Here is a 114,441-nt window from a genome sequence, read left to right as displayed (position 1 = left end):
ACGAGGGCCCGGTCAACTTCTGCGGCCTGTTGGTGCAAACGGCTGGACGCAGGGAGGCTGCAAGCCTGCTCGGGTGCTGGGCTGTCACGGCCACGGGAAATGGGGATTTGTGTTGGCCTTGCCTCATCTGTGTGACTTAAGAGGTCTGTGTGGCTGATCTGTGAAAAGTGTGGTGATAGCGAGGAATGATTTGGAAATACAGTGGCATACATTTGGCTTTAGCTGATAAAAATATTAAGCAGGTCAATATGTTCTGGTTTTAAGTCTGCAAGTAGCCACTGTGCCTTATTTACTGAATCCTTTGGAACTAAAAAGACTTTATCAGATACACCAATACTTCGTTGTTTGGGGGGGTTTTGCTGTTTTTCTGCATTTTTAAAAGCAGGAGCACATTGGCACTTGGTGTAGGCCTTTTGTGCTGAAGCTAACTAGTAGCATTACATTAACATGCTACTTTTGCCTCACTGTTTTGGCATCACAGTAAGTTTTACTGACTAGTTATAGGTTGTGAAATAAGTAACTCACATTTCTCACATTAATAGCTAAATTTTTAGATAAATACCAAGAGCACAGATGCTACCAAAGACAGGCCTCTGCTTTGTTTATAACAGCATGCTAACTAAAATGTTTGTTTCCTACTGACCTTACTGTGTGAGAAAATAGCTAATTACTGACCTTGTTAGTGTGTGAGAAAATAGTTAATCACTGAGTTGGTGTTACAGATAGCGATAATAAGGAGACAGACAGAAGTAGCTAATCACCAAGGACAGGAAAACAAGAAGTAGTTAATCACTTCAAGGTTCTTTTATGCATCAAGGATGTATTCCTGTATCAATTAGGACAGAGCTGTGGCTACTTCAAGGAACATCCTTATCATCTTCTAGACCTTGGTAAACTTTTACTGTGCTGAGATGACTCAATACCTTAAAAGGATAAGGTGAGGAAGGGTTTCCTTACCCAAATGATCGCTGAGACGCTCACGCTTGCAGAGATTTTTTTGCCGATGCAGCAAATACACATGTGCAAAAAGGCTATTTGGTCATCCTAATGAATATGTTAAGCCTAGATGGAGTTATGTATTAGGAAAGCAGAATTATTAGAATCTTTTGTGTATAAATAATGGGTGAATATTCCCAGTAAGGTGTGCTAGATTTGTGGGTTTTCCCCCTAGCACCCGACGTCGAATAAAGCAATATCTCCTCTCTAAACTACTTCTGGTTTTGAGAGCCTTTTTTTCGGGTAACAGAGAGAAGCCATGAAGCTGTGAAAACAGTGAAGATTTTTTTTCCATTTTCTGCTTTGTTCACTGCAGTTTGTGTATCTGCCTTGCAGGAGCATTAGCAACCATCACTGCTGACAGGAACAGGAAAGAGGAGGAAAGAGCAAATTTGCAGTGTGTAACTACTAACTAGGCTTCCTCTGGGTAATGGGAAACTCCTACCAGTTCTTCCAACATAGGGACTGTAGTACTGGACTTCTGTATTAAGTATCCATCCAGAGATAGGCAGCCCTTTCCTTATGAATTACAGTTCAGTTTGTCACAACTATCCTTTTAAACTAACTAAAAAATCCCCAATTTTTGCTTAGGTAAATTCTTGTTTCATGGAAGTAATAACTCAGTTTCTCAAACTCAATATGTCAAAGTCCTACCACTGCTATGCCAGATCAGGCTGTGCTTACCAGGCCAGAAAGAAAATACCACAGCCTGTACCTTCTGTTTCCAAAATGGGCAAACAGGTTTCCACGTGCTTAGATCTGACCCACTTAAAAAGCTTCATCCCTTAAAAATAACCTGTGGAAGAAAGTTCTGGTAAGAAAACAATATTGTACAAGAGTGGTAATACAGAAAGATGTGTTAAAATCGAACTGGGGAAAAAAAGTGGCTTGTGTTAAACTAATTGCATCCCAAAACCAAACTGTGACTACCTTCATAACTTCCCAAAACTACACAACTGATGCTTCAAGTAGTGCATGTAGCTGCTGAGGAACTCCAGTGACCAATGGAACTGATGTTACGATTTGGTACATAAAATTGTAGATAATGTGAATGGGGCAATGCATTGCAAGTAACTGGGTATCTCCATACCTACCTTATGCCACCTCAGTGTACCCATTAAATTTTGTAATGACATCGAAAGGCCTGCCAACAGATTAACTTTTTTACTTGGATCTCTTAAATCTTCCTAATGTCAAATCATAGATCTTTGTTAGGTGAGGCAGCACAAGAGAAGGAAGAGGCGAGCTGATGCCACTTCTGATACAACTGCTCTAACAATAGTGTTTCATGTAGTAACAACAATGACCAAAAAGACAGAAGTGGCCTCTCAGTCCAGATCCTGCTACGGGAAGAGGAAACACGCACACACAATGCGTGTGGCCTAAAGGCCTTAAAACACACTGCTTTTCAGTACATACAATCATATGTATTAAACTAATATCTCATGTAACATTATGTAAAAACAGTTTTAAAGTAATCATCTGAGCTATTGTACCTTAACAATATTTAATATGTTTGCTCTCGATAGTATTTTGGTGCTATGCTATTAGCTTTATGTAGAAAAGCATTAATATTTCAGTGTTAGTGTAGAAACAAGAAAAAAAGTTCTCTCTCAGAGGTAAAGGACCAAGATAATGAAACATTATACAACTTACAATCATATCAAATCCTACTTGTTATTACAACAAAGCATACCTTTTATTACACACAACATAATAAATAGTGAAAGGACAGGGAGCACAAATTCAATAGGAAACAAGGACTTACCCATCAGTAAGTTTTACTGACTAGTTATAGGTTGTGAAATAAGTAACTCACATTTCTCACATTAACAGCTAAATTTTGAGTTAAATATCAAGAGCACAGGCCTTGCTACCAAAGACAGGCCTCTGCTTTGTTTATAACAGTATGCTAACTAAAATGTTTGTTTCCTACTGACCTTACTGTGTGAGAAAATAGCTAATTACTGACCTCCTTAGTGTGTGAGAAAATAGTTGGTCACTGAGTTGATGTTACAATAGTGATAATGAGGAGACAGCCAGAAGTAGCTAATCACCAAGAATAGGATGACAAGTAGTAATTAATCACTTCAAGGTTCTTTTATGCATCAAGTATGTATTCCTATATCAAATGCTATATTTCTCAAACTGAAACAGAACACAAATGCATGATAAACAAAGAGGAAACAAGGTACTTTGTCTCTCTGAAGCATGCAGTATTTCTACTGATATTCCAAAGTTCAAACCAGAAAACTTTGAGACAGTGATGGCCTTTAGGTAGATAATAGCAAATACTTAACCACACTGCGAGTAACTTTAATGTATGTTGTAATATGCATTTACAGAATAACAGCAATAGTCATAGTATCTTTTATCTAAGTGTTTTTTACTATATTTCCCAAGTTTTGCTTTATATCAAATCAATATATCAAGACAACATTGCTTATATTAGTGGCTCACTTGAGGCCAGATACTGACTGTTCCGGAGGGATGGAAACAGAATGAGGTAAGCATGCCCAAAACAAAGATAAATTCCAGTCTCTTCCACTGAAGATGATCGAAGAACAGTAGTTACCATAAGCAGGTCCATCTTCGGTGATGTAGCTCTTTACTGCTCAGCTTAAAACTTTAAGTAGTCAATAGAGTTCAGTAGAATTACATTCCTGGGAAATGTACGTGATGGCTAGATCCGCCAAGTGACACAGTGTCACCCTCTCTGCCTGTTCGGGTGCCCTGCTCCAGAATGGGACCTTGCACCCTGCTCAACGTGGGTTGAGGATGTTTCTACTCCAGCCAGGGCAGATTTAGGCACTAGAGAATGAGTTTTGTGCCTGGGGATGAGAGAGTGGCTATAGGAAAGGTCAAGGGCAAGATGCGCCTTGCTAGTGATTAAATGCTTAGCTGTAAAGGTCGGAGGAACATCAGCCTCCACTGTCTTCTGTAATTAGGCAACTTTGCCCTTAAAAAAAAAAAAAAAGGCAGCAAGGGGTCTGTTGGTAAGGATGTGATATTCCATATCTGTACCTGCTTGGGAAGCTTGTCTAGGGCAGCCATTCTGTGCATGTGAAGAATCCACTTGCAGAGAGAACCTGGATGGAGGAGCATCTTTGTCAGGCAGCCCTCATCATGGCTGAAATAGATGAGTAGTCTGGTGTCAGAAAGGTTAGGTATCTGTGCCTCAGCACTGTAAATGTGAGATTCAGGCTCTGCGTGCAAATATGTGATCATATCAAATCCATCACTGTTACTTATCCAGTGTAAAAATCCAAGCAGAACGTTTGGTTTCATGTCAGCTGTAAAATTCAGGCTTTCTTTGTCCATCTCTTGTTTGTGTGAGTATGTAACTTGACAATCACACACTGTTTGCACATAGTGAAAAGCTGCAAATGAAGAGGTTACAGGTTGCTTTAATCTGCCATGCAAGATTAATGAGTTTAACCAGACACTTAATCAGTTTGGGGTTTGAAATCTATATTAGAGAAATTTTGTTTTGATTGATAATTCAGAGCATCAGAAAACTAAGAACTTTTTGTAAAGGCTTACATTCATTTTAGAAAGCAGAATTATGCAAAGACAAGATATAATCAGTGCTATTTTTGGCTGTCATTGTGGAATCTCTATGAGAAGTTATACTTTTTTTTGTCGCTTTTGAAACTTCATGAAAACAAAGCCAGATTCCACAAAACACAAATCTCTAATCTTACTGATGAAATATTTCTTAATTCCTCATATTTGTCCCTCTCCAAAGATACTATGACCTTCAAAATGCCCATTAAAGCTGCAAGCACAGTGTCTCTACAGTCAATAATGACACCCTTTTGTCTGCTACCTTTCATATATAGCATAAATTCAGGAGGCTTTGATTCAAGCTTGTAGAATGTTTAAAAAAAAAAAGTTTCAAAAATTTCAGAAAAGCTTTCTGGATACAGTCCTTTCTTGAGGAAATCTAGTGTGGATGCTGTGACTGATACCAAAAGTCTCTACAAAGGCCTGCACAAGATTTGGTGGTTTTTTGTTGATGTGTTGTGGTAGTGTGGTGGTGTCAATGTGTTTCTCCAGAACAGAGCAGAACAGAACAGAACAAAGTAGCTTTCCAATTCCTTCTTTTCACTGGAAATACATATAGTTTTGTCTTTCTACAAAATAAAGCAACTATTCAGAGGCAAGCACAGCTGATCTAAGTAAACATTTCTTATACAGTATTTTATTACTGTATCGTATTTATGGAAATATCTTCAGAAATTTCGGTTTTGTTTTCAGTTATGGCTAGCTGTTCTTTACAATTTAAGAACTGTGCAGAAATAATGATAAGATATTCTCTTTGCTGAGTTAGAATTTCCTGTGCTTCAATTTGAAGCGTGTCAGAGCCTAAGAGATCTGACTTGACTGCCAGGATTTTGTAAAGCTGTTTGTGAGCAGATAATCACCCTAACTTAGTTGCTGTCATTATTTCCATTGATGCAAAACTTTTGTGATGTGTTGAACAAGGATGAAGCTAGAAAGGGCACAGTCTAATGAAATTAGTTTTATTCTGTAGCAAGCATGCCCTGCGTAAGTGGGTCTATGTGAAAGCTAGGGGAGATGCATTCATTACGTTCAGGGCTTGGAGTAACGTGTAGAGGATGTGCCGTATTTTGTTTTATGATGTGTGCCTAGACCTACCTGCACTTCGACAGGGAGGGAGGAGATGGTTGTTTTGCTGCCAGCGATGTCCCTAATCTTGCCATTTGAAGCACAGCAGGGAGTCTGATCGAGTTTCAAGGTTCTGTACTAAGGAGAAGATTAATTTCAAAGCAAGGTGGGATGTGAACTGAAGTTATGTAACAAAGCGTTAGTTTCCCATGAATGATCAGGATGAAAACATAGCCTCATCACAGAAATAATGACTGCAGTTGTCGTTCTTTGGGCGATTGTGTCTGAAGGGCTGAGATTTTTACAGCATGTGTTTGAGGTTACTGTGGCTGATAAGAGGGGGCAGGGTGAGACACTGGCACAGGTTGCCCAGAGAGGTGGTGGAGGCCCCATCCCTGGAGACATTCAACGCCAGGCTTGATGAGGCTCTGAGCAATCTGGTCTAGTTAAAGATGTCCCTGCTTACTGCAGGGGGGTTGGACTAGATGACCTTTAAAGGTCCCTTCCAACCCAACACATTCTATGATTCTAGGTTTTGTCTGCAGAGTTGCCTGTCCCCTGTGAAGGAACTCTGTTGAGTCCCCAGGAGTGTTTGCACTGCTGGTTGTATTCATAAACCTCAGAGACAGTAAGTCAAAGGACTTGCAGTTCGCTCCAGGCCTTGCTGGCTGTGGCCAACATGGCTCCACAGGTGTGGCTGCACATACAAGTCTCATGTCACGGAGGCTTAGTGACGGCTGGGGAGCTCCAGTCACTGGTTTTGCTGGGCAGAGCAGCCCTTCAAGTTAAGCTTTGAAACCCGCACGACTCACTGTAGTGCTGCACTTGTCAGCTGTTGGAAGTGTTACTGCAGTAACGAACACCTCCACAGTCTTAAGCAGAAAGGAGCAATTTGGACACTTTGTGGGAATACCAGGCTAGTTTCTGCAAGTGTGCTGGACACCTAAAGCGGAGTCACCCTTGGAGCTCCCAGTCCAGTGGGCTCCGTCTTTCGTTAAAGTCACTTGTCAGTGGATGTGAATTATATTAAAAGACCCATGGTGACACAGTTACATGATGACATCAGATTATAAACTCTTACTAAATAGTCTACCCAGACATGCATACTGCAAAGGAATATGGAACGTTAGTGGTTCAGTTTAAGTGCTAGGCTGCATTGGATATCTTGTGCTGGGAGTATGCTATAGACCACCCAACCAGGATGAGGACACAGATGAAGTATTCTGTAAGCAGCTGGCTGAAGTCTCACAATCGCCAGCCCTTGTTCTGGTTGGGGACTTCAACCTGCCGGATATCTGCTGGGAATACAACACAGCAGAGAGCAGGCAGGCTAGGAGGTTCCTTGAATGCGTGGCAGATAACTTCCTGACACAACTGGTAGGTGAGCCTAGCAGGGGAACTGCCTTGCTAGACCTACTGTTCACAAATGGTGAAGGATTAATGGGAGATGTGGTGGTCAAAGGTCGTCTTGGGTTTAGTGATCATAAAATGGTCAAGTTTTCAATTCGTAGTAATGTAAGGAGCGGGGTTAGCAAAACCTCCACCTTGGACTTCCGGAGGGTGGACTTTGGCCTGTTCAGAACACTGGTTGAGAGAGTCCCTTGGGAGACAGTCCTGAAGGGCAAAGGGGTCCGGGAAGGCTGGATGCTGGATGCTCTTCAAGAAGGAAATCTTAAAGTCCCAGGAGCAGGCTGTCCCCAAGTGTCGCAAGTCTAAAGGGCGGGGAAAACGGCCAGTCCGGATGAATAAGGAACTTCTGATGGGACTTAGGAATAAAAGGAGGGTTTACCACCTTTGGAAGACGGGACAGGCAACTCAGGAGGAGTACGGAGATCTCATTAGGTTATACAGAGAGAAGATTAGGAAGGCAAAAGCCCAGCTGGAGCTCAACTTAGCCACTAAGGACAACACAAAAAGTTTTTATAAATACATCAACAAAAAGAGAGTCAGGGAGAACCTCCATCCCTTACTGGACGCGGGGGGAATGTTGCAACCAAGGACGAGAAAAAGGCTGAGATACTTAATGCCTACTTTGCCTCTGTCTTCAATAGTCAGACCAGCTATCCCCAGCCTCCTGAGCTGGAAGATAAGGATGGAGAGCAGAACAACCCACCCATAATCCAGGAGGAAGTAGTCAATGATCTTGCTTCTGCACCTAGACACACATAAGTCTATGGGACCGGATGGGATTCACCCAAAAGTACTCAGGGAGCTGGCGGGAGAGCTCACCAAGCCCCTCTCCATCATTTAGCAACAATCTTGGTCAACAGGGGAGGTACCAGATGACTGGAGGGTGGCCAATGTGACGCCCATCTACAAGAAGGGTCGGAAGGAGGATCTGGGGAACTACAGGCCTGTCAGCCTGACCTCAATACCAGGAAAGATCATGGAGAGGATCATCTTGAGTGAGCTCTCACAGCAAGTGCAGGGCAGCCAAGGGATCAGGGCCAGCCAGCATGGCTTTAGGAAAGGGAGGTCCTGCTTAACCAACCTGATCTCTTTCTATGACCACGTGACCCGCCTTCTGGATGCGGGGAAGGCTGCGGACGTTGTCTATCTGGACTTTGGTAAGGCCTTTGACACTGTCCCCCACAGCATTCTCCTGGAGAAGCTGGCGAATCATGGCATAGACAAGTGTACTCTTCGCTGGGTTAAAAACTGGCTGGATGGCCGTGCCCAGAGAGTTGTGATTAATGGGGGGAAATCCTCTTGGCGGCCGGTCATGAGTGGTGTCCCTCAGGGCTCAGTTTTGGGGCCAGTTTTGTTTAATATCTTTATCAACGATCTGGATGGGGGGATTGAGTGCACCCTCAGTAAGTTTGCAGATGACACCAAGCTAGGTGGGAGTGTTGATCTGCTTGAGGGTAGGAAGGCTCTATAGAGGGACCTGGACAGGCTGGATCGATGGGCCAAGGCCAACTGTATGAGGTTTAATAAGGCCAAGTGCCGGGTCCTGCATTTCGGTCACAACAACCCCAAGCAACGCTACAGGCTTGGGGAAGAGTGGCTGGAAAGCTGCCCAGCAGAAAAGGTGGACGGCAGCTTAACATGAGCCAGCAGTGTGCCCTGGTGGCCAAGAAGGCCAACAGCATTCTGGCTTGTATCAGGAATAGCGTGGCCAGCAGGAGCAGGGAAGTGATCGTGCCTCTGTACTGGGCACTGGTGAGGCCTCACCTCAAGTGCTGTGTTCAGTTCTGGGCCCCTCTGTACAAGAGGGACATTGAAGTGCTGGAGCGTGTCCAGAGGAGAGCTACCAGGCTGGTGAGGGGTCTGGAGACCACGTCATGTGAGGAGAGGCTGAGGGAGCTGGGAATGTTTAGCTTGGAGAAGAGGAGGCTGAGGGGAGACCTCATTGCCCTCTACAACTACCTGAAAGGAGGGTGTAGAGAGGTGGGTGTTGGCCTCTTCTCCCAGGTGAATAATGACAGGACCAGAGGAAATGGTCTGAAGCTGCGGCAGGGGAGGTTTAGATTAGATATTAGGAAGAATTACTTTACTGAAAGAGTGGTCAGGCACTGGAACAGCCTGCCCAGGGAGGTGGTTGAGTCACCATCCCTAGAGGTGTTTAAGAAACGTCTAGATTTGGCACTTCAGAGCATGCTGTAGTGGCAGAGATTGTAGGTTTTGGGGTTTTCTTTGTTTGTTTGGGGTTGGTTTTTTTTTTGTGTGTGTGTGTGTATGGTTGGACTTGATGATCTCAAAGGTCCTTTCCAACCATGAAGATTCTATGGTTCTATATTGGCTTACTGTTTACATAGAAATCACTTGGTCTAAGTAGCTCAAGTTGCTGAAACCTTGGGCTGCCAGCTGTGAAATCTCACCTAGATAAACTAAACTTGTTTTGAACTTCTCAGTCACATAGAAGGCAGCCCTGACATGGGAACACACTGGGAGATACAGAAGCTCTGAGCTCTGCCGCAGGTGGAGGATGCAGCTTGGCAAGATAAGAACAGTTAATGGCCCTGCTGGAGACGGAGCAGGAATCTGCTGGGGAATAAGTCGACCCCAGACCACAAATTGCCACTGGACCAGGTGGCGCATGTGGAGGCATGAGGGGACGCATGGGTTGGTAAGGGTGCGACCGCCCAGGCGTTCCGGGGTTCTGGGTGCCGCTCTGGAGGGCCAGCCCTCGCTGCTGTGTCACTCCAATCAATTAATTATTTCTTTTCCCTTTGGATTATTGCCCGAGCCCCTGCTGCGGCAAGCCGAGGGCGAGCAGAGTCCTTGAGCCGGCACAGACAGAGATCGCGGGGCCCGTGGTCGCGCCGGCCGGGCGCAGCCGTGCGACCCCGGCCCCGTCGCCACCAGCGGCTCCTGAATAATACACAGTCATGAATAATTAATCAGGCCGGACGCCCTGAACCGCGCACCGCATTGGTCGGTGGGCCATTATTGCCTACGTTGGCGCCGCGCTCTAATTGGCAGTCGCGGCACGTCAGGGGCGGAGCGGGGCGGGCCTAGATCCGGGATTGGTTGCTCGCGCCTTGCTTTTATTTAGTATTGGCCGCGCCTGTTGGCGTTGGGCGGGGTTCCGGCAATGGTGTGTCGGTCGGTGCCGGTAGTGCCGGGCCGGGGCCGGTGCGGCGGCAGTACCTCTGTCGCTACCCCGGTCTGTGCGCCCACTGTCCCGGGGCCTGGGAGGGGAGTACGGCGGGGGCAATGAGCAGCCCCGTGGCTGCCGTCATGCAGGAGAACTTCGGCTGCGCCGTGGCCAACCGCTTTTACCAGCTCTTGGACGACGAGTCGGACCCCTTCGACATCCTGCGGGAGGCCGAGCGCCGCCAGCAGCAGCGCAAGAAGCGCGACGAGGTGCCGACGGCCGACCGGAGAGCCGGTGCCGGCGGCAGGGCGGGCGGCAGCGTGAAGGAGTCCCAGAAGGAGCGCAAGCAGCCCGGCAGTCAGCCGGCGCCCGGCGGGCCGCCGCAGCCCGGTACGCCGGCGGCTTCGCCTCAGCGTGCGGAGGGGCGGGGCCGGCGGCCGGTGCTGCCGAGGAGTGCGGGGTCCCGGCGGGTGGTAACGGCGCGGGCAGCCCGGGCCCGGCCGCTGACTCCGCGCTGCCTCTTGACAGCCGTGTTGTGGCGGGCGGCCGGTTGCGGGGAGCAGGGTGGGAGCCGGGCTGAGGAGCCCCGGCTGGTTGCGTTTTGCGAATCCACACCTGGAAGCCCCCTCGGCGACAGAAGTGACGAGTGTTTTGCCACGTACTGCGGGTGGCCGTGCGCGGGCCCCAGGCGGGCTTGTGGGACTCTGCTGGCCTTGGGGAGGCTTCCGAAGGGAAGCGGGGCTGAGGGCGTGCGAGTGAGAACTTCGGGAATAGTCCCAGGAGACGGCTGGAGAGCATGGACTCTTATGCTGCAGCATCTGTAGCTTTCGTACTGGTTCAGCATCCCTGTTGATGCATTCCATTGCTCATCAGACTGGCTATTTTCCTTCTGTGTGTGATGCTTCCAGGCTCACTTTCTTGTACGTGTGAGCTTTCTGGCACTTCAGCTTCTTCAGAGTTATGTGTCTGGGAATCTGTGCTTAGGTTGCCGTAAGCTTCCATCGATGCCCACCCCTTTGAATAAAAACTCATTCCTGTGTGAACTCTTTAGCACGGTGTTCAGGAATGGTCAGGGTTTTTTGGCAGCTGCTGCGTTTTGATGCTAAGTGTTGCCTGGGGCAATAGGGAGCCAGTCTGCTTTTATTAGAATGTCCGGCACAGTCCTTTTTGCAGCTGAAGGCTTTGCTCGGCTATAGCTCCTTGCATTTGGAGGCATTTTTGTGAGTGTGATTGTTACTACTTACCTGGTAATGAGCTTCAGGTTGCTGGATTCAGCACCTAAAGTATCTGAGAGCTGGCTGATGGTTTCCAAATATTGAGAATTTCTGCACAGAAGACTCTGGTTTTACCCTCTTAAGTTGTTGTAAATTCTCATTCTCCTGCAGCAGGCAATGAAGTTTAACACATTAACTATTCTTAAGATATTAATTTCTTCCCGTAGTAAAAGCTCCTGTTAAATTCACGGTAACTGAACTGTGTGTTTTAATGCCTTAGAAAAAGGTGTGGCCTTTGAGTCGGGGTTATCGCACCATCACGTTGTTGGTAGTCCTGCCAGTTCTATTGCTTAGACTCACAGCCTTACACTGCTCCCACGGTGATTGTTTGGCCTTAGTGGACCAGAGAATCTTTCAGTGCAACAATCTTTCAAATATGCACTAGTTAATGAGCGTCTTTGTAGAGGATGATCTTAACAAGTTGTCACTGTCCCTTTGGACAGTTGTATGAAGCTCGTCTTTTGCGATGCCTCTGTGATTGTTATGTGACTTTGTCAGAGATCTCTGCCTGCGTGACCAATACTTACACTAGTAGGAGGCTTATTTTATTTAAGGGAATCTTCGCTGTGGTTGTCAACAGAAGGTGAAGGAGCCTGATCGGTGAACAGCAGAGCATCAAGTTCTGATGGAAAAGTTCTTGGACAAGAACTGGTGGTTATCAGGAGCATGGAAGTATGTGAAGAGCACCCTTTACCTCCTCCTACTTGTCTGTAGGTGTCTTAAGCATACAGGTTCTGAGTGTAATTCTGTGGTAATGCACAGTGACCCCATGGAGTGTGTTTGACTATTTTCTGCTACCTTGATATTAAGAAACGCAGTTTCTCATACACAGACATCAGGCATGTGCACCTTAATTTCCTGCAAATTTAAGTTGGAGAAAAGACTGCTGGCTTATAGTAGCCTTTGTGAAAGTGAATTAACATCTCTCTTAAGAAGACTTACTTGCTCTGAAAAATGCTGTGCTTTCTTCTTTAAAGAAAGTGGCTGTCCTGGGTTTTGTGTGCGCTGTATGTTTATGTCTCAGCCTTCTTGTGAAGGAAGGGCTGTAAATGCATGGTGCTTAGGATGCTAAGCCAGGCCAGAGAGTTGAGTCGTGGTCCTGTCTGCATGCTCCTCCTTTGGTTGTGCTGTCTTAGCAAGCCTGCTCTGAAGGACAGAGATTGCCCTCTGATTTAGGGCAAGTACAATGATGGTGTAGACAGCAAACATAAAGCAAGTGCCAGGCTGAGGGAAAAATCTAGGCATTTTTGTAAGAGTGGGGGCAGCTTCTTGTTTGGGCCAGACAAAGTTGATCTGTTATACAGGATTCAACTGGAAAACTTCTGAATGCAGTGAACAATTCAGGGGGCTATCAGCTTCATGGTTGAGAACACCTAACCACTTGGGAAGGACCTTGTACCAGCTCAGTTTCGTGTAAAGCTTCTAATGATGGGCGCATTGCTAGAAGAGTGTACTTTCGTTTGGGGAAGTAAAACTGATTAAAATTACTAATTTGTGAAACTAATGACTAAACTTTTAATTGAAAAAAAAGAAACAACTAACCCATAACTCCAAAACAAACTTAAAGATTTTGTTTCCAGTCTTTCATAGTGATTTTTTTTTTGTGTCAGATTTTAGGCATAACTGCTTCTAATTTTCACTTCAGTGATTAGGAATTAAACACCATAAAGAAGCATCTAGACCCATCTGAACAGCTGAATCAGATTCTGGTATTATGGTTGAAACAACAAAATTCAATCTGTGTTATACTAGTGTTTGTAGAATCATCCCAGAACAGCCCAAGTTGGAAGGGACCTCAAAGGATTGTCCGGTCCAGCCTTTCCTTTGGAAGGCACCCTAGAAGAGATCATCTAGCACCCCGTCCAATCACATCTTGAAAACCTCCAGTGACGGGCCCTCAGCCACATCCCAGGGCAGGTTGTTCCAGCGAACGATTGTTACCAATTTCTTTCTCATACTGAGATGAAACCTCTCCTCATGTAACCTGTTGCTGCTTGTCTTCGTGTGGCTTCTTGTGAAGAGAGAGCCTCCATCCTCTTCGTAGCTGCACCCCAAGTGCTGGAATACTGTGATGTGGCCCCCACCAAGCCTTCTCTTCTCCAGGGAGAAGAGACCTGGCTTCTTCAGTCTTTCCTCATAGGGTGGGCTCCCCAGGCCTGTGATCATCTTCATGGCCCTCCTTTAGACCATCTCCACACTGTTTTATCTAATTACTAGGGTGTTCTGCTTGTTTGGGTTACGAAAAGTCTTGTTAAAAGTTTCACGATTTTTGTTTTATTGTTGTATTATCTCTTGAGCATATTAAATATAAAGAAAATAGTCTTTACCTTTAGAAAGATGTGAAGCAAGCCTTGTCTTCGACCTTGCAGTATGTAAAAAGTTTTACAGTAGTCTGAGAGACTTCTTTCAGTGTTATGTTTTCATTTTCAGATTGGAAAGTTTACTCACAAAGTTCTGTAATTCAACATTTTTTAATTTAGTTCTTCACTGCATTTCCAGGGGAGTTTTTACTTAATTTCTGGAGATGTTTTAAATTTGGAACAAACCTGCTAAAAGGAATTTGCCAGATAATCCAGTACTTCTACCTTTAGGACCCAAACTATTTATTATGAATTGACACAGCTGTAAGGACACTTGTTTTTAATCTTTCTTTAAGGAGAAAATGGACTCCTATTTCATAGCCTACAGAAACCTACACTATTGGCCTTAATAATGTATTTCTTCTCTATGTTGGTTTATGACTTTTTTTTTTTTTTTTTAGCCTATCTGCTGAGGATTTGGGTAAAGGCTGTTTGCAGGTATTGCAGCTCTTATAATTGCACCACTTAATGTTAACTCAGTTCATTCTTAGCACAGTGGCCAAATGGCATTTGCCAGCTCTTTGTTCAAAAGGCCCAGTTGCAGAGCTTGCATTCTTTACCGGTGCAGGCAAATTAAATTTGTTGATCATGCAGTAGTAAGCTCTGTTCTCTTGAAATCTCTAAACCTTTGTTGCTAATACCTCCAAAAGGTTTTCTTCTTTCACGTACATTTGATGACTCATGTAACATTTAGATGTAGTTCCTGAATACTACATGTTTGAGTTTTTAGCTAAAATTTTAAGTTAATATGGCACAGAATATCTCTGGGAAATTTTATTTTATACTGACTGCAGTCTTCTTATTTTTAAATAACTTGTTCCGTTATCATTCTTCCAGCTCCATAGTCGTAAGGATTGTCCAGAGGAAAGCTGCAATAGGCAATTCTGTAATTGAGTACTGGCACACATGAAAACAGAATACCATGGAACAGAGTCTAACTCCATGCAACTGTCTTTGGTGTGTTGTGTGCAATAACTGAAGCCTTTTTTTTGTATCTTGGGATAATGTGGTATTATTCTGCAAATGGTGTAATTAGCTGTGCTTTAGTTCATAAAATTAATTGCTTAAAGTCTGGAATTAAAATCACATGGACACATACATGGAGAGGGGAGGAAGTAAGGTTGTGCAGGCTTGAGTGAATTTATAACGCACTATGATGCAGCGTTGTCAGCTGGATTCTTGGTCAGAATACAAGGTTTTGATGCTTTTTGCAGCAGTGACCTCCCTCAGCCTGTGAATTGCATGCAAGCAGCCACCCTTGCCTGCCGTGCTCCTTGCATAAGGGAATGGAGGAAATTGAGGAAGATTTCTGCTCTATCTTGTAATCACTGATAGCAGTCGCAAGGGGGGCTCCTTGTGGTGTTTGTCTAAAGTCAAGGTTTGCTAAACAAAAAACCTATTTTCCCTTAAAACTAAAAACTAAAAAAAAGTTGAGAGCACGCTGTCTCAATGGGGGCTGGTGAAGAGCCCACAAAACCGAAAAAAACTCTCTCTTTGTCAGCAAAAGTCCCGCTTGTTTGAGGACAAATTATATGGATGTAAAAACTTGGCAAGAGGGAGACAACAACACTGCAAAGGCAGCTAGATTTTGCTGCGTTGTTTTAAATCCGTCTGTTAATACATAGGGATCCAGTATCTGGGAAAGCAGGCAATGCAGCACTTAAAAATACGATTTTTCTGCTTTCCCAGTTGTGAATTCTGTGGTGTGTGCTTATTAAAAACACTTTTCTAGATAGTATTGCTGTCTAAATTCTGCAGCATAAACAAAACTAATACTGTCAGTAAAGTATTATTGTGGGAAAAGCGAAAACTACTTAAGTATACGTTAGCTCTGTGTGAGTTAGAGTTTTAACAACAGCTTGTAAAACTGGACTTTTTTCTTTAGTCACGTCTAGGTCTAGTACCTGGTATTTTTAGTATTTACAGGTGTCTTTCTAGTAATAGCTCAGCTGCTGCTTCTGGAAAGAAAAGAAAAAAAGCTGGATCTGTTCAAACAGTTTAAGCATCAGATTGCTTTTCTGATTCTTCAGATCAGAAAGTAAAGTGACAGGCAACACAGCCAACAGACGGGGCTGCTGCAGTAACCTCCTGGGGAAGTGGTGGTGAGGTGGAGAATGGTGGGCAATGTCTTCAGCTGAATACAGATTACAGGTGTCAGACACAGGAGAACCACCTTAAAGACAGGCTAAATTTGGCGATCTTCAGTTTGTAAGACATCAAGTAGGTCATCCACAAAATCCCAGCACATTTTTTGTAGTTTGGAAGAAGACCTGCGTACCAGTCGACATATGCAAACAAGGAGACAAAATTGGGGTGTACTCAAAGAGGTAGTTAATGAGCATTCAAAGCATAGCCCAGTTCTTCTTGAGTGAGAGCTATTATGGCAGCACTGTGCCAGATTGATCACATTTTCTTTGTCTGGGTTGGGTTTTTTCCCACAAAGGGTAGGTGACCCTTCAGCTCCTGAAATAAAAATGAGTCTGCATTTGGATAGACATATGGCAGAGGGTTAAAACTGGATAACTTATGTTATCACTGATTGCAAGCTCCAGTTCAGTTTGCTCTTATACTCAGAGCTGAAAGTTGTGCTGGTGTTTGAACTGATTCACAAGCAATCACAAGCTTCGGCCTTGAGGGTGACTGCTTATTAGAGAGGTGTAGCTGCTGCATAGTGTTTTAATTCTCTGCTGCATGTCTGTCAAACCAGTTAAAAATGTTTTTATACAGGCAATAAGAGCCACAAATAATCTTTCTAGTATTTAAAATCCATCTTCAGTAATTATAGGCACCTGTTAGAATCAGAGTGAAATAGCCTTGCAGTGAAATCAGAGTAGGGCTGACTGCTTTGTCTACCACGCTCAACGCTGGTAACATCTAATACCCTGGCATATCTGTCAAGAAGACATGTTTTGAAGTACTTTTAAGTGGTACTGGGTAGCAGAACCAGAGTACATCTTTTTAAAATGACACTTGCATCTTCATTTTTTTTTCCACATTGCCTTACTAGTTCTAAGGAGCCCTTTGAATCTGAAAGTGAAACTGAAGTTAATACAAAGTAAGTAAGGAAGGTGGTTTCTGACTGCTGCATTCTTGCCAGGTTATTCTGTTTAGTATAACTGATGTTTCTGATAGCTAGTGAGAGGTTCAAAAATAAATAAAAATGCACTCTTGTATTGCAGTTGTGCATTCAGATCCAAATAAAATAAGTAAAAATGAGTTCAGAAGTAAGTAGTCACTTTTTCCATAGCGGGATTCCAATTTGGAATTAGCACTTGCATAGTTGGTTGTGTAGTTGAGATGTGCATAGAGCAGACATGTTTCTGACCAGCATGTACAATTCTGTATTCTTTTAAATTTAATTTTTATTAAAGCATCCTGGTTTGAAAAGCTCACTCGGTAGCTGATTTCAAAACTTGTCCTTTATCCAGAGATTAAGTAGTAATTTTTGGGATGGAAATATGCTTACTGTTCTAGGGATCAAGCAACTCAAAATTTTGAGAAGAGAAAATTATTGGAATATATTATGTCGAGTGGTTCGTAGTTTAAAGAAAACCAAAGCCAGGTTTGGTTCTGCAGCACAAATAAAACTGTCTTCTGTGTACAGAATACGACTGTCCTTACTGCATACAAAAAGCTTTATTTACCACTCTTCTACCTTATTCACTGAGTGGATGGTTCTTTGAAGTTTTATTTTTTAAGACAACGTTACAGACTTTGTTTGCTGCCTAAGCTTTGATCAGAGATCTTATATGGGCATTTCTATGGAGCTGCAGATTAATTTGTTTTGTAATATTGTGACACAGAATAGTCTTTTTTTCTCTTTCTGCGCTAGCAACAGAGGCACAGCAGACAGGACTGTCACTTGTCCAGTGTGAGTAACCTGAGTTCAGTAACTTGCGCAGCATTGCAGAGGGGCTTCTTGCAGAAAGAATATCTCGATTTCTTGGTCTGAGAGCAGTGTTTCTGTAGTTTCTTGCTTGATTGACTTAAACCAACATTTTTTCAGCCAATAATGTAAGTATAGGAGCCTAGCAGATAAAAGGTTTCTTGCTTCTGGAAAACTTTGGCCTAAATAGAGCACAGAATTTGGGAAAATGGGGAAGGAAACACATAATGAACTTTAATCTTATGCTAGATGTATATGAGTTGAGTGGATAACCTCAATGTTTTATAATACACAATTTCTCTCCATTCAGCCTTCCCAGCCTGCTTCTCTTTAACCCTGACAATGGCTGAACAAAACCCCCAAAAGCTTAAATATGTCTTTTCTTGGAATTCTAGAATCAATTAGTGGTGTTGGAGACTTTGTGCTTGCTGCTTGGGTTTCTGCTACTTAAACTCAGTGACTTTTAGTGTTGGTGAATGGTCCTCTCTTCCCCAGAACAGTAGCAGAAGGAGGTGACCCTCTTCTGGTTGTTGGATACCATAGCTGTGAGCTTAAAGTAGAGGTGCAGGCTCAGACTTCTAATTCTAGCTCATGTGGCAGGAGGTGTGTTGTCTCATGATCAATGACCAACACCTACATGTAACTGTGCTCCTCTTTCCCTCACCGTCATTGCTTCTGCAGCCGTCTTGCAATTCACGTCTTCCATTGAAGCTTCTCTGCCTTGTCCTGTAGTACACTAGCAAGATCTTCAAGAGGACATGAGAAAAACAGATTTTGTTCTCCATTTCTTTTGTTTAATGTGAGCAAAATGAGATTTTTCTTTAGCCTGTCTTTTCTGGAATTGTCTGAGCCATGTCAACACCCGTAGGATTTTTGCCAGAGGCAAGTTCATCAATACAGAAGGAAAAGTAAGTAGGTGTCTTTAAAACAGACAGTGTCTGGCAACATTAACTGTAAATGCTTTTAATATTTTGGCGGATTTGGGATTGGAGAGGGTAAAGCAGAAGATTGTAAGGGGTAATCAACTCCTTTCAGTCGGTTTGGTAACTGCAATTATTAAACTGCTAGTAATCTGTGTCTGTGTAGGCTGGAAGCGAGGCCCTAAGTGCGGTGAACAGCAAGGATTCAATAACAGAGGAGTGGAGGTGAAACAAGACAAAACCGAACGGAGACCATCTTTCAGACAATACCATTCCTATGAAAGGCAAGTGGAATTCAAAGTGGAAAGGTATGTGTCATACTGGGAGAAGTAAGGGTCTGCACAGGGGTGGGAAGGGAAGACTGAACTTTTTTAAAAAGAGATCTAGTAGTCAGATGTGACTTGGAGGCACGTTTGCATTATTAATGTGTAGATTTGTTGCAAGATGACTTAGTTCGTGCCCATCAGAGCCGTAATTTCAGCTTCCTCATAGATCAGTTTAGAGCAGTTTTGTTAAATGTTAGAAATATAAGGCAAAACTGAAAAGCATAAAGGTCTGAAAATGTAACCCCTAGTCTGCAACATAAATGTTAATTTCTGAGCTTGCATATCAAGCTTTGCAAAACATGTGGTACAGGTTCCATGTTGAATTAATTTTGTAGTTCAAACTGAAAATAAACCTTTGTCATACTATTTACTGCTTGGACAGTGAATGCATATCAATTTTGCTTTCTATATAAGTACTAGAAAATTCCATCTAAACCTTTAACACTTGAGCGCGTGGCTGTTTTTACTTTACATAGCAATAGTTGTTATTTAACAAGTTCCCTGAAATTGTTAGCAGTTGCATATAAAACTGGGTTTAGACAGTGGAGGTATTGCTTGATAAATATCTGTAATAATTCCCTCTGAGTTAAGTTTTTGTCCATTTTAATGACAAAACTAATACAACTGCACTGTGTGCTGTGTAAAGATGCACTCTAAAAATTGTACAGTAGCTTTTATACTGATGTCTCTCACAGCTGCACAAATACAACCATATGAATTTTTAACTTGCTAACTGTTCTGTAGGAACACAAATCTGACTAGAATTCTTCTTTTTAGATCAATTGAAAGATTAGACCATGAAAGGTCAGTAAGAGGTCGTGGCGGAGGAAGAGGTGGAATACGAGGTAGAGGAAGAGGTGGTGGAATAAATAGAAGTTTTGCTGGCTTTGACCAAAGAGGAAAACGAGAATTCGAAAGACAAAGTGGGAGTGATAAAATGTAAGTGTTCTGTGTGCTGCTTCTTATGCAGTGTACAAGTAAGCAGTAGTCAGCACTCCAGTAGTGTTTCTTAAGTATTCTCTTCCCTTCTTCTATATCCAAGTTGCCTGGCAAAAAGTCAATACTGGTTTTAGTTTGAGGTCCTAATGAAAAAAAGCTCTTAAACTCACATAACGCTGTTTCTGTCTCTAGAGGGGTGAAAGCAGATGACAAAAAGCGTGGAGGTGGAGCTCACAACTGGGGAACAATTAAAGATGATACAAGGTACAACGTATATACTTGCACCCACCACAGATCTTCATTTTTCCATGGCCCATCTTAGGTCATAATTTTCTGTTCATCAGTTTCATGTCCATTTGGAGCTTTATGAACCTTGCTTTCTATTAATTGTTGTGATGAACATAGCTTTACGGTTTTCTGAACTTGCTTCCTTCATGTTGGTGAGATTAAATTGTAGCAAAGGTCTGGTGTTGTTTCTTCAGTTAGGACTGCCAAAATCTTTTGACTGGGGCCAAATTATCTCTTAACTGAAATAAATTACGGCTTTTTTCAGTAGTCAAGTGAGTGAGACTCTGGTATGTAATGGCATTGCTATAAGAGGCTGATTGAAAGATTGAAACTCTGTTAGTTAACTTAAAGTCCAGTCTCTTTTTCTCACGTTGAAGTATAATTTCTAAAATTCCAAAGCTGTAATACAATTCACTGTGGCTCCTAAGGTAATACTTAGCTGACTGTACTACTGAAATGTGTTTTGAAGTGCACAGGAGGATCAGTAACAGAATGTGGCTTATTAATGGTCAGTTAGATTAATAAAAAAATAGGAATTTTGAATTCAATTCTTTCTCTTACTAGTTTCTGTTCAGATTTGCAAAAAGCTCGCTGGAAGTGCTGGCTTTTGTCCCTTCTTTGCACCTAGCGATTTGCTACTCTTTCCAGTAGCTTTTGTTCTCGTATGCATCTAGAACCCTTTAATTGAAGGCTGATAAAGGACGGAGAAAAGGCAGTGCTTTGAACTTGCAGCAGAGATCTTTGGCCACATACACACTTGCTCACAAAGTCTCTTCTATAATATTTCATACTAAAAGTAAAAGATTGATTAGGGACTCTGGTTCTTCAAAACAAAGGATCAGCTAGGTTCATATAGTTCTGAGCTGATAGCACGAACCTATCTGACCAAAAGCACAAAACTAACTTTTGTAGAATGTTTGAGAATGTTGTGTGAACTTCATAAGGTACAAGACGTTTAAGATCCCTTATACTTATTCCCCGTCATTAATTTTAAGTTCAGTAGCATCAGAACTTATGATATAAACAGGAAAAATCCATGTTTTGGTGTGATGTGGTGTTTGTGGTAGAAGTGAAATTAAATTGGAATTTTCTGAACAATTCTAAAAGTATCTCTGTGCCTGAATTGTGCTCAAGGCATCGAAGCTAGAAGGTGTTAATTTTAAATGTGTGTGCCTACCGGTAGCATGAAAGTAAGTATGCTACAGCTCTCATTTGACAGTGAACTAACGTCTGTGTTACAGAAAGTATGAACTTGGAGTATGAATTTTACCATTTTAATAGTGGGAAAGAAACAAAAAGGCAAGTCCAAGCATCAGTGATATACTCTAATCAGGTACTGGTATTTGTATACCAGTATCTTGGTATGCTTTGTGCATGCTTTTCACTTTTTTGATTAAAAGTAGAAGGAAGTTGTATTTTCCCAATACTTCTCATTTTGTTAGTCGCTCAACTAGTCACTTAGTAAACCTACTTTCTGCTTGTGATCCTAGAGTCTTTCTCCTCTATTTTTTCCCTTCCCAAGGAATTCTGGAAAAAAGTGAGGTATTGATCTGTGAGGTTTTTTTCCAGTGTGACCCATGAAGACTTTGTTTTTTTGTTTATTGTTTTAGTGGGCTGGAACTGACTGCTGCTATGGAAAAGACTGCAGAAACAGCTGAGCAGCCAAGGGCATCCGATGGAGAGCCTCTGAACAAGTACAGTCAGACTAAAATATTTTCTTTCTAAATGCAAAGAAAACAATTGACTGTTACTGATATACTTGTACTGGGAGGCACACTTGAAATGTCAACTGTGAAGTTTTGCTGGTGCACGTATCTAGAAATAGAAAAACTTTGTCTATATTTGTAAGTCAAGAAAATGCAGCCCTAATTCTGACTAAAGCTTGGTTTATACAGCTGTAGATTGCATTCAATTGCCCAGCGATGCTTATGTTCCTAAGATTTGGTCATAATTTAAGGGGCAGCTATGTATTGTCTGTTACCTTTTCAACTTGGCTAATTCATAAAAAATACCCTACATTGTGACGTTCTCTATGACAAAAAGGTATTCAAGGTGCCTATGCAATTGTATAAACACACTTAAAATACACTAAGATAAAATTCTCTAAGTCAGTATTCATCAATCACTAATACCATACATTTGTCATCTGTTCATGAAAAGCCTCTGTAGAACTCGGAAAACCTTGCTGGAAATGGTCTTGCAGTGAGCCTTAGAAGTAGGGAAATTGAGAGAGAAATCTGCATCTCGTCTTCTGGCTTTTGTTCTTGTCAGTGTCCAGTGAAAATTTACTTCACAGCAAATAAACAGTAGTGTAAGAAAAAGTAACTGGACAATCTTGTCCAAGTAAGAGACTTTAAAGAATAATCAAATAGCAGGTGGTGAATATCTCCTAATGAGTGAAGGTGGGTCAGTGCAATATGTCAGCCTTCTCTTCTGCTGTGAAGAGAAATTAGCTTACTATGAAGCCTTTTTTACCTAATGATGCAGCTACAGGTATTAGTTGCCTTGGTTCACTTCTTAATTATAAAGCTGACTAGACTCCAAAGCCTGTTTTATGTGCTCACCTTGTATAACCCTATAAGAAGTTGAATTGATATAGCTTTGATTCTTTTAATTTTAAACTAGCTTTTAAGATGTAGCTAGAGGTGTGTATACATGGGGAAGTCTGTCTGTGAAGTTGAATGACTACGATTTCCAGAAAACTGTAGACTAACTTACTTAAATCAGATGGGTAGTGTAGACAAACAGTTAAAAAAGCACTGTTATTAGCTAAACATGAGAACAGTTATTCAGCTTTTTTTTTGGTCAAGTACTAGTACCCTTACTTGTTTCAGACTTGTATTTGTTTCTGCTCCAGTTCAAGCTCTTGGTACGTGTGTCCTGACGTCGGTTCCTTGTAAAGCGTAAGGCATGATAAGTATATGTAGTAGCAAAAGCATCTGACCGAATCTGCCAGTTGTCTTTAATTCTTTTCCCTTTCTCAGAGATCACTAGGTATTCAGTCAGAGTGTAAGCCTTTCTGGAGATTTTACTCCTCTTCATGTTGTTTTTTTTTTTTTTTTTTTTTTTAAAAGCTTCATTTAGGAATAGTCCATTGAAATCTGTAAGATTCAAAATGCAAGTAACCTACAAGTACAAAATTCTGCATCATTTACTCTTTTCAGTGTGGTAAATATTGTCCTGAGGACTCACAAATCTATATATAAAATATGAATTACATGTACCTCATTGCATTTACTTTTGGAGGTAGTGTCAGCTTGGTGACTCTCTGTATTTTAAAATAGAGGAGGACGCATTGTACAGATAGTGCCTAGGTAATGAGGGATGGTTGTATGGCAATCTTACCAAGGTAGAATTATTTTTGTTGTTCCTTTAATATTTGGAAGCTGGTGGGGTATAGTTTTCAGGCTTCAGAATGTATTTTAACATCTTGTGTGCTTAGGTTGCCTCTGCTCTCCAGAATTACTGTCTCTGGCAGGTAACATACACCAGCAAAAGATCCTAGGGACGCTACCTTCCACTTCCGCTACAGCCTCAGTATTGAGAGTGTAGGGGTTTGTGTTCACTCTAAGCTACTGCTAGGATTGTTTTCATTTTGACTCTTAAATGCAGCAACTCCAAGGAATCCATTTCTTTTCTACTACTTAATTGCAGTTGTGTGCTTGTATTAAGGAAGACATGGAAAACTTGGGTTTGTTTCTTCTCTCATTCTCTTTCCTGTTTTAACTGTTTCCATTTACAAGAAAAAAAAAAGGTATTGCAGTAAATTGGGAAAAATCTGTCTGCATGGAGATATTGTATAGCTTCCTGTTGTGGTACTAGCTAATATTTCAATGCAACTCTGGAAAGACTCCTATGGGCTTCTGTAACTTATGGGGTCTTACTTTCTGGACTGTGTCCACATTGCTGTTCTTGAGCTTCCATTTGCAAAGTATTGCAGAACAAGAGTTTCTTTGATACTTTTTATAATATACTTTTTATATAATAAATCAAGTTATTTCTTTCCGTATCTTCAAGTTTCCTTGAGTGTATCAACAACATCTATTTCTGTTTATAGCATCCCAAACTGCATGCTAATAGTTGTGGAGGTTTTGCTGCAAGTAATAAGTACAAAATATATAAATAGTAGAGCAGTATAAGCTTTCCTCATAGCTGCTCTCTGGTGAACTTACCTTCACAGCCTGAAAAACGTAACACACTTTGTTGACTGGTAATTCAGATGAATAGATTTTTCTTCAACACATAGTCTAATCAATTCCTGTAAAATGTATTTGCAGAGTTAGTATTTATTCTGTGGGAGTTTCTTCCATTTCTTCACACAGGACTTTCTTCCTTTTTGATGGAGCTATGTATTCTTCTGGTCATTTAATAGGAAGCCTTCAAAATTGGTCTTCAAGTTTGCTGGGCTATTTACCTTTCTTGCTTATTTTTCTTGGTTTGGTTTGTTTTTTTAACAGTGACATAAAGCTATCCACAGACCAGGCCAGATCTTCATAAGTATTTGGTTCAGTGGTTTGCTTCTATAGTTAACTTCTACAGTTGTTGCTTGCTCTTACCTTGTTTAACTTTGAACTTTGCTATAACTGGTGCTAATACTCTTTAAATGGTGTTTAATAGGAAGGGTTCGTGTCATTGATTTCTTGATAAAAGCTTAATTAAAATTTGCTTTGTGCAGCTGAATAATACAAAAACTCATCTGAAAAAGACCCGTGCCATTGTTTTTAATAATATGAAAATAATCTTCCAAACAACAGAGCTGAATGCCGTTCATTTCCGTTCACATTTCTTCTGCATACATAATGTGTTCACGTTGAGCAGTTCCTGCAAGAAAGGTATGCATAGTAAAAAAGGTGTAACTAGAGAGTTATGGTCATCCATTGAGAACACTGAAGCAGGAGAAACTGTTACTGAAGGCTCCCATTTGATGTTTTTGTATGGACTTGCATTATGAATTCAGTTTGTTTGTGTCCAGAGGCTGTGCTTAGGTGTCTGGCAATGGTTTTTGTAGGCATGATTATTGGTGTGCCAAGGAGCTTATTAAATTGATTAATGAAAATGTGCACCAAGCAGTTACTAAAAATGCATAAGGTTAGAAGGTAGAAAGCAATGTGCGGAGTGCACTTGCATGCAGGCTTGGTGCCTAGAATAAGTTCCTACAATCGAGTCTTTGTCCAAAATGTGATATGCAGGTTCTTGTTGCTGTGCTTCGCTAATGGGAGGCGTTTCCCCTTGGGAGTCTTGGCATCCTAAAACAAGTTTGTACCGCTAATAACCTAGCAGTTGAAACCATCCTTTGGAGTAAAAATCAAATCGTACTTGAGTTGAAAAAACAAACGCTTGCAGTGTAAATGCACCAGTATTTCCTTTAGAACAGGCAAGTTGGTTGTTCTTGGCTGATAGATGTGTTCTTTTCAAAGCAAAACCTGTGATTGCTTTTTTTGAGAGGTCAAGTTGCTGTGTAGTGAAACGTCCTCATGTTGTCTTACAGTCACAGAAATTTAGATCTGAAAGGGGTATTGCTGGCCCAAGGCATGACCAACCATACCTGTGCTGCTTCTCATACTTGTCTGGTTGATGTGGAAAAGCAATGGAAGATCGGCAAGGAGGATTGTAAATACGCTCAAGTGAATCACACCTGGGATGCTGGGAAACACCTATGTCACAGTAATTGTTGTTCAGTCTTGGGTGCTTGCAGGTAAAACATTTGCACTTAGGTAACGTAAGTCTGTGATGGACTCAGGCACACCTTATCTAGCCGCTTGAGAATCCTGCACTGTTGTTGAAGAAGAACAAAGCACAGCGGGAAGACTATGCCTGCTTGAACCCTTGAAATAGCAGTGAGAGCTGGGAGTCTGTGCGTGCTCTTGCTAACAAGGCCTCTCTTGCTAGCAAGGCTTCTCTCTCACTCCACGGTGCCCGCGTCCTCTGCTTGCCTGCCTCTGCCCAAGTGCTGCTTTGGAGATTCCCCGATCTGTGACGTATCAAGATTAAATTTGTTCTTTGCCTTTCATCCGTGGTTTTGTGGTTGTTTCTGCAGCCCGACTGCATCAGCTCACACAGTTGATTTTGATGTCCTCTACTGATAGAGATTTCAGTGTCGTTTGATGGTCTCTCCAATACTTTGAAAACAGAAACTATTGTGTTTGGGGTTTTTTTTCTTGCCTTCCTTGCCTCCCGAATGTCTTGCCTTAACATCATGGTTATGCAAAATTTTCTTTCTTTTTTAGTGTTTTTTTCCTCCTCAGCATCTCTTTAAAGGCTTCCCATGTAGATCACATGTTTTAGACCTCATATCTGTCTTGCAGTTCAATTCTGGAGTTTCTAACTGTTCCCACATAGAAGACATTATTCAGCTGACACCTTGTTTCACCCTACCAGCAGTGACATCTCTTCCAAATAAAACTGTATATGTGTCTCCTTATAATAGTACGCTGTTGCAGAAGGGACAAATGCTGTTGATTTACAGTTCAGCTTGACCGGGTTACCTGCAACACCCTTCCATGGTTTGGGGGGTTGAGGTCCCTTCTTCAGAGCTTCTGCCTTGGTAGTGGTTCTTTCTGTGTTTGGGCGGCTGATACTTTTGGCTGAGAGTACATATTCCCACTTGTGCTTGGGACTTCTTTTGTTTGGTTGTTTTCAAATCACTTAGTCTCTTTAGCATTTCGTATCACTTCAGTATTACTGAACACTTGTCCTGTTGCCCTTTTGTTTTGCAAGCTTTGTGCCATAGGAAATGCAGTAAATGTACCATGTACTACAGTGTGTATGACTGCACAGAACTGGCCTTAAAGTTCCACTCAAATGCTTCCTTTTCTTTTGCAATTTGAAAGATGGATAGCTACTTTGCAAGAGCTTGTTGCAACCAGTTCTGTATCTTTCTACAGCTTTCACCAAGGACTGAAACAGTGTCTCCCTAAGGTGGTGAAAACTTACTGGGAGAGGAGGACAAAAGGCTTCCTGAAGTTCAGATAGGCAATTTTCTGATTCTGTCCTGAGCTTGTGGCTTAAGAAGAAATTTAAACCAATTTAATAGAGCTCCTTTTTATTAGTTTACTTTCTTTCTTCCTCTGGGTGCTTGCAACTAGTCTTGTTTTTCCAAAACCTGTTTCCAAAACTGAAGCTTCAGATAACTGATCAAAAATTATCTGGCTTCTTACTCTTCAGGACAACAAATGGAAATGTTTGGGGTACAATTGGTTCTTAATGCTCTTACCCATGGAACACTATCTGTTGGTGTTTTTCCAGAAGTAGCTGTATCTTTCACAAGTATCGTTTTTATTTAACTCAGTAAACCAGTTAATTTTTTTCTTAATAATCCTTCTAATCTAGTTTTGGATGTTCTTAATCAGTATGGAACTACAAACTGCTTACCAGTCTTTTAACCTTTAACTTCTGTTTGATATAGCTGGAATTTTCAAAACAACAGGGCATGAAGACGTGCCAGAGGGTAGGCGTAAAGTACAGGACTTGCATATTTTTTATTTACTTTTTCTGCAAAGTCCATTTAAAACCGTGTTCATCCTAGAACCAGAATTAAGGCTGCCTCACTGCTCAGTTCTGCTTCTATCTGTCATATGCTGGGTGCTTCAGGAAAACGTTCTATGTTTTTGACTGTCAAGAAATAGAATGGTTCTCCGCAAGATCAAGTAGGAAGAGGGAGCAGGCCTGTTCCTATACAGGCCAGTTGTAAAAGTCCAGGGCACTCCCAGCAAATGTGTGTGTTCTGATGGGCTGTCTATACAGCTTCAAAACCAAAACGTACAGTTCACTGACTGTCATTTGACTCTGCATCTTTCTGTTATAAAATAAATTTCCAGATTGCATCTAATTGTACGTTTACATTGGAAAAATCATCAGCATTTGGGACAAGACTACTTGGAACTGTGATTGAGTGAGGAAAAACAAATCCATAGTTCTCCCACCGGAAGGGATCTAATGAAAGGGTTTTCTGGAAAAATCAGTGTTAGGGAAATACTTAACCCACTTTGACTGCTATTGCAATGTGTAACAGTTTTGCATGGAGAAAGTTCTCAAGTTTCTGGGAGTAATCAGTGAAGGTTTTGCTGTAGTTCATGGTATTTGACTTGTTTCTTCAGCAAACACTTATGGTGATGAAGTGAGTTATGCTCCCTGCACCCGATGCTGCGTAGTAGGGAACAGCTTTCTGCAAATATCATTAAAAGGTACACCTGTAGCATACTGTAATAGCTGCTGGTCCTGGGCAAGTCAGTCTTGGTCAGCATCAGGAAAGTGAGAGAAGTGTAGTCAAGCAGTGATGAATGGCGAAGAATCTTTAGTTTTGTCTTATATATCTTGTCTTATGAATACAAACATAAAGCCTTGGGTTCTGTCTTTACTGTTCAAAAATATGCAAGGCAGACTCTGACATATTTCATATGTTTTCCTTGCACATATCATCATTATTGCACTTTGTGACAAACTAAAACTGGACCAGAATTAATCTAGTTTTGCCAGGTGATAAATACTCTCTCCTTGTGTGCTACTATGTCTGACAAAAAAAATCAAAGAAGCATCTTGTGGAATTAACAAAGGAAATGTTAATAATTGCCTAGATCCCATGGTGGGATCATTGTGTCTTTTTCATGGCTGAAGGCTGCACTGAAACATGAATCCATCTCATTGTCATCCTGCAGTACAAGTCAATACAACTATGAAATGGGGGTGTTTTAAAACTGCTTGGTATACTCTTTTTACTATGGCTATATTTGCTAGGAGAAGCTTCGATATTAAACGTAGGGTTGAGTATATGCCTGATCAAAAGACAGACTGGTTTTGTCTAGAATCTGAAATGCTTGAGTTTAAACTGAGACTGGATAAATACCAGAACTTACTACAGAAGGCTGGAGACAGCATTTGTTCATATTCCAACAGGCCATAAGTATATTTTCTAACTTGCATTAATGTAAAACTCGCACATCAAGTTACTGTGGTAAGAAAGAGAAATTGAGGATAGTAATTTGGTGAGAAACATTCTAAATGTTCAGTATTCTTACTTTAGAGATTAGTGTTCTTGTTCACCCTGGCATGTTGCAAGCTAATGGTTTTTACTTTACAACTGTAAACTTTTAGATCTGCTGAAGGAGAGCCTATGGTAGTAGTTCAAGAAATGACGTTAGATGAGTGGAAAAATCTTCAGCAACAGAATCGACCAAAGCCTGAATTCAACATCCGGAAGCCAGAATCCACTGTTCCTTCCAAAGCAGTGGTGATTCACAAGTCAAAATATAGCAATGATGTAAGCATTGCCTCAGGAATTCTGTAAACTCTGCTTTATGCCCAGGATTAGGAAACTGTCTCTCTTCTTTTTCTACTAGTTTTAGTACAATCTGAACAGGCTAGAAATCAGTATCTAAGCTTTGTTACTGTAATCACATATGTGCCCCAAAACTTTAAACTTACCGTCTGTTCGTTTTGATCGTCACCCCTATTTTGTGTGCAAATATGTAATACATCAAGTTGTTTTACCTTATGGCTCAGTCTTAGCAATATAAAACCTGTGTCCTTGCTGCTGCCACCTATGTAGATCTATGGTAATGCAGCTAGAGACACTCAGTTCATTGAATACTTCTTATCCTAACTTTGAATCCTGCTTAGCTTACTTGCCAGTATATACTTGCATGTATATATTAAACTCGGGTTTTAGCATCTGCTAGTCTGGATGCTAAGTGTCCTTTTTCTCATCTGTACCGGATCCCAGCTTTCACTGTGCACTTGGAATATATAATGTTTTTTTCCCAATTTTATTGTCCTGCTTCTTAGAAGTAACTCTGGAGAGCTTGTTTTAGAGTAATGTGCTTTTTCTTCCCCCTTTTCTCTAACTTTTATTCCACCATATTACTGGGGCTGACATTTCAGGGAGAGCTTCTAGTTTATTGATATGACTGGGGAGACAGGGGAGGCTTCTTTCACAGATTCTTGCCTGCTTAAATTTCAGATTCTGGGGGTTGCAGAAGTATATGCATATACTTGTATTATAGCATGATGGAATTTTGATCACTGAGGTCTGTGTGCACATAGGAATACACATACTATCCTTAATTATAATATTAACATCAAAACTTCCAACTTTTTAAGCCTTAATCACTTTAGGTCATTGAGCCCTTTCAGGGACAGACACTAGTACCGAAGTGGCGTTTTTAGCATGGCTTTTGGTGGTCACAGTTGCCATTATCCTCTCTTCCTTCTCTGAGGGAGATGGTGGTAGGGTGGGGAGAATATGTTCCACAGGCTTTCAAGAGAGCATGCCAAGTGTGTCAACAGCGCATGCAAGTTTCTGTTCTTTCGCCCATAAAGTTTCGTGGCTGACAGTATCAAGGGACTTTGTCAAAACGAACATAGAATAGGAGGTACTGGAACTGTATAACATGGACAAATCAAATTTCTGTATTAGACACTGGATAAAATAAGTGATTCATCACTGTATGGGGTGAGTTTACATATATGTTATCATTGCTACAGTGCACATTAAAATTATGGTGGGAAATAGTCTTACATCCACGAGCTACTAGGAATACAGAGTTAAAACAGCCATAATGTCATAGCTGCAGGCAAGTAGACTGATTGATGCATTAGTAGCCAAATACTATGCTTTACTATAGCCTTTTAACCATTACTTGAATATAATTGAGTAGTAGGAGTAAGTAGCTTAAGCCTGATTCTCTAGTCCCTTAGAAAACCTCATGGATGCTATTTCCAAAAAATCTGCTCAGTGTTACGGATCTGATACAGAAGATTTTTGTTGTTAGGATTCTCTGAGTCAACAAAGAACTATCCCAGCCATCTGAGAAACTACAATTGCCTTGCCTCTGTTAAAACCCTGTGCGAGTTGAGGCCTGTCTTCTATTCTGAATTTCATCTTGATTTATCTGGTTCTTAGTCTGTAATATAAAAGCGTGTCAGGGAAGGGAAAATGTGGTGCATGGGAGCTATAGGCTTTAACCAGATCTTACTTTTAGTTGCAAAAAGAAGAATTTGAAGATGATTCTCATGTCTTTCGAAGACTGGTGAATGACATAACATCTCAGCTGAATATTAATTTCGGGAATCTTCCTCGCCCTGGTGGTGGATCAAGAGGAGCACGAGGTGGTCGTGGTCGTGGCAAACAAGTTGAGGAAACAGGATCTCAACCAGAAGTAGTGGTAATGGTCTTTATGGTTTTTGTTGTTATTTGCTTGGAGATTTTTTTTGGTTATTCGTGTGTTTGTGTTTCCTGCTTCCTTTTGTGTGGAATTACTGGTATCAGTAGTGACAGACTTTGTTTCTTACTCCTGCCTCATAGTATGCTGGCCTGGTTATTTTGAGTTCCTGACCCATGTCGTGTTCCTCAAAATTAAATACCAGTTCAGGCTCACAACTCTTAACACATAAATTTCAAAAGGTCTGATTACTACTTGCTGTAATGGTAACTAGAGGAAAGGATGCAATGAAGATTTGTTTCTACGGTGAGGTTTGATATAAATTGGGAAGTAAGTAAAATGCCTAAAGGCTTGTGTCCCTTACCAAAAAAAAAAAAAAAAAATCAGTATAGTACAGTAATAGTACTTTGACCACTGAGAGTGAGATCAGCAAATCCGGGATCCTACAGATGAAGACAGAATTGTACAGCGTACTACAGAATGATACAAGTGTTCAGTATAACCATTTAAAAAAAAACTTCCTCTGACTTTTTTTCTTTAAAAAAAACCCAAAACATTTGCACACTGAAAAATGACATCTTTATTTTTCATACTGATTGAAGGTATCAGTTTGCTTCTGTCTAGTATGAGTAAAATGCTTTAAGGTGGGGAACTTACTGAAATGATGTAATGCATTTGTTTCATCTGAATGAAGAAGGCTCTGTATAATAACAGAACATAGAGTTTAAAACTACAGTCCGGTACGTGCAGTAGCCTTAGAATGTAAAAAGATAATAATACTGCTTCTAAAATCAGACAGTATTTTGGGTGAGATTGCTTTACTTCTCTTTTTTTTTTTTTTTTTTTTTTTTTTCACTTTAGTGCTTCAGAACTTGAGATCTTCTGGTCCTCCCCAGGCAGTACATCAGCATTATAAATACGTTCACTGAATAAATACTGGAGAAAGTCTAGTAGTTATAACTTCTGAATTAATGCTTAGTATTTCTGTGATAGTGACGGATACAAATCATTTAGCTTTAATAGAAGAATGAACACTTTTCAGGGTAAAATGCATATACATAGCTGTTAGATGCTTTTGAAATACGTTCAGTTTTATAAAGCTTCCTTTCTGATTTTATAGGTGCAGCTTGTTGCTCCAAATCCTGATGATCCTGAGCATTTCCCAGCTTTAGCTTGAGGAACCGTCATGAATGGTGTTACCTCAAAGTAGCTTTGGTGGAGCTGTGAAGCACTCAGTTTTATGCTGTGTGTGGATAAAGAAAGTCTGTTTCTACTGGAAAAGCTGTTTGGGTGTTTGGTGTGGAATGTTAGCAGCCCTCTGCTGCTAGAGGTTGGGTCTTGGGAATACTGGTGGACTGGGATCCTGTCACAGATTCCAGCGTCTGCCTCCATTTATGAAAAGTTTGTGAAGGCTTACAGTACTTTACTACAAGGCTTCAGATGAAGTTCAAGAGTACACTGTTTAAAAATGTATATGTAAAGATTATATCAAGATCTCCATGACACGATGGTGAAATGTAAACTGTACAACATGGTCTGCAGTTGGGACTCTATTTCACTGTATATTTGAAAACTGCTTTCCCTGTTTCTGTGAGTGAAGTGTATATTTTGCACAGTTGCAGTTCTTTAGAATTTCACAAATAAAGCAAAGTTCTCAGTGATTTGGGTGTGAGGTATTATTGTCACAAGCAAGAGTAGCAGATTGAAGCTTTTGCTATTTGGAAGTAGTCTGGGGAAAAAAACCAAACCACAAACCCAAATTCAAACACAAACAGTAGACATTACTCACCCAAAACAGTGAGCATCTCTCTAAACAGAAGTGATCTTTAAAGTTAAGGCAGCATGGATGCTTATAATTGATAGCTAACCATAAGTCTTGCTTCAGTAACAAGATAAAATCAGCATCTACTCTGAAGATGTTGAAGGTGAAGTAAAGTAAGAATTTTGAGTTAAAAGGCAGAACTCAACTGTTAAGGAAGCTTTTAATTTTAGCAGGAGCAGCTACAAACTAAAACGTTACATGCCTTACCAAGAAGTTTGTGTAACACTGGGGATGTGGTGGGATGTCCTTTCCTTGCAGCTTTAACATACTTCTCACTCGAGCCAGATACCCTTACTTGTTCCCTAGCAAACAGGACACTCAGCGCCATTCCCGGGGATCTGAGAGAAACAAGGAAGTGATGAGGGAAAGAAATGAGTGGACAACCACACCAGGCTTTTTGGAAGTAGCTGTCAGCCTCAAAGGAGTCTTCAAATGCCTGCTCAACTGGAACTCATTCTTTCAATTTACTGGGAAAGCAGATTAATATAAACCTTTTTTCCTTTTCTCTGCCTCACTTTGTTTTGTATCACTTCTAAGCAGTCCCCTTTGAGAGCAAATAGTAGATGAGACTTGAAGGAAGAAAGATGGTTTCCTACAGACTAAGCTCTAAGAGTATTCAGAAACTTAACATAACTCTTCTCTCAGTGGTCAGGCGTTATGCAAGTAGGATGTAATCATCCTAGGAAGACTACTGACCATTTTCTATATGCCCCAAACAGATGGTCTGCAAAGTAGTGCTGCCCCAAGGACTTTTCATATATTGTTAAATTACTTACAGGACAATTTGCTTTAATGTGAGTTTTGGGATTCCACAAGGAGCTCGTTTTAGTGGCATAGAGATACTCTGACAACCTGTAGTAGAAAGAATGTGCAAAAGCCAATGAAGTGCTGGTGCTAGAGGAACCCATGCTGCTGCTTTTTGAGTAATTGGCCTGCATGAAATCGCGTAAATGATGAAATCGTGTAAATGATGAAATCACGTAAAAATAACCTTGCAGGAGCAAGCTACTACTTGAAGTCACTGCTGCTACTTTTGTAATAAGTGTTTGGGTGTTTCTGCCAAAAATGGCAATTTCAAGATTGTGGAACAGAAGTGATTTTGTCTATGGAGGTCTTGGAATTTTTCTGCTTGTTCTTCCCTTCCTGTTCACCTTATCCCATTGGACAGGGAAGAATGTGTCTGAAATTTTATTTATGTTTTTGCTTGCAGGGGTGAGTATATGTGTAGGTGTGGGGAGCTGCTTTGCAAGGCTCACCTCTATTTTCTGTCATGTTTTGAAGATGTAGTCTCTTTTTTTTTTTTTTTTTACTTAACAACTCATTTTGCTGAGGAAAGCAGTGAGATACTTAAAAGGCTGACTTCCTTTTTCTACTGAAAATTTGAAACCTTGTTATGCCAGTGGGGTGAATCTGGTGTAGCGCAGTTGGTTCAGTTCTGACTGTTCTCTGTGAAGGCTGAAGGATTGTTTTGTTTTTCAGTCTGGTTCCTGCTGCTGCAGAGTTACTGTTTACTCCTCTAACTTTGATCTGTTTTTCAAAACAGAATGACGAATAGGTTCTTTGGGACTTGTCAAAGGGGACTTGACTTGGGGCTTGTTTTAAGGGACTTGTCAAAGTGTATCTGTATAATCAGCATTTGGTCAGCAGATTGTTTAAAAACTCCTGGTTTAAAAAACCCAAGTGGCCTGGTTTGAAGACTGTTTAATGAAACAAACCCAAACGCCTTCCAAACAAAAAAACCCAACCAAACAAACAAAAACTACAACCTACCCAACCCAAAACTTGGCGAGAATGAGTTTTAGTATAGTTACTGCTCATTAAATCAAAGTGTCTTGGAGCAGTTAGGTGTGACAATTTCCAGTTTTTCAGACTTGAATATGGCTTAGGAGTTTCTCTAGTTGATAGTATCTAATTATAGAGAAGAAATTACTAATTGTAAGTGGTGACAATGATCAGGTTCCTTTGCCTAGCTGTGAAAAGAGACATGAATCTAAGCCATCTGTCATATTTAAGGGACCAAAATGAATGTATCTCTTAAGCACATGTCTGCTGCTAACAGTCATTCCTGGTTTAGCTTTACTCCTTCATGTAAACCAAATGGTACCAGGTGTAAATATATACACAAACAGTATTGAAACATGGCACACATCTTAGGAAGAGATTAATTAAATTCTGTTGCAGATCTTAATGCTACTACAAGGTACTCTGCTCTTAGGATTACTGTAGTGAGTGGCCTAGGAAAAACTACTGCATTTCAGCTTTGAGTTTTAGATTTAGTAAATCACAGTAAGTTTGCAAAGAAAGGAATTCGCTTCTCTCCACAGCTGTCACTTGTATATGATAGTGTTGATACTGTCTGGTCCACTTGAATCAAATTTTTGTCATAATGTGATATAGGAATGAAGAGTGTATTACTATGAAAGTGACTTCAAAGGAAAGAGGAGAGGAATGTCTGTGCTTAAAATAAGAATACTAAAGAATAACTAAAAAGACCCAGAAGTAAAAAAGTCCTAGTAAAAAACCTTCAGTTGATAAATACACTTTTTGATATGAACACAGGACTAGCAGCACGTGCAGCCTTTGGGCCCAAACCCAAAATCACAGAATGGTTTGGGTTGGAAGGGACCTTTAAAGGTCGTCTAGTCTAACCCCCCTGCAATGGACAGGGACATCTTCAACTAGACCAGGTTGCTCAGAGCCCCATCCAACCTGACCTTGAATGTCTCCAGGGATGGGTCATCTACCACCTCTCTGGGCAACCTGTGCCAGTGTCTCACCACCCTCATTGTAAAAAACTTCTTCCTTATAACTAGTCTAAATCTATTCTCTTTTAGTTACCATTACCCCTTTTCGTTTAAAACCGTTACCTATTGCAACAGGCCCTGCTAAACAGTCTATTCCCATCTTTCTTGTAAACCCCTTTTAAGTACTGAGAGGCCGCAAGGTCTCCCTGGAGCCTTCTTTAGGCTCAACAACCACGACTCTCTCAACCTGTCCTTATAGAAGAGGTTGTCCATTCCTCTGATTGTTTTTGTGGCCTTCCTCTGGACCAATTCCTCATCCACCAAACAATCCACGCATCAAATACGTGTCTCCCTAAATTAGAGAGAAGGCCTCTGCCAAAGGCCTTGCAGAAATCCAGACAGATGACATCCTTAGCTCTTCCCTCATCTGCTGGTGTAGTCACTCTATCACAGAAGGGCACTAGGTTGGTCAGGCAGGACCTGCCCTTGGTGAAGCCACGCCGGCTGTCTCGAGTCACCTCCCTGTCCTCCATGTGCCTTAGGGTAGCTTCTAGGAGGATCTGTTCCATGATGTTCGTAGGCACAGAGGTGAGACTGACAGGGCGGTAGTTCCCAGCATCCTCCTTTCTACTCCGTTGAAAAATGGGTGCTATGTTTCCCTTTTTCCAGTCACTGTGGACTTCACCTGACTGATATTTGATATTTTCAAATATCACATAGAGTGTCTTGGCAACTACATCAGCCAATTCCCTCAGGACTCTGCGATGCATCTCATCAGGTCCCATAGACTCCTGTATGTTCAGATTCCTCAGGTGATCACGAACTCGATCTTTTCTTCCAGTGGGAGAGGCTTTGCTCACCCAGTCACTGCGTTGAGGTCCATCCGCTCAAGGGATGTGGGGAGAGAGGTTGCCAGTGAAGACTGAGCCAAAACAGTTGCTGGGTACCTCAGCCTTCTCCTTATCTGTTGTTACCAGTTTGCAAGTCTTGCTCATTGGGGGGTACGCTTTCTTTGACCGTCCTTTTCTGGCTGACATACCTGTAGAAGCCCTTCTTATTATTCTTTGTGTCAGTTCCCAAGTTCAGTTGCAGCTGTGTGTTGGCCTTCCTGACCCCATCCCTACAAACTGGGCAGCATCCCCATACTCTTCTCAGGATACCTGTCCCTACTTCCACTACCTGTGCATCTCCAATAGATCTCAACTAAGCCATGCCAGTCTCTTGCCTTCCTTTCCTGATTTCTTACACCTGGGGATCGGGAGCTCTTGCACTGTGTGGAAAGCCTCCTTAAAGATCTGCCAGCCCTGTTCTGCTCCCTTGTCCCTGAGGGCAGTTTCCCAGGGGTCCTATTGACTAACTCCTTGAAGAGCAGAAATTTTGCTTTCCTAAAATTCAGGGTTCTGGAAAAAAAAACAAAACAAAACTGTAGCCTTGATAAACGTCTGTCATTAAGACTATTCTTATATAATGTTCAAGCCATTTTTTGTCCCTTCAGAGTTGTCACAGGCACACATGCATACACACACACATACCCACGTAAAAATATATGTATACACACACATATATATATGCAGTGTTGAAAGTAATGTAGCACTGACTCATTGTCACTGGATCAACAATTGAATGTGAAACGTGGTTACCTTTGCAGAAAAAGTGTGTTTCGGTCACTGAGTAACAGGCATGGAATTAGCACTTTAACATGTGCTGGGCAAGTACTGAACAGTTTGTGCTCGGATGGGGAAAACTTTCAGTCTTTGGAAGAATTAACAACTGTTACACTTTGGCGCTATTACTTAGAATTTAATGTGAAACACATTAAATCTTCAGCTAGGTTTTGTTTGTGTGCAAACAAATGCCTTTTTGAAGATGTGATGAAACAAAAGTTGCAGATGGTAGCGGCATCTTCAGAGCAGCTTTAGATACTGTGTCACACGTAATGGCAGCGTTATGGTTGGGACAGACCAGCACTTCATTAATTCAATCCCGCTTTTGCTCTCCCAGTTTGGGCAGCCAGTGCGAATATCCATATTGTGCGTTCTGTTGTCTCTGCAGTGTTTTACAGCTAGTTAACAGCACTCAATAAGCTGCTGTCTGCCTTCAGCAATGGCAGTTCCTCTGTTTAGGTTTGTACGGTAGTTAATGTTTGAATGAAAGATACTGAGCTTTGCATAATATCATTCAATTCGCAGGATAGCTTTGCCAAAAGGTAAAAACCAGCAGCAACAAGATACAGATTTATTCTCTTCTGTTAAGAGAAAAGTAAGTTGACATACTGTAATCCAAGAATCCTGTGCTCGTTAGTGGTTTGGTTATATTTCTGTTACTTGTGGATTTAATGCTGTTCTCAGTGATCTTCCTGGCTTGAGCAAAGGCTCTGAACCTTGGAAGCTATTGTGGCAAAAGTAAAACTTAGTGACCTTTTCAATGAAGCTTCTGCAGAAATGAAAGAAGACTATAGGCTGGAAAAGGTCTGGTCAGTGGAAGGAGGGGAAGGAACCCTTCAAATAAGGGGGAAGAAAACCCAACAAACCAACATTAAATAATAGTTCACTTAAAAACAAAGATGATGATGGTATGGAAGAGATGGTCAAAATGCACCAAGAAGCAGGAGAGCAGGACAAATGCCACCCGTTGCGAGTACTGAGTAGAGATTCAGTCCTAGAAGCATGACATTTTGCAAAGAACATTTTTGATTATAAATATTTGAGTTGATCAGTATTTTTTGCTGTTGTGCTTAGATTTATTTTTTCAAAGACTAAACCATACCACCATCAACTGCTATGCAAAAAGATGCGTTCCTGAAAATTTAGATCTTACTTTTGAGAAACCTTCACTTTCACGGTAAGTGTCAAAGTGTACAGTATTTAATATGATGCCCATATCCAAAAATAAGTACTGTATGATCATAAGAGGAAGGAAACAAATTAACTAGAACCCCATCTCTTTTTTTTTACTGGGTAATGGTATCCCAATCCCAACAATTCAAATACAATTACTATTCTTTTCCAAAGCGAGTCCCCTGAGATATATGGCCAGAAGTTCTGTATTTTTGGAATTAGAAAAGTATATGTTTTCAGGATTTGTGCTTTAATTAAAGGTTTTCAGGCATCTGAAATTCTTGCATTATTTTTCAGAGCACATATGAGTCAGTGTGGTACAGATATGATAGTTTTGTGCTGAATTTTTTTAGATAGCTGGAAATAAAAGTGAGAAAACAAATCTGATTATTATTTTTAATTTTACACAATTCATGTTTACAATTGTCACTATTGAATATTTTGTATAAAATCAAATACAATATGCAGTATTTTCAAATGAGACACAAATGCATATTGAACTACTTAGTATTACAAGATAATATGAAGCTTTATCTTAAAAATACCTTCAGCAAAATAAACTCCCGTTCTGTCAATCCAAGTTAAAAAAATATGATTAGAAATATACAATTTAAAAATAATCAGGATGAACAGTACTGATTAGTCAAGAAATTTTAGAACTTGATAGCCTGTACATGAGTTTATGCAAGACAAACAGTCTGCAAACCATTAATATAAAAACTGCAGTGCAACAAACCGGTGAACATCACATTTTTCATTTTTTTCAATTTTAATGCATGAGTTTCTACAAATCTTTTTGTTTGTTTTAAATGAATCAGCAGCACTTCCTCTATTGTCACACTGGGGCAAAAAGACAAGGTCTGGGTTAACATCTGAGTTACTGATGCTGTAATAGAAACTAGCAATTTGACCCAAGATATTACAGCTTTTGAGTATGCTGCAGACTTTTGATCAAGGGAGAATCCATCTGTCATGTATTTGAAAGAGGGGAAAGAATTTCTAAGGAAAAACTCCTAATTGATGGCAGCAGAAATAACTTCGCTCAGCTGCTCTGTGGTACAACGGTGATGCAGCTGCCGCCACACATTCCATTTTGGCACGTAATACTTCACAATTCAAAAAAGATTGAGAAACCAAGGCCTCCCTCACCCACGCCCACTCTTGATTCTTGTACTTAAGACAGCTTTGGTATGGCATAATAAAAATGCTAGACAAAGTACTAAAAATTCAGAAGAACAAACTAAGCAATACAATTAGATGGGACATAATGAGGTAATGAGTTAATTTTCCATATAAGGCTGTTTGGAGAGTTCAAATGTAAAATCCATTTGACATTTATGTGTTTCTCACTAAGATACTGGGTAGTGGAAGGGGTATCCTGAAACACACTCACACCAAACATGCAGTTTTGGTTTAGCTAGAGTTGCTATTGTGTGTGTTTGTGCACTTGTTTTATGCAAATTTACTTCTGATGAACATGAAAGTGCTAAGGCAAATTCCAATTTGGAATTTGGAAGGGGTGTGAAATGGGACTGATTATTTTTAGGTTAAAAATGAAGATGCTAAAAGAAGCAGCTCAGCTGAGAGAAGGGCAATGCCAAACACAAGAAATATTACTAAATCGTTCTTGTTTTGACTCTTACCCTCTCATCTTGATATCCATCATCGAATTTAAAGTTAACCACGCCTCTGTAGTTAATCAAGCTTTATGTACTGGCTCTATAGTTAAGGATGATTGTAGATAGTTGCTAAGTAGTTGCTAAGGAGTGGATCAAAGGGAATTGTTTGAAGGAACATCTGTAGCCTATTTATTTGGTTTTCCTGGGACACTAAGACCTTAAATGAACATCTAATCAAGATGTTTCTACAAACAATTCTACAAAAAACTGCCAACTTGGCAGTGAAAACCCAAGTCCAGGTGTCCTTAACTGTCTTCGTTATAATACTATAACACACCCCCACAGGTCAAGATGACCCTTGCCCAGGTGAAGACCCTTCCTCCACACAGGTGCAGTGATTGAAGAGAATGACTCAGCAGTATGATAATTATATGTAAATTACTAACCAGTCACTGTAACTGGGAGTGTACTAGCTTGTAACTTTTGTACGTAAATATAAAGAGGAAACCAGCATGAAGTGTGCTTGATTTGTGGAAAACCACTGAGCACCCAAGTCTGAATAAAAAAAAACAGTATCTCCCCTGTGTGCGAGAATTGGTTCATTGCGCACCAGGCAACACATCCGCTTTTTGGACAACTACCTCACTAGTTTCATCCCTTCTGCCTTCCAAGATAAGAATTTTCTTCAAAAATAAACACAGATTCATAGTTGCACAATATACCTACTATTGTCGTTACCTGTACTTCAGCTTTTGGGCAAGTGGCTAACTTAAAAAAAAAAAAAAAGCCAGGAAATTTTAATCACTGCATCAGGGTGAATTCTGTCCCTCTCTCTTAGATGCTTTTCACCTAGAAGAAAATGGTGGTGAGGATGAAGAGGAAAATAAAAAGTATTCGGGGTCTGAACCTTTATTTTGCACCATACAAGCCTCTTCTATTTTCTTTGTATTCATATTTGCGAATTTTGACTATCCAAACTCATGGATGAGCTATGCTAAGGCACATGGAAGACAGGGAGGTGATTCAAGACAGCCAGCATGGCTTCACCAGGAGCAAGTCCTGTCTGACCAACCTGGTGGCTTTCTACAATGGAGTGACTGCAGGAGTGGACAAGGGGAGAGCAACAGATATCATCTACCTGGACTTCTGCAAGGCCTTTGACATGGTCCCCCACAACATCCTTCTCTCTAAGTTGGAGAGATACGGATTTGATGGGTGGACTGTTCAGTGGATAAGGAACTGGCTGGATAGTCACATCCAGAGGGTAGTGGTCAATGGCTCGATGTCCACATGGAGAGGGGTGACAAGTGGTGTCCCTCAGGGATCCGTACTGGGACGGGTGCTGTTCAATATCTTCATCAATGATTTAGACACTGGGATCATGTCCACCCTCAGCAAGTTTGCTGATGACACCAAGCTGAGTGGTGCAGTCAACATGCCAGAGGGACGGGATGTCATCCAGAGGGACCCGGATGAGCTACTGAGGTGGGCTCAAGCAAATCTTATGAAATTCAACAAGGCCAAGTGCAAGGTCCTACACTTGGGTCGGGACAATCCTCATTATCAGTACAGGCTGGGGGATGACATGATAGAGAGGAGCCCTGCAGAAAAGGACCTGGGGCTATTGGTTGGACATGAGCCAACAATGTGTGCTTGCAGACCAGAAGGCCAATTGCATCCTGGGCTGCATCAAAAGAACCGTGGCCAGCAGATCCAAAGAGGTGATTCTACCCCTCTACTCTGAGTGAGGCCCCACCTGGAGTACTGTGTCCAGCTCTGGAGTCCTCAGCACAAGAAGGACAGGGACCTGATGGAGCGGGTCCAGAGGAGGGCCACAAAGATGCTATGAGGACAGGCTGAGACTGCTGGGGCTGTTCAGCCTGGAGAAGAGAAGGCACCAGGGAGACCTTAGAGTGGCCTTCCAGTACCTGAAGGGGGCCTACAGGAAAGCTGAGGAGGGGCTGTTTGCAAGGGCACGCAGCAATAGGACAAGGGGCAATGGTTTTAAACTAGAGCAGGGCAGGTTTAGATCAGACACTAGGAAGAAGTTCTTTAAAATGAGCGTGGTGAGACACTGGAACAGGTTGCCCACAGAGGTGGTGGAGGCCCCATCCCTGAAGACATTCAAAGCCAGGCTTGATGAGGCTCTGAGCAACCTGATCTAGTTAAAGATGTCCCTGCTTACTGCAGGGGGGTTGGACTAGGTGACCTTAAAAGGTCCCTTCCAACCCAACACATTCTATGATTTTATGATGCTACCTGTAAGCTTACTTACACTTCACGTCCTGCTTCCCCTCCAACTCATGATGCTCTTGCCACAAAATGTTTTCAAGCCAACGTGTGGTTATCCATATTGGCATTCAAAAATCATCAGCCTAACAGAAAGCTTAATTTAATTTAAAAGGACACAGACTGAAACAAGTCACTGAACCTGCCTGTTTACATTCATAAAAAGAAAATTCTCCCCCCTTGCAGAGGTAATCTGTATCTTTAAAAACTTCAGTTCTTCTATTGCTACTATTTCAGATCTCTCCATTTCTTCAGCTTTCTAGTGTAAGAGTCACTATATCAACAGATAACTGTATTGTATTTAAGGCTATGTGGTAACAGTCCTCATCTGAGGGATATGCAGCTATAAACTTCAGTTGTCAGACAAGGGTACATCACTGCAAAGCCAGCTCTGAGATTTCATAATGTGAAGAGGGGTAAGGCAAAATGCTGCCAGTGTTTGAAGACAGTCTTGTAGTGGATGAAAATTTCAGTCTCATACAGATTCCTCTAAAAATTACACTGCCTTTTAACAGAGGTAAGCTGTTAATTAGATGTTAAAAACTGTAACTGCCCCTGAGTTCCACTACCAATCTCAGTGTACAGCAAGCTTATTTTCCCTTTTTTGTGTGCTGCACTCATTAAGTGTCTCAAAGCTAAAAACCAGTGACACCCACATGTTAAGTGTACTGATAAAACCTGGGTAAAATTCTTGCATTTTAGACATGGTAATTCAAAGTTTCACCTAAAAGACTTGAAGATAAGAGAAGAAACAGTAATGATATTTCAATATGACAGCACTGCTTTAAATGGTAAGCTGGTTTTCCTCCCCTTTAAAATCATACCAGGTTTAAAGCAACTACAACTAGTTAAAAGAGCCATTGGTTGTGAACAACTAAAAATCTGTTACTATTAAAAACTATAAGTTAATTACTTATAGTTATTTTTTTCAAAATAAACAATCCACGCAACCGTTGAAAATAAAGCACTCTTTGGTGGACAATATTTACTTTGTGTACTCAATACTGTAGCTTCATAAAAAACTTCATAAAAAATAAGAAAGAACAGCCAATTAACACAGGAGAGTACCAATACTATAGGAAAAAAGCTTTTGTCGTTGATTTTCAGTCTCAAGCGGGGACTTGAGCCCAGTCTGAGTGGACAAGACAGATTTATATACTTAAAAGCTCCCACCATCTTTTCATTTCTGGCGGTCAGCAGCTAAGTGATTGCCATCACAATTTATACACATGCATCATACGTACTAGCAAGCCCTCTTTATAATAGAGAGCTTAAGTATTTACACCTGAGTCTAAACACACACAGATTTGTTTGAGGAAGTGTTAGCACATTAGGGAAGTGTCTACCAAGCACGCTGACAGTTCATTTTATTCTACATGTATGGAAGAGGTTCTTCTGTTTCACTTTTTCTGAAAAATGAAGCCACAGTAATCTTCCTTGAAATGCATCAAGTCCCCTCTAGAGGTCACATCCCCTTCATTCCTGAATATCATCTTCAACACTAGTTGCTTATTTGAAATTTAACGAAGTACTGTTCTAGTCCTTGAGACAGACTGGCTGCTGAAATAAAACATATTCGAGGAAAAAAGTTAAATATGTACTCAGTATGTACTTGAAGCAAACATTTCTGGCAAGGTAAAATGAGTAAACAATGCTTCAAAGAAAGAAAGAAGATAAAAGTCACTGCATTTAAGAACACAGCAATATTGGTTGTAAAGAAAGCACGGACTGGTCTGATCACAGACAATATGAAGGAAGGTTGCGTTCCATACAGAAAAGCAACAGAGGATTGAAAGTACCATAATTTCATTAAGCGCATTTGCTGTAAAGCATTCCTTTTCTTTCTCTCCCTCTGAGGTATCAGACTGTAGGAAAAGTAGAAAGAATAGTAAAGAAACATTAATTTTTTTAAAGCTAGGTTTAGATTACATATAGACAAGCTCTGAAATGCTGCAGGTACTTCTCAGTATTTGAACACGAGGCTGTGTAAGGCTGCTTTACAATTCCCAGCAAAGCAAAAGCATATGAGATTTTTGAAGCATATTTCTCTTTGTTAGTTTTTGTGATATACCTCTCTGGTTAGAAGTAGTAAAGGAGTCTATACAATACAGTTTTCATACATTTCCCCGCATACTCCCAATTATTATTTTGTATAAACTTGACCTGCATTCCCTTAAGCACCTCTACCTACCAAAATTCTTCCACCACTCAGGATTTCACTTCTAATCAACTACTTACTATATACATAATCCTAATTCTGTGATGTGTGGTAACATGGAACAGACTGTTTCATTTGGGTCTTACTATGATTCAATACGTATGCATATGTGTATTCACTTTGTTAAAATACAAAGATGAACTTCTCAGTAATTGCCAAATTTACAAGGACATCTTAACTGGAGAAACAAAGGCATCCACAGAAAAAGACTGTGGATAACACTCTGGTAATACAAATTCTTGCAGTTCAACAAAAGTGTTATTTCAATCACAAGATATAATGTGTTACATCCAGCAGTACTGGTCTTTTGTAGGTGGCAGTGGACATCTAGAGACGTTCTGCAAAGGGAATTCAATGAATGCTATGAATAGGATTGAAATTCCCTAATTCTCTTTGCAAAGCCAGAACAGAGTGTTCTAACTGTAAATGGCTGTTTTGGCTGAAAAATCATTCTGGGGGCATTCTATGATAGTGTCCTCCAACAGTCTGAAGGATGAAATGGCAAATGAATTACCCAGCTCTGTGGATTATACTGCGTTAGGATGGTCGCAAATGTGATTCGTCTACAGTAGGAATTGACTAAAATGACCTAAAGCATCAACAAATGAGACGAATGTAAAAACACTGTGAGATGTTTCTGCTGGAACATGTAAGACAAGAAAATGAAAGAATAAGGGTACACAGTAACACTGGAAGTTCAAAGAAGGCAACAAGGTCTTGACAAAGATAGGTGTTGGTTAGGGCATGATCCTAATTTTGTAATGATAATTATTCTCCTGTACTTTGCAATCCACTTCATCTGGAATAGGTGAATTAATTTGAGCACTATGAGGTAATGCAAACTGCACAGACTTCCAAGAAACTAAAATACATTTAAAGAGATGAAAAAAAAAGGTATGCTTCAAAAAAAAAAAAAGTGAGATTTTGCTAAATGCTACAGGAAAAATAAAAGGACACCTACAAGATTAACAACAAAGTACTGCATTCTAAGTCCATGAAATTGTACAGTCACACCAAAATACCCTCTAGAGGGACAAGCACCCAATTAGTCCTCTCAGATGACAAAGTATTTAAGAACTCCAGAACTGCGACATACCTATTTATTGGATCGAAGTATAAAGTGACTGAAATTCTTTGACCTCATAAGTTATTTGAAAAGAAACAGTATATGGAATGAAATATTTAGGGTAGAAGTTTTAGAAAATCCATGAAAATATTAAGTACTTTATGAAGTTTGAGATCAATCTGATCCTTGCTCCTCAAAGTCATAAATCTGGTGATACACCTAAAGGATTTCTTTAAAAATAACTGAAATCTTCTATGAACCGTATGTTAGGGATGTTGATTCCTCCCTAAGGATAGGTATTCTCATCTCGCACAACACAAAGGTCAGCTTGGAGGTGTGTTTTCCAGGAACTGAAAATCTCTGTTCAATTACACATGTGCACATACACAGCCACCAAGAGCTGCCAGGAGCTTAAAACTGGGAGAAGCGTGGAGAATAAGAACAGCAGGCAGAATCCCATCAATCTGTTTGGACCAAAACTGATACAGTGAAAATGATGCAAAATGGAGGGAAAAACCTAACCAAAGAGCAAAACACCAAGAAATCCTTCAGATTTTTAGTAAAATATGCATTTTTTAACATACTATTATATGAATCAAAATGCAATTCATATAGCCACTGCTAAAAATTCTCTGACTAGAATTTACTGCAGTCTACTATTAAACTGTTGCCTGATACGAGTGAATTTTTGGTAACTTCTGTGACCTTCAAGGTAACAGGATGAGGAAGGGGAAAGAAAAACTGTGGGTAAAGTGCTGCACAACAACTTGGAATTTTCAGCAATATTTATAAATCAAGCCATGTCACTACTTTTTATGTTATTTGCCACCTTTTACTCTTCCCAACAAAAGTCTCTTCAGCACCTGACAGACCCATTCAAAACGTTTTTGCTATAGGCACAGGACAAATTCTGGTCATTGTAACCACTGGGAATTGCTTGGAAATTGTATTAAGCTACACTCCCAGGCTCATCTTTGATAATGACCTGGAGAGCTGCCGTAGAGGGGCATGGACACATGCACATGGAAAGAAACATGACTGTAGTGTGCCCATGTGCTTCTGGGCCAAAAGGCAATTGCAGTCTTGCATAAATCCCTCCAAATTTAAAATTTCACTAAGCTTTACCAAACAGGTTCAGTTCAGATTATCAGTCATACTCTCAGCACAAAATCTCATACCATATATGAGTATACACACGCATTTTATACATTTCACCTCTCCACTACTTCTGCGTTTTTGTTAGCCATCAAATTCCTCTTAGTTTTGACTTCATGTACTGACTAATAATTGACTTGACACTGTGAAAAATCTATTCCACCTCTTACTCCAAGGAGAGGTTTGGTAAAGAAGGGTGGGTTTTTTTGTTACCAAAATCCCTCACCTTCAGTAATTCGAACTTATGTTAGGAATTACAATATAAAATTCTCAAAGTTGAGAAACTAAGCAACATGAACAAATGACAAGATTTAAGGTTCCAGATATTCTCAGTACATGACATAAACCATAAAATTGTTTCTCATTTCCCACTGCCTGGAGGAGGAGTTGAACGGTGGCAAAAGCTCCTGTCAGCAACGGATATGCCAGCTCAAAGTATTTGCCTAGAGAACAGTTACTTCATCTGTAAAGAGGGTAACTCTCACCTTTTTAAACTGTTTTTTCTTGCAGCAGACCTGGTAGTTCTTTTAGTAATGTCTGTACAGTCAGAAATGCTAGGTTCAGGGGTTTTATTTTTCTGAACACTGGACTGCAGAATTACTCTGAAAAGAGTAGGAAAAGAGAGAGATTATATAACCTGAAAGTTTCTAGGTAAACACTGAGAAGAGGATATTACAGTTGCAGCAGAGTTGACAAGTATCGGCTGGCTTTTCACGAATCATTCTGAAATGCAAGTTGTTTCAATAGGAGCACAGTAGTTTATTTTGTTGTTTGGTTTTTGCCTTTTTTTTTTTGCTTTCAAAGAATGGATTAAATTAATGGTTTTGAATTTTCTGCTAGGTTTTTGGAAGACAAAAGGCTAAGAAACTGTATTTTAAATTACTGCAACAAAACAAAAAAAAAAGAGAGAAAATCTGAATTATGCAATAAAAACATACATTATTTTCCAGGCTGACACAGAAAGTAATTCAATTACAATTGAATGGATAAGAGTAATTCAATGGACAAGAGGTAATGGTCACAAACTTGAGCATAGGAAGTTCCACCTAAACATGAGGAGGAACTTCTTTAGTTTGAGGGTGGCAGAGCCCTGGAACAGGCTGCCCAGAGAGGTGGTGGAGTCTCTGTCTCTGGAGACATTCAAAACCCGCCTGGACGCGTTCCTGTGCAACCTGCTCTGGGTGACCCTGCTCTGGCAGGGGGGCTGGACTAGATGATCTCCAGAGGTCCCTTCCAACCCCTACTGTTCTGTAATTCTGTAATTTGTGAGGATCAAAGTCTAAATCTCCTGCAAGTAACCATGAGATATACCCTTCAAATACAGTAGGAAAATCATTGCATATGCAGGCATTTTGTGCTTACAGGGAATTACTACACCGCACTCAAAACTCAGCTTTACATGCTGGTTGCACTCAAGCACTTCTCTGGAAGACTCTAGAGCAATATATTGACTATTTCCTAAACAGGCAGATAAATCCTAGTGTTGCTTACATCAATAACAAAAGAACTCCAGATCGTTAAAAGCAAACAACTATTTTTAGCCACCAGCCAACTGGTTTGTTGGGAGACCACATCTTCTGTATTCCTAAATACTTGTACTGAAATTATGATACTATGGAAATAAAAAGTGACAAGTGGTCGATGGAGTCCACAGGTATCTATTTAGTGCATCATTTTACACATCCGTTCCCTAGTCATTGCATCTGTCCGAGTTTCCAACTATAAAACTATGTATCATTTTAGATATTCAGAGCTAAGAGTAAATTACTGTTTTTTCCCCCTGCTGTTATTAGATTCTAATTTTCAGTGGCTTCACTGAGTCCACCTGTGTCAGCAGATTACATTAGGTTGGAAATCAAAACCTTCATTAAGCTGTATAAAGTGCAGTCTGGTTGATTAATACTCTGAAGAAACTGTTTTCAAGGAATCCTAGATATGAACATAAAACATAACTTTTGGAGCAGAAGTGGACAGAAATGCATGGAAGAAAATACATGTATTTTCATACTCATGTAACATATTCACCAAAAACAGAAATGGAAAGAAACCCCTATGCTTTCACTATTTCATATGGGTTTGATACCAGAATTAGGATATGCATTGGAGATAACACAATTTCATCTAAAACAAATTCTGTACAGCAGTAAAACTGATCAGCACCCTTATTTACCACATACTTCTAGATTGTTTAGCAAACAGATGACTACAGAACCACAAAGTTCAAGTATTTTAAATTTCTAATTGAACAAATCTCGCTAAATATTTCAGACTTGCAAAATCTTGTCACTTGATTTGCAAAAGTCCAAACAGTCTTCTCTTCCTCCGAGATAAGACACAAGAATGTAACGACAAGCACTAGCGCAAAGCAAATTGTACTGTAAACACAACACATTCAAAGGGATCCGTTACTTAAGAGGCTGAAAACAAAAACCAGATACCTTCAACAATGTATCATGCTTCTGTAGACAACACAAATTTTTCTAAGAGAAACCTGTTTTCTTTCACACCCAAAGTGAAAAGGTTCAAAAGCTGTAAATTCACTTCATAATTTCTACTGTGGTTGTAAACCACTTCTAGTAAGTTCTAACATTAAAACTTAAAATTCTCTTTTCAGTGCCACAGTTGTCCTACACTGAACAAATGTGGGCTACTGCACTTCCAACTAAGCTGTAAAAATAACACCAGTGGTGAAAAAAGACTCGCATTTTTCCTTTTACCTGTGCCACTAGCAACCTCCAGGACTGAACAGAAAGGTACAAAGCTGGCTTAACCTTACAACATTTAGTCACTGAAATATGAGCATGACCAAATCATGGTACATGTTCGTTTATTAGTGCTCATTAGTGCAGACAGAAACGTGGAAAAATCACGTTTTCTCCCTAAATATATATACACAGTGTCTCTCTGTATGAAATGTATGTAACGTACGTATAAAAGAAAGAAAGTTATTGGAATGTCATCTAATGGTTATATTCTTTCTCTGAAAGGTGCCCATTCTTTCCAGACACCAAAAGTTCAGAAAACAGGTCAACATACATGGCTTAGACCCATATACTTATCAAGAATGAACTGAAACGCCATGAAGTGTTAAGACATCATCTTGCACAAACACTTAAATATTCATCTTTATAACATATCATAGATAAGTCCTTACTTCCCACAGAATTTCATTTTATGTGTTCAAAACAAAGAACTAAAGGAGGTTTTAAATGGGAACGTGACTCACAAAAAATAGCCAACATACGTAATTGCACCTTAAAACCAAATCAACCACACCATCCTCTTAAGACTGCTGTATCTACCAAAGGGTAGCGAGAGAAGGAGCTGGCTTATGGGATCAGCTCAGAGCCAGCTGTGAGCATGGTAGAACAATTAACATCATCTGCTCTTCAGTAGGTATGTCTACTAGATATAGTGTATACAGTACATACTAGATATCTACTAGTAGATATGGCTATGCAAGAGTAAAGATTAATTGAAATCCCGGTGAACAAAACACTTCCTGAATGATCAGACAAACATGTTTAAATCAGACTAAATTGCTAGACTTCCAAGGTTGATAGCACCTCAAGGAAAACAGACGAGGTCCCACTTACACCATTGTCCGACATGGTATTATAACTCCACACCCGGAGTTGCCTTGGGGCCCAATAACTGCCAGCTTAGGAGCAATAACAGTGCTAGCAGAGCTTTTACTAGAATGCTACTGCTTGCACATTTAAGGTAAGAGAAGAAACTATCTTTAATGCACAGAATTTTGATTTTACACAATTAGACTAGCAGCCTCATTAGATAGCTGGTGTAATAGATAGGTTTTATAATGGACATGTGATGAGGCCACAGTAGAGGAAATCCTCCCAAAATCTCGGCACCAAAAAAAATTCCCAAACTATATTGGAGAAGGATAAGATCCTCAGGACACCTAGCTTACTGCTTTGTAACTGTTCATGTAAAATGGCATGGCATGCTGTACGTGACAACCACCAACTTCCAGAACACCAGCAGAAAGCACATCTAATGTACACAAAGGTTTTCTAACTCAATGAAATATGGTAATTTATTTAAAAAAAAAAAAAAAGCCTAACTTTTCCTGAACACAGGCTACGGGATGCTGTAATAGCCAGGCTAGTAACATAGGTAATCCATATATCGTAAGAATTTTTCATCCCCAGTTAATCTGTAATGGACGCATCACTTGGTAGTTCTGAACCTAATATACTCCCCAAACACCACACTAGTTTGTATACTACTTTCTTATTCAAGCTAATACATTTGCCTTTAAACAAATCAAAATCTGCTTAAATGGAACTGTGTTTGGGTCAATAGCACCGTCTTTTAAATAGTTCACAACTTCTTCTCACCATTTAACCCAGAGCTGGGTGCAGGGACAGATGCAGCATCAGGACACAAAAGCCCAAGTCTCACAACCCAAGCCAAAATCCAAAAACCTGAAGTGCCAGCAAGGTAATACATCTTGGAGAAAAAGCAATCCACATAACAAGCTCTTTTAAAAGAAAAATGATTGTATTATCCAAAGAAGGGACGAGGGGAAGAGAGGTTAGACAGCAGCATGTCTTCTCTGACCTGTGGTGGGCATTTTATTCTTGCCAAGGCTACCCATTTTATGAGGTCTGTCAACTGCAATATTGCATTCTCCTTCATCACCTCACGATTTTTAGGAAAATAGGCCAGAGATCTCTACCGCTGTTCCAAGTCATTGACAGGCAACAAGCGACTGATACTCTTCAGTCTACAGGGCTCCAGCCAACAGGGCTGCCAGGCTAGCCCACAGTAGTTCACGATCCTGATTGATTATTTGATCTCATAAAACACAAGGGACACTAGCTGCATAATGGAGAGAATGCCAGTCTAACTTTTAAGAGAAGCTTAAGTGTTTTCTTTTCCCAGACGTAAACCAACACTGCATGACTGTCAGTCCTGGATACGAGGCAGCAGCACCAGTAACCTAATTGCTTGCATCGTGACACATTTACCCACATCGAACCACCTTTTCTCTTTCCCTCTAGGAAGGGAGTTTTTAGACAGAACACAGAAACCGTTAAGAGAAAGAAAGGATGATAGTTGAGTGAAACTGATCTTACAGTACAGGAAAACAAAGGACAGATTGTTTCATTTTTTTAACCGGTGTGTTTAAGTTTAGGTTTTTAGACTGCATTTAGAAATCTGAGGTTTGACTTCTGGAAAATGCTGAGACAAGAAATACTGCTACGTTCAGTGTAAAACTTTGAAAATAAGCCTCTCATTTAAAGTTTGTTCTTAGACAAAGTTAGGTACCAATGAAAAAAAAATAAAAAACCAACAGCAAAAGTGATCTTCAGTTTGTTGTGTTTTTTTCCAAGAGAATAGATTAAGATGACCCCAGCTAAGGCTAACAGGATAACTAAATTGTTCACAAGTCCCCCAGTTCTCATTCTTCAGTTATTAGGTCATTTACTTTAGCAGAAAGAGTCTCACACTTTTTAAAAGTGTGGACAAAAAGTTGCAAGACCCAAGGTAACAAAGACAGAAACTCCTAGCCTTAATGTTCTGCCAGGAGAGAATGCCTTTTCTTACTTAGTACTCTGGTGAAAAACACTTTTTCTGACCTATTTTTTCTCTGAGAACACCAGAGTTTCAAGCATTCACCCAAAGTAACCATTTAGCTTTGAGGGGGGGTGTGGTGGAGCAGCTCCAGGGAGAAACGGTCGCAAGCAAAAAGTTCCTCTTCGGGTTTCCTGGCAGTTCTGCGTGCTGCTGAACTTTTGTTTGGCCAAAAGATGGAAGCTGTCATTTGATGCAAACATTGCACTCTTTAAGTGGAAGCAAGGCACAGCAATCACTGCAGCCACTCTGACAAAAGCCGAGTGGAGAAAGAGTGAAAACTGTACTCAAGGAACTAACATGTTTTTAATGCTTTACTCAGCTCCTGAATCCAAGTAACAGAAAGAAGGGATTTAAGTCATCTCATAAAGCTCTATAAAAAAATAATTGAGAATGAAAGAAGATGAAGCCAGACTGGCTGGGTAAACAAGTGAGCCTTGACCTAATACTGCAACCTGCCTCATCCTCTGTTATGTTAAAAAGAAAAAAAGAAGTCCCATTTAACTGTTTCTTAATGGCATATTATACTATAATGTCTTAGTAAAAGAAACTGACATTTCTAGCAAATTCTAATTCCTGGCATTTCACGTGAGTAAAACCATCCTTTGGGAAACTAATCTCCTTTGCAAATTCATGAATTTCAAAGTAAAACTGGAGCTAACATCTTAATTTGCAATATGCAAAGGATAGGATCATATTTTACAGCAGCACTTTTTCTTTTTTACAAATATAGTTTTGCTTATATAGTTTTGCTTATTTGCAGGAGCATGCAGAGAAGAAAGGCTTCAAAATTATGAATTATCCTAATTATAAAAGCTTTGCACCTTTTTGTATTGCAAGCCAGCCGTAAAAATTACTGAATTATTCCAAACAATATATACAAAAAATACAACAAAGCCAGAGCAGTGAAGTTTACTCTTGCAACAAAGCCAGTAAGAAACATGATATGAAAACATGCATTTATGAGACATACGAGACAGAAAGCGTGAGGTATTGTAGAGAAATGGAATGGGACACTTACACAGTGGCTCTCTCTCAGGGGGTCCTGATGGTTACTATGTTCTTAAACCATCTAGACAGAATAGCAGGCTGGGCAGAAGGGAGCCACATACAATCCACCAGATGACAATGCTACACAGTGTAGACACCAGCATAGCTAGGAGCCATCTAAAAAAGGGGTTGGAGGGGGAGGAAAAGATGAACAAAAATTCAAAAGCAAAAGCTATCGGTGCATTTTAGCTTCTTTCAAGTTCTTCAAAAGCATATTGCTCTATAACCTTTGCCAAGCATTTTCTTACTTTCTATGACTGTAACAATCCATGCAACGATAAATTGCCAAATGTAGTATCCACATGTTGCTGGAATCAAAACAAATTTTCTGAAATCCTCACTACAGTCATCTATTCCAAAGAAAGTCTATACCACTTTTTCAAAAATAAGCGTATGCTGGAACAGTACACCTCTGACCACTTGCTGCCATCTCTTCTGCAGTTTGATCAGCCTGTATTCATACACCCTACTTGACAATCACGTATTTTAACACTAAAACGGTAGATCAGATCAGTTTGTAGGAACAAACAACTTACGTACACACGGAGATGATGGGGTATATTCTGTGTTCAAAGTAGCAAAAGCTAATTCATAATCCTTTGCCAAAGGTGCAGAACATTGCTAATTAGAAAATTGTACACAAAGTATCCATTCATCAAACATACAGAGTTTATACAACCAACTTAACAAACATTAACAAATGTTATACACAAATGCCTTGCGACTTAAACATAAGCAATGCATCTAGCTCTCAAAGACTGTAATTGTCCCAGCTTCTGGTGCTCTTATTTTGCCTTTTTTTTTTTCTTTTCTGTGAAATAAACCTATATATTAGAAACTTCTTTCTGTTTGCTTAAAGTTAATCAATTTCACTGCAAGATTAATTGTTTTTAACAGTCTGAACTAAAAGGGAAAAAGACTGACACCTCTCCTAGTATGGAAGACTTCTGCTTCCGGTAAGGCAGCTAAATATTCCTAGTGATATTTTGATTTAACAATAGCAACACAAAGAATTTAAGAAGTTATACATTCATTTTTCACCAACCTATTTCAATACAAGCTGCAAACCATACAAATAACTTAGGGGAACAGGAGGAGGGAAATTCCAACTCCCTGTGCCACAATGCACACTATAAAAACCAACTATAAGCTCTAGATCAATTATTTTAATGCTACAGAAGTAAAAGCTAACTAGTTTTAATTAGAGCAGTCATGTTGCAGAATGCTTCATGAATGGAATAATACTTTAATAGTTGATAAGCTTTCTGCATATTAAGTAAGACAATGGCTCTGAACAGATTATCATACAGTCTACATTCAATCTACGGAACATACAATAAACAAGATCTTTCACAACCTTTATTACGTGACTTAAAGTACCTTTTATGAAAAAATAGTATGAAGCAGAAACTAAGGCTCCATGTGTCTTAGAAACTGATGTGCAAGGTAGCCGTTTTTTACTGTCCTATTTGAGGTAACTGAGGTGATGTGCTTTGGGGTTTTTTTAATGTCAATTGGGTACCGGCTTTGTTCTGAACCTGTTGTTTCTTCTACGATTGCCCGTGTAAACAATGAGCATAAATAAAGGAGAATCTTTTAAAACAAAGGCAGAATTCATATACAGCAATGTGTGACGGTTTTGAAAGACATACTGCTTTACCTTCAGCACATTCTTAGTATGTACCTCTCACTTTTTCAAGAAGTCTGATGACACTGTTTGGTCTTAAAAAAAAAAAATTAAAAAAATTAAAAAAAAAGGCCAGCAGCTAGCAGAGCATCCCCTACAGAAAGACAGCACAACAAAAGCCAAGTTGCATTTGGTCTGTGACTCTGGTTCTGCATTACTGGCAAAAATCTGACAGCCAGGGGTCACCATTTCTTTCCTTGCAATCAAATGAGATGCAGGTATGTCTTGCAAGTCTTGCATTCTCTTGTTGTTTAGTTAAGGACAGACAGACAGTTTTTCTACTTACAGTTGCTACAAGCTACAACAGATGCAATGGTGACTACAAACTTTCTTCTACAGGCGGTGTTTCAGTACTTGTCTAAAATAAAGAGACTAGCATACCAGGTTCCCTGACAGAAGTGCACTCCTTTTGAGTTTATTTACTGAAATAGTGCTACTCCCTGCCTTCCGGATCTACCAGTTGTTGTCCAAAAGCCCACAGGATTTAGGGAAAGTTCCTCTTCAAGGAAGAGGAAATGAAAGGAAGCTAAACATTCTTTCAACTCTTCCTAGGTAGCTGACTTTACTTCAAAAAACGCTTACTTTATTTCAGCCAATCAAACACCACAAAACGGAGTCAGGCTCTTCCATTTTTATACTACGACAGGAAACACAAGGGAACATCTGTGATTAAACTAGAAGCAAAGCACTCCAAAATACTATGGGAGCTTGTAAAGCACAGACTACTGGGATCAGAAACAATGCAGAAAACAAAGAACTGCATTACTCAATTTCTAAACCAAGTTGTCCAGCCTCCTTTGCGCTCTCCAAGCCTTCAGAGAAATGATAAATCTCATGCTTGTTTTAAATGAGTAAAAGCAGCCTTGGCAACAGACCTTTGGGGGCAAAGGGAAGTATGCTTAAAGAAGAGGACAAAAGTATTTCTTGCATTTGTACATTCAGGAACTGACTTACGTTAGCGGTGATGCAGTTGGAGATTTTGTCTGCCTTCTACTTTTCAGAGCACGAAGCTTATCCCCTTGTGTTACACAGTTTGTTTCATCTTCATCACTGTACTGGATAAGTGGAGGCAGGGAAGGGATAAACCACAATTAAAATATAGACACTTACACACTTAAGAATTAACCTTATCTTAAATCTTAAAATTAGAATTATCGCACCAGAAAAGTTTGTCAGCATAAAATCAAAGAAAAAATTCACTTGCATAAATACAATTCTGTTCTTTCCAGTTTCCTGTTTGCTGCTATTAAACCTGTCAACCATTGATACATGCATCAGAATTCTGTCTACCTTTAAAACAGTGGAAACATATTATCAAGTCTTTGCTTAGGTACAGCACAGTTTTCACTCAAGTACATCATTTCCCTCCTTCACTTGCCTTCTTAAAACAGCAGTACAGTTTTTTTAAAAGGCAGCATCAAAAGGCATTATAGAAGTTGCGGTTACTTAGAAACTAAAAAGAGCAAAAAACCTTTCATCTCTGCCCTCTAATAGATAATCCAAAACAAAATCACAGTGGTTTTGATTGCAAATTGTAAGTACTTTTTTTGTTCTAATATCTACCTAATTATTAAAGTATGATAAGGATGCTCCTACTTCACCTGTGTACTGCACTTCATTTTTCATACTTGCTGTCCATAAATCCCGCCCCCCCATCTCTTGATACAAAAAGGGGAAACAGAAAAGAATCTGATTAATGGTTTTACTGTACCCACAGGTTTGTTCAGAACCTGACAGATTCTCAACAGCAGTTACAACTTTTACAAGAGCACGAGGTTCAGATGGTTACCAGTTCAATGTCCTTTCGGCTCATTCTCCTGTTTCTTGTGTCATTAATTGAAATATCATCTACTCCTGAGAGAATTCTTGTTACAGCAATTTTACGGTTTCCTTTCAACTTTGCACGGAAAATGTCTCCTTCTGTCCAAAGTTCTGCCTGTTTGCTATCATAACATGGAAAAAAAGCCCAAAACACAACAAATCAACACCAAAGATTATGAAGCGTACAATAAAAGAAGACATCTAGATGTATTTTTGAAATCATTTATAGTCAATCTACTTACTCCATCAGGAAGTGTTGTTGTGGTCCAATCACTGAACCAGGTCTATTTATTCTAATCCAGGCAATAGTTTCTGCAGCTGTCATGCGATAATGCTTCATAATGTAACAGGCAATAAGTGTACCAGTTCGTCCAAGACCAGCTGTGTAAGATGAAAGAATGGCTTCTTTTATATACCCATCTTCATCTGGAATCTGCTGTAGCTACAGACATTGTTACTTGGACAAATAGTTACTTGCCTAATTTACTAAACAAGCCTGATCCTAATCAAACTTGGTAAGTGCAACTCATCTTTTGAATTTTTTTTTCCCATATACAAGGTTGCTAACACATGATTCACATGTTTTTTGAGAGAGGTAACCTTCCAAATCCATCAACTTTACAAATATCTGTAAGTCTATCTACCTATGAATACATATATAGGAATAAGAATGTTTTTATGCATGGGATAAAACAGCTGTCTTTTTTCAAAAACTCTCAAAGCACCTCTTGCAAATTGATCATACATTGCATAGAAACCAGTTGCTCTTCCAACCCCTTGTCTAACTGATCTCTTACTTCAGTTCCCAAGGAAAAGACAAATTTTGCAAAAAGCAAGTCTGGGTATTACCCGACACAGGCAAAATGTACTCCAGAATGAGGAAAGTTCTTTGCAAAGGCCCTCAAGACAGTTCTATTTACCTTGGGAAACATGAGAAGGAAAGGAGGACAGCTCCAGCTAAGTGGCTCCTCTCCTCAATCGCTTGCTGTAAATGCCAAACCACACATCACCTTCTCCCATTTCACAAGAGACTAATCAACACCAGTGTAAAATCTTCAGTACAGCCCAATAACCAAGACAATCACCCAGCACTTTCCATGCCTTGACCAGCTTTAAGAACAAGCTACAGCATTCTACTCTTTTCTCAAGAGTACGAGCAGATTGAGGAACATGAGATAGTCTAGACACCATTAGGATGATAAAATATCAAAAAAAATCTTAATTTGAATGAAAACAAAGCCTTGTAACCCTGATACTCAATATTCAAGCGTAATCAATTAAGCAGATTTATCAGCTCAGTGGAGTGTAAGAGTATGTACTTCCTTCACAACAGTCAAGATGATGTTTTTACCAATTCTTCTACTTCACAGTGTAACCCTGTTAAACATGAAGCAAATGGATGGCAGATCCAGGAGCAAAAATGCAGTCTTTGCAGGTCCCATGCAAATGGGTTAAGAAACCGCCATTCTCCTTCAACCACAGCATTATCAGGTATCCTAGTGAGGCAAAGTGTCGTGAACAAACGTCTGGTCCACTATTAAAGATGGTGTGGGAAGGGAAACATAGTTCCTCCAGAACCACAGAAAACTGTATTTTTATACTAGCTGCATTGGGCATGCTCTAGTAAATCTTTTCCTTGGCAGATTAATTCTGGAGGAATAGATATTCAGAGCATGCCCCATGTAGCTAGTATAAAGGATTTCTGATGGATAAAGATTTCTGTGGTTCTGGAAGAACACTCATACTTTATGAGGAATCTCCTCAAAAAGCTGCATTGGTATTTTCAGAAGTTTATGACTTAGTATAATTAACCGTGCATTTTCAGAAAAATCTATAAACCTTGCCAGGACTTCAAGTTCCAGCTCAAAAACATCCTTTGAAATTAATGCTTTCTAGCAGAAAAAGCTGTTAATATTGGCAAGCTCACTTTCCCCATTCTTGGAAACAGCTGGGAAGATTTTTCTGGAGCTTAAAAATGTAAAAGATGAAGTGCAAAACAGAAGCTTAGAAAGAATTTGTATGGAAAAGCTGCAGTTTGGCAGACATATTGATAGCTAGATATAATGGAATTATAATGCAAAATACCTCAGGAACTCTAACTATAAGCATCACTTGTAATATGAATTGTTTTTACACTATACCTTTGCAATGAACAGCTATAACACCTTCAGCATTTTCACAAATATTTAGAAATGTTTTAACTATAGTATCGCTAGGTGTGCTTCCATCAGCGAAGAAGAGGTCAAAATGCTCAAATCCAGCATCTGTAAATCGTTTGGCATCATACAGTTTTTTGTTGAGGCGTATTATAGTGGTGACCTTATGTTTCCTGAAGTACGGGAAATAAGCCTCTGGAGCATGGTGGGGATAGCCTATTTGAAAAAAAGAAGGGAAAAACAAAGGAGGAGAGTAAGGCTCAAACTGCAGAAATAAACAATGACTCAAAAACAAGAGATACAAAAAACTTCAAAATAGAACTCATGTTCAACATAAAGAAACAGACTAACCGAAAATGGAATTTTAACATAATCACCTAGGTAAGATACAATTAAACCAAGCATTAAAATTTTACTGCCAGGGTTCTTATAAAAGAAAAAGAGCCAAGGAAAAAAACACACTGTTCGAGGAACAATTTTTAAAGCTTGTTCTTACTGATAACAATCAACTAAGAAAGCAGTGGGCTTGTGTCCCCCACCTCCTCTTTTAAGCATACCATTTTCAATTTTACTTCTTGAATGAGGTCCACTGAAGGCAATGAATTTGTTTGGTATTATCCAGTTAAAATCTCCATTTTCTGCTCTCTGTCAAGAGAAAATGCTTGGTTTATCATTATCCCTGTATTTTCAGGCTTTTCCTTATTGTTTCAAAACACATGCTAGATAGAAGTGATGTACAATTTTTGCCAAAGGAAGTTATGTTAGTCGCCTGCTCTCTTTTGCATCGGGAAGATGCCAGATGCTCTCAACCTCACTTTTCTTGACCGTGTTCTCCTCTTTGTTTCTAAATTAGTTTTAGAACAACACAACTGATACCCTTCAGATGAAAGGCAGCTTCCAATTTTTAGTTTTTTATAGGTTTCAAAATTACGACCTTAGCCTTATCTCTGTTCACAATTTAAATCACGGTTTTTTAGATTCTAAAAGCACTTAATTTTCTCTTTACAGATAACTGGCAGCTTTTCATTTCTGAGACTGCATATAGTCAGGAGTTGCAGTCCTTCATTGCCACATTCGTTTCTCAAGCCCCAAAGTGAATTTTATAGGCTTGGATTTTCACAGCCCTGTTTCCTTCTTTACCTCAAAGAATGTTATTACACCTTTGCCATGTATTCACAGATACACACTTCAATTGCTCTCCAGAATTCAGTTAGACTTGGACTTGTACGCCCTCGAGTTTCTCATCAAGACTGCTAAAGAATATGCATGACCGCTAACAGTGGCCAAATTGCCACTCCACAATCATCTTCCAGGGCTTTAATAATAATGGAAAAAAGTATTTCTTTCCATTTTGGTTTCTGCTTTCCCCCCATGTTTGAGGCTGACTATGCTTAAATCTAGATTTTAATATTTTCTCTCTGATCACACACCTTTACAATCAAAGTTTAAAGAGACAAAACAGAAATGGAACCTAATACTACAAAAAAATAGCACATATTACAAACAATTATCTTAGCATTAGTAACAGCAAACAAATCAGAAGATTGATACTGAACACTTACTTCATAATGCTCATATTCATTTACATCAAATGTATTGAAATCCAGGAAACCATATTGCAAAGCCTAAAATTCAGAATACAGTTTTTAACAAAGACAACATCTTTTCAACGAGGACAGTTTATCACTCTTCATGTTACTGAAAGCCCCTTAATATCTCCTGTTCTTTCAGAGATTTCTTCATATATTTGAAAAAGATACAGATCAATTTAGTCTTGGTTTAAAATATAATTGTAAATTGTAATATAAGTGAAGTTAGACAAGCAAATCCGCTCTTTTCTCTTTTCATCAAATCACTAGAAAATTCCAGACTACAGAAGCATTCAGTCTTTTTATTACTGCTAGGAGTACAAAATAAAAAAGAGAAAAATAACTCACAAAAATTATATACTGAAATTACAGGCACATTCTAAAGTCTGCTTTCAAGGACTGCAAATATTTTTGTGCATGAATGCTATGTGCTTTCATTATGATGCTACTATCTTCATTGATTTTAAATTGTTTGCAGACGCAAAGTCATAAGTAGACATTAGTGTGGTCCCTGATGTCCTGTAATTACCCACAACCATTATATTTAATACTGTATAGAAACTGTAAACATTTGGGTAACTGACAGTTTACCCACTTGCTGAGTCAGGAAGCACAAACACAGATAATCCTGTATTTCCAGATATTTAAAATACTACATTCTAATCTCCTCTTTCACTGCATAATAATCTGTAGTTCTACTTTCTGTTCATCGGTACTAATAAGAATAGCAATTCATTCTTGGCATACAAGCAGCCAATGACAAAGCATCCAAAAAAGCTGAAAATCACAAATCCGCAAGTAACTGTCTTACTCAGTAAAACCACCAATATTTGTCAGAGATACCCATAATACAACAGACAGTAGTAGGGTGGAGAACTGCAGAATTCCCCATTTCACTACTCATACAGACTAAAAACAATTCATATAAATTACCCTGTCTTTCAATGCCATGGTACTTCACCATTGTATTGCTATAAAACACTAGATTATGATAATTTGTAGTTGAAAAAAAAAAAAAAAAGCATCTGCCTCCTAACATTTGTTCTATTTATATTATTAAAGCAAAGCTTGAAGTCATTAGCACGTGCCGCAAATGCTTTAAAAGTACAACTAATCAATTCAAAACTACTTTCAAAGGCTATATTCAGCCTAAAATGCAACGCTACGGGACATATAATAAATTTATCACATAACTCTTATGGATTAGATGTGTGAATAACTGTCCTGAGAGATTACATAAATAAAACTCAAAATTCCCTCTTTAAAATCTTCACTAGTTGATTACGTAGGGTATTGGTCAACTTCTACAGATACCGTATCTAGAAACTTTGTTACAATGCATAATACATAATAAACTAGGCAACAATCAGAAAATCCCCTGCTGCACAGCTCTAATTGGATCCTAGTTTACTAAGCCTTCTTTTTCTGCTGGGCAATATTTAACAGAACTTCTGCAATATGAGAAATACTCTTTTACTGACCTTGTTTATTGCATGAAAACAGTCCAGCAATGTCAGATGAAAACTGCAAGTACCAAAGGAAGCATCCCTATAACATATGATGACCAAAACAGTAAAATTATCCCATTTTAATCCAAGTGAAAACAATTGAAGATATTTCTCTAAAACACCTTTAAAAAAATTGCTTCAATACCATTCTTGATGACTATTACAGTGAAATAATTATATCAAATGATTATTTCATTTCCTGCACCCTGCATCTTACAACAATAACAAAACATAAAATAAGTTATGTTAACAGATGATCCAAGAGTAAGATTACTCATTATAGTTTTGATAAAGCTGACACATTCAATTTCTGACATGAACATTGAAACCGACATGTTTCACTGTTCGTGTCAACAAAGAACAGACAACACAAACTCCTTGTAGGAAAATCTAATGCCTCAATTAGTATCATGTTCTAACATACACTCTTAGAACATTTTCTTCTGAAGTACATTTTCAAAAAAGTCAAATTGTAATACACTACAAGTTTTTTCTTCAAACTCTGTTTAGAGAAAAAAAGATGCTGCGCACATGCCTTCTATGTATATGTGAACAGGATCTTCTTAATAAAACCGTCAAGATACACATTTCTGTAGATCTATTAAAAAACTTTCCTTAAGATACATAAAATAGTTTATTTTTAAACATGAGGAGAGTTTTTGTTAAAACACCTTCTTTCAACTAGAATTTTTTAAATTCTCTTAATCCAAGAATGGCACGTGCTTAGTACGTGACCATTATTAGATTCCATAAGCACTGTACAATAAGCATTCCACAAGAATATTATAGTTAGGTAAAAAAAAAATTAAACTGAATTTACATCAAAGAATATTGTATCTTGGCAGAACACTTTCTTTTGACATCATGCCGCCCTCATCAGCAGAGAATCATTAATGTCAAAAAAGTAAAATATCATGTTCAAATTTCAACTGAGAGGAGGAAGAATTTCTGAAGAGTCTGGATGGCTGCTTCTACAATTTGTTTGTATCCTTTTCCTCCCTAATGAATCAGTGTGAAAAGTGGGGAAAAAAATCAGCAGGAGAAGGAAATAACAGAATCCCATTCAGATAAAAGAGAAGACAGGTAAAGGTGACACTATAGTGGGTGTCTGTGAGACCACCTGACCAGGAAAAACAAGTGGATCAGGCCCTCTACAACCAGATAGGAGCAGCCTCACATTCGCAGGCCCTGGTCCTCATAAGGAACTTCAACCACTCCGATATCTGTTGCAGGAACAACACAGCAAGACATAAGCAATCCAGAAGGCTCCTGCAGTGAACTGGTGACAACCTTCTCCCCCGAGTGACAGAGATGCCAATGAGGAACAGTGCTCTGCTCACACTCACCAACAAGGAGGTGCTCACTGCCTTGGCTGCAGTGACTGTGAGATGGTGGAGTTCAGGATCCTGAGGGCAGGGAGGAGGGTGAAAACCAAGCTGGCAACCCTGGACTTCAGGAGAGCAGACTCGGGCCTCTTCAAAGATCTGTTTGGAAGAGTCTCATGGGATAAGGCCCCGGGGAGAAGAGAGGCTCAAGAATGCTGGTTAATATTCAAAGATCATGCCCTTCAAGCTTAAGAGCAATTCATCCTAATGAATATGAAGCAGTCAAAAATGCCAAGAGGCCTGCGTGGATGAACAAGGAACCCCTAGCCAAACTCAGACACAAAACGGAAGCATACAGAGGGTGGAAGCAAGGACAGGTAACCTGAGAGGAATATGGAAACACTGTCTGAGCATCCAGGAACAAAGTTAGTAAAGTTAAAGCCCAAATGGAATTGAATCTTGCCAGGGATGTCAAAGAAAACATGAAGGACTTCTATAAGTACATTGGCAACAAAAGGAAGACTAAGGAAGATGTGGACCCATTGCTCAATGAGACATGGGACCTGGTTACACAGGACACGGAAAAGGCTGAGGTACTGAATGCTGCCTTTGCCTTAGTCTTTACTAGCAAGACCAGCCTTCAGGAAGCCCAGGCCCCAGAAACCAGCTGGAAAGGCTGGAGTAAGGAAGATGGATCCACTTCCCCGGTGGAAGGAGATCAGGTCAAGGAATAACTGCAACTGGACATACCCAGGTCCATGGCCCTGACGGGGTGCACACATGAGTGCTGAGGGAGCTGGCTGATGTCATCGCAAGGCCACTCTCAATAATCTCTGATCAATCATGGCAAGTGGGAGAAATTCCTGAAGACTAGAGGAATGCAAATGTCACCCGCAACATTAGACAAAGTATTGCCAGCAGGTTGAGGGCAGTAATCTTTCCCCTCTCCTCAGCACTAGTGAGGCCACATCTGGAGTACTGTGCCCAGTTTTGGGCTCCTCAGTGCAAGAGAGGTATGGACATAGCAGAGAGTCCAGCAAAGGGCCACAAAGATGATTACAGGAATCTCATATAGAAGGAGAGGCTGAGGGAGCCGAGACTGTTCAGCCTGGAGAGGAGAAGGCTTGCAGAGGGACCTGATTAATATATACAAATACCCGAAGGGAAGGTGCAAAGAAGACAGAGTAAGGCCATTTCAGTGGTGCCCAGTGACAGGACCAGAGACAATGGGCACAAACTGAAACACTGGAGGTTCCCTCTGAACATCAGAAACTACTTTTTCACTCTGAGTGTGACTAGGCATTGGCACAGGTTGCTGTGAGAGGCTGTGGAGTCTCCACCCCTGGAGACATTCAAAAGCCATCTGGATGTGGTCCTGGGCAACTGGCTCTAGGTGTCCCTGCTTGAGCAGGGACCGGATAACCTCCAGAGGTCCCTTCCAACTTCACTGTGATTCTGTAAGCAAAAAAATAAACTCTTTGCATCCTGCTAACAAAAGTTTCAGTGTTGATAATGACCCTAAGTAGAAATGACTTGATTGACTTTTTATTATTCTATGGGAAGGTACTGTTTTTTGCAGAGATTAAGAATATTTTAAAGGAACAGAGCCCAGTCCAACACCTCAGTCGATTAATGCAATCTGAATTCCTCTATTTGCACTAGGTTTAGTTGCACTAGTAAACTCAAGAAAATGCTAAAGTTTGCAGACACTTCAGCAGACTACATTCTTTATTCAAGAGGCTGGGCATGTCTGCAGAAGTCATCTCTCTATAAGTCTTATATATAACACATCTTTGCATTTCTTTCAGCAGCGCTGTTGAAGGGATGGTCTGGGAATTTGGGCAGGGTACATTACCTGAGTGAAAAGCTACTATCTCCATCACCCACATGCACCTTTATGATATTTAGAAACAAACCTTACAGTCTTCCTAAGGAGGACTTTTGTTCTTCTGGGAATATAAAAATGGAATTTAAAAGTGAGAATTGGGATAATGGAAATACGCAAATAAAGACAGATGCTACTACACCATTATATTTTGGTGGTGGCAGGGGGAAAGTAATATAAATTCAAATCATCAAAAGCCCGTCTCTTGTCAAGACAGCTAGAAAACACAAACAAGCACGGATTTAAATAAATCACCCCATAACAATAACAATATATTTGGACAGTAAACTTGCCTCCTAAGCAGTTTTTTGGACATTCTTTTCTGCATATTGTGGCAGCCCGCGGAATGTTAGTTTAGTCCAACTTTTGTTTGGAAGAAATGAAGAAGTTGCTCCTCTGCACATCGGATCGACTTTATATGCTACATTAAGCAGCACAGCATATACTACAAAGAGAAGTCTGTGGTCTGAAACAGCTAGGATTAGGTTCCCTCAGGGTCCAGCAACCATGAACCAATGGTTTTACACGTTTCCTCATTGGTAAAAAGACACACTTTAAAGTTACACTAAATCATAGGAGCTTAGCTAGCATTCTTTATGCACAGAACAGTATTTGCAGGTTACTGCATACGTTCAACAAGTGGGAAAAATGGACTGCTAGAAGCATTACAAGCCACTTGTGATGAATGACAGGTATTTTGATACATTTAACTATCAACTACTGGCACAAAACCAGGCTGCCAAGTGAGAAGCAATGTAGATCAAAAAGCTCAACAAAAGCTCATACAAAGCAGCGTGGCTCCTTCACCTGTCAGTACACTTCAGTACCAGCTGCTAACATCCCTGTTCAGCTGTCTGCACTTAAAGCTCAGACAGTGAATGCCTCATGTGTTAGAACGTCAACACCATCCCCACCCCCACCCCCAAATCGATACTGCTAAATGCAGCATCAATTATAAATTCTTATTCAAAACATCAAGGTACAGGAAGTTCTAACAACCTGTTATTTACCTGAAAGGAAGATACGAAATGCTTCCAGCCAATATAAGCCTGTACACGTCTTCTGGAGATTCTCTCAGGTATATTATCTATTTTTGTGGAAAAGGACAGAAAAGAAAAAGATTATTTTAAGATTGGTATTAATAACTTCAAGTCATTGTTTACTACAGAAGATGTAATGAATTATTACAGAGCTCAAAAGTTTGGGAAAGAGTGGCATCAAGAAAAATGTATGCAAGTGTGCAACAATAAAACTTACAGAAAAATACAAAATACTGGTCAACCTAGAGGGATATATACTTTTAAACAAAATTTATAGATTTGTGCAGAAGTTGTTCAGCCGTAGGCCACAGTGAAAAAGTCTTCTGTCCCTCTGGATTCTTCCATGTTTCTACAGCAACTCCACTGGACCACTCTGTAGATTTTTATTTTTTTTAATTAAGCTTTTAAGATGTAAATCAAAACACAAAAAGCCACAGAGATATAAGCAAAGCTATGAATCATCTGCTCTACAAAACAGTGTGTACACTCAGCAGACAAGATTAAAACAGTAATTTGTGTATGTTTTGATTTTCTTACAACAGTACATTAGCATTATTCCAAAGCCTGTACTTTCTCCTTTGCACTGGTGAGGCAGTATCCAGTAACTGAATCCAGATGCCATAAAAGAAAAAAAATAAGTCTGTAGCTTCCGAAGCAAAATCCTACGAACAGAATGAACTAACATACTTGAAGCACTATGTACCAAACTTTCTACTGTCAAACACACTCAGAATTCACAAAGGACAAACTCACGACAAATACCATATGGTCTTCCATCATGACACGCCTGATCCCTCTCGCATAGCCTCTAACACTAAACTGTCCTCAAAGAATACCATAAAACTCATCTTTTATGCAAGTCATGTCTTCCAATAGCATCAAACAGCATCCTCATCAGAGCCAGGGGACAACAAATGTTAATAACAAGCTGTCATTAACAGGTCAATATTCAGTAATTTCAGGTTAATTTTAAAAAAAAAAAAAAATGCATTAACTAAGCTTTAACACACTACAGAAAGTTATTTTTTTCATTAACATTCAGTAAAATTATTTACCTCTCTTATATTAATGACCTTTTTTCTTAGAGGTTTTTTGAATGTAAGAATTCTAATTAAAAATCCCCCCAAAAATCTAAGTGTGGCATTTTTTATTTCTGTTGCTTTTGACTTTTTTTTCTTTTAAAAGTTGGCATCGCCTTTCAAATTTCTTTGATGATGCTGCAAATCCAGTTTGAACAAATGGCTTAGCATACCCTCAACATCCTCTCTCCACTCTCACTCTTGTGAGGTGAGAATAGGTGGTGGAACAGATGTTGCTAAAAAAACCCCACAAAACCACAAAACAAACCCAGCTTGAAACATATCCTAAACAGACAGATAAAACATACGTGGCAACAGGTGACCCCTTTCATTTTTCCTCTGATTTGATTATGCATGAAGGATTTTCTGAGCATTCTTCCTGTGCAATTAGCAAAACCAAGGAAAAAAACATCTGTCTTAAGTAGTTTGGTCAAGTAATGAAAACTGCATGGGGGTGTGTGTGTATGTGAACATATATATTGCTAGCAACCACATAAATCTAGCACTGCTTGCTTATCAGAAAAAGAGCCCTGCCCCAGAAAAACTTAGAAACCAGAGACAGGAAATGGCATTAGCAAACAGAAGGTAATTAAGCAACAGAAACACAGTTTCTAGCCAGACATGAGTCACCTGGAAAAAACTTGGGATTCAGTGCTGTAAGGCTGCATATTATACAGAGTACTGCCTGTACAACAGGCAAATAGAAATGCAGCTAATACTAGCTAATACTCTAAGCACAGGTAGCTCAGAAAGACCAAGGATTTCTCCCGTATCTCAGCTGAGCTTTTACCAGCTTCTTAAAGAAAACAGGCTTCAATGCAAAAGCATTTGTTTGCAAGTGCAACAGCTGCAAGAGGCAAGTTTTTTTCCATAACTTTAAGTGTTGTATTAAAATAAGTCTAAATAATGTTACAGTATACTGAAACATGTTAGCTCTTAAGCACGGATCCAACTTCTGAAATTACATTACTAGTGAAGTTGCTAGAAACACCTTTTTTAACATACATGCACATGTGTACGGATTTGCATATGAACACTTGCTATATACAAGGACATTTAAAAAAAGCCAACCTGATATTGACACAAAAATCCAACGTCTACCATTGTTTAGTATATACAAATAATACACTGCAAGAAGATGGCATTTTTCAAAATACACAGTACTTTCTGTACAACTGAAGCAATATACAGTACATTCACTGAAGAAGGAAGCTCTCTGAGTTGGATTTCTCAGAATTTTCTGAAATAAAGAGAGATCCCGCTGCACTTCAGCTGTGACACTACTAAACATATGAGATACAACACGTGAACAGTTGCGGAGACAGCAGTTGATGAAACGGTCAGATGGTTCTCAATGAAAAGTGGCTTACAAAAAAAATTAGGTTAGTATGAGGGTAATCTGGACAGGTGCAATGGCATGGTGTGCTTCAAAAGGGAAGAATGGCATTCAGTCTCTACACAGAATGGGAAAGACCATAAACAGATACTTACTTCACAAGGAAAGTATCCTGGCAGTAACACAACACAGAAAGCTGTGACAGTCAAAAGGGACACAGGATCAGTTTCTGTCACAGCTTAAAACCATAAGAGAGTACCCAGCTGAAAATCTTGGATGCAAGCAAGGCTGGATAGAGGCTGAACGTGGGTGAGCCTGGGTTCAGGCTGTGGGTGAACCAAATTCTGGATATGGAAACAGGTTAAGACTGAAAGGATCAGGGAAGGAGCAGCAAAACCCAGGGAAGCAACAGACGCCAAGGCAGCAGAGGCCCCATCTGCATTAGGAAGCTGATGCATCAGCAGAAATGTATCTATAGACTGAGAGCCAGCACTGAAGATCTGACATCTGCACTATACACTTCCAGCAGCCCTTAAACTTCACAGCTAGTCCTGTGGACTGAATACCCATTACTTACTGGGATTGCTCCTAGGCTGCTCCATGAAGTGAGCCAAAATGCAATGAGCAGGGTTTAATGAAAGATTCACTTCAAAAATACACTCTTGACACAAACTGAAACTGTAATACAGATTCATATATATAACTATACGTATAACTATATATATATATATATATATATATAACTACATAATACTGTTTCTGACCAGAAGGAGGCCACTAAAGCCTTAAAGATGAACAATTTAATTGGAATGATGTGGGTGAACAAAGGACTAAAGAAAGCTAGTAAAAGACAGAGAGAAAGTAAAAGTGATTAGAGAAGTAGTAGGCAGAAGTGCTGAAAGACAGAAGGACTTTCTAAGGCAGTGAGCAGAACTGAAATCTCAGAAAGGAAGAGAATGGAAGTGCTGATCTGATGAATGGCAAAACACCTATTTCTAAATTCATGAGGTATGTACTGGAGGAAAGAGGGGAAATGGGAAAAGACATAACCTCCAGAAATCAAAATATACAACAGCTGAAACCCATTTGTCCAGATGCTGATTTTATGTTATGTTTCTGCCGTGCTTTCTAAGATGACAGAAACTTTCAGAAATAAAGTTGTTTTCTTAAGATTAAAAAGTTTAAGGTTAAAAGATGCGCAGGTATGTGACTTAGAGATATGGTTTAGTGCTGCACTTTGCAGTATTAGGTTAAAGGTTAGAGTTGATGATCTTAAAGGTCTTTTCCAACCTAAATGATTCCATGATTCTAAGTTAATGCCAATAAAGCAACCAGCAAGAAGTACTACTAAAAAGATGAAAAATACTAGAATATATTTCAAGCAATGATATTAACTGTTATTTAGCAGGAGTATTTTCTGGGATAGTTTTTGTTCATTCTTGTATATACAAATGGAGAAAAGTCTATTAGAATCTTACATTCATTTACCCAGGGGCTCCTTTCCTGCAGGTCAGGCAAATAGTATTGAAAAAAAAAAAAAGGCAACTTTTTAAAAAATCATAGAAAATTCATCAGATCTGAAAAAAATCATCCACAAGTACAGTATATTCCAACAATCATATGCAAGTGCAGATGGGCGTGCATACACATCTACATACAAACACATACACACCTACATACAAACACACACACAAATACACACGGAAAAACTCTTAAAATCCTTTACAAGTCTTTTACATAAGTACCGTTCAGGACAATTGTTACCATAAGGAACTGACATCTTTCAAGTCAAAATAACATAGCATTTTATCACACTATGTGATCACTTGTGTACCAACACTTTAGAAATTTGCTTTCTTTATGCATACAAAAAAAAATGCTACTGAACTTCAAAATACAGCCAGAAATTTGCAATCAGCAGTTGAACCATTAACATTGCTCTAATCATCCTTTTCATTTAGGACATCTGTTTCTAATTAAGGGACTGCAGGCAGCTCTGTGAATGGTCAAGAACCATCCAAGCGTTGAGTACTGGGAAAGGTGCACTCAAGCACTGCTCCTGCCAACACTGCTGTGTAGTCAAACAGCCACTATAGTATTCACTGAATGAAACAGAAGGGCTTGCGGGGCTAGGTAACCTAGTCTTTATTTATGAGCATTTAAAACCAACCATAGAATGAAAGCTCTTTAAGCAAGCCATGTTATTGTCTGATTCATATCAGTGTTTTCAAATCAGCCCTATATTTTAAACAAAGGTTTCCTAGATTAGCGTTACAACCATGAAAACAGTATTCACAATAGGATGAAAAGTGTTCCTGGTAGAAAAGGAAATGAAGCTCTGGTTGAAAAGGCACCTTAATCTTCAATACATGGGATCGCCAAGTGAAAGAGTAATGCTGCATGCAAGACAAAACCATGTTTGATAATAATCACCTATGACATAACTTATTGGTTTTGCAGGAAAATTAAATAGGATATTTAAATATGCTGTACTGTTAGAAACTATCAACTCAAGTCTGTAAATAGCACTTTAAATTCACGTCTATGATGTGCTTAGTGAAATCAAGTTCACCCTCCTGCTCATCTTTAACTGCAAAATCTACTTACGGTTGCTACCTAAATCACACATTTTACCAACCCTACTGACTAAAAAGCAAGAAAATAATGAAACGATTCATTTTAAACTGCTTACAAGCAAATTTCATGAGACACAACTATGTTCCAAAAATTTCACTCACCCAAAACAGCCTGAACTGCTATAAACTGCAAATAATCACAACCCATACATTTTGAACAAATACAAATAACTACTGTGTGTGACTGGACTCAAACACAAGCTCACACACATGTGTAATTTTGCTATAACTTCAAAGCACTTTACTTCATTAAAACCTCCACTGGATATACCAGTCAGTCAATACATTAGTTTTTCTATCAATATTCCTTAGAAGAAAGGGTCAAATACAGCAAAATTAAAATAGAAATACATATAACAGAATCAAAAGCTTCCTGTATGGATTTGTGGTGTACTGAAGAAATGCATATGTGACCAACAGCCCCTTCAGTAGCAGAAACACAGCCATTAAGTGGACAAAAGTGGCAGAGAGGGAATAACTGCCTGTCTCTAGCAGCTCTCTCTGTTAATCATAAACAAAAGCAAGAAACCTCCAATTACCTTTTAAACAGAGGAGGAGAGGAATAGAAAATCCTATTAGCTGGGAACTGACTGGGCTGAGCACATCTGTACTTCACCAGCTAAGAAAGCAAGCTAGTACTACTGTGAGGGACCCCCAAAGAGCAACCTCTGTTCTCCTATGAAACAAGCAGTCTGGTAAGAACATTGTGAGGAAGAATGTAGTACAAACAAACAGTAGGAAAAGCTGTTGTCATGAAGGCTAATCATGATTTCCCAAATACAGTTCAGAGAAGGTAGCTTTTTAGAGGACACAAACACAGAGAAAGCCAAAAAGACCCGAAGCAACTTTTGCTTAAATGAAAGGACAGTACTTTGTCCATCTCTGTCACTCGCTTGTCAAGCCCAGGCACCTCTCACCAAAACGTTACTGAGGGTAAACACAGTTTACCCACCTGTAATTTGAGCGCTGCCACAGTTACCCATTTACCACCACTCATCCCCGACCACTAAACAAACAGGTTTCCCTGCTTTCCCATGGCTTACCCAGAGATAATTCTGCAAATGCCAACGTAAGAACAGAGCAGTTCAACATCACACAGAAGGGCGCTAATTGCTTCTGCAACCTCCAGCTTCTACCCAGCATTAGGTCCACAGCTAGGAAGGGCACTAACAAATTGAAAAGGCAAAAAAACAGTACTACGGATCAGAATGGTTGAAGGAAACGCTGCTTACCCTGAAGAAAGAAGATGGGAAAATAGACAAAGTACAGAGATGAGTCCTGGTGAAGATGACCTGAATTACAGCAGTTCATGGGGCGGTACCCTCGGAGGGTCAGCCTCCAAGTACATAATTAGTGCCAGGCCTGAGAAAAAAAACACTGTTACCAAGTTAATGCAGTCAAGGGGAGAGGGGGGAGCTTGGGAATTGGGTGGACAGGGCACAGAGGGTACATTTTCTTTCTTAATATAGAAGGAGCAAAGATGGAAGAAGCAGACTTTCCTCACCCACAGCCAAGTCCTGGCGAAAATCAAGAGAAGCCACTGTAGAGATCAACTCAGAAGATCACTGCTGCTTTGGTAGAGTAGTAAGGCCTGAACAGTGCAGATAGCTTCCAAGGAAAAGCAATTTTTCTTTAAAAGGTGAAGAACACAGGGTTTTTTCACCCCCCTCCCTTCTTTCCCCTCACCCCCTCCACCCATATATAAAGTGTAAACATTCAACCCCACACACAGAATTCTGGCTACCCTTCATGTGGCTGAACATGCCAATTTTATGCTAATCTACACAGAAGAATATTATCTCCATTATGCAGTATATAATCTGTAAAAATGAAACAAAGTACAGAATTAAAATAGATGGAAGATGAACAATAAAGATATTAAGATCTAAATTGTTAAGATTTACTCTAAAAATTCATATTTTATTCTAAAACTACACATATAACAATGTATCTGAAAACTTTGTTCTTCACTTTTAAGGCCATGTTATACTGAAGAGCCCTGTAGCTTGAGTTAGGCTCTGCTGTCACATCAAAGTACACCTGGAAGGAAGCAGCAGATGCAGGAGTGGGGATAAAGAAGTGTGTAGCCTGGAGAGTTCAGAAACTATCTCCACTGAAGAGGAAAGAAAGACAAGTTAGATGAAAAGGGGGGTGAAACATTAAAACACACCAACTGTGAAGAAAAGACTGGGAGCAGACTTTGCTTGTAAACCTAACAGCTGCCCTTACACTTCACCATAGTTAATGAAGACTTTCATGAATGCCTTAGTAGTCAAAATGAGCATATCCCCACACGACATATATGTAAACAAAAGATGCTGAATGATAAATCATGCTAATATATCCCAGCTCCTTTAAGCAGAAGTTAAATAATACTCTGTTTAAATATACAAATTTAAGGTCAACAAGCCATTAAAATGACAGGCTTGGAAGTTGACAGCATAAAAATATTAAATGTTTACGAGGACACACAAGTTCCAGAAGAGAACTAGTTATGTACAGTTCATTATAGCTTAATGTGTTAAAATGTGGCTGTGCTTTTAAAAAAAAAAAAAAACCAAAACAAAACCATAAAGCACACTTGTGACTGTGCAATTCCTGAAAACCTTGCAGCCTGTTATTCCTAACAAGTAACCTAGAGCACCTGCATCTGCAGAGCACCTTGCACCCAAAACTATGCTAAATTATCAAAGGCCTTACAGTACACACAGACAAGCACTATTTTCATGACTAACTCTGCAAAGGTAACTTTCCCTTTCTACTTCCTTGCTTTTCCCACCTGAACTCCTCCAACCTGATGCACTGCCACACAGCTCCTCAAACTAAGATAAACCATGAAGCTAAAAAACCAAAATCAAACAAGGAAACACATTTAACCCACAGAAAACAAAATACAGTGGCAACCTACCACTTACATTGTAAGGGATCAGAAATTAAATGATGATACCCAGTTCAAGCAGCAAAGAGCGTTACCAACAGGATACGGTCTGATTACAGAAAAGCTTCTTAACGTTTCTACGGATAGCTGGATGGATCCTCCTTCATCAAAAAGCAAAGCACTCTGAACTGAAAAGTAGGTGGATACTTAAGCCTACATATGTTTAAAATAAGAAGGCTTCAACGTATTTCCTTTCAATCAGGAAATATGCTTATAGACATACATTTATCATGCATTCTGAACAGATCCTATACCATTCCTCGCCCCATAGAGAACAATCCAATTGTCCCTGCATAAAGGTGGGATGTGTACGTCTGAACGCTTCAGCAGTGAGTGCTGTGATTAAGCCTGCCCCTTCATGAAAGATCATCAAAGGTGCCAGGGGAAAAAGTAAGCCTCAGGGACACAGTCTTTCTTCTGTGATCTTCCTTCACTGGAATCCCTCCCACAGGAATCTGGGAAGAAACTGTACTCTACTGCATAGAAAACGCAGTATCAAAGCAAAAGTCTGTTGCGCTGGAAAGAAAATCAGCATCTAGCTTGAGCTACCTCACCATCTAGGACTTGTGATTATGCAAGACAGACACCCCCCCAATCAAGGAAGGGACTGATGCCCACATAGTGCTTCGCTATGCACTTCTTGTATTGGACTGTTTTGACATTAGTTAACTTTCCCTACTGTGGATTCTGCTCCAAATGTCAGATGCTGTGCTGCACAATACTACTACACGTATTCAGAACAAAAGCTTAGGGAAAAACAAAACCCATTTCCTACCAAATAACGGCTGATAACTGAAGCCAGTCCATTCTCGCTTTCTGGGCCTCTGTTATGATCAAGTCACTAGGAATAAGCAGTTTTCCTAAAAGCTGCAGCTGTTTTGTCAACATAATGCCTTAACTGCAACAAGTTTAGTAACTCCTGTTGCTGGTTTCCATGTGTTTTAAGAATACAAAGGTCAACAGCAACATTCCTAAGCACATGTTTCAAATACCAAGAGTGACACATTTTGAAATCTAGTTCTTAATTTCTAATAAGTACTGTAGGAAACAGACAACACAGAAACCCTGTGGAGCAGAAAACAGACATCCTGCATGATGTAGAGAGGCAGCAATGAGACTGCCAGCATCACAGCAAGAACTGTACAGGCTTGCAACCAAGAATAGGAATGACCTCAAGCGACATGAACTCTGACCCCTCAAATCTCCAACATCAAAGTACGCATAGGTTCCCACTCGATTTTATTCCTCAGTAAACATGCGAGATGGTTACAATCAAGGTGTGTTACAAGTCAAAACAGAACATGAATATGGTACATCACATCTTTCATTCTGAAGCATTCAGCACTTTATTCCTCGACTACACTTCTATGTACCAAACATTGATTCTTTAGATGCAGTTGTGATGTAAAGCCAGTCATTTTCTCCTCTGCAGTCAGGTACCGGGCTCAGTACATTTTCAGCCACCTTGTATATTCTCAGGCTTTATACCAGCTCTAAGCCTACCACACGATCTCACTCCTCCTAGGTTAACTGAAGAGATCACCTTGCATTACAAAAGTAGCATCTGGGGAAGAAAAGGTCTATTTAAACATGCATGCAATGAGAAATTATACACTGTACTTCATGCAAGATAATATTTCTCTATTTAAAAAAAAAAAAAAGAGACCATGTGTGGGTGGGGGAAAGGAAAAACATCAAGAAACAGTCATTTTTTTTCTAAATTAAAATATTCATAAAGAATTTTTTTTCAGTGGTGTTCTTATCTCTTAGGAGCACAGATTGCAGTAGAGAAGAAAAAAAATAAACCCATACAACTTCATTCACATACTTGCTAGACTTTAAAAACTGTCTTTGTATGTGGTACCTTACTATAGAATACATTAGTAGGAAGATCATTCAAGAGAAAATATTGGTTTTATCTTGCTGTTTTAAAAATTGAGTATGAAAAAATGAACACATTTATCAACCTGACGTAATGTAAAGATGTAAATACTTACTGCGTAGGAGCCTATAAGGAATGCAGCATTTGCTTGCTTTTTCTGATCAAAGCCAGTATAATGAATTATTTTCTTCCTTATCAATGAAAATGACTGTATCGAGAAATGAACAAGATTATGATTCTGCATTTTAGACTTTTCATGCCTTCTTTTAAAAAATTAGAAGAACGCAAGAGCCTGTTCACCTACTTTCAGCCTCCACCTCAGATGAACCAAGTATACTGTAGACTAGTCCCTCAAAGGCTTTGGAAGACTCTGTTGCATCCCTACCTAGATTGTTCCAGTGTTCTTCTCAGTATCCAGTGTTAATAATTTCTGATACAAATTACAGTAATCTTTCTTTCACTCCTTGAACGCATTTACTACTTCTGACTTTCAGCCTTATGCAACAGACAGGCATTTGTGAGATGTAAATACACAGTGCCATTCTCAAAAACATCACAAACATGTTAAAGTTGCCCATGGTTTTGAAAACAGAATTTAGACTTTTTTATTCTTAAAGAAAACCTGACTCTAAATAAATAAACCAGTAGCTGTTTCTGAGGATCAGAACCACTGGAAAATATATGCTTAGATTAAAATATTTTGAAAGTATTTCTAAACTTCAACATAAATAACTTTTTAAAATATCGTGTCTCCTTTTGTCTTAGAAAGGGAGTGGAATGGCATTCATTGCCAATAGAAAGGACACACATCTGTGGTGGCAGCAAAAACTATCCCCTGACTGGACCTTGAAACAAATTTTGGTGCTCTTGAAATTGTATACTTTGATCAACTGCTAAGCTACCATAAAATGTCACTATTTAAAGAGCAATGTTACTTGCTCAGATACTATTCAATACACTCAAGACAAATACACCCCAGATCACTAGCAGTAGTATGTTCTCAGCAATCCTAACATGTCTCTCCAATACCAAAACCAATATTCAAAGGGATTAAAATATAAACTTGTGTTGCTTCAGAGCATCCTGTAGGCAAAAATCAGAGGATCTTGTCTCTGGCAAACTTGTTCGTAGTGTCATAGGGACAACGCAAGTCTGAATTATGCAAACTAATACCAGTGACAGACATCAAGGAACAAAAAAAAAAAAAAAAAAAAAAAATCTCTGTTAAACTATAATGTTCTGCATACTTCCCAATTTTCAGAGTCCAGTGGCAGTTTCAAGATCTAAGCAGTTCTGAAGAGGCAAACTGTGATTCACATTAATGCTATTAAGTTTTTTTTTTTATCTGCCTAACAGGTTTTATACTCCAACATCTGTTAGAAGTCAACTAATTTGAAGTCATTCATGTTAATTAATATAGGAATGCTCTGTTTTAAAGACACTATGCTTTATCAAGAGCCCAATCCCGAAAATACTGAGCACCCTTCAGAGAAGATAATCTGCTGTAGGAGCATGGTAGTCTCCCTCAGGACTATGACATAAACGCTATCAAAGATCAAATGTTGCTTCTTATCAAAGAGATGTCAGAACCAAAAGATAAGCCCAAGTCAAATACAAACCACCTCAAATGAAAATGTGTTGCATTGCACCCTCAAGCTCATTCACTACTGGCAGATTGCCAAGAAGAATGAATTTCAGGAGGGCAGCTTTTCATTTAACAAAGTCCAAACCCATTTAGCAAATCATCTTTTAGGAGCTTAACATTAGTTACTCCCATGGTGCTGCACTTTCTGGTTCTTAGAAGTGGTTTTTCCCTCCTGATGCCTCTCCTGCTCCCTAAATTCACCTTAACAAAATTTAGCTTTATACGTTTATATTCAAAACTTAGCTGGATTAGGAACCCAGAAAAGCACCCTAACAAAGAACTTTTGGCCTGTTTGGTTTTGCTCTTTAAAAAGTCAAGAATATTGAATTAAAAAACCCAAGTGTTACCTTTAATTTCTTATTTAGCTTGCAGCAGTATCTGTAGACCATTGCCAGATTGAGTGGTCCAAAGTCTGCATAGAAGCTGGTAGGAGAAAGGGGAAAAAGCATACATGATGTCTGCAAATGCCTTTTTAATCAGATGCACAAAGCAAGGAGTAATAAAATATGTGTGATATATGCATATCATTCTAAAAACATTAATGCCTTCTTACATACATACTATTTTGTTGGAGGAAACAGTTTTGTTATCTTTAAACAGGGACTAGAACTTTTTGTTTTACAGACATCACCACTCAAAACCAAACTGGAATACTCATGGGTCGAAAAATTCTCACTACTGTATCACTCTGTGATACCAGTTTAGAAACTCTATTTTAAGAGCAACCCAAAAGTTTTACTTTAAAAGAAGGCAATTAACATCACTAGAGAAAAGTGAACACAGAGAATAAAGACTGATTAGTACTTTAAAAAACAGTAAGCACACCCTTGGTCAAAAATATTTAAAGAACTACCAGCATTCCAGTTCACATACAAAGGCATATACTGTTTACACTACAGGGGTAATAATATAGCCATTGTAAGCTCATAAAGGCTTGAATTGATTTTGCCAGTTTTTTCTCTTATTCTAGGAAGTTTAGACATTCCACTTAATACTTGAGCAATCAAAGACGTCCCCTTCAGCTTGGCAGTCCAGTGTGCGCTTCTGAATATATATTGTTGCGTCATGATCCTGTGTCTTCTGACAAGAATGGGCACAACGAAAGCTTCTGCTTTGAAAAGATTTTTAAGAAATCCTGATGGGAAGCCAAGAAACCATTCTAAGACATATAAATCATCATGGCAGATAAGTCTGAGAGGACCAAATTCGTGTAATTAGTTCTATAATGGGAATGGTATGCTTCCCTCAGCTACATTTAAAAAACAGAATGTCAATTAGACTGGTTCCTCGTTGCTGTTCTTCTGACTAATTTATTTCTGTAAAAACCAGGAAAAAATAGGTCTGTACTTACTTCTCATATACAAGTTCATCATCTATGCAGAAATAATGGGTATTTGCAACTCCACTCTTTGGTTTTTGGCAAAGAATTGCAAAATAAAGGCGATCTGAAATGCAAGAACATTTAAAGCCTTTATAAACATTACACTTTTCTGCTGAAAGTCTGAAATATTACCTGTCAACAGAACAACTTTAAATGGTTTAAAATGAACCAAATCTTCTTTTACGTATTACCAAGCTAGATATTATTATTTCTCTGTTGTTAAGCAGCAAGGCACACAAAGATTGAGGCTTTTTGCTCAGCAGTGTTACTGTAATCCCCAGCTCTTTAGTGTTCTTTCCCAAAGTGTTCCAGGAAAGCTACCTGTTTGACGACGTTGTAATATAGCAGGAGCCTGTCTTGCACCCATGCACACAGGAGACACCCACCTCCTGTTGGCAACAGACCCCACCTGTTGCACGCCAAGTACCAACACACACACACCCCCCAACTAAGCCACAATCTCTCAGCACCTCATAGCACCTATTTTAAACTAAACGGCAAAGTGCACTTGAACTGAAACACAAGCACTTCCTATCTTCCCATAAAACAACTATTTTGACAGTAGTGGCATGCAATTAAAACCTGCAGGTTACAGACACCGGAGGGATGCAAGGCGGCAAGGGCGCAGCCCACTGCGGCCCACGGGAGCACCAGCAGAGCCACCACCTGGACATCCCCATCCACCTCCCGACCCCAGCCGCCCCCCAAAGCTTGCCTGTAGGCAGGCAGAAGGCACCTTGTGCTTGTTCTATCTTCCCTTGTTAAGCTGAGGGGGAAAAAATAATGCCAGTGGTATTCACAGAGGTATAAATTATTTTTATGGCTGGTGGAGCTGTAGCCCTAGTGAACTTTAAACACGGACTGTGCTGCTGCTGTAAATTGCTGTGCTTGCGGTAATTGGTCAAGAAAAGTTGAGGCCTTGCAGCACTGCAGCAACACTTTTCTTCCTCTTGCTGAAAAAATATCATTATAAAATACATGGATTAAAATTCACCCCTAAAACAAAAGATTTTATTTTTTGCAAACTAATTGCCCAGAATGGATATATTACTTATATATCAAAACAGATCACCTGCATAAAAATGTATAATTTCAAAGTATAATTTCTGATAAAGAAGAACAGTATCTTCTTTTCGAGAAAGCAGGGGGAAAAAAAAGTCACTTCATGTTTCAAAACAAAATCCTTCAGGACAGTACACCAGGAAAGGAGTCCCCATGTCTATATTTCAACACGCTCATGCTCAGTTCTCACCTATGTACAGCAATATCTCAGGGGGTGGAGGCAGACACCACCACCAAAAAGCGTACATTTCAGTACTATGTGCTAAATGCACATTTCACTAGAACAGCAGCCTGATGTGAATCGTTTGGCTTAAACATTTACAGGTCAGGTGCAACCAGTGGGATGTACAGTAACTCTTGAGCAAGTCAGGCACTTATTTCCTTACTCTCTCAGCAAAAGGAAGGTACCAAACTTGCTTATTCAGTTTCTAATAGTCCCACCTTGTAGGCACAGCAGCTCCGTACTAGATGGGAAGTGCATTACCTGCTTAGGAACTTCTGCACCTCCCAGCTCTTACCAAGGCATCTCCTGAAAACCGGCCAAAAGATAAAATTTAGAGTAGTGCTGTGCATTTTCAGGAGTGACTAAACTGGCCCACAAAGGGAAACATACGTGTGGAGAAGCAAGTGCACCAATACCGCAACTGGATGCAAAATGCGCTACAGGGAAAACTGCTTCAAAGAAAACCAGTCCTGGGAAAATGTTTAGACCAACACTTTGGGGGTAGAGGGAACCCCAGCTTCCCACAGCTCTCCTGCATCTGTCCCCACCACTGTGTTACTCCCTGTGCTCTGCCAAGGTGAATTTTTGTGAATCAAAAACTGTAACAGGTATCCTAGCACAGTAGTTAAAAAAAAGGCAGAAAAAGGGGAAAAAAAGCTGCTTTGCTTGTTTACTTCCCTCTGTTCGGAGAATGAGAGCTAAGGGGGTGAGAGGGGGGTGGTGCAGGAATGAAGGCAAAGGAGGAAGCAGAAAGGAGAACTGACAGGATATGATATCTAGGGATTGTGTTTAAACTGGTATTGCTAGATTAAACACATGTCACACTACAGCCCCAAGCTAGAATTTCACACCACTTCTAACACGATTTAATGGCTAGATGCCACCAGGTTCCTTACAAGGTAAAGTTTTCTGTAGTAAGCTTGCTTATCCAGGCCACTGGGGGTTAACAGTGGGAATACACAGCCAGAGTATTCCCTAGATGGCATCTGTCCTTCAGATCCAGTCTAATTATTGACTTAAACTGAGATCTCAGTGTACACAAACAACATTCACATCATCGAAGTCTGGGCAGAATGGCCGTAGTACTCAAACTAACCCCGTACCTTCTTGCACACCAGCTTCTTCACATAAAGTCACTTTCGAAAATATAAAAGCACTACGCAGAGTTATCCAAAAATCCTCAAATACAACTTAAGCATCAAAATTAAAAGAAATATATTTGCACAGGTCAAAGACGTAAAATAATTTAGCACTTTGCTCCTGAACAGGATTTGTAGTAACAGAATCACTTGCATCCTCAGCATTCCTACTTCTACTGAAAATCTTCGCAGCTTTTTCAAAAACATCCAACAAAAATAAGAATTCCTATCTTGAGTGAACAGTGTGTACATCGTCTTTTGAATCGCTGTTGGCATTCAATTCTGTACTGGTATCCCTGGATCATGTTAATTGTTGCTATTCTTAAAACACCTGAAAGAATTCGAGTTTAATGAATTTACAGAAGTACCTCACAATAATAGCATTTTGTGTCAAATGCCAGTATCCTGACAAGCTGTCTGCTCCTGAGCACCGCTAACAATTGCTCCCCATTATGTAAGCAGCGGGCTACATCTTTTTAACATGTTTCCCAATGGGGAGATTTTAGAAATGAGCTACACAGAGAAGTCCTTTCCCATAAATGTATTTACCTTTCTACTGGCTTACTAGTCCAATATCAGACAAATGCTCACCATTTCTGTTTTTGCAAACACATTCTCAGTTCTGTTTACAGTAGGCAAGGATCAGTGTGTTGATTTTTGAATAGGAGTAACACACACTGAGAAAGAATTCCTTCATTAAGGAACTGATTGCAGGATGAGGGCTTACACATAAAATACACTACAGCACTGATAAACTGATTTCACTAGAACTCCACAAAGGTTTGGACTCCAGGACCAAGGCTTCCATTTTATTATTTTTGTGCTTCCTTTGCTAATTTTAGCTTTTTAGTATTTCGTTTACATATGAGCTGCTTGAGCACTTCCAGATTCCTGCAAATTTCTGATAAAAGGTCATCCTAAAACTATCAAACTAGAGCAGACCTGTCTAATCGTCTCTCAGAAGAACAAGAGTAAGGCTCACTGCCTTAAACGCTGCGTCTGCACTGTAATTAGGAGATATGACTGCAGTATGTTAGATATACTTCAATTACAGTTAATTTTGTTAGCCTCATATAATAAAAGTTAAAATATAGGAACACAGATGTCACTGTAGGCAATTAATTTGAGTAAGCATACAACGTACAACAAAATGAGCCTGCATACCCCTATCCGAGGACTGTGTTACCATAGCTTTGCTACTGCTGGTACATGAACTGGTGAGATTAAAGCTAGCACAAGCATGTCTACACAAGCTGTAATAATCACACATCTGATTGCAGTGTGCATACAGGAGGAAAAGCTTTTTGCTTCATTTTCAGATCTACAGTGTTCTGTGGCAACAGACATGTAGAAAACTGATAGCTACCACTTCAAAATCACGTTAATGTGAATATAGAGATGACAAAATAATCTTCTTCCCTCTACTCTCAGTAAGCGTGACGCTTCTCGGGATCTGCTGCACGGGCCTTGGAGAAAGAAATTTTAGTAACTCAAGAGACAACTAAACACCAAACAGGCACTCCCTGCAGAGCAAATCTGCATATGATCAGGAAAGATTATTTAATAAAAAAAGGTAAATTCTACAGTTCTATTGTTAAACAGATGCTTTAAATGAGAAATTCAGAGGAGACTGACGGTGCAACGAAAACCAACATTAGTCTGTTTTGAATTACCAGGAATGTAACCAGACTTACTTACTATTGTAAGAGGAGGGTATTTCTAAATTCAGAATTGGTACATGGTATCTAGTTGTGTTTGATTTAAAAGACTCCAAAATATCAGGAAGACACATGAGAAAACATAAAAGACAAATCCTGTTGCAATGTCAAGACGAAAAGCAAAATTGTACGAGATTTTCTTTTTAGTCATTCTATCCTGGAACAGATTCATTCACTCATCACTATGGTATTTCAAATATAAGTGATGATAGAGTTGGCAATTAGAATAACAACCTGGCCTCTGCAAAAGCAAATGAAAGCACACTAAAAAGCTAAAGGAACTTTTTATTTAACAGAAACTATGAAAAAAAAAACATTTTCAGGGCCACGTCATGCCTGACCAACACCACTGTTACTTTACTCAATAAAGTCCTTGCACTCTGCTGCTCTTGTCCGATACACAAGACTACTTCATACATGTTCATGCACTTTCAGTGCTGGATGAGATACTAAAAGCCTTAAACCCATATTTAAAATATTAACTTTGAGAAAGACTCGCAAGTAAGTGAGGTCATATTGATAAAAGGGTAAATACAACTTTTGTACTGAGATAGTTGTATAATGAAAACTAACTGAAAGTGTTGATAGTCAGAATGTAGGAAAGCTTAATGATACTCAGTAGAAGTGTCCTTAGCATTCAAAAAAAAACCATTTTTTTTTCCATAATACACAAGGTTTAGAATGACAAGCCAGCAATACCAGAAAAAAAACAAAAGACAACTCAATGGTTTGTAAAAAAAACAACATAAAACCAAATAAACAACCCACCTACCAATGAACATATTAAACCAAATGCTATTTCATAAAAACTCCAAGTGATGGTGTAAGTCAAACAGTTCTCAATAAAGGAAAAAAAGGCACATACAGTACAGCTTAGACCATCCTTTAGGATGTTAGTTTCTCACTGTAAACAAACTGGATATACATTTAGCAGGAAGACAAATAAATGTGAAGAAACACCCCATGGTGTTATATCACTTAAAATTTAATTCCATGTGCAGTTATTGCAGTTACTTCATTTTAGAATTAACTACTGAAAAAAGGCAAGAGCAAAACACACAACTTTTGCCTGAGGTTTAAGCATTACAATTTCACATCTTCTTTAAAATATTATTTATAAAATCAGAGCAATGACAAAGAAAAGTAGCCAAGGAAAGGAAATCAACAGCTTTTAAGCATCTCACACAGAATTGTTACATTTTCTTTAGATCATATAAACTACTTCTTTCAGAGATCAGAAGGATATGGGAATATGTTTCTAATAAACAGAAGAAATGCATTCAGTTCCAGCAAATTGAATTCATACAAGCAAGCCTCATGCATTAGCTGACAAAGAGAAAATGTTAAGGTGCAGCTTAATAGACCAAACCAAAATTTTTTACAAGAATAGTTTTCCTGATCTAGTCTTGATAGTAAGTAATAATATTTAGATTATTACGATTAAAAATCACTCTTACATATGGCTGATGCATACAATTCATTAGGAAATAAAGAAATGCAATAATTACTGTGAGTATTTTGAGTATAAAATCCATGCAAACAATGCATTGCAAACTTTGCTGTTTATGAATGTAACATCAAGCAAGAAAAGATCCATAGATCTTTACAGCTATTTGGGTTTGTCTTCTGCCTCTGTCTTTTAGCAAAGATGAAAATGAGGGTAGCCTGCAATGTTTTTAACGCGTTTGGCACTGTTTCTGTAAGCAGATAAGCTAACAGAAACCTCTCAGCCTTTACAAAGGCTAAAATATTTACCAGTGACCATTTGCAAGAATTAAGGCCTTATGCTTTAATCTACGTGCAGTCCAGACTTATTAATTCATTTCTCAGAACTGCATTATGAGAAGGCAGAACTGACAGTTCAAAACTTGAAATAACTTTTAAAACAGAAGAATAAAAGGTAAGCCTGTGGGCTAATTATTTTAAGGTTTCTCTTAAAAAAAAAAACTATGACATACCATCGTAATAAAAATTAAGACTATAATTGTTCCATTATTAGAACTGCAGCCACTGTGCACAGTAACAAGATCAAGACAAAATCAAATATTATTAAATATAATAATCTACTGCATTTTAATCAAGTTTGTTATACTGTGTACTGCTGCATATGGCAAAATCCCCCTGAAAAAAAAACACAAGACAAAACCTAGGTGCTCCACTGTGTTACTTAAATGGGTGAACACTTCTCTGGCGGACAAAATGCAGTAATTTAAGGGGCCTACTCAGATGTGTATCATCAGATCCAAGCAACTGCTGCATGAGAACAGTTAGACAGACCTGTTTGCTGGTGGTCTGAGCTGGACTGGACTGCACGGTGCTCTAGGTAGTGAAATTACTTTGATAGCCAGAAGTCATCACCTGCCAAATCAGGGGTTTCTGCATTTAACCTTAAAACTACACCATCATAATTTCCTATATAAATGGTTGCAGTTGTAGAAAAATACACGTGGAGTTATTGTTCTGCATTATAGTTCTGCGTGTAAGTATATACCATTATGTTTCTCTGTGTAGATTAGGCCTAAAATGCTTTATTTTAGGCTGGAGTATTTAGGTTTTTATTCCCTGACAGTATTAGAGCTTTTTAAAAAGAGGAATCTTATATGCTTTGGGAGTTTACATTCTTTCTACACTGCTATGCCCGAATTTTTAAAACAAAACCTTACAGTTTTCTAAACATATTGTTGTCTAGGAGACACACTGGTTAATTGAAGGAACCCCGCTTCTTAGCACAGGTAAGACTGGTGTCTTTTGTCCACACTTACTCTTTGTATTTTTGCTTGCTCTGTCTACAGACAATTTCCCATGTCCTTCACAAAAAAGTGCTAAGTGAGGCTTATTTCTTGTTTTTTTAAAAGAAGTTGTAAATACTACCACTCTCAAATTCTGACACAGGACATAAAGAGTAAATTATTTTTTAAACTTTTTTTCCCTGTCAGGCAAAGTAAACTCAAGCATCTCTTTCAGCTGGGGCACTACTCAAACCTAAATCCAGAATTATTACGGCTGTGATCCAACGCACTTCTCCGCAGAGGTGGGTTCCTGTGCCAAAAACCATGCACGCCTCGAATCGCAGGGCCACCAAGGGGAGGGAGGACCCTGAGCCGGTGGCACTCGAGCGTCAAGGAGAGGTGCGACGCTTGTCCGCTATTTTACCCGTGAGCCAGCAAGCCCAACGCGAGGAGAAAGATCTACATCCCCAATATAGAGAGAAATCTGTTATTTCTGTGTCCCCAGATAAACACGTTTTCCTGGTTCAAACACGTTTTCCCTTTACTCTCTTACGAGAAGAGACAGGCAGCACAAGGCAACTGCTCGGCACGCCCGGAGTTATTAACAACCACCCCGACATTTGCTCTCCGGTACGAAGGGCCGGGCTGGACGCGCATTTCTACAGAACGCTTCACTGTGAAAACGCCACAGGGACGCAAGAACCGACCCATGGCACAAATGTCCGAGGTAGCGACGGCCGCCGGCCCAGCGCCCCGGCGGGGTCACCGGCCACCCCGCGCTGAGGGGAAACTGCCGTCCCTCGGGCGGGGAGAGACGAGACGGGACGGGACGGGACTGGACGGCACACCCCCGCGGCCCCCGCCCGTCCCGCCACCGGCAGCCCGGCCCCTACTTGCGCCTCAACTCTCCCGCCGCGGCGCCAACCACCCCGCCCGCCCCCCGGCACGCCCCTCACCGGCGATCCTCAGGCAGGTCTCCAGCCCGGCGGGGGGAGGCGGCTGCTGCTGCTGCTGCCGCCGCCGCTCCACCTCGCCCCCCGCCGCCCGCGACGCCGCGCCCCGAGTTCTCTTCAGAGCCGGCGGCGCCGGGGTTGCGCGGCGCCGGGCGTCGGCCCAGCTCTTCCGCTTCATGGCGGAGGCGGCCGCGCCGCTACGGTGGGTGCGAGGCGGCACGCCTCATCCTCTCCGCGCCGCTCCCCGCGGGGCTCGGGCCGCCGGAGGGGAGGGACCCGGCGACGACGACGACGACGGCGGCGGCTGACGCGTCTCCCCGGACACCGCCCCCTCCCACCGCCCCATGCACCTACGGCCCCCCCCGCCCCGAGCCAGCGGCAGCTCCCTGCACCCCCGCCCCCCCCCCGCCGCCTCTGATTGGGTCAGCACGGTGTGGCGTCACCAGCGCGGAGCGGCGGGGGTGGTGATGTCATAGCGGCGGCTGTAACAGGTGGGCCGGGGGAGCTTTGAAAATGAGCATTTTGTGTTGGGTTTGGCGAGGTGTCGCAGTCTTCCGGGTGCCTCTCGCGGCACATGGCAGACTAGGGTCCCAAGGGGACGCGACATCGTGTGAGGTCAACTGAAAGCGGTCAGGTATGTGCGGCCGACTTCTGCTTGGAACGTTAAATGGATTTATCTGGAAAGCTAAAATAGCTGGGTTTGAGTCTGCTGCTTAGATGCAGTGGTGCTTTAAAACACACCATTATATTAAGTAGGTGTTGAAGTAGATCAAGCTAGTGGTTAAAACAAGTTCTGAAAAACGCTCCTTCCCCACCTCTGTCTAATTGGCCATGACAAGCTTCTACCATCTGCCTGAGTATGAGGTCAGTGACTATCTCCCGCTGGTTTCCACCTTTCGCTGCATAACTTTTTAAAAATACTTTTTCTAAGTAACAGCAGAGACCTAAAATTCTGCTGACACTTCAAAAACCATTTCTGCCACGAAAGACTGTGGCCGTTGTTGTTCTAATTCATTATGCACGTGCGAATCATTGTCCCACAGGGCTCCAGTGAACTCAGTGAGCTGTGGCCAGGTGCCACACTCCATTTCCACGCAACAAATGCAGGGCTGATGCCCTAATTAGGATTGTTCTTCTGCTGAAGAACAGCACAAGCCTCTGTCAGAGGCCCTGAGAACCTCTGTCTTCTTCCCTCTTTTTGTTTGTCTGTGTTTCGTGAATCTTTCTGAAGAAAAACTTTTAGCTAAGGTTAGTTTTATTTAATGTATTTAAAATGCAGCAATAGAACTACTCCTATTGCATTTAAATTCTACTGAAAGCAGAACAAGCAGAAGAACAGCTAGCCAAACACTGCCTTTAAAATGAGAAGCACCAAGGACGTGAAAGTGAAAAGACTGCTTACCAAAGTGGAACTAGAGCCAGTGTCCTTGTGAGTGATGATCAGGCGAAGGAAGTGGAGTGGAAGGACTGCAAGTACCCTGAGTATTTATCATTCTTTCTCTTTGAAAATAATCTAAGTTTTGTACATTTCTTGTCTTTGTTTTACAAACATAAGACCACTTTTCTAGCTTGCTTTCTGCTGTGGTTTAAGTCACATAGAGGCAACTGCATTACACAGTTTCCAACATACTCAAAAATATCGGTGAGGTGGGGGAGCCCTGGAGGGAGGGGGCAGCTCCTTATTTATGAATGTCGGGGCAGTGGTCACGAAAAGTGACTTTACTCCCCTGAGAGCCCTGGCTGCTGGTCCCAGCCTGTTATGCCAAGTTCTGAGGAAGCCTCTGGCCAGCCCTGAAATCATGTGGGTTCAGAGTCTGCACATGACTACTTTTAGCCCTGTGCCGAGTGCTGTTTAGTCAATACACGGAACTGAACAAAGCAATTTTACATTAATAATATCATCCTTCTAAACACACTGTATCAAAATGCATATGTAATTAATAAGGTGCTAAAGCGTAGTACCTTTAATGGAATTACATTGCTCAGTATCATTATGTTTCTTAAACAAGCCTTTTATTTTTCGTCAAGGAACACTGCATTTAATTTCACATGCTGTCTCCGGAGCTTGCTCTGGGCCTGCCAGTGATCTTAATGGATGCCGGGACAAACCTCTGCACGGAATACTGTTTTACAATTGCATTAGTGTTAAGGCTTAAAAGGGGAGCGAACCTGCAGGTAAGAGATGTATGAACAGCAGCATTTTACAGTGAAGGCCAAAGATCAGAAACTGCAGAGGAGGATATGCTCCTCCATAAATCTTGGACAATCTTATTTTACAATTGCTAAAAAGAAGTGGCTCATGGATGAAAGAGGGCACATCTACTTTAATGAAAGCAATAGATGCTGAACATAAATATTACTAGAAAAATGGATAACATGCAGACAGAACTGCAAACCAAAATGCTGTTGTCCTTATCCCAGTTGTCTAGGACAGAAATAACTAAGGACATTTTTTTCAGAGACTTCTTGCTCTGAGAGAAAGTACACACACAGGGGAGAATATTCTGCTGCAAATCTTCATAGGAAAACAAGTAATTGACTATAGCGTACTCCAAAACTGACAATCTGATCAGAAATATGGTTAAGACACCCTTATCTCTCGTCTTAGACCCACCTTTTCATATGACACAAAAGACAATGGATGACATATTTAAAATATTTATTTAAAACTATAAAATGCATTTCATAATATCTACCAGTGCCAGATGCAAAAGTAGGCATAAGCTTACTCCCAGTGTTTTGAAGTGGGATTTTTCAAGGTATTTTTTAATGCAAGATCGGCACACAGTGCTGGAAGCTTTAAAACATCGATGAGAAGTATTGGATTGAAAGCAAGAATCCCAAGTTCTTCCTGAGCAAACCCAGATTTTTTACTTAAGTATGTCTTGAACACAGGTTTTTAAAATCTATTAGCAAGATTGATGAGGAAATAATGAGCTACAGAACTTTTTGCAATAAGCCTCAGTTGTGTTTTCATTTTTGTTATCTTACACTCAGTGGAAATTGCACTTTTGTGCCCATCTTCAGTGCCAAGTAGTTTACTCTGTTCTAATTTTCTACAAAGGGCTTCAGAAGTCCCATAATGACACAACAGTGCCAATGCTGGTGGGAATTCGCTTGAGAATTGTCCTTGTAGAGCACAAATTAAAAAAATTACATACTGTGTCAGCGTCATACATCAATAATCTGGGGTTTGTTCGTGAAATTTACTGTTTTAACTCCTGCCAGCTGCAAAACTGTGTTAATGGGTACATGATCCAGCCTGTTTTTATCAAGATGCAAAAAATGAACTTCATTACCTGAAATGGAATAAGAATAAACATGTACATGGTTGAATAAAACGTATATTCATTCAAAGACATACGTGAATCAAAGAAGCATTCTGATTTACTACTAGTTCTTGTACAAAAGTATACTAGCTCTATAGCTTGCACAATATACTGTATTCTAAGCAGTGACATAAATTATTTTTTTTTAATTGTTATAAAAGCAAGGAACATTGAGGCATCTAATTGAATTAAATCTGCTGTAGCATGATGTTTCCTAATGATTTGATGAGATGACTTTGTCATAGTGCAGCATCATGCGTTATGCCTCTACTAAAACTGCATGAAATGCCTAGAATCAAATATGAAAGAATGTAAGTGAACACTAGGATGTCAAAAAAAACCCTCCAAACTTCGAGGCACTTCTTCTGTCAGCACTCCTATCGATTTTTGCAGGACTATGATCAGCTTTGTGCCACCTCTGTGGGAGGTGGGACTACACAATGACACCTCCACACGTTCCTTCAGCCAGCAAAATCACACAGTTCAACACAAGACTGTTTCCTTGGGATCCACAGGGACAGCAGCCGAGATTATTTTTTTTGTATTAAAGCAAACAGCTACCAGAGGAGACTGTAACTTTCAAACAAAACAAAGAAGCTCACCTGGGCCTAAAATCAAAGCTCCTCCCTGCTGAGCGGGGTCTCCTTGAAAATCAAAAGCCGGGCCAGTCATTGCTCTCCACACACTCCTGATACTTCCCAGGAATGTGTTTGATTTCACGTGAGGGCTCCGCACTAAACAAAACCACAAAATACCTGTTACCTAAAAATAAAAAAAGTATATAAGGAGAACAACAAAATCAAACAGCTGCTATGAATAATGTAGAGTTTTCTGATTGCAAGTGTTTTGACAAAATACAGCCTACAAGAGACTGTCTGGTGGGCAACTCCCTGTTTACATTGTGATCATACTATTTTATCAGATCATTCTTGTTTTGTTCTGTGTAGGTCCAAACAAGGTGAGAAAATTATTCTTACCTGATACGTTATTACCTTCACCTCTTTTCATGCCAAGTGTTTTATAAATTTCCCTTTGTGGATCTACATACATTTCATGGGTATACCCAGTTAAACTGCAAAAGGGCTGCAAAATACATGCATACAAGAAAAGTAGTATTTTTTAAGGTTAAGACAGTAATTATTTAGGATCTACTGACAGTGGAATACTGCCACCCCACCCCCCAATTTGGAAACCTGTGGATTTGTCATGTTAAATTAAAGGCCAAAAATTTTTAGCCCTGAAGGTCTTACTAAAACAAAGCTTCCAGTGAAATCAAGAAAAGATATTTCCTTAGTGGTTTCTAAACTGAAAGTTTTAGTTATTTTGCTTTATTAATGTACCACTATTAGAATTGCTTCTTGAAAAAGCATACTGTCCTCTTTTCCTGTGGTTGCAAATAACCATCTTTTCACTCAGAGCAAAATCTCTCAATGCAAACCATTAAGACACAACAGAGGATACAATGTATTTAGTGTCTACTTTATTTACCTTGATGTGGTGGTAAGATGACTGTCCGATAACTATAAGCCTCACATTTGCTTCCTAGAACAGAACATGGGTATTGAAACTGTAAAGAGGAGCTCTGTGTTTCTGCACGGCCGCAAAACATTAGCAGAATCTGGTGGCTGGAGTTAATGATCACAGTGCACTCCGTTAAAATTATTTGGAATTAACATCACTTACATGTTTGGAGCCTGCACTTTTGTCTATCACCCACAGTTAGCAGCTACATTAATTTATTAAGTGAGAAATTATTTTTAAGGATAAATTTTAAGTCACAGATGTTTAAATTTTAATTTTTCTGTAGCATTAATAGTGCCATCTTTTCAATTGGTTGCAACCTGCTATGATTTTGGAAATTCAAAATTTCCACTCAGTTGTACCTGCATCTAAAGAAGCAGCATGCAAATACTGATGCACGTACATCTGTGATTTACATATACCGATGCTCATTAATAGATATAACTTGCATCTGTGTGTACTGCTGTCTTCTGCAGGTGCAACATTAGGCCCGAGTCTAAAATAGAGGCCAAAACTTAAGTTCAGATGCCAGTAAAACAGTTAATAAAATACAGTGTTGCTTTAATATTAGGGTATACTACTTGCCTTTCCCATATAGAATCATTTTGCCTGTTATGAAAAGAAGCCCTCCTAAGAACAGAATACTCACACTAAGAAAAGCATGGATGGTTTTGATTCTCTGTATACATTTATTTGAGCAGTCAAATTAAGAAAATGTCATTCTAAGTAACATGGATTGAGCAGTTTAGAAGAACATGTCCTGAGAGGGAGAGCCGCCAAAGAAATCACTCCTTTTCATCCCCAAGTTCCTAGTCCATCTAAGCCTTGATGTCAGCAAGGAGCTGAGTCTCTGTCATCGGCTCTGCTGCTATTGGGAATGACAGAATTTCAATCAGCAGCCTAGAAGAGACAGATAAACCTTCCACATTTAGCAGGGCATCATTGTCTTTCTCTGGTATCTCCTACCACCCAACAAATACCCGTCCATAGCAACCCCTGCGCACTCCATTTCTCCTTTCCGTCACTTTGTCACTCCTGTTTGTGCAGCTGCCTGGAGAACAGGTTACACAACTGATGCAGCTTACAAATAACCATAGAAAAAAGAGACTATTTTTAATCCCGATCAATTTTCTGATTTTGTTCCATGCACAACCATCAGTCAGTCATACCGGCATAATGGAAAGGGCAATAGTTAGTTAGTGGTCAGGAGAAGACAGCTGCCCAGGGCAGTACAAATACCAACAGAAATGCCTGTCAGATGTCTAACTGTTCAGAACACAGCAGAAAAAACAGCACCGAGCTAACAGGGCAGGGAGAAACAACGCTGCTGCAAGTGCATGTAGTGCAGTAAATCCTTTCCTGTGTGTCCTCGGCAGATACATTATGGCTATTGTAGCAAACAATGAAAGTGCTTTCTTCTGAGCCTTTTTTTTTTTTTTTTTTGTTTCCTAGAAGGTTTAAGCCTCATGCCAGCCTGCAGCAGGACATAACAAATCTGCTTGATGACAGCAACCCTGTGTCCATATTAAGGGCAGAGTACTTACTTGTAAAAACGCCTTCGGGACTTTTGCCAGGTCTTCTACATACTCCTTACAGGTGTAACATAAAAAATTCTGCAACACAGTTGGACATGTCAGAAACAGAAATAATTACACAGCAATGAAGCATGAGATTCTGACTTGGGGCACAAACCATTTTGGAGGTGATCACAAACTGGGAACAGGAACAATTACAGTTCTTTGCAGTCACCAAATTTGGATTAGGATCCTGGTTTAATCCAGGCCTGAATGCAGACACTGGGCTTGGGGCCTTGCTAATATTTTTATCTCTGGATATTTTAGGAATGCGAGAGCTGGCTTGCCAGCTGGGAAACTGGGGAACACAATGCTTGTTCCCCTGAACGCACGGTTGAAGAACTACTTCCTTTCTGGCAAATACTGTGTCCTTTTACCAAAGAACGGGGGTTCTTAGAAGCATATAACTGTGTTATATTTTCTTTTCTCTCTGCTCCAGTCACGCTTGTGTAAACCGCCCCCCCCCCCCCCTCCCCCCGCCCCTTCCACAGCGAGTCGGGGCTCCCCTCAGGGACCCCCTGTGAGACTCCCGGCCAACCCGCCCCGGGGCAGCCGTTCTCTCCTCACCCGCACGAACACCACGATGGCTTTTTGCTCCCCGTACAGGGCCTCGAAGGGGACGGTCCTCCCGTCCGCGTCCACCACCGGGCAGCGGGCGGCCTCCCTCAGCTCCCCCGGGAGCTGCCGCCGCTGCCCACCGCCTCGCGCGCTGCCCACCTGCCGCGTAACGGCAGGCGGCGGTGGGCCCGCCATGGCCGACACCCCACCGCCGCCTCGGCCCGGCCCGGCCGGGGAAGGGGGAGGAAGGGAAAGGCGGAGCCGGAGGGGCAAGCTGCCGGGGCTGCGAGGGCGTCGGCTGGTTGCTTTTGCTGGAAGAGAGCCAGGGTCGGCCGGGCCGGGCTTGCAGGCCGCCGGCTGAAGGAGGAGTTAGTGCGTTCAGGGCCGTGGAATAAAGAGAGAGAGAGCGAGAAGTGGAGACCCGCTGTGCGTCGGCCGGCATGGAGTTTGTGCCTAGAAAACAACAAAGTCCAACCGAGCCTCCCAGAAATGGTGTGGAAGCACCAGCAGTGAGGCTGTGATCCGGTCACAGGGTCGGGGTTTTTTTCGGCAGGAGGCCACGGCGTTTCAGAGGCCTGAGGGCGAGTTAGAAAATTATGGTTTTGGGGAACTGTCTGGCTGTTGTGTCAGAAAAAACAGATCCAGGCCTTACTGAAGTGAAAGCAGAACTTCATGGGACTTTGGCAGGTGAATATCGTAGGCTGCTGAGCAGTGCAAGTGCTCATGTGATTGTATTGAGTGCACACAGAACACCACTAGGCAGTTGAGGAATATTGCAGGCTCTTGGATTGTTGTGTTAGCTGAAAGCGTATACGGAGGAGGGCACTTTCCTTTTCTTAGTGGTCAGAGAAAAAGAAGAATCAGAGGAAGTGGGACTGGGGGGATCTCTAGAAGTTATTCTGCTTCATGAACCTCTCTGATGATCCTAGTTCCAGAGTATCTCTTGGCGCGCTATCCCAGTGTCTGTAATGTTAATGTTACTCAAACCTGTATCCCCTGTACTTTGGGTGAAGCCCATGACTTTTATATTAGCAGGAGTGAGCACGTAGAACAGGTTAATCAATCCCATTACTGCATTGACTTTTCAACTGTACACAGACTATTGCTATGTTGCCCTCAACCTTCTGTTTCCTACACTAAATAATCCCCTTTTTTCTCTACAATTCTTTTTCTCATAGGTCATGTTTTCTAGAATTTCTAGAATACAGATTATGTCGTTTCGTCTGGACTTTCTAGATAGTTTCTGTCATTCCTGAAGTTCAGTACCTAAAACTAGACACAGTGTTTTAGCTAAGCCTTAGGTTTTCTTTATGTCTTGGGTCTGTATGTCCACTTAAACATGCTGGCATTGTGGTTGTGCTTTTTGCAACAGCATATTTTTATTGACTCCTGTTCAGCCTGAGAACCACTATCACTCCCAGCTGCTCTGCTCCAGACCTTCCCTAAAAGGGAGTGCATTACCACCACTTCTCTAACAATACTCGGTGAAAGAAATTCCCTCTAATGTCACAATGTCTGAGAAGTCAAATTTGCTCTATATAGGACATTTACACAGGACAATACAACACAGTTGGCCCGCCAGTTGGGATACCTTCCAACTCTGTTTTAAAACTCTGGCGAAAAAGATCTTCAGGACACATAAGATGCTTTGTGCCATCTTAACAGCAAAGACAAGACAGCTCAGCATTATAAAAAACAACATAAGGGAAAGTGATCCCTGGCTGATAGCTCTTTACAAGTTTCCAGCACATAGGTGAAACTATGCAGCCGCTAGTACAGCCCTATTGTTTAAGTAATTAAAGTTTATTTCATAATATGGATCCAGCTTGTGGCTTTGCCAGGTTAACTGTGATCATAATAATAATACTTTGCTGAGCTAGTGAATTAGTGTTTGAATGTTAGCAGAGCACTTCTTGTGTATTTGCCTATGGCTGTGTACTTCAAAGACTAATTTTGCAGTCCAGTATGCCCTCACAATGACTTTGATTTAAAAGGCAATGAGCTCAAATTGGTAAAGAATTGCTGAAAATTGTGAAACTTACATTCTGTGAGATATGGTTGGACTCGATGATCTTAATGGTCTTTTCCAACCTAAATGATTCTGTGATTCTGTAAGAATTTGAGCAGTATTAATTCCCCATTGTTGTTGTCATCAGGCTTCTTTGTTCACTTAACAGTTACCTATATATTATGCTGTCAGATTTCTTCAACTAGCAGCCCATGAGCCAAACGCGGGCTGCGCAGCAGTGCTCTGTGGGCCCTCAGCATTACCGGTGGGAATGGCCTGCCTGCCCTTGACTACTGCAGTATGTGGCAAAGCAGGAAAAACCCGGCCGCTTTTGGCATGCTTTGCTCTTCGTCTCGGGGCTGAAGTGGGCAGGCTGGGCACATAACCTTCCTGTGTTACATCTGCAGTAAAACCTGCGGGTACTGTTGGGCAGAGCCCAGGGGCACAGCTCAGCACTTGGTCATCAGTACAGCTTGGAGCTTGCCGTTGCAGCTGGAAATCAGGGCCTGCAGAAGAGGCAGTCATATCACTACAGGAGGTCTGCTGCCACAGCCGCTGAGCAGGAGTGCAGATCAGGATGAGGCTGCTGATGAAAAGAGCTGGGCAGGGTGGCGTCACAAACTCAAAGAACACTGCCACGGCTCAGTCTGCACATCGCTGACCTTGTGCCTGGAGTCCAGAGAGCTCATTCTCACTGATTTGAAATGAAATCTCTGAGGAGCCCAGCCTGTCTGGGAGAGCTGGTAAACATTCCTACTAAGCCAATCAAGGCTGCCTGCAGACCTTGCTCTTTTATGCTGTTTGGCCTCCTTAAACTAGCTGAAGAAACATATCCTTAACACACCCAGTTTCAGCAGTGTTGAATTGAAGAATAGCAACTTTCTTCTGAGGGCATCCACCAAAGCATTCTCTAAGGCCCCTCAAACAGGGTGGTTCTAATTTTTGATGGAGATTCTTAAGTGTTGCTAGAATACAAATATAAATTACTGTCATCCCCAGTTTTATGGAAAAGGACAGAGGCGAAGGCAGTTGAACACTAGCATATCCTGTGAACAAGGAAACACTCAAAATCAGCAGTTGCTTTTGAAAGCTGAAGCTTAAAGCCCTTCATTTATGTATGCTTAACAAAAATACAGATATAAGTTCCACTGACTTAGATGGGAGGAAAGACTCCATATCTGCTCATATTCTGGACAGTACTGACTGTTGAAGAGTGCAGTCCAATAAAACCATATAATTCTTCAATGTGAGCTGTGATTAGGGAAATTTCCCCTTCTTTCTCTTCTCCTCTTTATAGCTCTTAAATATAGAAATGTTAATTTAAAAAATGTGGTCATCAGAGTGATGTCTTTTTCAGTGTCTTAAGGAGAATCAATTAGTGCATTGGCATTATTAATCACGATGTAACATTCAAGATGCGAGTCACTGCACTTCAGTGCAGTGCAATTTACAGTGGTAAAGAGAAACTTGGCTAATATTTGATTAACCAAGGCTTGGGTTACTTTGTTCGGTGGATAAGAAATTCATATTCCTACCACTTCAAGAGGAAGAAAAATAATTACACACAGATGTGGAAAAATTTGTTCTTTATAGACTAATGAAACAAAATCGCGTCTGTAATTATACAACCCGAATTCCTTTATATGCAACAGCTGAACAAAATATCTGACAAGAGAGGTGTGGCCTATATCAGTAGCATAAACAATGTCTAGAGTATGTGCTGTGTATTTGTAAAGCAACATGTTATTATCAATTTACTGCAAGATGTATTGTTTATTTAGCACAAGTATATTTGTTGTTCTTGTTTGTCTAAGTACTATTTAGCTAGAGATAACATGGTTATTACTTATCAGCTAAAAATGAAATAGCATTTACAATTCCAGAGCAAAAATATCATGGTAAGTGCTAGCTAAGAATGAGATGGCTTTAAACTGTTGTTTTAATTAAAAAGCAGTAAAATATGTACTGTCGTATAGGTAAGAGACTTTTTCTTTTCTGTCTGCCTGTCATTGTTTCCATAGTGTCATGATATACCAGGGGCATCCTAGAATTCTTGGCATAGGATCATGGGAATGATTCTTCTGATCATCTGCAGCCTTGAAAGTCACGTTGCAAATCCTGGCTTCATCTCCATTTTTTCTGCCTGGTGTGTGCTCTCTCCTGATGTGGTTTCTCTTTAGTTTTTCTTTCTATTTTTTTTTTTTTGCTGAGGGAGGAGATACGGCAGTTTCAAAACTTGCCTAAGTTTTGCACTTTGCTTTTTCATTCCTTTTAAAAATCGTTCAGGACTAGGGGCTTTGTCAGTCTCGTTGCCGTGTAAGTATGTGTTGCATACTGTTGTTGATTAACTGTTGTTTCACAACAATTCAAAATGTATTCTAATAGTTTAGCGATTATACTTACACGGAGAGAAAAAAATTCTCCTGTTATGTTTGGCACATTTAGTTTTGTAATACAAACCTGACAAAGTGAACAGTAACTACAAACTTTACGATACAACAAAGTGTAAAAATATTAATTGAAATGTCCACACTTTGGTTAATGTAGCCTCAAGGCAAAAAGAAAGCCGTTAATGCATTTAGTAAAAGCTCTCTGTATTTGATCTATTTCAGTTTTGCAGCTCCCTGCCCTGTGTGCTGCAAATGAAAAACAGAGATGACCATCTATCTGTCAAGAAGACTAAATTATATATGAAGATGCTGTTTAGTTGCTCTAAGTGCCACTGGTTTGAATCTTTCTTTAAAGTACTAAGAGGAAGCAAGTCTCTCACCTGAAGAAATCACTACTTAAATAGATGAGATGCTGTCAAAAAGCAAATAAAAGATATGCTGTAATCCAAACTGGCCAAACAGACTTGTCTTATAGCTTGTTAGCAATAAGGCTCTTAGAAAGTGAGCTAATTATCCTTAGTGTTTAAATTATAGTGTAAACTAGATCAGAGGATTAAGAGATGAAGAATGTGAAGAAAAGCGGAGGTGGTCTCATGGAGTGTTCACGCCAAATTAAGCCTTATTATTTAAGACTCTTGGCACTGGTGTCCTAGAAGGGAAACAAAAACTTTCTGGGAAGTTTTAGATACTGTTCCTTTTCTTACTTCCAGTAGAACAATCTAAAACTTTTTCTTCCCCCCTGCTCCCCCTAAGTATTCTACTTGTTTTTGCCTATGCAGGAGAAGCATGCTGTCAGAAGGTTGCAGTTCCCAGCTGCTATTTCTATTTTCTGTGTTCGTAGAGAGCTGGGTGTGTACTTAGCAGTGGATTCAGTTCAAATTGCTCTTTTACATATGGCAACGCTGACATTTAGCTACAATTAGGAATTGCCTTCTTGAGGCCAGTGGATGGTATATTTGCTGAAGGCTAATAACTTCAGCTAATTTTAGCACACACTTGAAACATATCTCATTTATTTCCTGGTATATAATTAAGAGCAGCATCACTTTAACATGTGCCTCTGTGCTAGAGGAATCAATTAGGAACCTAGGCCAACTCCCATACAGAGGTAGATTTGATTTTTTTTGCAAGCACTTAAGCTTGCCTTACTGCTCATATCCTGAGGACTACAAATCCACGGCCTGTGTCTACCCTCCTCCCTTTCAAAATGGCTAAAATCTGTCGCCTAATTATCTCTTATTATTGTTTCTGACTGAGATGATGTATGTGCCAAACTTGGATGAAGTAAGCCACAGGTTTCATTTAATAAGGCTTTCCTGAAGAAATTATTTGAATAAGAAAAAGGAGTCCAAAGATAAAGTGTCTAATGCCCACCATGTGAATCCTCTGTCAGGAACTTCAGAGACCACAGCTTTCCAGCTGGCTCTTCTAAGAGAGCCTTTAAAATCCTCTGCAGTGGAAATAATGTGTTTGGTTTGTTAACGATGAAAACTCCCACCACAGCCAGTAAAATTCATGCCAGAGCTGAGGCGGACGGCCTGGCCCTGAAAGCCTTTGGGTCTGGAGTTTGTGTGGATGTTGGTGTGAATGGTGCTTTGAGAGCTGATCCTTGGCTTAAGGCTCAAGAATCTGGCCCCTGCTGTATCTTCCAGTGTTTAAACAAGAAAGCTGTTTTTCTTCCTGCTGTTTGCATTATAATTATATTATTATATATTATATTATTTATTTCAACAAAGATGTCAATTTGCTTCAGAAGATTTTTGCGTCTTAATGAAGCTATTTGCTCTTTTCTCATTTTTAAATTGGTATTTTCAATTCCCTTTATACATTTCTAATGCAGTCATTTGTTTGTGCACAAAGCTAGCAGTAGAAGTGAAGAATAGAATAAAAGGGGGGAATAGAAATACATTAAATATGCTTTAGTTTAGTAACGTAGAAATACATTAAATATACAGACAACCATAAATAAAAATGTATTAACATATCAGCTAAAACACAACTTCTCTAACTGAAACTTCTGTAAATGTAAAAAAAATGTTATCTTGCTTTGCAGATTGGTGAAAGGTCATTTAAATTAGTTCCAATTTATGTACTATTGTTCCATTACACCATCAGCTTTCATGTTATAAGTTAGCATGTGCAATATCCTTCTGTCTGCAACCAAAGATTTTGCACATAAGAGCTGAAGAATACAGTACCCACAAAAAAAAAAAAGAAAGAAAAGAATGGTAAAGGAATGAAAAATGGCTGATCACATTCTCCTCAAAACTCCATTACTTGGTGTTTTTTGCATTTTCCTCATTGTTCCTCTATGAAGTGTTTGCAGTAATTTTAACTTAGTTTCCTTAATGCTGATTTTCATGCATCAACAATTTGTTAAAAGCAGCTTCTGCCATTACTGCTAAGTACATGAGTCAGATTATTTTCTTAGACTGAATTGACTTGCTCTCATGCTCTCTCCAGAAAGAGGGATCAACAGCCACCGTTTAAAAATTCTCATTCGGCACTTTAACATTCAAACTGTGGCCCTGCCGTGGTTTCCAAGTTCCTGACATAGAACTCTAGTGACTTCAATATAGGTTTGATCATGAAAATAAGTTATATATGTATCATAACAGCCAATCTTTAAAATATATTTTTTAAAATATGTTGCTGCTACCGTTAATTCTACAAAGGGGAATTCTTTAAAGAAGCAATATTTGTTGTTTGAAAATATCAGAAGAGTGAAGAAATCTGGTTGACAGTCCAAGTGGGATCAGTGCAGCATCTGGAATTGGCATGCCAGCAAGAATCACTTCTAATTTGTGTGTCCCTTTCTAAGTGGTTATAACCACTGTTTCTTCTCTTAAAAGGAAAGTCTGTAAGACAGAAAAAAATGAATCAGAGTTGTTTGTGTGATCTTTATGCATCCCATCCTGCTTCCCTCCGACTGCTTAGTAGGCTGCTAATAGCTAAGGCAGACGAGTCTCGGCAGGGATTATGTGTGTATGTGTGTGTGTGTGTGTGTATGTATGTATTTAAATATGTATAAAATGGGTTTTGATCTGCTTAGTCTGTGGGCATATTTATTCTACTCTAAAAATGTCTTCTTCAGGAAGTATGATCCGCTTGGGAGATGCATGTGTAATTATTCTTTTTCTCCATAATACATTTTTCACATGGGCGATGTGTGTGTGTAGCTACTTTGGAATGCTTCTGGGCCTGTGCCTCTGTGTACTTATGGCAGTGACTTTTGAATGAAAGCTTTAATAAGATACTTTTAAAAATCATACTTTTAATTATTTTTCCTTGTATATCTGTGCAACTGTATTCTAACTAGATCATTGTAATTCAGCCTCGGTTTCCAACAACTTAATAAGGAGCTTGTTCACACTTGAAAGTTAAGTCTGATTAAAGTAGATGTAAATTTAATTTCTGTAGCTATTGCTGAGCAACTGCACTTGTGGATGTGCTTATTTGAACTCTACTCTGAAATAACTTTCAAATAATGAGACTAAATCAGAGTAAGGAATAATTCTGCAGGAAAAGACATGAAAAACCATTAAGTTGTTCAGAATAGCTATATCTCATTGTAGACAAGCTGTGATAGTCTTTTAGTTTGGTCCTATTCTAGCTTTTGATGTGAATTTCAGGTGATAAAAATTTCTGAAGTCGCTTTATTGTTATCTCTGATGTCACTTAGATAAGAGATGCAGTTGAGATCTGTGAGGACTGTAAATACTTCAGGTATAGGTTTAATACTGCATCCTAAAGACAGTGCTTCCAACAATTCAGCCTGGCACTGTGCTGGCATATAATTGAATACCACCTCAGGGGTAAGGATACTACCTATGGAGTCACTAGTGTTAATGCCTGCTATCTACATAGAAACAGGTGCTATTTGGCAGTTATTTTTTACTTTAAAAAGAAGAAACCATACAGCATACATTTTATATAACTTACACTTAACAATCTTTCAGATTTAATAATCTTTTGGAGGATTAGTGTGTATAGCAGCAATTAGAAGAAAAAAGAATTTGTGAATATCTCATGCCAGGGTTGAGACAAATCCGTTATCTCTGGGTGGGCAGGAAGAGCTGGTGGGGGATCCACTTCTCATGTACCCCTCATATGAATATGTCTCATTTGCAAGCTCCAGGAGTCTCTTCCTTCACTGAACCTTCTAAGAGCATCCTGAGATGGTGGGATCACACTAGGGACCAGTTGAGATGGTGTCACAAGCAAAACAGCCCTGATTTGGGGAAGTGGGGTTGGGGTTGGACACATAAAGTTTTCTTTCTGCTAGTCTTTTCTTTTTACTTGTTTCCTCTGCTCCAGTGTGGTTTCTGCATGGGTCATGGTCCCTTTGGGAGAGTTCCTGCTCTGGCATGTATTGTCTGTGAGCCACAGTCCCTTTGGGAATGTCCCTGTCCTGGCGACAATCATCCATGGGCTGTGTCCCCTCAGTAGTGTTCTTACCTTAGTGTGTGTCAACTGTGGGCCGCAGTCCCTTCAGGGCACCCCTACTGTGGGCTGCAGTCCCTTCAGAGGTGCACCTCCTCTGGCATGGAGCATCTCTGAAGAGATGCACACATCTCCGTCTGTGTCCTCAGCGATGCCGCCATCCATGTGCCTCCTCGGTTTCTTCTCTCCTAGCAGCTGCCGCTCTTTCTTAAACACATCTGAACAGAGGCATCATGTGGTTGGTTGAAGTTTTGGTGTGTGATATGGGGTTCACACTGGTTTCAGAGCCAGCTGGAGGCAGCTGTGACTGCACAGGGCAGCTAATGGATTCCTCCCCACAGGGCACCCTTGCAGCCCCTGTCTACAGAAAGCCTGGCATTTGTGCCCAATAATAGCTGGGTGCAGTCTCTTGGCATAGCATGCAGTGCCTCTGCAAGACAGACTCTTACTGATGGCGTTCGCAAAATGTTCCACAATAGTTCAGCCTCTAATAGCAAACTCTGTTTTGCTGCCTTTTGGTTTGTTTTTCCTGTCATTGTGTGTTGTTACTTGATATCTATGAAATACCTAAAACTGAAATAGAAATCAATTGCATTTCTTGTTTGTTAGTATCAAACTCTCTTTTGAAAATGGCTCCTCCTCAAGGATGTCAGAGTGTCCACTAGACGTAACTGTTGAAAACAGAGGAGCAAAATTTAAAGCAAATGGTATGGCAAGTGAGGCTATTCAGAAATAAAATGTGCTAAAGATTTGTCACAACACTTACTTTCCTTGAAGGTATCTGCCTTCAATTAACAAAGATGAGTTTTGCAAAGCTCTTAGTATGAAGATTGAGGAGATGCTTTTTTTCATGTATAGCTTGCTAGGCAAAAAGTGTTATTCTTTATCAGAAAAAACTACTGACAATTCATCCCTGTGATCATCAGCTCAGCAAAGACTGCTATAATGATTTATATCTGAAGCTTGTGGTAGGCACCAACTTTAGCTGGTGTGAATACTGCAGTTAATTTTCTTTGTATAAAAGATACACTACTGGCAGGTTGCTATAGTTCCCAGGATCCTCCACAGTCTCTCATTTGACTTCTAGTATCCATTCAAGAGCCCTTAATCTATTTTGCTTCATTTGCAGCTTGATGGGAAAGCTATGCTCTCAGGAACTGTACAGTTGGAAAGCTCTGGACAGATGAGGAATATTCTTGGAGAAGGTCACCTGACTGGGGGGGAGCTAATTGATGAAATAAAAATGAATTTAAACTGCAATTTGCAATGCGTACCTGCTAGGAAAATCTCTTCTGTGTTACTGCAGAGAGAATTACATTAATAGAAAGGTCAGGAATGAAAGAAATCATCAAGCAAATGAGAATTTGGACATACTTGGCTTAAATGTCCACCAGGGACACACAGAGAGTAGGGTCCACTGTGGAGCATTCATTGAATTTCCTGAAGACTTGAAAATATGTAGGCATTGTGGTGATGACTGCCTTATAGGGAGCAGAAGTAAACATAATTGTACTTACTTTAATTTTTAATTAGATGCAGAAATTTAAAAGGAAAGTGGGTGGGTTTTTTCCTTAATGCTGATCACAGTTAGTCAATGGGAGCAGATTTTTTACAGCTGAGAGAGTCTGAAGACATCTGGGCCCAATAACCATTAACTTTGAGAAACAATTTGTTTCAACAAAATGACAATTATGCTGCTGCATTTGTTTTTCTATTCTTAAAAACGTTTTGTTTCTGACTTGGTTCTGTAATAGCAGTAGGGGAGGCTGATGAGGCTGTGCCATGTCGGGCTTATTTTTAACTCCTGTTGGGTCTTGTTCATTCTTTGTGATTTTTTTTTTTAAGTATATTGTATAGGTGTTTAGTCACAGAATGTGGGTATGGTTTCTCTTAGGTGGGATCTTTTAAAATACTTAACCTGACTTCTGAATTGAACACTGCTTTGAATATGAACAAATGAAAGTTCATTTGAAAGGTAAAGGGGCTGAAGCGAAATAAAAAAAAAAAAAGTTTATTTCATATTATGTGGCATTCTTATGAAAGATCATTTTATGACCTGTAACCCAGACGAGGGTGGGCTGAGGAGGATTGTCTTTATAAGCACCTTTGAGTACAGCTTCCTTTTAACAGCCTTTTGAAGCGCGGAGGAGCGCGTTCAAGAGATAGGCAGAATGCACCTCTACAGATTAACCGCTTGGTGTCACGAAAGCATAGCCCAGCATTGCTCAGATGTTGTGATGTTAACGAGGCTGACTGTGGCTACCATTCTCTAGGTTTGTTTCGAAGATGTGGCGTCAGAAAAAGGCTGGCTCTTCTGTTTCTTTGTTCTTAATTTTCTTTTCTCTTTTCCAGTCTTTAGGGTTTTCATGATTAATTTTCTCCTCCCCCCCCCCCCCCCCCCCCCCATCTTATCTTGCTGTTTAGCTGCATATTTTGGTTTGCTAAAATACTAGTAAAACCAAATCCTGCTGGAATGTGTTTGGCAGGAGTTGTGTGCAAGAAACACAAGCCTTTCCTGGGATATTATCTGTGCTGAGAATTTGTCCCCCACGTTGCAGCTTGAAAGAATGAGTCTTTAAAAGAAATTGTCTGTCCTTAAAATGATTTATAGAGGGGAGTAAAGAAGTAGGTTATGCATATACTCACAAATTAACAAAACTCCACACTGTTTTAATTAGGGAAAAGGATCCTGTGAACTGAGCAAAAATCATCAAGGACAGCTAGATAACAACCTGGTGTTCCTTTTAAGGATTTAAGTGAGCTTTTTTTTGGTTTTTTTTGTCTGTATTACATTGTTTCTAACTTTTGTGCAAGCATTCAGCAAGTTACTGTACTGAACAGTCTCTCTCCATCCCTCCCACCTTACGAGCATTTTGCAAAACCATAGCAGTAAGGGTTTTGTGATCTCTGTCCTGGGGAAAGCACAGTTCATGTTGCAGCCAGTTCCTCTGCTACTGTCCTGCTTTGAGCATGGCAGTGTGAAGAAGAAAGTAAGGAACAGGTATGATCAGCTGAGTGGAGAACGTAATATAGAAATGTGGAGTAGTACACACATTTCTAGCCAAGAACTTCCTCTGGACAAATATAGTGTGATAGTGTATCTCAAATTAAAAAACAGTCGTATCTAGTACCATGGTGTCAAGTTATTTTAGAGTGTCTAAAATCTAGGTCTGTTCCTAACTGTAACAGCGCTTGAATTAATCTCTGAAAGTATTACAGCTTTTTAGAAGTCCTGGCTTCTCCCTCAGACAAGAAGAACTTACTCTAAACCCACATAAGTTCCTATGGATACTCCATTGGTGGCTACTTGCTCAATTGTAGCTCAGGTGGTCATGTTTTTGTGAAAGTGTATTTGAAGAGAATCCACAATTCACTTCAGTTTTGTGCAAGTTCCCTCTGCAACAAAAATGAAATTTGGGTTGTGACTGCCTCTTCAAGGAAGCGTTCCGCAGGAGATACATTTTTCCAATAATGAGTTAAATTTAGATTGGGATTTACTGAAGTCATGATTTGCAGAAGATACCCTCTCAGAGTATAGAGGCGCAAAACCAGAATGGAGTAGATCCTATTAATTGTAGTTCACTGTAGCCTAAGATGAGTACTGTTTGAATGCTCGTTCTTTCCAGCCACAAGCAACCCTGTCATAAAAACAGTTAAAAAAGACACTAACCCACTTTTAAGTTACTAAATGGAAACTGTAGTGAACTCCAGAAAGTGAAGTCCTCTGACTCTAACTACTGACTGATGCGTTAGCTGTGGTATTTTTCAGAAAATATAAGGAAAAAAAAGAGATATGATAATGAGGATTGTATGTTGTTGTATATACAGTCTTTCTAGTTACGTAAATAATTGGCTGTCACATCACCTGCTTGCTATCTCCTAGCTAAAGCTTCCTGATACTTTAGTGCTGTAATTCTTTGAAATCTAATGCAAATATATTTAGAATGCAAGTATGAGGTTACAAAGCATTGTGACTTACAGGGAACTTTTAATGAAGCTTCCTATCCATTTCCTTTACGATTCAATTGATCACCCCAGTCTTTGACATGGTTTTCCGGTACTTGGCAGCTTTTCCTTTTTCCTAAATCAAAATTGGCCTGTGGGTATCTTAACCATTTGGACATGGAAATCTAGTTTTCTGCCCTCCAAGGCTATCAAAAATAGTCCAATTTGGAAAAAATGTCATCTCCTTGAAATAAAGAAGAAAAGGAATATGTAAAGCTACAGAATAATCATGCAGTTATTATATGCCATGTCCCTGTCACTGCCCGACTCTTTACACATCTGCTCTGAATTAGTTTAAATAGTCATTAGCATTCCACATAGTGCAGCGTATAATGGGGATTGCAGTGCTGATTCTAGGCGAGTGGCAATGTGAACTTCAGGGGGTTGTTTAATATTCATTGTACACACTTTGAAAAAAGACAGAACATGTTTTTCAAACTTCTCTGCACATCTGTGCATCGTTGAATGTGTATTGTGGGCCCTTGTGGCCACTGAACAAGCCGGGCCAAATGTGCCTTCAGTTGCACTGTTAAAAATCTGGATAAATTCCATTCCTTTAAAAACAGAGATACCCTATTTGCACCACCGTAGCAGAAGGCAGATCAGGCCCTTGTTTGTTTCTGGCTGCTGTGATCGGCTGATGGTCTCTGCTTAATGATATTACAGGCCTATAGGGGTATCCATGCAACAGTCTCAATTCAATTTGCTGGTTTTAAATAAACACACTGCACTGAGTCTCTTCTTAGGAAGAAATAAAAAAGAAAAAGGAATGAATGCCAGCCTCCTCTGATTTAAAAAATGATCTTTTGGTAGAGCCTCCTGGTCCTTAATCTTCTGTGTTCTTCTATGTGCACCTACTCCCCTGAGAGCTTCTCTTGTCCCCAGGGTCAAAGCCTTAGATCCCCTTGGATTTTCTTGGCTATAATGCTGGGTTTCTAGGTAAAAGTTTTGCATGGTAGTGTGTCAATGTACTTAAAATACTTCATCTCAGAGACAGTAAGATTATCTCTTGCTGTGTATATTCTGCAGTACTTCTTTGCTGAGTGCTAGAGCCAAGCCCAGTTTTCTTGTGGCAGAACACACCACTACATACAGATATATGTCAGGTAGTCTGATAAATTGATTGTGTTTTTTATTTGTCCTGAATTAGGTGGTTCTGGTTCCTCTTTTCTAATTTGCTTGGTTTATGTTACACAGCATTGATATGATTATCCCTCTATCTACAGAAGTTTCAGGGTTAAATTTATATTGAAATGTGTTCAAAGGAAACGGAGATACATAAGCATGTTGCTGGGATAGGTGATTTTTGTTTGTTCCTGTATGTCTATTGTCAGTAGAAATTACGCTAATAAAATATGTACGAGCTAAGATTCTTTACTTCATGGTCCTTGGTATATAGAAATATAGAAATTTCTGAACTGACTATAAATATGGAGAAAACTCCTATACCAGCTATCATCGATAACTGTGTAAGTATAATGGTTATAAGAGGTGCTTTGTGCATATGGCAAAGATGTGTTATTTTTAGGTACCACTTTTGGAATTAGGGGAATATATTGAATCGCCTTTCTACAGTGCCTGGAAAAATAATCTAAGATATTTTTCTAAGCTCTGCCACCACAGTTTATAAGAGTTGACATTGACAACAGTTCATTCTGAATCACTGACATTATGTGACAGTATATTTATTCTTTCAATGGTGCTGGTAACAAATTTGCTCAGTTCATAATGTAGGTGGTTTTTTTCCTAGCTGCCAACCCAATCTGGGATCTGAATTTTGAACATTTTTTCCTAACTTCGTTGGCCCCATCCTGCTTGGTAGCAATGATAATCTTAATTAAGGTATATGAGAAAAATTTTATATGGCTCCCTCCCGGGGGCAAAGGTTAAGGAAAAAACACTGTAATAAAAATTTGAATGGAAAATATTAAATTTGTAAAAGTGTATGATGAAAGATGTAATTCATCTGTATAGAATTGCAGTCAGTGGGTGTAGTTTAGGCTAGGAGTTTGATGACATTTAGATACATCTGATATATTTCCCTCAAGTACCTGTCACTTATAGCATGCATTCCTGCCATTTCCATTTGTGGTTTTTATTCTTCTTACTTACATGAAAGCAACTGAATAAACACTCAATAAGCACTTATTTACTATCTCTGGAACTAAATGTGACCTGCAAGCTCTTCTTCACAGCCATTGCTCAAGTACAACTTCATGTCAGCCTAAATCTATGGTCCTGCTTCTGCTTACTGAACAGTGACCCTCATGTTCTTACCAGCATACTGCTCTACACACCTGCGACATCCCTTCCTGATGCCTCTGACGACATCACCTTGCAGTAAAAAATGACTGCTTTTATCCTTTTCACTGGTGGTTGTCTACAAAAAAGACCACAGTGATAAATTAATCTGTTTAGTACTTTAGGCTGAGCAGTGCACGTACTCTGTGTTGCACTAATTAAAACTGGGTGTCTTTGTCTTTGCCTAACCTCGAAGGCATCACTGAGTGATCTTGAAGCCATCTTTTGTGTTGCAATGGATTTATCTTTGCTCCTTTCTTCTCACCCTTCAGCCACATTTACTCACTCAGCCAGATGATCATGCCATCTGCCTGGAAACCCATTTATTTCATTTCCACATGGTGATGATTTTCATCCTCCCTCTCATATTAGTCTTGACCACACAATGAATGCCCGTCAATTTCATTCTTGCTGGGGTTCAGCTTTCATCAGCTCTTCAGCAAAATGTTGGTTTAGGTGAAGTATTATGAAACCTGTGTGAGGATAGCCTTTTCTTTGGCAAAAACGTGCAGAAGGTGGTGCAATGTCTTGCACTGTTGACATCTTTGGCATGGCTGTAGCTTACCAGCTGTCCCATTTGATAAATTTAAGGAGCGATAATGCTAGAGAGGGAACTGGACTTTGTAGCTTCATAGTGAAAAGGCTTTAGGGCTAACACTAGTTGACTCGGGAGAAAACCGATTGGGAGATTGCAGTTTGGAGCTTGTTTAATATTGTAGCAGGAGGACGAATATTTCCTTCATCTGTGACTCAGCTCTGTAGAAAAAAATAATTAAATAAATTAAAGTGTAATAGCTGGAAATTAATCTGAATGATGAGAATAAACAGAAACCAAGCCAAAAAAAAAAAAAAAAACCCAGCCACAAAAGGAACAAGAGCCAGAAGGGCTATGTCTTTTATGTCTTTGGTGTTATGGTGATATGACTCATCCCTCTGTGGCTTTCTTTATTTGGTGTTCATTAATCACTCCACAGATAACTCCCTGACTCATCTGAGCTTGGAGCTAAACATCTCAATCTTTGAAAGAAATTTTGTGTTCGGGAAGGTCACTGAGCTGACAAAATTGTAGTTCTTTGTCTATGAACTGGCATGGCTTAAGTAGAAGAGCTTCAGATTTTCCCCCACTGGCCCACCATTCTTCTTCAAATCTGCCCTAAAGTGTACACCCCTCTAAGCAACATAAATGTTCAGTCACCTTGCTTGTTGACTGTGGTCTTAAACGTAGATAGAGCACTTTATCAGTCATGTTCTTCTTGTAAAATGGAACAGACAAGTGTATTTATTTGTTTTACTTCTGTTTTGAAGCAGTGCTTTAAGGGTGAAAGGTTCTTTTGTCTTACTTCCCAACTAACGTATCCCAACAGAGATTCATCTGACCTAAACTGTAACTTTATATCTGGCTGTGAACCTGCGTTTAAGACTCTCACTTATGTATCTTAGAAAACTTTTTCTTTTTCTTTTTCTTTTTTTTTTTTCTCAGTTAAATGTCAATACCAGCTTCGAACGGAGTTGCTCCCGAGTGAAACAAGCCTTGAGGTCTCAGCAGTATGCCCTGTCGCGGCGGGCTCCACTAGATGGCAATGTGTATCCAGGTTCTGTTCCCGTCTCTTTTAATGGGAGCTCTTCCAAGTGCATCAGGAGATTTTGCTGGTGGAATAAAATATTAAAAAAATCCATATGACAAACCGCTTATTTAATTAAGTAATCTTGATTATTTTGTTTGAATTAAAACCATAGAGCTCTGTTTTAATATTTCCAGTTTAATGTGCAAAAAAGGATTGTTTTCGTATGTTTTATTTCCCTGCCCCATATCATAAAATGTATCTTTGTTCAGACAGTATTAGCTTATTGAGACAGATGACTCTGTATAGCAAATACAAGTAATTATGTCCATTCATAATTCAAATAATAACCTTTTTTAGTGAAGGAAACATTGCAAGTTAATTGTGCCTGTCTTCGTATCACTTTCTCTGCTCAGTTCTAGCCTAGTTGAAGATTGATTTTGAGAGCATCCTGACTCATACATGTAAATTGTAAACCACCAGTTAGTCCCCTACAGATTAGGGAGGTCTTTTTGGGGCAGAGACGAGCAAGGAGGGAGTTGCCTTGTCAAAGGAGATAAGCAGGACATACATTCCCAGTGATGAAAGGCAGGAATAACTCCCTTTTCAGCCTGCATATAAGATATTCCTTGCTCCTTTATTACTGTTGGGCTCTGGTGCCTTCGTTCGTTACATGAAGTAATGGATAACTAGAGGCAGTTGGTCCCAGGGGCTGCGTGCAGTAATACATGGGGAGCAGAGGGACTCAGTGCACAAGAGGCTGCATTTCACCACAGAAGCAAAGTGGAATCAGGGTGATACTAAGGGAGGATGTTTTAGCGGATTTTAAACAGTTCACACACACACAAACAAAATGAAGCTCATTTGTGAGACAATGAAGGAGGAGGGAGCAGGGCTGTGGGAGAGAGAGAAAAACAGTTCCTCCAGGAACTACAGTACTATTAAGACTTGGTTCCCAGTGGATGTCTGTGCCTTATGGGGTCTAATAGGTATGAGCTCAAATCTAATCTTTGCTAGCAATTGGAATATTCAGAGCCTGCTGAGAAACACCAAGTTTCTCTTTCAGGGGGTATCTCAGGTGACTAATAATGTCAGAATGCATGCTTTAGCCTCTCCATCTTTGGGGCACTAATGTGGCCTCTCTCTTTTCGTTACCTGCCTATTTCCAAGCAACTTCCTTTGAGGCCCCTTTGTCTTATTTGGCTGAAATTGAACATAAAGTTCAAATATTGTCAAAGGGAAAGAGAATGGCAGAAACAAACCGAGGTATGGGCACATAGCAAGAGTATGTAAAAGCAAGTTTTCATCCCTCATGCTGGTGGAGGGAAGAGCAGAGTGAAAAAATTAAATTTCTGTTCCTCGCCTTAAACTTCTGAGGAGACACAAAGTCAGTACTGAGGAAATGAGGCTGAACTGTATCTCCTGCCACACGTGAGATGAAATGTATTTTAACAAAGATGTAAATATTTTGGGTGATGGATATTCATCTGAATTGGATTTCTCAGGACAAATGGAAATGGACTTTATTTTATATGCTGGTGGGCTGCTTATCTGTCATTTTACCCTCCATCTAGCCTCCTGAATTGACAAGAACCTGCTAATTTTCACCACTAGAGCATCTGAACAGTTCTTACCAGACATGGTCACCAACTTTCCTATAATAAAGGCAGCTCTATAGAAGAGCACATTACTGAGGGAATTCGAAAGACTTGCTTCTGTGCAACTGAATCTGTGAGCCGTAGACACGCATCTTTAAAATTTTCCTTCTGGCATGTTGTTGAGTTTGTTCTGGTTACTCTAAGAAATTATTCGCACAGTGTTGTTGCCCTGCCTAGTTGTAGTCTGTCTTTTGGGAATACCTAGGAATTTAGCAATATATCTGAACACCTCAATTTTCAACTTGTTGAAAGCACTGAGCATTTTCACAATGTTTCAAAAATATGTCATTTGGTAACACAAATGTGTAAGGTAACATGTAGGCTTGTTAAGTTATCTGAGTCACCAGCGGAAAATGCCTGTTTATTCATTCTCCGTCTGATTGGTGGCATAACTGATTTCCACATTGATGTGAGACTGACAACGTGATTCTCATTTTCTGATACTACCCAGCTGCTGCAAGCCTAAAGTGACCCTTCTCGATTTTTGCTGTATAAACAGAAGTAAAATTTTGACTTCAGTGAAATTACAACAAAATTCTCACCTACCTTAATAATGGCAAGGATTTCAGCCTGCAGCTGTGTAACGGAGGTACAAGGAAGCTAGGTGGGAATTTTTGAAAAGCACATAGCTGATATGGAGAGCTACCTGGGAGTTATCAGAAATGCCTATGTATAATGCCAAGCTAAGCAGGATTTTTGGCAGTCCCACTGTACTTCCTGTACACCTCTAATAACTCCAGTCCTGTGTGAATTGCTTGATGATACCTTGGTGGATGTAGGCATTGCACCACTTTCCACAGCCATGTCTTGACATGACCACTGAGCTTTTCTTTCCCATGCAGTGGGATTGTGCAATGAAATATCTTGTGACCTTGGTTGTTGCCTTCTTGAAAAGTTCTGAACTGCATCTCAGTTCTGCAGGCAGGTAACTGCAACAGCTACAAAAACAGTATGCAAATAAAAAATCATGCCCTGAAACTACTTCGGGCAAAACAAAACCCAGCGTGACCCAAGAAAATAGAAAAATACCCTCCAATCTGTCACCTGATGTCCTGTGACTAGTTCTGCAATTCAGTCACCAGTGCAAACCAGACACTTTGAGCAAACCAAATGTTCCTGCCTTGCACGATGCAAAACTGCAAACAAGCTCTTTGCAAAAATATCAACCCAAAACTGAAACACTTCTTTAAAATTGGAGATGTGGTAGGTGAGAGCATCAGCAACATACGTTACACAGCATATGAATAAATCAAGTCCCATCGATGACTAACGAAAGGCTTTTCGATATGCTTAATGCTAAATTACTTTTGATTAAAAAGCTTACTGGAAAGACAAATGTAAACTATAGCTAGGTGAACTCACGTTAGACAGTTATGTGCTGAATCTAATTTGAAATGGATAAGTGCTAACACATTTCATTTCCTGCATACTCAGTGAGACAATGTTCACATTTTTTTAAAACAGTAATTTCGAGTGAGTCTTTCAAAGTGCTTGAGTCAGCAACACAGCAAGAGTGTTTGGAAAGACAATCATGCAAATGGAACTTCAAGTGATTTAATATGCGTACCATCGCAGGTAGATAGCTTGATCTATGGCATACTTAGAATGATGGAACAAGCTGTGTACATCAGTGGCGTATTTC

General features: G+C 40.0%; 3 protein-coding genes across 13 annotated transcripts; 1 reads left to right on the top strand and 2 right to left on the bottom strand.

The window, feature by feature from the left end:
- Positions 1 to 10,162: 10,162 nt before the first annotated feature.
- On the top strand, positions 10,163 to 32,978 carry HABP4 (hyaluronan binding protein 4). 3 transcript variants are annotated; one of them, XM_054186290.1, is made up of 8 exons: positions 10,163 to 10,558; positions 18,775 to 18,892; positions 19,712 to 19,873; positions 20,066 to 20,137; positions 21,772 to 21,855; positions 29,252 to 29,417; positions 31,138 to 31,320; positions 32,438 to 32,978. In XM_054186290.1, the coding sequence occupies exons 1-8, from the start codon at positions 10,288 to 10,290 to the stop codon at positions 32,492 to 32,494; spliced, it is 1,113 nt and encodes a 370-aa protein (XP_054042265.1). In that variant the 5' UTR covers positions 10,163 to 10,287; the 3' UTR covers positions 32,495 to 32,978. The 3 variants fall into 3 exon arrangements, with proteins under 3 accessions (XP_054042265.1, XP_054042263.1, XP_054042266.1); XM_054186288.1 differs by having other exon boundaries at positions 18,775 to 18,916; XM_054186291.1 differs by lacking the exon at positions 20,066 to 20,137 and having other exon boundaries at positions 18,775 to 18,916.
- Positions 32,979 to 39,102: 6,124 nt separating this feature from the next.
- On the bottom strand, positions 39,103 to 87,628 carry CDC14B (cell division cycle 14B). Of its 9 annotated transcripts, none has more exons than XM_054187074.1 (14): positions 87,454 to 87,628; positions 79,597 to 79,690; positions 78,593 to 78,668; positions 76,716 to 76,808; positions 66,700 to 66,776; positions 62,453 to 62,519; positions 60,945 to 61,007; positions 59,940 to 60,027; positions 59,368 to 59,598; positions 57,469 to 57,607; positions 57,195 to 57,348; positions 56,360 to 56,460; positions 53,690 to 53,835; positions 39,103 to 44,188 (listed from the first exon to the last, which is right to left on the bottom strand). In XM_054187074.1, exons 1-13 carry the CDS (start codon positions 87,626 to 87,628, stop codon positions 53,724 to 53,726), a joined length of 1,470 nt encoding a protein of 489 aa, XP_054043049.1. In that variant the 3' UTR covers positions 39,103 to 44,188; positions 53,690 to 53,723. The 9 variants fall into 9 exon arrangements, with proteins under 9 accessions (XP_054043049.1, XP_054043051.1, XP_054043046.1 ...); XM_054187076.1 differs by having other exon boundaries at positions 39,103 to 44,185; XM_054187071.1 differs by lacking the exon at positions 53,690 to 53,835 and adding an exon at positions 47,553 to 47,669.
- Positions 87,629 to 90,092: 2,464 nt separating this feature from the next.
- On the bottom strand, positions 90,093 to 94,723 carry PRXL2C (peroxiredoxin like 2C). The gene is made up of 6 exons (XM_054187080.1): positions 94,442 to 94,723; positions 93,845 to 93,913; positions 92,268 to 92,321; positions 91,757 to 91,862; positions 91,382 to 91,513; positions 90,093 to 90,749 (listed from the first exon to the last, which is right to left on the bottom strand). Exons 1-6 carry the CDS (start codon positions 94,625 to 94,627, stop codon positions 90,622 to 90,624), a joined length of 675 nt encoding a protein of 224 aa, XP_054043055.1. The 5' UTR covers positions 94,628 to 94,723; the 3' UTR covers positions 90,093 to 90,621.
- Between the last annotated feature and the right edge of the window lie 19,718 nt (positions 94,724 to 114,441).

Source organism: Rissa tridactyla, chromosome Z (assembly GCF_028500815.1).
Source record: "Rissa tridactyla isolate bRisTri1 chromosome Z, bRisTri1.patW.cur.20221130, whole genome shotgun sequence".
Taxonomy (NCBI): domain Eukaryota; kingdom Metazoa; phylum Chordata; class Aves; order Charadriiformes; family Laridae; genus Rissa; species Rissa tridactyla.
Note: the sequence above shows the minus strand (reverse complement) of the source record. Positions and strands in the feature narration are given on the sequence as shown.

What these genes read in the sequence shown, in the direction of transcription:
- HABP4 (XM_054186288.1), top strand. Translation starts at nt 10,288, where the DNA reads ATGAGCAGCCCCGTGGCTGCCGTCATGCAGGAGAACTTCGGCTGCGCC. An exon ending in CGGCGGGCCGCCGCAGCCCG is followed by an intron (nt 10,559 to 18,774) that starts GTACGCCGGCGG and finishes GTGTCTGTGTAG; the next exon opens with GCTGGAAGCGAGGCCCTAAG. An exon ending in GATCTCAACCAGAAGTAGTG is followed by an intron (nt 31,321 to 32,437) that starts GTAATGGTCTTT and finishes CTGATTTTATAG; the next exon opens with GTGCAGCTTGTTGCTCCAAA.
- CDC14B (XM_054187071.1), bottom strand. Translation starts at nt 87,628, where the DNA reads ATGAAGCGGAAGAGCTGGGCCGACGCCCGGCGCCGCGCAACCCCGGCG. An exon ending in CAACAACACTTCCTGATGGA is followed by an intron (nt 57,349 to 57,468) that starts GTAAGTAGATTG and finishes ATGTTATGATAG; the next exon opens with CAAACAGGCAGAACTTTGGA. An exon ending in AGAAAAAACAGTTTAAAAAG is followed by an intron (nt 44,189 to 47,552) that starts GTGAGAGTTACC and finishes GTTTTATTTCAG; the next exon opens with CAGCCAGTCTGTCTCAAGGA.
- PRXL2C (XM_054187080.1), bottom strand. Translation starts at nt 94,627, where the DNA reads ATGGCGGGCCCACCGCCGCCTGCCGTTACGCGGCAGGTGGGCAGCGCG. An exon ending in TGAAGGTAATAACGTATCAG is followed by an intron (nt 91,514 to 91,756) that starts GTAAGAATAATT and finishes GGTTTTGTTTAG; the next exon opens with TGCGGAGCCCTCACGTGAAA. An exon ending in AGCTTTGATTTTAGGCCCAG is followed by an intron (nt 90,750 to 91,381) that starts GTGAGCTTCTTT and finishes ATTCCATTTCAG; the next exon opens with GTAATGAAGTTCATTTTTTG.